Here is a 121,896-nt window from a genome sequence, read left to right on the forward strand (position 1 = left end):
TGTCTCTCTCAGCTATAATTGAAAATGTAAACGAGAACCGAGTAAATCTACGTAGGTATATAACGTATTTTCAAATAGATTTTCCTGCGACCTTTCAATGAAATTTAATAATTTACTTGTAAGGTGTAAATTGAATGTTAGAAAGGTTGAATCGCGGGCGGGTGGCGCCGTGCCGCGGGCATGTGTGCGCCGCACCGCCCCTGTACTCTTGCAAACGATTAAAATTCAAAGCCTGTAGAAATGTAATTACTTCTCAGTCTGGTCAGAGTTCCGCCGACTTTTATTCAGAGTAATTAAGTTTAATGCCAGTTTTACATCTTAACTCGATTGTTGAATCGTCTTTTGGATGAGTTAGAATGTTAGATGATCAATCTACCGATTTCAATTCCGGTCATCTTTATAACCGACCAACGAAATGTCGTTAAATTTAACGGTTTCTTTTTAACTAGAAGTTTAAATATAAGCCACATGAAAATATTACAAAGCTCGTGTTGGTCTGTTTGTAAGCAGTTTACCATCTGTTCTTGTGTAGTTATATAAAACACGGGTATCTGGCAGCACTCGTGGTATTGTTCATCCTTCCTTGTTGCTCAGGTGTTTTCGCCGCACAATCAGCAGTAAAAAGGAACGAAGCTTTCATACAAGATATTCTGGACTGTTTTTATGCTTCATAATAGCTTGTTTCAAATTGTGCAAGCCGGGCAATCTTGAGATTTTTGAATTAATTCATCCCATTGTGATAATAAAGTATACCCTGGCCTTATCTCTGCCTTATCACAGGGGGATTTAGGAAATAATGTTCATAATAAATGAGTTATTTTCATTAATTGTGGCTTGTGAGCTTTTATGTTTAACACGGAGTATTTTGTGCGGGACTTATCGTCGAGGTCATAAACACTACTATACACACTAAGTAAATAATTGTGTATTATACAACTCTATGCCTGTCGGCAGCTCTATGCATGTTCTGAGTAATAAATGTGAACATTTAGGAACTAAATCATTATTACATTTATTAGCGAGTTTAACAGTTAATGTGTTTTCTGCGAATTCTCCACGTGTTGTTGCAAGCTCTTAGCTCGTTTACTTTGGTTTTCCTCCGTATCTCTATATTATTTACACGAATGCTTTATGTTTAAAGTGGAATAACAAATACAATGTGCGAACAAAGTTTAAATGGAATTTTCTAGGAAACTTCTTAAGATAAAACGGATTCTTGTAGCTGAGGAACTCTTGAAAGATTCAACCCGTGTCGGTAATTACGAGTTAAAGGCAAGTGGTTTTGTATCAACTACTATACGTTACATTTAGCGAATACATACGCATTTTTTAAAACACATACTTACATATTTTTGTAGTGTGTTTACTACTGTTTACGTTTTCTTTGTAATTTTTATAATCTTTTTGTATATATAGCAAAGTAAAAAAATATATATTGGAAACATTCTTTTAGTTTTCGTCATTATTGCCCACATACCAGCTTTTCCCATGAATTTAATACAAATAACCGTGTAAAACCACTCATATAAGGTGATATTAACCTAACATACATATTATGCACCATGACTCGTTTGCGAATATGCCAAGGAACTTCAATTAGTGTTTGCTGAACAATTAAAGTGTGACCTTATGGTACTGGTAGCTGCTAATTTGCGAATATTCTCACGAAATTCTGCTAACTGTTACGCCTGCACTTGAAACAATTTGTTTAGAGCTGTCGAGTACATCACTGTGTTTAATTTTGTTTTTGACATCATTGTATGTACTAGTATATAGTTGCTTTCGAAGTTTAAGATTATAGATGGGTGTATTAACTTTGATAATTTCGCTTATAATAGTTAAGTGTATTAAATTCTTTAAATATTCTTAACTAGACTTTTCCGCCGGCATGCCCCGAGGAAGATGTTTGTAATTTAATGTACCTAAGCGTTAATAAGGTTATAGCAATCTCCAGTTTTCTGAAAAATATCGAGCTAAAAACGGAGCTATTTTTGCGTGTATAATATTAAAACGACGCAATGAATGAATTCAGGAGGAATTTAAAGTATATCTCTCATAATAATTCCACTATTGATTTAACTGTTCAAACTGGTACTGTTGCATGCCAACCAATATATTATCAATTATAAAATCTCGTTGTGTGTATGTGCGCATTTAGCAATAAATTGATAATGGCTGTTAAAACATTTGGTCAAGCGTGACCACTCATTCTAGTCAATTGAATTGAAACTATAGCCCGCGATACACTGACGGTATAAAATAGCTTTATGTAGTCGTGCTCAAAGGCAAGCATCAGTAAATCACTTGATATCGATACTTGATAATGCTTAATGTGGCTGCAATAGGCCGTATCTGCAAAGCTAAGATGGTGAATTATAACCGACCGTTAAATTCTTGCATGCAATTTTAAACTTTGTTCCCACGGGGACAAAGATCAAAGTTTTATGTTATTGCTGTGACAATAACAGTAATGTTGCAACGAGTATTTACATTAGCTGCTATTTACTTCATGATTGTCAACGATAAACGCAGAGTAAATAAAGTACAGGGTTGTATTATGAGTACAAAGTAATAAACGCGTGTAATGAAGCCTATAAATTTTGTCTTTCATATTGAAGTGCATGAATAGGGGAAGCAAATTTTTACTACCATTGTAAATCAATAGGGTTCATGATTTAAAAGTAAAACTTAAAATTTTACTCAAAATCACATAGTCCCTAACACCAGTATAGAATTGAAGCAGTGGAAACCAAAATTAATTAGTTCTTTTATAAAATTACAAAACTCTACATCTGAAATCTCGATGCACTTAGTAAATATAGTACGTAATCAAATTGAAGTACTATGTGACTTCCAATTCATTTACCAAACAGTTCAAACTTAAAAGTGCTTCACACATATTCAGTAAAACTATTGATTTTAATGTAGTACTCTATGAGCGTTAGACCAAGACAAAAGGTTCAACTACCTCTGACATTGAATAGAAGTTTCGAGAATTAAAAAATTTGGTTAACCATATTCGAAGTAACTTTGAAGCCTATTCACTTCAATTTGTCTAAGTAGATTCTGTTATTTAATTGTAATTCTTAGACTATTATTATAAAGAGAGAGAAAACTTTAAGTTTTTGTATACAAACGTTCAGTGGCACCTTTAGAGCCGCTATTTAAAAGAAATGTCCATCACAATTTGGAAGGTTAATTTATATAACCCGAGTAAAACTGTGGAGCGCCGCTAGTTTTCAAATATGCCGAAAAATAACAATAAACATTATTAACACAATTATTTATATTAAAAATTAACGAGTTATAATTGCGGTATGTTCTGTTACATGTGTTTGAAACTTTATATCGATTCAACTGACATTTTGCAACACCTATCTGTGCCACGATAAAACTTGTTCATTTCGATGAAAAGATAAACTACGAGTGTATGAAAAGGTTCACTAAAGTATAGAACTCCATATTAGTTGAAAATTGCGTTTGCCGTTCATTTATTATTAATGTGGCCGATTTAATTAGGTTTTCTATTACAATAATGACTTAATTAATGTTATTCAGTTCAATATCTATTTTGGATTTATGAGATACGTAATAATCCGTTGACATTTGTTCATATTTCATTACGACTTGAAAGACTCGGTGCCCTATTAAATATTTTTAGCATCGCACAATATTAATAATGAAATTACTAACTATTTAATTATATTTGGTTCGACAACAGTTTGTTTATTAACTAAACTAATCCTAATATAATCAACTTTACGATTTTTTACGTCATAAACAATTTGCAATAATCGAAATACTGCAATCAAATCACGTTCAACATTTAGTATAAAATAAATATTGAAAGATACATATCTTTGCGTGGTCTATGTTATTTGCCAAGTTATTTACTGTTAATTAAGGTGCTACTAATTAAGTACACAGTAATAACGGCTTTACAAACACAGTTGATAGAAGTTTAAATGGCAGTATGTATTGACAGGTATGGTTAGTTTGTACGTATGTTATGTAGCTTATATTATGTGTAGAGTAGTTGAGCTTATATTATATACTAGCTTTTGCCCGCGACTTCGTCTGCGTGGCTTAGTGACTTAGGACAGAATTTCCTAATAAATATTCATCCTTTCTTTCACCCATTTATACCCCTTTTTGCGATTTGTTTAGGCCATGTTCTTTTGTAGGTTAGTTCTATTACTGTACCAAATTTCATTAAAATCGGTTTAGTAGTTTAGACGCGAAAACATAAACTGACAGACAGACAGGCTCGAGTTCACGGGAATCGTTCTTTCTACTGATAAAATCGTCATGAAAATTTATTTAGTTGATTTTGAAAGTATCGCAAGCAGACAGACAGACACTGAAGATATTTTTTCTTTATAATATTTAGTTACAGTGATTACACAAGTTCTACTACTGAAGACCATTAAGATATTATATTTCATATGTGAGTTTGTTTGTTACTTCTTCTCAGTTGTTTTCCCACAAGAATAGAAGTCCCCTTTTAGTCTGTGTTAGTGTTTGGTGTCGTTACATTTTTCTACGAAGTAACGCTACGAAAACAGTAATACAAGGAAAACACAACACACTGTTAAGTATAGGCCTTAGAGTGCTTTCAGAGTATTTTATTATATTATTGACTAGTATTATTTATGTATACAGTAAGTTAAAAACTTTAGAAATCCATCAAGAATATCATTAAGAACATTTTAAAAACATACCACCGTTTTACTTCTATGGCTGACACCTTCTCGATATAATATAAACGTAATAATATACTTGCTGTGTAAATATTCTGTTATATTTTTAAATTGCTTTGCATGTGCATATTGTACAAAAAGTAGAGTTCATGTTAAACTTTCATTTTACCCAAGGTTCTTTAAGATTACCGCGAAAATTAACAGGATAACATTCTCATGCAAAATTCAGCGCAAAAATACAAAAACAGCGGCTGAACAAGGAAGAAATAGTTTGAATCAGGAGATGGGATCGTAGGAAATCCTAATCCCGTTCTGGAAAATTCGCTCTCATTTTCTCGAAGCAAAATATAAAATGCATACGGGTGTAGTCGATAGCTAAGGCTAGCATTATGTGTATGAGTTGACTTATTATAAAATAGTTGAAGTAAGATTAATTGCAGGTAGAAGACCGCTTGGCGGCTCTCGCGCAGGTGTGTACTGTTGCGTCACTCAAGCGCATTCCTCAAGCTTAGGCGGCCATTTGTCGGGATTTCCTCCACACGACAACACACCAGATTAACGGCCAGCGTTACTAATTATACTTACATTATTTTTTTGTAAATGTTGCGGCGTTCCTTAGTAGTTCACTACAATAAAATCTACATCTCATGACCATTCCAGAATTACATTAGTTCTGCCCGCAATCATTTATTCGATGTCATAAGTTTTTTAATCGTGTTTTTAATGTTATTTAATGGTATTACTTAGTTAATGATTTCTATGGTGTGTTAATGATAATTGTGACAATTAAAATGATCGATGACGATTAAAATACACAATGGAATTTTCTTAATTACTTATTCACAGAAAAAGATTTAATTACAATTTACATAAATATTTACCGTGGAATTATGTATATGTATAATTGTATAATTTATATGTACATGTTGTGAATACAAAACTTTACGTTTTAGGCATTTATCACAAGCATGCAGTTACTAGAAATATTTACGAAATGTTATACCTAAGTCTCAGCTTGGTATCACTAAATGCTGAAAGCGGCCCTCCCTTTGTTCTTGCATGCAAGTATGACCGCGCAATTCTTATAAATGTCATCGATCCCTTAATAATATCATACGTAGACTGTTCGAAGAAATGGTTCCTCGTGTAGTTCAATACTTGTACATAATTAAGAAAGGTAGGGTTCCATTGTAATACAAATCCTTGGAATTCTCTCGTTCCTTATCTTCCAGTATGAACTGTACGAATGACAATCAAGCGATTTCCTTCCCACGCTCTGAACAGCAGCGAGGATGATATAGTAACGCAGTAACAATTTGTTACCACATACCCACATGTAGTTGAATGTAGTAGCATACTATCATAATATTCTCTGTGTATAAATCACTTCAATGACTACCCAGGCGTCTGTATTTTGCTCGCTGCGTCGGTACCGACATTGTTTAATATAGAGATAATGGAGTATTAGAATAACAGAGTACAAAGGTGCTTAGATTAAAATGTGTGGGCTCGAACGTGCCTTATTTCGTTTATACATTGCCATTATAATGGAGCTAATTATAAATATATGCGTAACTTACACGCTGCATTTGGTACGTTTTATAACAGACAATTTTAGCCGCCTAACGAAGTGGATACGTAGGTGCCAAGAAATAACACATTCATATATTATTGATTTATTCATACACGACAATCCGTAGGCAGAAGCACAACAAGAGTACTTGTTGACATTTATTCGATGCGTCGGATCGTGTGCTTATTTCATAATATCTGTGCGTACAAAAATACCCATAATACGTGTCATCGTACTTACAGTTCAAGACTTACAGCCTTGAGACCACAGACAGCCTGGCCCCAGCCCAGCGATGACACACGCTGATATGGATATGCCTAATATAAACATGCACATTACATACACAATTAGACGCACATGTATGTAGGTTACATGTGTGTTTAACGATTCATCCGACTTGTTTACAGTGGGATGGGCTTTTACAATACTCGTTGACCTTTAAATGTCCTGCACCAACCTAAAACACCAGTGCTATACATTCGACATTGATTATATCAGTTGATTGATACAACTGCGCATATTGTATAGAACATTCATTATCGCTTATTCAAACTCAATGTCAAAATCATCAATGGTTTTTATTTAAAGTTACAAAACAGACTGGTTTTTTCCATAAAAGTTTTTCACCGAGTTTAAGAAACTAGACACTTTTTAAGGTTTATCGTAACGAATCGATCTAAAGGAAAACTGACACCGTTAAAGGCTTGGCTCGACTCTAATCGATTGCCAATATCGAATTATAAGTTAGTTGCAGTGTGAAACGTTATATTTTACGGTTAGTTTCGCACTATACCGCAATTTCTTTTTTCCGCGATCCCAGCGAGCGTAAAAAGTATTGGATTATGAAAATAAAATTTCTGTTAGCTAACAGTGTTTGTTCAGCGCTGTAAATAAAATCGCTGCGTTGAATAAGGAAAAGGAATATTACATTTGTTACAGGTAAAAGTATTTATAGACAGGTAAGTACTTCGTTTTCCTTTTGAAGAAGCAAGCATTATAATAATTGACCACCTACGTACTTCAGTGCTAATCACTTCACTAAACATCGTACTGAAAGCTGTTTGTTATTTAAGATTTAGCACCTCCAAAGACGTCGCTATCTAAGCAGAAGGTGCTACTTTTAGCCCCATCCGTACGGATACAAATGAATTATTTACTCGGCTTTGTCGAATGGAAGGAACTCGTCGTTGAGACGAGTCAGTCGCTGTGATTACAAACATACCTGCATGTATCTACACGAACTGTTTGTATGGATATATTTGAATCGGGACAAGAAAACGTTCGTTAGTTTACTATTAAGAATTATGTGATAATGTATGCAGGTGAAAGGAGGGAAAATAAATGTTTGTATGGAATCAATGTAAAACTCCAACATGCTTTAAAAAGCTTGAAGGATTTTTATTACATCAGTATAATAAGTAACACTAATATAAAATATAATCATGTCTTCATCTATACACACAAGTACCGTACCTATGTATCCTAAACTTAAAAGTACCTCAGTTGTAATGATGTCTCATAGTTAGCATAAGAAAAATTAAGGATTTATATTAAGGGATTTTATTAAATAAAGACATACATCGAATTTGGGAACATCTTATTCAATTCATAACCACATAATAAAACATTGTGGCTCTAACGAATTGGTTTACAAGAATTTCATTTAGTACTTTTATTTACCGTGCACGAAACTTTGGTAGCGCTACAAAGGCTATACTTGTATGTACATCGACAACATGGATACCCGAGACAACTAATTGCAAAATCTGAGTAGTATATGAAAATTAATTTTGAACTTAAGATGTGGAGCACGAAGTTTCAAGGTTAACGTTGATTAATCGTGGCTTTACTCCCTACTTTGCTCTACACCGAGATATACAATACACAGCACGCAACACGAACCGAGATGAATAATCAAGGGTGCTTCGTAATAATAGATAAAACCTTGCTTCATTCAGAATTACTCAGGCTTATTTATAGACCTTGTGATATCTACTTACGTAAGAACAACAATAAAAGCTACTTTTTTATGAACTTATTTCAAAAACGTGACTCCAATTTTCAATCACATGGTCCATACATTCCCTTCGAGATTAAAGAATCATATCCATTATGGTAATACTCCACATTAGGATTTATTTATCCGAATCGTTTTGTTCGTCAGTCCCATTATGGAATCAATAGCAGTTCAATCTGAGACCATAGTTCCTACATTTTACTTTCTCCGAGCGGTATGTAAATAGAGCTTGTTCTGTTACTGTTATTTGTGTCGCTCACGATATTGTTTTCCAAATAGACGCTTAATAACGGTTACGTCCGATGTCTCGGATGCCGGATAAAATATATTAGATGCTTTCCTTATAATATTATTATAGCGCAAACATTTGAATGTATTCAATATTTTCATAAGCGACGGAAGCTAGCAGTCGGAGATGTTATAATGTACAATAGGTTGTAACAACAGTGTGAGGATATTAAAACACTTGGTGGACAGACAATGCCGCTCGGATGACACCGCCTAGCCACCCTTCGGAACAATAGCCTCGTTAAATTCAACAATAACAGTTCACCTGCGGCCCGCCTCTGCTCGTCTGACTCCGCTATAATCAATGTAAAAAATATTTAAATGGAAAACCTATCGTCGAGATACCTCTGACCCAATATCGTTTATTTGTGGTCCATTTGGTTGGACGCACGCGACATTTAGCGTTGTGGCAACCGGTCTGTTAAGTCTCTATGTATGTGTACAGTTTAAGCTCGATACATAAACTAGCATGTTGCAGACTGGTTGTATAAACATCAAGTTTTATTGCTTGGCTGTGTTCCACGCAGGGACGTTAAACCCGCTTGAGCCCTGGAGCTAGTATTTACACGATAGTTGGTTGTTGGGGTAAGCGCAGTTGTCGTAGAACCGACTACTCGCTCCAAGTGCATCGGATCCTCTCTCACTCTTTGTATCAGCATGCTATACACGCTTCAGTACAGCTTTCACGTAAAACGCACCCGCTGCTTATGTTAATTGCAGGTACGCAATTCAACTCTATTGATCAAGAACCATGTTTATTTATACTTAAGGATATTATTTAAATTGTGTGAATTGAAATTCAATGTTTATCAACAAATCGCAAAACAATGTTTATCTTAATCAATTGTTTCTGAATACTGCTGAGAGACGAAGTGTTATATCAGTATCAAGCACCATTCATGTAGGTTCAACAGCGTGTAATTCGGTGACTGAGTATAATTAAGGGCTTTACTGGTCGTCGTCATAACCCGGGACTGAAACTGCTCCCGCCAAATTGAGGGCTCTATTAGACGCTCTCCCTATTACGGTGGGACCTAATACCGTCATCGGCTGTTGATACACCCCTATACCTATTCCGACAATATACATTTACTTAGGGTATTCTCTCCGGTGGGTTTCAGACAAGGCAGTAATTTAAGAATCAGCATAAAAGCAGCATTAAGCAATAAAAAAGTAATGAAAACACTTGCAACCGTCCTTTAAAATTCAGCAAAGTTTCGCTGTTCTGTTTTAGCATCATGTAATATTAATGCTAACCGAAATGAAACAGTAACAGTAACAAGAGAGCAGAACAAAATTATTTGCAGATTTAATGTACTGAATAATTTATTGTGTTAAGTGCATCAAAGATTGTGCGAGAGCTCGAGTAATAAAGTCAGGGTTGTACGTTGCCCACTGCGGCCATTCTTCGGCTAGCTCGTCCCAATACTAATGGACGAATGCCAAACCCAACGTACAACTCCCTACAATAATATTTTGATGCCAAAATATTATATTCCACAAACTCAATTGCGTTATGCCGAACGTGTTGTGCTACAATCAAATTGTAAAGTTATTTTTATGAATGCACTCAGCGAGGCTATGTTTTGAGCCCTAACTCGATCGGTACACTCCATTACCTTACAAATTAGCATGATACACGATCAGATACATATTTAATTACATAACTGTCACAGTCAGTCGTACAGTAGCTCGGTATTAACATATTTTTAAGCCTAATGTATCTGAATACAAAAACGACTGCTCATTCCTTATACATGTCCTGTGTTAAGCGGCTAAAACTCTGCATATGTATTCAATGCTGTGTCTGATGGTATTGTTTTGAAACGAATTACTATCCAGAACATTAAATTAAATCCTCATTCGTAGGCGGCGGGAGCGGTGGCCGCTTATTTGGATGCGTGCGAGGATGCTCAGCCGCCGTCGGAGCGGGCGGCGGTGCGCGGAGAATGACAATGTGCAATTATATTTAGCTTTCATTGCAATTATCGCACGTAGAATTAACAGAAACTGTGTCAGGGCGCCACGTCGCCGCGCCGCGACTTGCGACACGGGACAACGGCGAACACCTACAGCTCTACAACGTTATCTAGCCGCTTTAAGCTGTAATCAGCTTTCAAAGCGCCACGGTCGCATTCGTCTGCGATAACTGCGCCTATATAAATTACGTAGTCGCGACACTGGCTGAATTATAAATTAGAGCTTAGCTAAAACGCAACCGCTTTAATCTGTGGGCATGATCTTTGTTTCGGATCACCGATTGCTGATAATACAGGCGTCCCGATAGGATATTATTAATGTCGGCACAGGCTGGTGTAACTCCGATTTCAACTTAGGCTTGAATTAACACGTTGTGGTTGCTGGTTTACAGCACGCTTCCGTAACTTCCTTAAACTCCGAATCTGTTTTGTCTAAGTACGAAGTTGATGTTTCAATAGGCTACACAATTTGAACAAACTTGCAGCTGTTCACTTCAATTTTATATTAATATTTCAGTAAAGCATATTGCATGATAGATTTTTTTTTGCCTGATAATACGACGGTGAACATATGCATTTGTGCTAAGCAAGCAGGGTAATTTCACATCCACATAAATAAAGTGTGAGAAAAGTGTAAAGTATTTCAATGCAAATAAATTACATGTAGTTGCAGTTTATTAACAGATAATTTCAACTTCCTTTACACAGAGTTTATTCGAAAGATAGCCTTAGTTAGTCATAAACTTAAATCGTACAAGACATGTAAAATGTGGTCATACTTGTGAGCAGAGTCTGATAACAATCTACATAGAGTGCATATAGCGGAACGACAATACTATGCACACAGTTGGATAATATAGGCTGGTGTATGTATAGATGTAAAATGTAAACAGCGGGATGTACCGCTATCGGCCCACCTCCCAACCAGTTTAATGAAGAGATTTGGCACGACTGCACGAGCTTTAACGGTGTCTGTCTCTCCACTAGATAAACGCGTTTATTATTGCACACGATATAAACACGATTTAATGTAAACGCCAACATTACTATTCACTAAAAACGACAAACTTTGTATTCAATTCGTTTATAAAGTTGCCCAATTTATATTTGAATACAGACAGGGCAGGTGGTAGGCATTCAAATTTTTGTAATAAAAACTCTCTCGACGTGATATAACTTGGATGTTGAATATTTCATTGAGTATTATACGACAGATTGCTGATAGACCATAATACCGGTACGACAAAAAACTCTCGGAGAAATGCATCAGCATCGGGAGCAAGAAACCGGGCGAGCGTCGATCACGACTCGAAACAAATACTTAGGCGGTACCGTTTTGTCATGCGGCCGACGAGGCAGATTGCCGAGCCCGCACACACGCCGTGTACCTATCTACACTCGTGCCACCACACAATGGGACCGGCGACAATGGCACACCGACCGCCGCCGTCACCGCTACTCCCAATATTCCTCATTTGCATACTCCTCCCGTCGATGTGCGTCTATTCTGCACCGACGTGTCGCTTAGAGCTGTGTCACGCCGCACTCCAACTCACAAAACTTAAGTAACGACTTACATACTATCACGAGAAACTCGTATCTAGTGTACAGTTGCAATGAGCCACAGTAATATGAAACTAAGTCTTCAGCACTGTTCTAACACCACCATTGGTAAGGATATAGCATCGCATTACAACCTTAGTCGATATTAAGCTTTTGATGATGTATGTTAGTTTGTTAGATCCAAGAAGTGCATTGTAGCTCTTTAAGCTTTAGCAATTGAATATAACGCAATGTAGGCGGTGCCGATCTCGCTGTTGTAAAGAGAAAAGTGCGAGAAGACAATTACAAAAACGACAAAAACGCTGGAAGCAATCCAGCGGGCATGCTCTTAATTGGATGAGACCACTTCCTCTAAACGACATCTCGCTCTATGCTCGCTGACTACGACTGCAGTTCTAGCCTTTCATATTCAACTAACAAGACTTTGCGGAATGAGTTCCCTTGTTACATCATATGACTTACAATTATTACCAGTAATTAGAAAGAAGAAAAACAAAAGAAAGAAATATTAATTCATTTTAAATATTACTTACTTCATTTTAAGTACAAATATGTCAACTCATGTTTTTATTAATACAAAGACATGCGTGTCTAATAGTTTTGGGTAATAGCTTGACAACACAAAAATAATACTAAACCCATTGCCTACTTCATCAATTTTCGAAACAGGTCACGTATTACTATAATACCGATATAATCTTCGAACACTATTTTCATAAGCGTAATCATGTCACGCGACGTGGTCCATTGTTCTAGCCGTTTAATACTTCAAAATAATGGCTTGGGAGATTAACTTTTTGCACAGCCGCGACCAACTGGCCACCACTTGCAAATTAATGAGACAGCAGTAAAAACATTGCCGTTGCGTGTCTTCAGTACTATTTCAATGAACTAGGTTTTATGATTCGTAATGTAAATGTTATTGCTACATCAGTTAGCAATCAACGCCATAAATAGACAGTCTTTTGTTCGGATATATTGCACCTACAACTCATTATTCAAATAGACGTTGATGCATCACACAGATAATTACAACGATCGCAACGCGGGGTGAATACTGTAAGTTAAGAATGGAGTGTCAATTTGCTTGATAGGTCGCTCTCACTCTTTTATCGTGAGAAAGTGTATCTCTGAGTTTCGTTTCGTTGACAATAGCCGTCTCATTGAGATCGTTTGTGGAATGATAACTCAAAGTGTTTTTGTACGATAATTCTTCTGTAGTAATCAATTCTAGGAAATTTTATTTGAAAATAGTAAATTTCGTTCAAATGTCTCTTTTAAAAAAAAAATTAGCCTATATCGAATTAATTGTTTACTGACATTCACGCCAATGATGTAGGGCATTCATCAGTGAGTGTCATGTAATATTGGGTCAAAACAATATTATAACAATCAACAGTGTTAATTAAACTCTCTAATGTGCTTGAATGAATGTGACTCATATAATGATAGAAATAACAAATAATCCACTTGTAATTTTGTATTTCAAAAATGTATTTCGGCTTGTTGTGTTAGCCGCAGAAGATTTAAGACAAAGGTCTTACATGTAAGTATAATTGTTAGCTTGTCTATTTCAATTAAAACATCTAGAAAACGTAGTACTCATTACCGCTCAGTTAATTCAATTAGCCGGAACTGCCAGCGACGCTACCAAAGACAAATTTAAAGTGTTTTATTAAAAGTTTTGCGCCTTGTCTATGACGTTACTTCAATTCTTTTGTTCTTTTCCTTAAAAGGTTTATTTAAACGCTAACTTAGTGTCTAAGTCACGTCGCTTTAAAAGAAGTTACGAATGAATTCAATCTTTCCCTTGGAAAGTGTTTATCGGAACATAAAAGGCCAAGTTTCTGTCTCTAAGTGGCTACTTATTAGGGAAAGTATGTAGTATAATGACAGACGCGGATGAATTTAAATGTATATTTTGGTGTTTTGGACGACCTTAAATAAAAAAGGGACAAGAATATTACGTACTTTGCGAGTGTCGTGAATAGGCTTTGAATACTTCATTACCATTTTTCCTTTAAACATTGTAAATTGTAAGTATGGGTCTACGTAATGTTCACGTAAAATTTTAGTGTATTCTTAGAGGTTTATAATGTTGTTGCAATGTTGGTGAGGCAGCTCGCCTGAGGACCCATAAACCGATAAAACAGTAAAGAAAATAAACGCGATATTTTTCAATGAGATTCGCAGCAAATAGCCATCAGTCCTATCACCGATCCGTTCGTTACGCGCAGGCAATCACAAAAATATTTTACGAGGGCCTACCACCAATAGTCCCCCTAATGTCCAGCATTGGATATTTATATGCTGATATTTCTTCAGATTTACTGCTATGTAGATAAGAAGTGTCATTTATTTCATATTGTGAGGTCGATTGCTAATTTATATCTATGTTCCGGTATCAGTGAAAACCGAAATGTATCGAATGTTAATGACACAGTTTAAAATTGCGAAGGTTAAACAATACAAATAGGGTGTATAATGATTGAATGAAATGGAATTGAATGGGTGGAAGTAAGCGTCGTGTTTGAACAATCAGTATAATTGTCCGCGTTGTCTTCTGTACGATTGAATGTCGGTCAAGTAACGTCAGTTACGTGACCCATTTATCGCAATTGCCACGAATTGATCTCCATCAATGTGTTACAATAGGCTATAGATCCAATCGATTGCAAAATTGTATTCAACGCACGAAGATTTGGGTCTCACTTTTACACTCGACTGCGCTAAAATAAGAGGTGATTGAACACGTACAAATAAATCGTATTGATGCTCAATGCCGCAATGTTCTACATGAGTGATAATAACAATATGCCTACACATTGCTCGCAGGCACGTAACACAACAGAACTGCCTCTATATAGTTTTAAGCTAGTCAAGGGGAAAATATTGTATGGAAACCGAGCCAGGATCCAATTGTGTTATTCGGCAAGTGACACTTGTGCGGCCTCCCAGAAACATTAGTAATGGCATTGAGTCTCGTTAAATTCAATGATTTGTTGCCCTACTTGCGCTTCGTAGGTTTGTTACCTGACAACTCGTATTAATTTATAAGTTTGTGGGCTTCAACTAGCATGAATATGAAACACTTTACAAATTCCTTTACGCTTAATGCAAAATTTACTAGCTATGCTATAAATAAATTCGTCTCACGTTATAAATTGCAAGTAAAAAATATTTGCAAGAAGTTTTGTGCACGAAAACTGTTTTTTCGCTCTAAATAATTTAAATAAATTTATCAGGCTTCATGAGGACCCACTTTAAACAAAAACACTAAATTGAATATTCTGTGAATACTTCAAAGTGAAAGAAAAATCGATTTTCATTGATATTAAGCATTCGTAGGGCGCGTTGCCAGGTTTGATCAAATAAAATTATGTAGCTATTTAGTAGGCAGCGTGGTGGCCACATTAAAAGGTTACGGGCCAAGTTCAACCACTTTTATTATCAAAGTACTCAGTATTAACAAATATAATGTGTGTTTGGGATAAACAAACGTTATATGTGGAATAATGAGTGTATCTTAATATAGGTTAACTGTTTAACACTAAAATTGTGTCGTTGTTGTTTTACTGAGTATAAATCTAATAAAATACCTAGAACAGAAAACATATTAATATTCGTGTTTAGTTCCAACTGAGTGCTTGGTTACTTAATATTCAGCTTTTATATATTAAACCCAAACATAATTGAGTTGAAAAATTTGGATCTAAGTATTATTTAAATCATTCCTAATTTATATCCTGTCAGGTATCTAGTTCGTCTAATTTTAATATTAGACAGCTGAACTGATACTCCTTATTTGTTTTTCTGGAGAATTTAAAACAAAAAACGTACTAAGTAACCCTAATTCCATTTCAATGTAGATATTTTGTTCATTCTGTAAATGTAGTGAACAGTTGACAACACGTGCGTAGACAGTAAAGGCACGAGTATAAATATTTAACGGCGGGTTAAAGCTGTTGGCCTCGTCTGCGAGCACCACAACAATCCATTCTCGTCGACTCTTATTTAAGTTTAGTTTGATAATATAAATCATAGTATGTATTGTGACGTCATGCGGCAGCTTTCCCGCGGGGTCAGATGACTGCAGGATAAGCGAGCTCGGTGAGTCGCAACTCGCGATGAACCCTGATGGGTTCCACTGAGTTACGGTAACGACGCCACGGCCCCGGTAACGTCTACCTATTCAACCACGCTGCCATCAACTTATCTCAGACATCACCCGTATATACCTCGGGAGATGAAGATAGCCAAGATTGTTTGTGTTACGATTATTTTGTCTAGGATTCAGTAACATTTTTCGTTTTCTTTCGGGTATTATTTATAGTGATTGCGTGCTACGTGAAGCAGACATAAAATATATGCTAACTTTATTCAGGATAATTCCTAGTTTCGTGTGCCGTTCCATTTTCCCGAACGGCTCTATTAAACATAACGTTTGAATTGCAACGGCTAGCAAAATGGTAACGGCACCTAGTGTAGAGAGTATAGTTGTGTGCACACTACGTTAAGCCCTATACAAACGCGGTGAATGTGGGAACGATTCGTTATGACAAATAGAAACGCGCTCTAACGTATCAATTATACAGATTATTTACACATTTATGTTTTACAAACTGCACTTACTACAAAAACAGTTCATGAAACTCGATCTACGTTGCTTAATATGGAATGTCAACGAATAATTACTCAACTTACTGACATTAACAAATGTTACAGCGCCCTTAACTTTATTAATTCTTTAATTGTTCTTGTATTCAGAATAATAATTAATGGTTCGTTTAAGTAAAAGTTGATCAATAAATTGTAAAATAAGCAATAAGTTTATTAATTGATAAAACCTTTGCGCTATATTGTAATGTGAAGTTAATTGGTCCTTACCTTCACGTTCAATGCTAAGCCGTGTGCGGCGGCGGGCGGCGGGCGGCGGGCGTGCAGCGCTCGCCGTGTTGCGGCACTCAGCCTTATTCCTACCACGAGTTATTCTGACACTCACCCACTTTCAATCACACGAACCGGTCCGAACAAAGGCTTCAGTCCCCAACTATATTACATTCGGATTAACACGCGTTTCCATTAAACAAACATTACATATTTACTCGTAATCAAAGTTTACAGTTAGGTTCTGATACAAACCTCGGTAAGACAGTGTTAATTAATTACATCCATATGTGCTTACATGAACATGTTACAATGACATCATGACAAGTTGTCTCCGGTGATGGAACGTTACACATACGTGGCACAGCTCAAATTCAACACAATAGTAACAAAAATATCAATGAATTCACGTCATAGAACTAAACGTCACACGGAATACAGTGTAGGCGGTGTAGGTGTAGTACCGAAGCCGGCGCAGGCGTCTCGGGAACACTCGGGTGACTTCGGCTCTACGTGTGCGTAAATAAGAAAACAACTTTCCTCTCTCACTCTTACTCGGGACGACAGGGGAGACTTTTAGATTAGATCACTGAACTAAAAAGAAACAGAAACTTTGTCGTTCGTCCGGTTAGCGTCGAGACAGAACCGGTTTTGTATTATAGCTTTTTAGTCCTTACAAATAAAAACTCATGCATAGATAATCGTACAACAGGCTCGTAAGCAACTTTACGTAAGGTACCCACTGTGTGTATTATAGCGATGGAAGGAAACTGTTACCGAACGGAAATGGACCTCAGCGGTAGAGCTATATACATATACAAGGCGAATTTAATATACATACTCGGCGAAGATTTAATTAAATCTCGAGTGTTAGGTATATTTTGTTAGATATTTGTTTGATTTGATATCAGTTCGGAATCCTCGTGACTTCTTAAATTATAATAATAATTTGCGCGTGGGAGTAAAGATATTAATGTTCAGTCGTTATTATTTTATAAAGGAAGCCCAAAACCAGATTCATGATAAACATATTGTAGGAGTACAAGTTAAACATGTTTAATGAACGTTAAGTACATAACCTATATTGGATTATATTTTTAAATTTAGCTATTCCTGGAAATTGTACCATTCTTGTTAGACGAGCCGTCCCATGTCTACAGATCTTGGAATATATAAACGAAATAATATTATGGAGTGTAATATTACCAAATTACCAGTTAATATTGAGTAATTACTTGGAAATAAAGCTAAGACGTGAACACGAAATGAGGGTGTAGTGTAACAACGTTTGTTATAGGCCCGTAGGTTTTGCTAATTTTAGAGTTGAGTAACTTATTTATCTTCAATTAGGTATAATAATCATTTCAAGTCGAACAACGATCTATTTGTGCAACGCGTATTTACATACTTTAAACAAATACGCCTTAACTTAATTGTAGTAAAGACCCATCGCAATTTTTTTATATCATGTGCTATTTTTCTAGCTTCTAGTAAAAACAGAACTCTTGTAAAAATAACCAGAAACGGGGAATTTATCTCAACGATTGTTGGAAAATGTTACGTTTATTCCGTAATATCTTGGTACGGGGGCTTACAGTCGAAATTTGTATGTCGCGTGGTAGCATCCGCAGCAGACAGAGGCACAGAGGCGCAGTCGCTCCGGTCGCCGGTCACCGGTCGCTCCAGTGTAGGACAAGAGCCCGTTAACGAGACCGCCGGTTGTTTGTTTTCCCACGCCTTTACACTCTTGACAACAAGTCGAACCGCGACCAAATTGTTGACCATCACCCACCGACGAACGATTTGTTTGCTTAATTGCTTACGGTAATGGCTGAAATTGTTCCACGGACTGCTTCGTCGGTCTAGTAGTCACGACCGTGTCGGGTGGTCTCCGGTTCGTTAACCGGGTTGCACAAAGTTATAGCGAGATAGGTCTGCACAATTAATTCTCAAACATTACTAGCGAAATGTATGGAACTATTAATTACTATTGTAGTCGCCTCGATCTATACGACCTGGTTATGCCTTATTAATATTCTTGCATTTCACCTGATAATTACAGTTAATGGACTTTAAGATTTATCTGGCAGTACTGCGTATTATCTACACTTGTTGAAGTCTCTTAGTAACCTGAATGCCTGTAATCTCTAGAGTGCCAGCCCGATGCCTTAGCCAATAAGCTATCGACGCATTAACCTGCCTAACCCTGCAGGGAAATGTAAGCGTGATACATACACATAACATTAACACGTACAACAGTAAACAACAAACATCCTAACATAACAATGTACTCATAATATAAGCGTTAAAGCCACTATTACAGTTTTAATAAGTATAATGCCATTAACAATGAAATGAAATTCTCGCGAGATACTCTGCATAAACGTGTCTCATTTTCTTTAATGGTGATATTATATTAAATGAATACCCAAGTGCCGGTGTAATAAAAAGAACAAATTAACGGACGAACATTCTGGTCCCTTTATAATTTAACTAAAAGCCATTCTTGACCGAACAACGCAGTTCACGCCTGAAAAAATGTAACAAGAAAATAGTAAAATGTAAATATATGTTGTCTGTACCTTATTTAGAAGATTCAGCAACTTCCAATTTGGTCCCAAGTAATATTAAAGTCCCGTTGCAAACTTGCTGGCAGTTGCTGGCGAATCCGAAAACTTGTATACAAGAGTTTTTTATTCACTTATGTCTCTAATTTACCTTTGGAATAGTCTGATTGTCAAATAAACTGTAACGTTGCTGTTTGTTTGGAGAAAATAGAAAATACTTTGTTTGTTTAATACGATATTCCCTTAAGGATAAATATCGAATTTCAATGCTTTGTTCAGAGTATTTTCCTCGGAAAAGATGCAAATTGTTGCACAGACGTTAAATCTGTTCTTTGAAATATTTACAGACAGCTTTGAAACATTACTTCATCGAACCAATTTAAAAGTACTTGAAGTTTTATGAAAGTTTATTTTTATTTTCGGTGAACATTCATTTAGCTCAGGTTTACTCTGGTATGGCTAGAAGCACATAGTCATCACTCACATGAAAGTCCGCGATAGTCGACAATATTCACGATACAGACGTATTCTGTAAGTCAATGTGCACGTACGTCGCGTAGGGCGGCTCGCGCGACACTGGGCGGGCGGCCGCGTCGCGCTCGCGACCGCCCGCCCTTGCGAAAAGTTCACGGCAACAAAGTGACTTTCTTTCTGTTTAGTGACATTATTACATTTCAATCGAGTCGTATGTTTGTTGAATAAATACACCTTTATTTCTCCTGGGCGTTGAGTAATTTATCACGAAGGCTTTATTGCTAAATGTGGTCAACGACGGAACGTGTATGCATCAATGTCTTCAGCCAAAATGTTTTGTATTTGTGTCACATTGCGTTCGTTTTACTGTTTCCTGCAGTTACATAAACATTTGTCTATCGTAATAAATCGTCTTATAATACGTCTATTTCGATATTGTCGTGGGAAGGAAAGAAAAAGAGTGTCATTTGTTTATCTTCGTGCGCAATTAATAAGTGTCAACTGAGGGAACGGGATTGGAACTGATGGCTATGTCTTACACAACTATTATTATCTACGTGATTACGTATTCGTTTCAAGAAGAACAGCTATGATCATAAATATGTTCAAGCATTTACATTGTGCCGCTACATTTTCCAACTTTTCTTTGTGAATGAAAGCTTAAAACTCTTTGGGCTTCGTAAATGAGTCACTACTGTAAAATGTCGTCCGAATTTTCTTTATATTTTTTTCGAAACGTTGTTGTAATAATTACTTTTTAAATAGGTGGCTTTATTTTTTTAAATGAACGTAACATACATTGAAACCACACCGTATTTTTTTAAACTGCATAAGAGTTGATAGTCCCGGTAAAAATAAAATAGTAGTAAGTCAGTGACGATGTTTTTAGAACTTATCGAGTTCAACCACTCAATATTCCCTGTGTGACATCCAAATATTTGTCCCGATTGCGAAACGAAACTTGGAATCGGGACTCTCAGTACGGTAGGGATTAGAATTTATTCAGACTTCACTGGATGGGGTAAAAGATATGCTGTTTTGTGAAAGCTTACGGAACTATCTGCTTGTATTGGCAAAACAATAAATCGATGTCCCCTCTGACCTTAACAACTCGTGACGATGTTTTGATGACCTCCTTAATGTTTTATTTGTAACTATTCATCGTGATAGATTTTGTTTCTAATTTGGTATTCTTGACGGGTAGATCTAAATATAGATTCTCTTTTTTAAGCTTATTCTATTAAAATGTGAGTTAATTTAACACAGTAAATCTATGTTAGAAATATAATAGAATTAGATTTACAAGAATCATAATAACGTGATTAAAAACATTATCTTATTTAAAAAGAAGTTAATCATTAAAAATAATGTTAACGCTGAAGAAATGGTAATGTATAAAGCTTCATTTTCATAAAGTTATTCACCGATGTCGAAATTAAAGTCTATTGTAATAAGCACACAATTACACAGATACAGTAAATTGTATATTATTATGGAGATTTATTCTCATTACCATGCTTTCGGACACATTGAGGCCAAAATTCGGTTAGAATAAGGTTCGTACACATATTTTGGGTAACTAAAACACGACTTTAATAGCCTAGTACTGGCAGTGAACAGGGCAAACAGATCCTATAAAGATATTTCAGCTATTCGGGTATCGACGACAGTCGCTTCGGCCGGAATTCTGTTGTACTTAAATGTTTGCTCTAAACGTTGCGGTATGTAGATCGAGCTGAAACTGAGAGCTTAATCCAACAGGCACTATTCTAAGCCTCGACGTACGTAAATTATCTATTGTAGACGGAACTGAGTTACAGAGCACATGTTCTATTTTGTTTCTCATACATGTAGCGCGTACCAACACGCCACATTACTTACACTAGTGAGACTAACGGCACAGAAAATACCAGTTGCAACATTAAATAAAGACTTTGAAGTATTCTCAGACCACATTAAGTTTTAATAATTAAAAATGTGTGCGCGCAGCTGCCGAAACTAATAATAAATATTTCCAGACAGCAATTCGAGACATAATAACGAAAACCACTTGTAATAAATAGTTATTGAGAATACACCTGGAGTAATTTGTGAGGTTGACACTCAAATACTTACAAGGACACGGGGCACGTTTGAAGACCTCGTCGGCACGTAACAGTTTTCTATTTTCGTTTATTTGCAGTAACAATTTCAGCTTTATGGCATTTGGGGACGGATTTCTGTCAATAATATTAAAGGAATTTACGAGCGAATATCTTATAGATAAGTAGACGTAAAGAAGATATGGCAACTCGACACGCAGATGCTTTTCACAAAATATGAAACAAATACACCACTATTTTTTACGTCGGGAACATTGCATCCCTCCCTTTTAGTACAAAGTAAAACTGTTTACTACAATCTAATATTGTAGGAAGTTCTTTGTATCTATGGAGGCTGTTTATTTGCAAAAAACGTCTATGTCTACTTTGATATATAAATAATAATAGACTGAATATATTATTGTGATGAGCTGAGTGCTTATTAGAGCATAAATCTCAGGTGTGTGATAGGTAGGACATGTGATATGTGGAAACAAGCTGGTGCGGTTTGTCCCACGTATATCTTAGTTCCGATAACCTGCGAGCTGACATCTTTCTGATTTACAACGATACACACGCGCTTCCCAAACGTATAAACAACGATAGTATTTTAACGATGTCCCAAATATTATGTTAGTTACGCGTGGTTGTGATTTTTAGATGTAGAGCATGAGAGATTTACCTGCATGCTTAAGGTATTTAAAAAATCTTTTAATATATTTGTTTTGTCTATGTAATAATTGCTAATTTAAAAACGTGTTAGAAAATACCAAACGCAATTTTAAGTAAAAATATGTAATTTCATGGTCGTGGTTGGCTCACACATGCGGCGCTCGCCGTCGCCAAAAGCTCCCTTGATACCCAGCAGCTCGCGTTCAATTAAGATGTAACAAATGATCTAGGAAACTACTGAACGTTACAACTAAAATGTTCCTATTTCTATTGCTTTATAAATAGACTCTATATTGTTGTGAGAATCCCATTCTGGTTCATTACGACCCTATTATATAGATGCTTCTATGTACGTTACTATATAATATGAGTAAGAAAAACTGTCCGTATCAAATCGTTAAGTCGTTACAGCATTCCTATCGTGATTATAATCTTGTATGAGCCGTATCAGAAGCCGAAAACAAATTACTCTATATAGAACATTAATGTCGGTAGACACCCGCCACGTTCGGCCGCCTGTGTAATTAAACTATTGGGAATTTCAATAATAAAAGATTCGTTCAAGACGAGAAATACTTTCAAGTAAGATTTCACTTATGAGAACATTGAAATGTAACCTTGTTAGTCAACCACATTGTGATCATAGATTTGGAGCGTATTCTTCGAAATGGTTTTTACTTCGAAATGTAAAAATGTTTGAGACTTGTTTGAAACACAGTATGTATGTATGAACAATTAAATGAGGACAGAAAGCAGGATACGCGGCTCGTTGTGGGCACAAGCTTGGAATCTTTGAGTTAAGTAGTAAGAACCGGCAACAATCTCTACAGAGATGGCACCGGATGCCGGTGTGCCACGAGGAAAAACTCATAATTGATTCTACGTATCAGTGTGGCTCAGCTCCACGCGCGGCCAGATCGCTCGGTGCGGCCTCTGCCGCGCAATTAGAGGAAATAGCATGCATCGTACCTTTCCAATAAAAAATATTTCTGTCGTGAACGAATAACATCCTGATTGACGTATCAATTAAAATGGTACACATGAAGCGTGTCTGATATTTCATACACAAAACAAAAATAAGCCTTGATGTGCAGTTTATAATTTTTTGGTCGAAAATCACTGTGATGTAAGCATTTAGAACATATAGGTCATGTAATATGAGTAATCAAATATAATTTATGAGTTAACCTAACTATTTAACATAAATTACGATGAAATGTAATAACTACATATGTGTGCTTTAAAAGTGCCAGCCCAACTAGCACACAAGCGCTATAACAAGCTGCACAATGGCCGGTTAAAGGATTTTTATAACGCCTTAGGCTCCTTAGTAAGAAGTATAGTGGTTCTATAAGCGGCTACAGATCTCTTGTAGCGTCAAATAGGCCCATACTGTCCAGCTTATAGCTCTAAATTGGATCTACAGTGGTCGTAAATAGTAATTATAATAGTACGTAGTATAGTAGTAATACAGGAGCGCTAAAATAAGATGAAGGTGGTATAATCGCGCTACAAGAGCTTTTTCGCAGCTTCGTGGCGCTTACCAGCTGTTGTACAGAGGTGGTTAGCGCCACGAGCGTTCGAAAAAGCTCTTGCAGCGCGATTATACCACCTTTACCTTATTTTAGCGCTACTGTGTAACGGTTATAAATGCTAACGCTCTAAATTAGTAATATAGTCGGTTTATTATGGTGTAAACTAAATATATTTTTTTAAAATGAATCATCAGTGACAAATGAGGAGACATTTTATTTTTACGGATTGGATTATTAAAATAACAAGTAGTCTATCGCTTTTATTTCTTTGTGTACGTGATATGAAAGTGCGAGTTCCAGTTTGCTGTCAATATATATGTATATTATCGTCAATATTTTCATGCGCCCTCAAAATATTCAGTTTTAAGTGCAAAAATTATATAGATATGTGGATTTGGAAATTGTATTTTGAACATAAATAAGACTTTGAGGGTTACAGATAATTTAATTAGGGTTATAGGTAATAAAAAATGATTTTAATTATGTTAACGTTACCAGGCTATAGATTTATATGATCTTCAAAAGATCGTAATAACCTCAAAAAATATGTTTACCAAATGCTATAATGGCGTCTCGATCAAGCAGCTCTCAGAGTTGGTTACATCTGCTCTAGCGCCTTAAGCTGTACAAAGGCTCTAGTGTTTGCTGTTGTAGACCTCAAGGTTTTGCAGTTGTGGCATAGGAGTGCTTCAATATAACTGTTTTGGTCGCACACCAGCATTTTACTCGTACTTTTAGGGGTCAGTCGTTGAATATTAAAATAGTTTGAAAATCATTTTATTTTATTTTATTTTATTTTATTTTATTTTATTTTATTTTATTTTATTTTATTTTATTTTATTTTATTTTATTTTATTTTATTTTATTTTATTTTATTTTATTTTATTTTATTTTATTTTATTTTATTTTATTTTATTTTATTTTATTTTATTTTATTTTATTTTATTTTATTTTATTTTATTTTATTTTATTTTATTTTATTTTATTTTATTTTATTTTATTTTATTTTATTTTATTTTATTTTATTTTATTTTATTTTATTTTATTTTATTTTATTTTATTTTATTTTATTTTATTTTATTTTATTTTATTTTATTTTATTTTATTTTATTTTATTTTATTTTATTTTATTTTATTTTATTTTATTTTATTTTATTTTATTTTATTTTATTTTATTTTATTTTATTTTATTTTATTTTATTTTATTTTATTTTATTTTATTTTATTTTATTTTATTTTATTTTATTTTATTTTATTTTATTTTATTTTATTTTATTTTATTTTATTTTATTTTATTTTATTTTATTTATTCTTTAAAAACAGTTGACACTGAACCACCACTGCACCTATGTAAATATATTATGATAATAATTTTAAGCTTTAGTATAAAGGTATATTACTCGGTTATAGCGCTTTTAACATAATTCTGTAATCCCCATGGCTGTAAAAATGTTTCGAATGATACCTTATACATCTATTTGCCGTACAGAAGCCATATAAATATCTGATATAACGCTCAAGGCGCTATTAAAGACCTACGCAACTCTTTTATAGATGAGTAATACACTAGCCCTAAAAAAATCTGTTATAGAACCTAAGGCATTACAAAAAGCTTATTTACGCTCTTGAGCGTTATAAGCGCAACGCATAACTCCGTTTAAACTCCTTTATCTCCTAAAGTCCCCTTATACAGTTAACGGTGTTATAGAAGATTCCATTAACTCAGTTATACTTCCCTAGGCTGTCTAGCGATGCAATTACATGCTCATATATCACTATAAGTCATTAGTTTCCTACTAAACGGCTACTGTCCCGCCTAGCTGTTAAAGGGTTTTTTAAATAGCTAGTATACAACTTATAGAGAATTGTACAGCATTTGAACGACTCTTATGCAACTATCAGGCTGTATAACGACTGTATAAGCAGCTTGTGTGCTAGTTGGGAGACCATAATAAATTCTCGAATATCAAGAATAATTGTGTAAATAGAGAGTTTGATGACATTTCGTGTGAACTTCTCCAAATTAGATTTGTTCATTTCGCTAGACGAGTCCAAATGTAACTAAAATGAGTTAATACATATTAATCTAGTATTAGAAAAGCTCTTTAGGCTTAATACGATTATATTTATTTATTTTATTTCACCTTCGCTCGAGATACTTAAGCAGGTTATATTAGTAACTTAATAAACGAAGGCCCACACATAAATTAATTAGGTTGCGGATTAGATACTCATATTGAATTTTAAGTAATTAAATTAATTAATATGAAAGATATCATGTTACAAATGTTCCAAGCTGACAGTGGCGCTCGGAGTTAAGTTATTCACGTCACGTTAGTGCGACAGTGACAACTGTAGTACAGTACAATGTAGATCCTCTGTGCCGGGTGTGCGTACCTCCACAGCTCAATGAACGTGGAATCACTGCGTCTTGTTCAATAACCATTGTCTATTAGTGGTGCTTGTTATGCATGTGATGATCTGCAGGAACTGTTCGACAATCGATACCCACTCAGCAGCGCGTCGGTGACCGAGTGCCGGTTTTGTCGCCACAAAGGGTTAAGAGGACATGCAAATTGTAGCTGTATTATCTGTCTCGGATGCACTACCAGGATTTACATAGGAATGGAGGCGCCGTTAGCGGCAGTTAGGCGCTTCCGCGGCGGGTGCAGGAGCGACCCGCGCGACTCGCCCTGCTTGCGCCCGCCGCTACCACACCAGATGATTACAGACGCAAATCTAGGACGCTCATTCATAACTCGAGCAAAACGTTCACGAACTAAATCTGCATAAACGTCCCATTACGCTAGTGAAAATCTAATATTAAGATCCAGTTTCTGAAGTTAAAGAGAAAATTGCCGCGCTGTTTTCATTCCCACTGCATATCAGATATACGTTACAGTTATGAAAAATATTTTAAGAAATGTTGAAGCGTTGATTTTGCAATTTCTTCTTAAGTTACGCATGGAAAAATTTAATGATGATAGATTAATTAACATTACTTAACATTTCGCATAATTAGCCTTGTGTAGAACTGAGAAATTTTGTAATTCATTTGCTTGCATTGCTCAACAAAGGGGTTAGAGTTCAAAAAGTTTAGTCGAAAACATAATATTGCATCAGTATGATTCGTCTAAAACGTTTCTCAGTAATTAATTTGGTTGGCGGTCAGTAAATCTTGACAAGACGCGTGGGTTGTGCAACTCGAACTACGAGCTGATGACGTAGTGGTAGCACCCGCGCCCGCCCGCCTGCGCTTGCGCCGATTTCTGCATTAACCTTGGACTGCAAAACGGCCAACTAGGCACGCGAATGGCGTAAGTTGTAGGTAGATAGAGCAACATTTCATTTGGCATATTTTCCTCAATCTACGAGATTAAACTTTAAGCCAAATTATCATTATGAAAATATTTCGCAATATAAATTCTCTTACGAGACAATGAAATTGTTTTTTACTAAAATATGTTAATAATAATGTTGTTTTTCATTATGAGGGAGGGAAATGTAATGACCGTTTAATATACTAAAATCTACATGTTTTGTAGTTCAGTTTTTAGTTTAGTTCTGATAGAAATGTTATGAACATCATATGGAAATTAGTCTCCTCTGTCAAACAAAAGAATAATCGTTAAAGAACTCGAAAATTATGAAGAAAAACTTTGAATATGAAATAAACAATAGACTAAACGTTAATATTATGATTGATCCACATCAAAAAACAGTAGAAACATTATCTCTCACATCTCTAAAAGTATTCATTACCAAATGCACATTTCACGCTATGCTCTCCTGCCTTAGAGCGCCGAATTTGTCGGGCCCGTTCACTTATCTCTGAATCGGTCCAGCGTTACAACTCACTGTTTATAAATGGACACTAAAATCTACAATCTCGATTGTGTACTACATATACATTGACTCCCAGATCGTTTGCCGATAACATTGACAAGCAAATAATTCGGTGCTCTATCATTATCACGGCGTAACATTGAAGTTACTGTTCATTTCCGACCGACACTAAAAATAACTACGCCTGGTACAGAACTAACATTATACCAGTCGAATAATTGCTAGCGTCCACTATAACGTGTTTATTGTATTTATTCTGTTTTGTTAAAGTTCATTTTGTTGAGGACTATGCAATTTATTCCTCATTCCATTCGGTTTTAAGAGAAGTACATGTTGTAATTAAACTTGCATAACAACACCCCGTTTCACTTCCTAGTAATATACGGTACGTTCTTTTTTCACATCTCACAGAGATATAATTGGTATCAGGCTTTCTTGATAATATTATTCTATACATTGCGATTGCAAAGTATAATTATTTATTAGTAATAGAAATTTCAAATACAATGGTCATAAAAGACAATCTGTTTTAGAAACTTTTTATTTACCTTGTCCATTGTGTACTAATAAGCATTTTCATACTCTTCATTGTGTGTTTATATTAAAAGCAATAAGAAAACAGCATATTGAATCGTATTTTTTGTGTTCAAAAACCCTCAAAGCCCCCTGCTATGCTCTATTGTCAATTTAAGGCCCAAATAAAGGCATAAAACTTGTCCAAGATGGCCATTGTGTGACCAGAGTGTATCGGAGGTTACACTGAAGTGAACGGTTCAATAATAAAACATTATTGAGATTCGGTCGCGTTCGAAGCAGGAAATCATAGTTGACAGATAATGGGCTCGATTAAGTGTCAGCTGAGAAATGGTCCAGCGGCTACATGTTGTGCCAGCGACCGGCGTGTTTACACTGTACACTGCCCCACACTACTCACTCGATGTCACGAAGCTAACGGACCACGACGACGAACCACTTTTAAGCAGCAACAGTTGAAATAATCACTGATTTGCTTCAACATTTTTTCCGCAACTAGCAAATTGGAGTAATATTTTAAAAATAAAAGAAAATGTAAAGGGAGAAAGTGATAAGGCAGGTTTTTGCGGTTCCAAAGATAGCGAGTCTTTGCCGTATCTAAAAGATTCGTCTTGTCAATAATTTGATTTCAGTTTTTTTTACCACAAATTGAAAGATCGTTATAAAATGTAAAACATCCAGAAATAGCTTTACACTGTTTTTGTTTATTTAAAGTAAACGAAATCAGAACTTGTGGGTGGTTGACCTTAGGTTGCGGGCGGTTCCAAAATCAACACGATATCGTGACGGTAATTCACGCCAAAATTATTCGGTCGTCGACCGCCACTTCGGCTTAACTATTGATTATAATTATTGTTTGTCACAACTCTATTTTTCACAACCACTGACAATATTATTAAAGGGTTTTCTTTTATACAGTAAGCAGCCCAGCTTACATTATGTGGTAAAATTTTAATGAATAAATTCCAGCAATATAATATGGTCTAGTAAAAGTTTTACAAAACAAGAGAATAATGAAATGTTTTTTGACTGTGTTTAAATGAATAATGGTTTTAACTTTTAAAAACTTTTAAAAATGCTTTAGTTGCTTTCATGAATGTAAATAGAAGTTTAACGTTTGCTGAATGATAAGTGAATTTTTATTTTTATGCATGAAATTTGTTATTTATATTAGAAAAGGCATCGCCGCTGCGGTCACGCACGACACGGTGCGGTGGGCGGAGGCGCGACGCGGCACATCGTCAGCCGCCTGTTAACTGTGACGAAATCAATGTTTGATGTAGAAATTGATTGACGTTGTGATTTATACATTCCGGTACTATAATTTACAGCAATCTAACGAATTCTCATATTGATGTTAACACACAATGCCATAAAAGCATCGAAATTGACACGAGATTAAATAAGAATTTGATTAACGTCAGCTACGTCGTTCCGCCGCGGCCAGGAGTTTCTTGCCCACTTTTATATAAGAAAACTCGGCTAAAGAAAACAATATCGTACTCGATCGGCGGCGATTCCAAAATGAACAAGTGGAGAGGCGAAAAAACAAGCTTGTTATCTTCAATTAGTTTTCGAAGTGAGCGTTCGGGGTCAGAATCATAAAGAGGGAGCAATATAGACGGGAGCGAGAGGCACAGCGAGAATCCGGTTTAAAAAAAACACGCTTTGCGGTCCAGTGGCCGGAGACCGAGGTGCAACGAGAAAAAAACGTGAAAGGGTTGGGTTTCTTACCGATCGCGACCACCATGCGACCACCCTACTCCGCCTTTATTGAACACACGCGTAATCATTGTCCTTGTGTAACTGAATACTGTAAGTAGGAGTGTGTTATACGATCCCAGCCAGAGCGACGGGAAACAAATTAAACCTGTGATCAAATTAATTGACGAGTACATTTATATATACAGGTCAAGTTAACTTGAAGAAACAAACATAATCAAGAAATTTTCCAAACGAAAAACATGATAATGAAGGTTAGAAAAAGCCCTACCTAACCATTAATCAGACGTCAGAATTTAGCGCTTGCCTGTTCCGATCACTGGTTAATGATCTTAAACATGCTCCAAATACAGAATATTATTAGGCCTGTTACCATATTAATGGTTGGTAAGTAAAGTACTGGTTACGTCAGTGGTGTGAGGACATTCTAGGAATTTCAATATACATAATATGCGGTAGGTGTTATGATAAATAGCATTTGTTAGTTACTCTAGCTATTCTAGCTAACGAAACAGGTGTAGCGTTGTCGCTGTTTTGTTTATTCAAAGAGCATTACTGCATACGAAAGTCACGCACAAAAAGTGAATTAGTTAAGGCTGATTATATTTTAATCCACTTTTGGAACACCTAAAAGTAGGATAGCAACACTTTGAGTAAGTAACTGCGTAAATTATGTTACACAGGTCGTTTGTACAGAGCTACTAGACATTAAACATGTATTACTTCTTACTGGGAGCCTGTATGTAAGGCATTATCTACATTAAGAGTTAAAAAATACAACAGTTGCGAGTAAGTACAGGCGGCACGTGTATAACGTCCACCTGTCATGCCTAAAGGGTAGATCCCTACGCGTCAGCCCGTCTAAACAAAGGTCAAACCCTAACTCAAACTACCTGAATTATTTAACATGTTGGAATACTCCTCAAATGAACAACACCCCGCACTTTGACCCCGTATTTTAAATTGAATAAAAAATCTGAACAGACACAGAAAAAAGCAAAGTTAATAGAAACTGTGGGAAATTATTTTCTGACGCGCGTTTAACTAGAGAAAAGTTCATGTTTCGTTATTTAGTGACAGCGTCTGTCTGTGAAACTTATTTATTTTATATTCTAAATTCTTTTACTTTAAAAAACAACATACAAATCTATTATTTAAGAATTTGTGCGAGTAAGAGCGTTATTGTTGATGCTTGTAGGTCTATTACCGCCATCTATCAACGGTTAGGATAACTAAAAAATATACAAGAGTCAAGTGATTGAACATTGCATTTTAATCCAAACACTAATTTATCGAAATAAGCTATTTTCCTTTAATTAGACAAAATACAAAAGATCTCATGTCACGCTATTTGAAAACAATAAAATTGTCGTGTAAGTCGATCGTCTGAGTCAGTGGTTTGACTTCCGTTCGTGTCGCCACGTTCTGGGAAACTGGCTCTATCCATACAAAACCGAAGAGAACTGCTGCTAATTTTCGTCGTGAGTAGTCGTGATTCATCGTTCGTATGACTAACATTTTTCACTATTAACTATACCAAGTTTAGTAAACTGTATTCTTTTTTTACAGATAACCACTTGAGATTGGCCGAATGACATGCGCGTGCTGTGGTTCTTAAGAAAGTGGTGAGTGAACCTTTTTAACTATTGTTGCGTTCAGTTTTTGCATAATGAATAGAAAGTAAAATCAAACACGCACATGTCATAATTACATAGATCGTTCGTCCATTGAAGTGAAAGTGCCGCACAGTCATTCTTGTATCCAAGTATAGTCAACATTGGCGCAAGTAGTTATAATGGGTTTAGGCCAAAGCGGCTATCGGTTTCAGTGATAGAACATCGCAATTCAATTAAAAGTTCGCGTTGTATAAATATTTTGTTAACATTCGTGCCTTCGTCAATCATTCTCAATTATTTTGTTAGTTAACTTCCTGAAACGATGTTGTTAATTTTCGAAAATAGATTATGGGCGATGTGGTTAAAATAAATAGACGTCATTTAGATAAATAATGCGTACAGCGGTAACCGATAATGTACGGAAAACGAGCATTATCTGGCCATCCTGCGTGTTATATAGAAAGTCTATGAACTCGTTCCGCATAATATAAGCTACATACAACATATCTACTTTAAAAGCAATTACAACATTAAACATTCTAAAAACTTACCCTCTTATTCATAAAAATCTATGAAGTTATGAAAGGCTTATTAAGAGTTTTGTTTCTTTCACTCCTTAGCGAAATGAAAAAGAGAAAACATATTATAGTAGTTTATTAACTAAAATAGTTTTATAGTGTGTTTATGAATAAGAGAGTTTTTTTACAAGTATTTTTAGAACCATTTATCGGTTTAAGAGTATACCAAAAAGGCGACGATTAAAGTTACAAAGTATTTATTGACGGTTAGGTATTTATATCGTGAGTCATCAGTAATGTATGTAGTGTTAATTGTTCAATTTAGGATAGATACCATTAATAATATTTAATGCCTATTTATCTGATAGAGTCTGACAGTCATGCGTAGCTTTTGGCTTATTCATATGTAACAGCTTCACCATTCTCAATAATGAACCGAACGAACAAAACACTTGTAAAACCGAAGGATTATGTCAAGAAATTAGTATTCCATTGATTTCTCTCGTCCTTATAACTTTTCATACCTTTTAAACTTTCGCGCTGCATCTTAATAATGTAATAGAATACGCATAAACGCGAACACGCATTTTATCTTATAATTTCTTTCGGTCTATTTCCGCAAACAATTTATTCCATATGCAGTATGTAAACAAACTAAGAAAAGAACAGACGGAGCGCACATAAAACTAAGATAATACCCAGAAGCATTAGTAGTAAACTAATCAGGCCGTGTCCACATTGGAGTTGTCCAACTTTTCCTAGGACATAAACAAGTGAACTGCTCTAATGCACCACGATCCCTCGCGAGAGTCGCGAGTAAAGCCATATGTGCGCAACGTGTGCATCCCATTGCAAATTAGACTCCGGAATAAATTTTATTCTGCTTCTACAAACCTCGTTTTGTATTTACAATTCAACATCGAGATTCCATTGTTGAATTTGAATACAAAATAAACCTTTGTAGTCTCGTGGTAGCGTATAAGCTGCTAATTATAATGAAGTACCGTGGTAAATTCCCGCTTTGGACAAAATTACATATGTAACTAAACTCTCTGAATTCAGATTTGGGAAAAGCCATGTAAGTGGTAACGGGTTTTCGATTACACGGGATATATGTTTATCCATAAATTAAACGTAGGATAGTTGGTAATCTAGATGTATACGTATGAAAGTAGAAACTTACAACTTGCCTCTAAGTGCCGCGAGAGAACTTTTCTGAAACATAACACGGAGATGTATTTGATACACTCAAGCTTCCACTTCAGGAAAACGGCAAAACGTTATATTACGTCACAAACTCATATACTAAAGCCCGAGTGCATTGTTTTTATGGCTACCATTCTCATTGTTGACTGCGAAAATTGGTAATGTGTCATGTGCAAACATAACAGTGTCAGATACCATGCTCAATATATTATGGGAATCACCAAAGGGCTAGGTGGGTACTGCTCTGATGAGGGTGAAAAATGGGCCAACCTCATGCCATTTATTTCACACGCACCATTCAATCTGTGAACGTTAAGTGTAACAAGTTTTGTTGTGACAAGAGGCAAGGACTTTCATGTCCTTTAAAAAAATTGTGAGGCTACGTGGTTGTTGCTTTTAAAAATATACTTAGTCTTTTCTAAAGTTGTGTAAGTACCATAGAGTTTATTGAGAGCATACAAAGTTCGTAAACCTCCATTTGAAGACGCTTGCCCAGCTGTGGGACAATCACGGGAAAATAAGGTATAGATACAAAATGCTGTAGTTATAAACTAGAGTAAAGTAGTGTTCGAGAAGCAAACAAATAAACATGTTACTATGGCTAAAATCTATTCAACTATAGGTATAAAAGACAATACTTAGAAAGTAAAATACAAAGTATTTATCGGATACTTTAAAACACTAGTATTTGAGTTAGAAGTTTTATAGTTCTTTTAACAAGTGTGACTAACAGTCGTCTTAAGATTGAAATATTTTCGCAATAATATCTATCACCTTTATGAGTATTCTTGACTCAACTGAACAAACACGTAACACTGTTTATGAAATAACTTTCCTCTTTTCCGCGAATTGTTAGGACAACGATTTTACGATGGTGAATATTGTAAACACACTTACGTTAATTAAATCTCTCAGATTACGCACTGATTCACAGATTTCAACAGTTCGCAAGGGTTCGCTTGAGAGGTGTGAACGTGGACATATTTCAAAGACGATCCTTTACAAATATCAGTGAAACTGGACGCACGTGTTAACTCACAAACACATCGAGACTCTTTATAAAATTGTGTTTGAGGTTTCTGATTTATTTTTTGGATGGTAATTTATCTATCTTATGAGTGTTTTCATAATCATTCTTGATCTTTTTGTAAGACGTAAAAATCTAATATTAGAGAATGTCCTACAGTGGTTGAAAGTCAAATATGATTACATATCGGTTCTATGTGTTTGACCGAGTGTCCAATATAGAAATGTTTAGTAAAATAATCCCTTCTAATAACGAAGATTCCGTTCTCACACACACGACAGATTTATTCCATGTCGATGTCCTATTTAAATAAAGTTTCGTGTTTAAAATATTTATCTTCAAACTCCAACATCAACTGTTAAATTGTATCCAATAAATAATATTAAAATCAAAACATCTAACCCGGTAAGTTTTGATTAAGGCTTTAATTAGAAATGATTAATCTTGGACGTCTTTGAAGTTTAAGTCAATAGGACAGCTGTAATTAATTATCTTACACGTTGCTGTAACCGTAATGGAGTTAATCTTTTTAACATGGTACCATTATATTTTCTATTAAGTGCATTAACGTTATACGCTGTAACGCCTACGCGTCGCCCGCGCACTCTTGCGCTCCCACACACAGCTGTCTACCCTCGCTTTCGTTTTTCCTATCCCATGTGTAAAGATGGTCACAATAATATATTGTCACATATCAATTACAAACGTATTAAAGCTCTATAATACGCGTCTCTATTATACGCGGGTAATTTAAAAACGTTAACCTTATAATCATCTGCTTGCAGGTAATATAATCTATTTCGAAACATCGCCCTGCCATGTTAACGTCGTTAAACGAAACTATAAAATATGGAAAGTGTTAATCAACTTTTGTGCGGTATCAAATAGATGCGTGTAAAAATATCCGTAGCCGGGTATGTGCGAATGAATTTATTTTACGGCATCGCATGGCAACATTTCACGTACGGTGCGACGCGACGCATAGCCGCCGGACAGCGCAGCGCCATCAGTGTATAATTCATTCGCCCATAGGGTCCATCAGACACACGATCGATTTATATCCTAACGACACGTTTACGGGGCAGTCACGACTTGACTAAAAATAACAATTTGTCAGCCAGACGTGTCGGACACCCGTCGAAGTAAACATGACAAAATAGTAAGTTTGCGGTTTCTATTTAGGGTATGACCGTTCGTAAATAACTTCAAACTCTCTTTTGGGCAGAAACCTTTACATCTTTACGCAACTCAGAAAATAGAGGCAAGAATGAGTAAAACAAACGATACCTAACCCCAGTCTACCAACAAGTTAAACGAGGAGTGTAACTGAGCCCAAATTAGAAGTCGGAAAAAATATGGTCTGGATATTTCTGTAGTAACTTATTTCAAGAAAACCATTTTGGCTCCGTTCACGGTCACTTGTATTATAAATATATCCCGTGGAAGGCTAAAAGTTTCTATCGTTGGCGGCATGGTCGGTCTACTGGTCCCCAGTGCATTGTTAAAGCGACAATCAGATTAAACTTAACCTTTGCAGACCACTACTCCTTGCCTGCGGCGTGTCGTGCTTGTTGAGTTTGGTCGATTTTGGACGAAAATGCCCGGACCAATACCACAATAACGTATACAAAAGTTAAATTTCGAACAAGACGATATACACGTTGTGGGCAACAGGCTTAGAATGGAATTGAAAAGACGTCAACCCTCTTCTCAGTGGACTTGAGTTGTTCGAATTCGAATAGAATAGCAGCGATATTGTGACAATTTATAGGTACTCAGATACATAGATATAATACATTGTTGATATAGGATGGTTTGAGGGGAATATTTGCGGTTGCTGTGGGCACGTTGTCTTACTCAGCTGCAAAACGTATTAACTTAACTAATTATAACATTTTCAGTACATTAGAAAATCAACTGTTTCTGTAAATACAGGCAGCGTGATTTTATAATTGTAACTTGTCAATTTTCGGCTCCATAAAAATGGGCATCAAAGGGAAATTTGCTTTTTAATATTTTTTTACTTTAAATGATTATGACAAAATATTCAAAATCAGAAATCAGTCCTATGACAAGCGACGTTATCGATTTTGATCATAATATTACATCTTATAACATTTAAAAAAAAACAGTGCTTTCAAAAAGTTTATAACACAATAATATCAGATTTTTATTTAATTTTAAAGTTTGCGAAGACAACCGCAGACTTGAGCGTCTTATAAATATCTATTAGCTTAAACATATATTTAATTCGTGGAATATAAGAAAGCAAAAACTCAAGAGCTTTTACTTATTCACTAGGACTATGTCTGTAGGTCGTAGGTTTATAAAAAAAGCGGTTTAAAAATCTGAAGACTATACAATTACAATCTAGACATTGCAAATAAAGTCCCCTAAAACTAAGACTTAGTGACGCCTTGTCTTAACAAGTTAATTCAGAGTAACTCGGTCGGCACAGAAAAAAGGCTTAGCCCTGAAGTCTAAATTAAAAGTTAAGCCCAGGCCCGAGAATTCTTTGAACTTCAAGCGATCTCTTAAGAGTGTACGCTAATTAAACTTCATCCATTAATTTTCGCACTTTTTGAAAATATTACAAAAATATGTTAGTTGAAAGTGTTGCAAATTATGGTAAGAATTTCGTAGATCAATTTTATTCCTATCCACTTCAGTGATTTAACTGTCGCATAAAATAGTATCATCTCTATGAAAGTGTGTTAGGACTTAATTCCTCTTATTATTAATACAGTTGAGTGAGTGAGTCAGTGAGTGTTTTATCTAATGCGAGAATTTTTAACCCCGACTGATTTTAAACAACATTTTTGGGTATGATAGTTACATTCACTAGGGAGCAAGCTACGAGAGCGGGGTAATCACCCTACACGCGAGTGAAACTGCGGGTCACAGCTTGTAATAACGATATACATTTACTTATCACTTAGTGTGGTGTTCAGCAGGCTCGCCAGATGTTTGAGAGCTAGTTTAAATTAGGCCAGCTAAGTTGTTCACTCACGTTGACTTGATTTGGCAAGTTACACGTGTGGCTGACGTGCAGAGATATCGTTTCCTAGCATATTTCACTTATTCGACCACGAAGTTAGACAGAAATTGCATTTACACAGAATTCCGTCTTCGCTTCTCAGTCTGATTTAGTACATTGGAGTAAACGTCAAAAGAAGTTTAAATTTTTTCACGATGGGTAATAATAATACATCGAATTGGATTCTTGAGTCTAATAACGAATTAGGGCTTATTTAAAAAAAGACTCTAAACATTCTGTTAATCTCTGAAACGTCTCTAATGGATTCGAATTTTACCATCCATAAACAGGAATGAATCGCAGTAAAATAAGATTTTTTTAAAGATGAATTTAGTAGTTTGGTATTAAATAACGTAACGAGCATCAATAACTTATACATGTAACGTAGTGGTAGATCATAAATCTGTCGCCGGTATAGTTTACCAATCGTCAACAAACTCACACTGAACCAAAAAAATACACACACACTGAAATACCGACCCCATAAATATTTGAAAAATCAAAGGCAGTAAATAAAATTTCTCTGCAAAACAAATATCACAGATGGATTCGCATATATTTCAGTTTCAACTACGGAACTGAAGCACTTTTTCGCTCTGACAGTGGCGTATTTCATATGATACTGTTATCTTTATTCATATCGCCAGAGAGCGTATAAACAGCTATTTTAGTATTTCAAATGTCAAAAACTGATAACTGATACTGAGTGTCAAATTTCAATATTGACAATTATAATGGAAACATGGCCGGTCGATTAATTTGTTCAACGACAAGCGAGGAGCGAGCCAACAGCTAGAAATAAAGACATTCGGCGGAGCAGCCTTAAGGAAACTGAATTGAAGTTAATTAACATGGAAGTCCAGGGACACCGCGGCTGCCACTTGTTTATCTGCTGCATAATTAATTCGCCACCAGCGCTACGAATTTACCAGTCGTCGCTATCTAATAGCTATAAGTATGCGGTCTCCACTCAAATACTTATGAGAGGCTGTCAACTGAAAAAATGATTCATTTGCCGTTTTTACAACACAAAAATATAAGGTAATATCCAGTTACATCTAGCACGCGTCTAGAGGTCAAATCTGTGAGACAATAATTTTGAAGTTCAAATTACTGGGTCATATGAATGTACATACGCTATAAGTACGAGCAATTTGAGCAAATCAACGCAACTAGGCCACATTAGCGACCGCGATGAGATGTGACTAGAACATCATATTTCATGGACCGTTAGCAAATTATTCCATCTGTGCCATTAGCTTAATGTATAATTTGTACATGACGGTATGCTCGCTATGATAGACGGTACTTCACGGTACCTAAAGTAGGTTGGAGCGCCAAAAAGGTCTTAAATATTCCAGGTCATAAGTACGTCTAAGCGGTTGTTACCGCAATGAAATGATAAATTTATCTGCCGTGACTATAAACTTCCTCACTAGGCCCTTACTTCATCGCTCGACTTGATGAAATATTTAATTTAAGTAGTAAAATCCGCGGATAGTAAGAACAAAGTACAATTATTGTTAAAAAAGTAGACCGATTTGTCGCCTCCGTTTAATTAGAATTTTATTTATTGTGTTATATGATTTATTCATGTCTAGCGAAAGTGAAACGTGACGTGGTTGAGAAAACTTAGAAGTCGAATCTGAGAGAATGTAGAGTATTTTGTCGATTAGCACATAAGTATGTTTACCAAGTTACGGTACCCACAATGCAAAAAAAAGTTTAGTTTTTATCTCATTACTTTTGTATGACTTTCACAAAATAATATGAGGTCTCTGAAAATCGTGTCTCTACTTTAAGTTTCATCAATATCAGTTTACACGCATTTGCGAAACGAATGAATGTCAACGTAGATTGGAATTAATCTGTATGATATTTTATACGCGACTTAAGGTTGTGAACACCAAACACATATCACACTTAGTATTCTAGTCAGACAGTGTGCTGAAGACGACCTAAAGATATGCTATCTGCACATGAATGTACTATAGATTACGTTTATTGTTATAAGTTCATAGTACTAACAAGGCTCGCGCGCTTCCTTTTGTACCAAATAATGGCGTAGTACTATTAATGAGGTTGTACGTATGTCGGGGACGTGTTCATAAGAACGGCTATGTACTAGCATTGTGGTTGCACACACAAGTATACAAGTCTTAACAATGAGCAGTTTTCCTCGCACAACACCTACTATGAAATGCATGAGCTACGACAAATCCATATAGAATTCATATGCAATTCGTCGAACGCAGATTGTTAGTTATATGAATATTAATTATTATGCGAATTTGATCGTTACAAGGCGAGGCCCAATCGTGCAATCAAACGTTCTTTGTTTTATGTGTCCTACCATATCGGTGTAGGAAGTGCGCGAATGTGTTGGAATAAATGACGCCGACTTAAATTTAGGTTACTGTGGTTTGGGTGGCTGTTGCATACTCAAATAATAATACATTTTGCACCGGATACTCTAACGCAAGATTGCAATTTGAATACAACTGTGTACTCCTATTTCCTACTTAATGACTATTAATAGCTATGCTTTTATTATTGTAACGGTCTACATTACGAAAATATTTGGACAAATAAACCATATTACGTGTTATAACATAATTAGCCAAAAAAAATTTGTTAACTTTTGAACATTTCCTACATGGTCTTTAAGTATAAATAGAGCATTAAATATATACTATTTTTGCAAAGCAGCAAATACAAGTTATTTGACACTAATTATAATTGGCCAATGGCCATTACCAAATTTCCTGTCTGATAAAGTTTCTACCTGTTAGCTCTAATATCAAATCTTGGTAGAAAATGATAGCGGCCATGTCTAACTATGCTACATTTAATATTTTCCTCGTCCATTCGTCATAATACCGAAATTCAGCTGAATATGAGCGAACGTCGCACGAGCCCATAAAATAAGTTTTACTGTAGATATAAGAATTCATGAAAGTCGATGTTAGTGCGGCAAGTGGGTACTTATTCAAGACTAGATTATAACGTGGTCCCGCGGGACCGGCCGTGGCCTCGTTTATCCTAATAGTGTCATGATTGTGTTCTTTCATGTGTTGTGACATCATTCACGAGTGGGCTTCATTTCGGTGCGCCCGGATAACGCATAAAGAAGGATTACGTACACAGCCCAAGACTCAGTTCGCTTTTATAGGCCTTTGCATGCTATAAAAGAGTAGCTCTATAACCTAGAATCTTCTACGTAAAAGTGAATCGGCATTTTCTAGGTAAGCGTACTTCGAGAGTACCTATATGTATATTATCACGCGAGGCTGCTGTTAAGCGAAGGTACATGGAAAAGGTACATAATAGGTCTAATGGTGACATTACTTAATAGCATATAGCTTTTGTTCCCATGCCGCTAGCGAAGCAAACCTTAATTCATTTGACATCATTAAAATGATTAATGATCGAGACAAGCTGCGCCGGCGTCGCGAAACAGAGAAAGTTTCAGGTCACTAAAGGTTACCGTTATTAATATAATCCGACACGCAAACCAATATTCATCTTATATTATAGCACCTGTTTTGTACAGTGAGTACCGCGCATTAAAACTTAATAGAGGTTACAGAACCGTCAAGTCATGTGGTATAACAACAACGTTGTGCTACTGACACATACTAAACCCTATTCTTAGCTTCTAATCCCTTCAAATTCATAATATGGGATATAAAGCCATCCTAAAACATAAAGGTTTACTTAAACCACGTATAGTAGTGACAGTTACAAATAAGTTTAGTAAAAACGACGGAGATAGCAAAAAGCTCGATGAGAAAGTGACATTTTTATCTCGACGAATAAGCGTTCTTGTCCCGTCCTGGGACGAAAAAATGGCGTATTCTCTCGCGCAAATGACGTGACAGAACCTACAATGTTCCGGTCGCCCGCAGCCATAGACGCACGAACCTTTCCGCTGACGAGCGATGTTTCAAATAACGACTGTCAGCAATTCTGAAAGCGTATCATAAAGGTTACGAAATTTTTACTCTCATTTTTTATTTCGTTGACATTTTTCACAAACTGAAAAGGAGGGATGCGAGGAAGTTAAATATTCATACAAATATTAAATGGAACAATGTAAATAGTCGGAACATCGTCGTATTCATCTCGCGGATAATTTCAGCGGGCGCGCCGGGCGGCAGAAAGCACGGCGCGGCTAGCTCGCACAAACAAAGGGCAGCGCGGTCAAGTTTGGCGATTCGGAGGCAACTAGCCGAGTCCGCCGTATCTCCACCCCGCCGCATTGCGACTCACCATTGTTGCGCTCACCCAAACACCATTATGCAAAATAAATAGCTTTTAGCGTAAGTAATGACCGGGGTAATTATAATGTTACCATGGAAATTAATGCTCTAAAGCCACTATCATGTAGCGTTAACTATTTAACTCGTGTCGCGGCGAGAAGTGTGATTAAACGTATCATATGTTTTACAAAGTTTGTTAAAGTACATGCATCTCGTTAATCGCGCGTGGCGGATAACAAATTCACAACGCGCGACAATGTCGACATTGCCAGGGGACACGCTTCCGAGGAAATGTGAAAAGTTACCAACTTAGCCGTTATCTGGAAACTATGCCTCACATCTGCCTTGACAACGTGCCAAATGGAAAAAGTGGAGTTTAATAACGCCTCTGTCGCGATATCTATGTCAAACATTTTGAATTTTGATTGATTTGAGTCTGATAGAGACATTAGTCAGAATACACGACACATGTTTGATGGACTTTCTGAAAGAAAATATTCTGTTATAGATTTCAAAGTAAACTTTTAAAATGCACGTTTAAGTTAAAAGGTATTTATTGAACAAACATGAATAGAAACAACAAGAATCAACGCGAAGAATCAAAAGTTTATCTGAAAGCTTAGCGGGGATTTTAGAAATTTATTACGAAACTCTTATCTTCTCTTGTAAACACTTTACACCTCGAAAGTTTTGAGTGAGCAGATAAGTTAATGGATTATTTTTTAAAGGCAACTTGAAGTGTGAAGTGATACGTGACTATTTTTTTCTCAGACCGGTCGAGCGGTCGTACAAACCCGTCGCTGCCGGTTATGCTGTGCACCTGATTTTTAAAACAGTAAACTTTTTGATCCAATCTTTTTTATTTTATAGCCTCAGCATCCGACACTTAATATTGATTTACTAAACCGGTCTCATTAGTATACTGACATCTGTTCGTTCATAGCTATGATTTTTTAAATATTAGTAACGATTCAATAAAGGAAGCTTTTTTGAAGTTGAAATCAGGATAAGCCTGTTTTTGTTGATAATAATATGTACATTTTGTGATGTAGAAGACTTAGTTATAAACACTATTTATGGACTGTAAATCACTTTAGGCACTGAGTTAAATAAGCTTTTTGAATATTAGTCATATTTTTATGAGTTCATGGTGTCGTAATAGGATAACACACAAACATGGCGTCGCGTCGGTACGCTCTCGCTACGTTTAAAAGGCTTTGGTTTATTATTAGCTTTACAAATGTGTGAGCTTAAAGCTTGTTTTGTGTAAAAAAATACGGCAGCCGAATAAAGAGGAAAATATTTAGAGGCTTAGCGCTCTTTTCGAAACGAACCATCCCGAAGCGTCTTATTACAAGTTGTGTTATACGAAAAGTAAGTGTCGGGTAGTGCCTAGGTACTTTTATATTGTATTGGACAATAAATGTTTTATAACTGAACACTTGCGGCAGTGTCCTCCAAACTTACATTAAGCGGTACATGAAAGTAGTTTCTGTACGAAGCAGTATTTTAGTGTCTGTAACTTTTATTTGCTTACATGAGACATCAGATAAACCGCAGACCTTTCTTACGTAAGGAACACAAACAAAGATAGTCGAGTATCGTGCTTGTGATTACCGATGTGCAATACTGAGCAAGGATTATGTAACGCTATCATGCCTGTCGTATTTTTCACGTCGCCTTAACGACTATATCATAATCTATGAAAGTTAGGACTTTAGCTGACTATAACGTAGCGTCGGTGTACGGAAAATTATATTATTATGATATTCACGATGACGAGGCGTGTGCTTCAACGCTTTCAAGTTACAATGAATGTAGACATAGTAATTATGATGTCACTCAAGGAATAATGTCGACTTCTATATTACAAGTTAGTGTGCAGCGGCACTTGGAATCTATACAAATTACACGGCTCTGCAATCGTTACGTGACAACATTCATCGTACATAAGTACATTAAATATAATTACCTTGCTACAAACACTAAGTAATACGAATGTAAGTGAAAGTGTACCTGTTTAATAAGTCCATTTTAAATTGTATGTAGCTGCGTATTTGTCGTTTTGTATTGTCAAGAAAAAATGTAGAGCACGTTTTATTGTATTAGTTCTATTAAGTTATGTTTGCACAACTGAATTCTAGATAATGAGTCCAATCAAATTGTACTGTGTAGTAATATTTGTGGTGAATGTTCGATCGATTGATTACATTTTGTATAATACTATTAATGTTATGTGAGCATAGGTAATGAAACAATTTAGTGAGTAAACCTACAAAGGTGACTCATCTTACACATGTATATTAACACACACAATATAATAACATATTGTAAGTCCATAAGCCCGGCTTCATTGATAATAATCGATCTGTATAATATAAAGTCTAAATGTATCACCAAAGTGCTTCTAGATTAACTTGAAATCTGCAGGTCCAGAATATAATAAATGACAAAGATTATATTACAAATAAACCCTTGATATACATAACACAGAAACCGTGTAATCTCGTAGCATTAAGGTGTAACTGTAGGTGTGGGACGCGCGCTCTATCGCACTGTCTAAAGTGGAAACGATGGGCTCGATTTTAATAAAACTTGTATCGATCCGTCTAACCGACGGGGTATTTATAGAGTGCATTCCGCACTGTACTGCTAAGTGTGAAATCTGTGTTCATACTACTAATATAATAAATGCGAAAGTTTGTATGGATGGATAGACGAATTCTTGATGTTTTTTACCCTTTCACGAAAACAGTACTAGACAGATTTGAATGAAATTTGGTACACTGATAGCTTATAAACTGGTTTAACACATAGGATACGTATTTTTACCCGATAAATCTTTACATGCGGACAAAGTCGTGGTGAGAGGCTAGTTCTGAATAAAGAAAACCATGCGTCACTAGGAAATAATTGAGGGAAAGGTGTATTACGGCCATAAGACGATGGTCTAACAACCTGTCATTATGCTTGGTGCAATCTGTAAAGCCCATTACTCTATTGCCACATATGACTCGTAACGTTGTTCAATAACATTTATAAAAGTAAAGGTCTATTAAATGTGAATGACAGCTGCCAATACGTTTATACGGTTTTAACATACGTCTGTAGTATTGAAATTTCACGATATTGAATTTACATATTTAAACACTGTGGCAATTCATATCAGGTTTTCAAATTACGTAGTACTCTTTGTACTGATTTCATTTAGTAAACTTATAATGTTTTATGAACTATTCTCATAGAAACATTACGATAACATTTTACCCGTTACTGTTCTACTGTATGTAAGGGTCTCTTTCCGAATGAGGGAGGGGTTAGGCATTGAGTCCTGAGTTGACATGAAAGTAGACTAATACAACATATTAAAATTGTCACTGCAATTATAATAAAGTTTATCTAATTGTTCTGTATAACCCTGATAAAGGTATCCACACCGTCACCTAGTTACGTATATCACAAGGATTAAATAAATTCGCCATATATTATTGCTATAAAATCACCACGGAATAAGATGATGATTTACCGACAACGGTAAACATGCGAGCTTTATTATCGATAAGCCTGATAAAATGAATCCGCCTTTTATGACACCGACCAAATTAATGATGTAAGCCACCTTAGTTTTACACTTGAGGTCACATTGGGAACACACTGAGGTTAACTTGTTCATCAACAATTAATACAGTCTGGTGCCAGTGAGGTATAAAGCTGTAGAGATTTGTTGTTTATGTCTTGAACTAGAATCAAATCTGGGAGTTACTTTTTTTTATTCTTATTTTATATAGGGGCTTTCGCATTTCAAAGGAACGTCAGTCCCATAATACCCTATTATTATCAATTATAATATTAGTATAGATATTAACAACTTATATTTATTATTATTGGACCTAAAATTAACTGCCATCAACACCATATACATGTTTTGCTAAATCTGTTTCGGAATTCGATAATACCTTTCCCATACATTATCTTCGAGTCCAGGCAGTCATTAGATGATCTTTATTATAATAAACTGTCACAGGTTTATAAAACGGTTTAATATTTTTTAAGGTCCTCATAGCCGTGATCATGACCGATAATTACTTTTGATTGATGGACCTTAAGTAAATCTCTACAAATGACGTTACGTTCTACACTGTCGTATGTCAGTCATTTATAGCCATCGGCAAAAAAATAATGTACAAATCATTAGCGCAGATTTAGTAATAAGATACTCGTAGTTTTTCGCTGAGTGCACAAAAAGTAGAGCTAGCTAGCGGTTCGTCTGTACATTTTTACAATCGTAACTATTTGAACATTATTAGAGCCTTTTTTCTAATAAATCACTGACTTAATAAATTTCTAAGTAAGTAGTTCTAAGTGGGTGTTAATAATAGTTATCACACATAACTGTGTGTGCTCCACATGCTCACCTCTTAGCGTTACGCTCGCGATGACGCTGCGAACATAATGTAGTGTAACGGCATTGTCTCACTATCACAATGTTTATGTAATGTCACCGTACTGTCAATGTCATAATACTCACATTACTCCACTTCAACACTGTTTACATACTTCGAAAGTAAATATTTCGCCGGTCGGTTGACAATCGAGTCATGTGATTCAACTGCACCCTTGCTTAATTCAGTTCAATTCGATCTGGCTAAAACAAGATTTCTCTGTCGAAAATTCTCAGAAGTACTTTAAAATTCCCTCCGGTACCTATTCCACGTTTTCTAGAACTAAACTCTATTCTAGTGAATCTAACATGCTAAACGAGCTGTGGGTGTATAACACGTCTGCTAAATAAAAGTGTGATCTCATATCATTCAAGCGAAAATTCTCCCACGGGGACAGTTTAAACGCTGACCTTTGCCCACAATTTCACTGTCATTCATAGCTATTAAGACCAAAATTGGAGTGTTTACAGAAATTTGGCCGACGGCGTCGTGATACAACAGTTAACTGAATTTCCATAGTCGTGGGGGTCGATTATTGAGCAACGGTCGACGGTCACGAGCCGCTAAGTTTCTACTGCACATTAATTAGGTTTCAATTTGCTCTGACTAGTAAGCTAAGACTCCCCGCAATCACCTATACCGTTACTTGTAAGTCGCTTATTGCTCCTCTGAAAAAACTAGCAGTGCTGTTATAACAACTGGCGGCTGTTTGCATAAATACATGTGTAATGTACCTGGAAGACGTCGACCCACATCTCAGTGGTGCGCGTAATGATCTGCATTCGTTTATACAAAATTAAAGCCTTTCAAATTGGCCACTTTTTTGGTTTTATTACTCGGTCACAAACTTTAACCGGTTTTATAAAAAATGACTTGTATATTTCTTTATTACGTCTTTCATTTATTTTTTACAAACTAACAACAAGTTTTATTTCAAGAATACGTGCAACGAAGGAAAATAATCGTAACAGAAAACACGGCACGAACTTTCTATAAGATAAAATCTTATTTTAAAGACGTTCCTGGCTATAAATAGTCGATATAAAGTGGAGTGTCCGCTGCAGACAATCTCTATCAGAGTTCTGGTAGTGGGTAATTCGTTGTCACCGTCAGAGGCAGCCCATATGTTTTACTGACTAGCTTCGATGGTCTTTGAACTTCGACGCTCAGTAAATTTCGTGGTTTACGGCTCCCTCGACCCTAAAGGCCAACACGCTACCGTATCATACTTGCTATCTGCTCAACAGAAACTTAAATTCGCTTATTGAACCCATGTTACAGTATAGGGTGTAATAATATTATGTATTACCTATATAAAATATCTGTGCACAATTACCAACATTATAGACCCTGCCTTAATTATTTTATTACAACTTTGAATTAAAATGTTTTTTATTTACAACCCGAGTAAATAAAATAGAAACTTTGTGTTGTAGTATATTGTGGACAAAACTAGATTTAGCAGAATTTAAACATTTCTGATGTCGCCCCAAATCCAATTCGAGACTACACAGACAAAACTTTAGTTTTTGTGAGTTACAAAGGGCTAACTTAACTTTGCTAAGCTTAACTTTCATAAAGTAGTTTCTGAAAAAGCGGAGAGCTTAAAATAAAACATATACTTAGATCCAATTCGTCATCACACTTACATAAAGGAGACCCTCAATAATGAAGGTACAGGCAAATCTAGATACTATTCAAAGCCAAATCTAATTTATTTTACAGCACTAATCTCAGACAATACACAAAGCTAACAGAAATTTACTCAATTCTAGACCCAATTTTACAATCTGAAGAGAGAATACAAGTTCGCAGAAGCTATAACGAAAACATAACATTGTCTGTGTACTTCGATATTATTATTCGTATTTTCATAAACAATAATTTCTCATAAACCCTCATACGATTAGGCGAACCATTTCGTATTTGAATGCGAATGATACGAAACTAAAATTGTATGGTATTATGTTTTTTGTAAACATAATAATAAATCCGAAAATGTATCGAATCGTCGTACTTTATTTTGGCCGGGGGGCAATATCAGAGGTTCAGCTTTATGTGAGCGAAGTAAATAGAGTTATTTTTTGCTATGCCACCCGCGGTCTCACACTCCATCTGATTCGGCGTTTATAGCTGGGATAGTGCGAAAAGAATCGTAAAATCCTCGATAAAAGCGCTTTTATCGCGTCCACACTTCAACGATTGCTTCCTTTTTTCGTTTTGTAATTCTCTCATGATTACCTAACTCTCAGATTGGCCAGAGTTGAAGGGGTTTAAAAAGGGATAAGTAGTCAACTTTCAATAAGCCGGAAAATAATCTGAATCAAATACAATATTTTACAGCAATAAAACCCATTAAGAATAATTTATATCGCCCATTTTAGAAGATAATTCGCCCATGAACGCTCCCGAAGGCATCCCGAGTCACGACGCGATCTCGCTCGACTCCAGGGAGAGTCAGCTAACCTCGTTACTTACCGATACGACTCCGACTAGATTTTGCAAGCGAGCAATGGCTCTGTAATTCATTATCGGCAGCGTTGCAACCGGCGGCGGCGCTGCGGTGCGGCGCGGTGGCGCGATGGCGGCCGATCATTTGTGCCCGCTCGTGATTACGACTACGCTCAATGGGAACCGATTTCCTCTCATACACTCTTATTGAACGCCACTTTCTGTACGCGTTATCATGTTAAACTATCACGACTATAAAACAAGGCTTCCTCCTGAGTAATCGCAATTGGATGTGCAATTTACAACATCCGCGGTCTCTTACCGGTTAAAGAATCGCATGGCGCATCCCGTTTGAAAGTTAATAATTGCGTCTGTTCAGAAGCGTTTAGTACCAGTCAGATGGTGTTAATGGGCCTAGGATATTACTGACTATCTTGATAGCGATTCTCTTAGCTCGTAATTTCAACTTGAATTAAACTTTCAGAAAGATTGTCTATCAATGGTACTTGTTCTGTTAGTATGTATGTCGCCAAAGTTGCAATATAATTATATTATATTCGTCATAACAATATTCACTTATATCAAATATGTAAAGTCGGACACGGTACCTAAAAAAACCTTTAACCTTTCTTCTATAAATCCTAGAAAAAATCATTGATCCATAATAATACACAAGAATTGACACAAAAGAAATCTGGCGAAAATCCAGTAACAAAGCTTTAGTTTCTGCTTTTCGAATATGGAGACATAAAGCCTACATTCAGACTGTCACAAGATGTAATATGTATAAAAGCCTCAGGAAGTAACTTCCTGGGGTCTCCACCGTAGAACGCTCATCCCATTTTCATGTAAATAGAGCAACGACCCACTCAATGTGAGTGCATTGTTGAATCCTGCTGTTGATATAGAAAATACTTAGGTTTGGCATCGTACGTAGGCATATTGACAGCAGTTACAGGGACATAAATTTCCGAGTGCGTTCACGTTAACAGAGCGGATGTCAGGGGATGAAAAATGTAGTCGCGACGGGTACGGGCGGCGCGGGCGGCGGCGCGCGGCGGCCCGTGTCAATGCAACTGATTGCGACGCCATCCCGCCACCGCGGACTGAATCAACCCGCCAGCACAATGCGTCATTTGCATCTACACACGTCTACATACGTGAACTGCACGATTTCATCAATGATTAACCGCCTCTGACGCATCTTGAGGACGTGAACAACAATGTGTCAGTCAGTTTTGTCTTACTATACTCCCCTACTTTTAGTCATCAGACCATAAATTACTTCAGTCTCCGCAATGTTAGTCAGTAGCTACACATATCTACATAGATAGTATTGTGAGAACTCCTAACAGGAAATGTATGTACTACGTACGTGCCGTGAAATTGTAACTGCACCCAAGAGTGTTTGACAAAACGGTGCATAACTGCGCCGAGAACAACCGACAATGTTCAATGTTCATGGTTAAGTACACGTATATTTATCTTTAGACTAGCTTGATCGCAATCATTAGTTTAACTTGTAAGCGTGCAGCACTTTGAACCGATACCCCTATATTAATTGAAGCAAACACCCCCGTACTTAGCCCCTCACGTTGATTGCGTCTGCACTCTACGTGTACACCTACACACGAGCACGCGTGCCCGCGCTCATACATACATGGTGTCGGGTAATATGTCAGATAAACATCATTATAGCACTAGCAAATCTCCGAACGTGATATACATAAGGGATTATTTTCTAACATTAGCTGGTACGTGACTCGTGCTAAATTACTCGGTTAAAGCAACAAGTTTCAGCGTATTTGTCTTTGATAATGGCACAATACACCTCGCTCTAAAGCTCATATTGTGAGAAATAACATCGAATCGTACTCAGCTTAGGACTGTTTTAAGCAAAGTACTGGTAAACGTTAAATAGAGCGGGAATGAAGGGAATTATTTGTAGTCGGGCGATTTCGATGAGGGTCGGTTCGTATTTGCTCGCGGCATCACGCGCTGGTAAACCACGCCTTAATGCAGCGGCTACGCTTTATAAGAGAACGATTCGCGCTCCAGCCGACTGTTGACACGACCGAGACCCATTTGTACTTCACAATAAATGAGCCCCTAATTGAAAAACTTCGATTGAGATTGTTTGTACAGCCCCTTATTTATTACACTTGCCAAATTTATTGTCATGGAAGAATTTAGATTTTTTTGCTGAAATTAATTTCGGTATAAGACATAATGGTGGCGCAGCCTGAATTTATTATTATCAGTTAAAAGTAGCTGTACAGAGATTCGTTATTTGTTTTGCTGTCAACTGTATGTTATTTTACTAGTTAATTAACCGTATTGAGTGATGAATCACTTCGATATCTCTAAAGCCAATTAGTGTTGAGTTTCTTCGTATTCAATTTTAAAACACTTTCAACAAGCCGCTTAGTTCTTTGTACGGCATTTGATTATACCAACAATGGGTTGACTTTCTACTGAACTCCGAGGCAAATTGATTGTTGCCTCGTGGCTAGGCGGCCACGGCAACGTTCAGTAGCGCCTGTTTAAGTATACCGATTATAAAATGAGATTGTATCGATATAAATCTCAGGTCAACGGTAGCACTGTATATCGCATAAACACAGACTCTTGATGAAAGAAAGTGGTTGGTAGCGTGGGAGTTTCGTCTATTTGACAGCAGACACAATAAGCCGGTAAACAATACGACGATTGTGGCAGACACAAAGACAAAAGTTCTCAAGAATATTTACAGATAAAACGTTTTCAAAAGTAATGATATTATCCATCAAGGTTAGGTTGGCTTTTTATTTTGGATTTGTAACCTCATTTCCAAGAATTCCTAGGCTATTTTTTAAAACATGATTTTATTCGGTAAAGGACGTCCTTCTGATTTATAACCATTGATTTGGTTTGTACATGTAAGTACGTCAGTTCTGTTATTGGCAGGTAAACCACTGAAAAATGAAGTTATTGTTATCCCTATTTTGATGCACATGATAAATAAAGATTACAAAATGGACCTAAAAATTTTCCGTGCAACGAAGGCTCTGCCGACTGTTTGTGGCGAAAGTCCGATATGTTTTATTATCATGGCTAATTTAGAGCGTTTGCTAGCATTTACTCGCTACATTTTGTATTTTACCTTACAATCACGAACAGAATATAGGTGCTACGAGTTAGCGATCACTTAGAAATACAGTTATATTATTAGGCTATCTAACTCAGGCGTTAAGTTCCGCTACAGTGGTCGGATATTTCCCATTTACAGATATTACTTATATAGTTTATCTTCCTTCCGTAATCCGTTTTATCATTTACAATCTATGTGTGCATATAAATAAGTTGTCAGGATGAATAAATAAATAAGTAAAATATTCTCCTAACCAATATTTTTATAAGAAATATTGAAATACTAAATACGACTGTCCTTGAAAGTAAAATGTTTTTTTGTAATTTCTCCATTTGTATTTTCTATGTTGTATTTTCAAGGAAAGTTTAGTTATTTTGCAAAAAATGCTCGTTGAATAAATGCTTTAAGGGTATGATTTATCGACTAGACTAGGACTAGGCCGTGACCTTTTTACAGCAGACAGACATTGAACGTTGCTAGGTGTGTAGACAAAGCTTTATCGAACAATCATTTATTCAATACCACCATGGGCTTTTGAATCAGAGTAGAAATAGTGCGTGTGGAAGAAATTGTTTAAAGTTTGTAAGTTACATAATGTAGAGTTTTTTGTTTTAAACGTAGACTTTATTGTGTCAATGTCACATTGCCTTTAATTAATTAATAAAATATGGTACTTACCTAGTTTTAATAACTGATATTAGATTATATTATTATTACTTATTGGATAATAATAATGCCATTTAACGTTTAAAACCAATAGATCGACCTGGCCATCGCATGATTTGATTATTAGTATGTATCACACTTCACAGCACGACGGGCCGCAGCAACCGAATTCCTCACTAGAGTCCTTCCGAATATGATGATTAAGATGAGTATCTTAAAGAAGTTATTGCTCCTGAAAGTTTAATGGCAAATTTGTGTTTTCATGCGATGACCAGAGATATAAACGATTTCAATTAAGTAAAAGTTATTCTTAAATTTATATTGTTGATTCAAAAGACTATACAATTACACAACATGTATAAAGAGTTTAAAAATCAATTAAAATTGTTTTCAATGATTCTCAATCGATTTGTCCGAAATTCGAGGAAGTGTTTCTTTCTGCCAGGTCACCGTGTTAATTACATACAAAACAAATAACATAATTGTTTAACATGTTATTGTTTCATAAACCGTGAAACTATTAAAAATGATGAATAACCACGATATGACGTCATGTTATAGTACATACTAACATAACTATTCAAGTTATGACTAACAAATATTTATATGGTTACTATTTCAATCATAAAATAGTCGAAACTGTATGGGAATGCAAGAGCCATAGTCGAAATTTAACATTGAAATGGAAACTAAATGTTTTTTTTATCTATTGGAACATTTACGATGGTATGAATACGTAAGTAAAATTGGATATATAAGACGTGTCAATGCACATTTTATGTTACGAGTTCCGAAGTTACGAGCGCACAGATTTTATATCATTTCGTTTGGAAGAGCTGTAGGTCCGACCTTTCGCGCGGTTGTCAGTCGCCGTAACCCGTCACTATATAATGAGTTTTGTCACGGCTGCCTCAACAGCTATGTTTATTTCTAGAAAATGCTAACCGCGGCAATCAATTTAGTGTTTCCTGCTATTGAAATGGTAATAATAGACACTATAAATCTTATTGCATCCGCGCGACGTAACGACTCCCTCGACCACACATCTAATACTTACTCGAGCGTGCAGCTGTCACTATGATATATTCCCGATAGTGTTCATTATAGCTACTTCTTTTATTTTCCACGACACACAATACGCATTCTTATCAAGATAATTACAAAGAAAGATATTACGATCAATCAACGAAGTTTCTCGTGCATGGAGTATCTCACATATCATCAAAGCATTGTTATGCAAGCGGCAGCCGAGCCCCTTCTCCTTGTGATTGATACAGAAGCTCAGTACTGTGAAACAATATCAGTAATTATGACACCATCACAACATATAGTTCGTTTTGTTCTTGGTATTGTCATTATGTTACATTCTTTAGCATAAATTATGGTGCTCTACCATTATATCGTTGGGCCGTATTACTGCAGAACTAGTATCACATGCTAATCCCAACCAGTCAAAGTCTCAGATCAGAAGTATAAACTCTGTACAATAAAACCAACTGTTGCAGATAAAATCCCGACTGCAATATGAAATCATAAAACATAACGCCATTACACAAACGCCCACGTACTGGCTCGACCAGTCTTTAGTTTTATTTTTCTGTCTCTTATTGACAAAACATTGTTCAGAGCGATATCGCGATTTTATTTGCTCTCGAAAATAATATTTTTATGAGGCCTGTTGCGATATGAAGTATAATCGAAGGCCATAAAGAGAATAACAGAGTGCGACGTTGGTGTCCTCTGTTAGCGCGAAGACGGCACTTCAATCAGTCTTAATGTCAGGTTATGCAAAACAACGGAAATGTCAGCGTCGCGAGCACCCATTGATCACGTCGTGTCGATCTCGTGCAGTTTAAAACTTGCGCAATTATTCCAAACTATTTTTAAATTACCAGTATTATGAACTAACACGGTGCAGCAATAAGCCGTGCCGCATAACGTAAAACTGTCGTTGATAATTATGCATTTTCGTTACAATACTATGTAATAGACCGGTAACAAAATTATGGTTCGCGATAATAAAGGATACTAAATTGGAAATAAGTGTCAATTACAGAAGTCATAACACAGCACTGCATTATAATAGGCATTGGAACCAGTACTTGTTCATGCGACTATTAAAATGTACATTACGTAAGAATATGTTACTTATACGACATGCATACCTACATAATTTTGTTCTGGTAGTAAAACTAACTCGATTACCAATTCGATCAAAGCAGCTTATTTAGTCACAGCAATAAAAATGAATGTTTGTAGATATGACACTACAGAAGGCAGCAAGACATAAGCGAAATTAGTTTTAGGTTCGTAAGTGTTATTACATTCGTAACGTACTCATTTGTGCGTATAGACACACTGTGTACACTTGAGCAAATAACACCCTTTTTAAAGAGAAATTGGTCTCTGGAGCATCGCGTTTTCAAAGAGGTCACATTGTATTCGGAGCCCGACAAAGGAGACACGTGCGTTTATTTTATAGTTAACGTTTTAATGCGAAATCTACGCACCAGAGCTTGCCAGGGGCTAAACAATTATCACGTTACACACAATAACAAAAACCAATACAAGAATAGGAATTCATCGTATAGTTTATACTGTTATGTTGATGATCGTGGATGGGCTGGTTATAAATGTTTACATACAGTTTAGAAACGTGGCCACGTAGCCGCCGCGGTCACTGACTCCGTAATATCAACAATACTAGGTCAAGTTATAACTTTTCAGTTTCATGGGCGCCTACTTATTTATAGATTGTTATATGTACCTACCGACCTGCCTAATACCAACTGTTTGTAGATTCTCAAATATATTAGCAATACGAAACTGTGTTATGTTTATCTAGCAAATGTTTAAACATCGTGTTTGTTTCTTCACTGGCACCGTGGTAATGTTTACAAAATCCAAACGGAAGTGTAAAATGGGGATCCAAATTGTACAAGCCCAAATTGTTCGACATTTCAGCACAGTCTGCATAAATTAATATAACTAAAGCCTGTGTAATGAACTAGATTAAGCCCCCTGTTACCCCTTACTGAGTAGCAGCGGTCGTGTTCGGTACAAATTAGCAAATAATTTCGCTAATGAAAGTGCGATGGCCCCACCGCGCTAACTAATTTATGTGTACCTGTGGTAGCCTGACCGGCGAATATTTAAATGTTCTGGTCATGAGCCCAGTACACTGATTCGTCCAATTGAGCGTTTTGAATACGAACGTGAGACATGCACGGTGTGGTGTAACTGTGACAATGTCCTCGGGCCATATGAATTATAGAAGCCTGACACGGCATGTGTGAAAAATACAACGACTTTCACCGACTTTATGAACAGGTGTGACGTTAAGTTGTTTAGACATGTGCGTAATCAAATGTCTACGTCGATGCCTAAGTAATGAATACTAGAGTAGTCATTTCGAAAGTAACGAATGAACAATCGAAACGAATTAAAATCGATTGAACGTTCTATTAGCAGAACAGAATTATTATTGCTGTTACAAAAAATATAGTTACCTAGAGCTGCAATATAATTACTGAGGTCGGAAAAAAACAGTTAAATCACTGTGTATTATGACCTCTACCTGGATTGAAGCACCTTGATGTTGCAATTATCGACAAAAAAGAAGCATAAACATCGCCCGAGGATGTATTAACGCTGCATACCAAATAGTGTTATTTAATAAACTTGACGGGAAATCTCATATGACAAGGTAAATTGACAGATATGAGCGGTGCTAATCACGGCTACGGCGGACGCTTTGCATGCCTCCCAGCTTCACCCGCACCGTCCATACCAAAGGACTATGGGCGGAATCGTCCCCACCCATCAACAAAAATGAAATGTAGCTCGATTGATATATCTTGGCAAGACGATATTTTTATACTATGGCGACATTGCCCAAATGCATGGGGTTCTCATAGTATCTTCGGTTTAAACAAATATCTCGTTAACGTATTATTGACGACTAATTCCAAAATACATGCTCATTTATTTATTAATTAGTGCACAGCGGCGGACGCCGCATGCACATAAAGATAGCTGGGTACAAAATAACCCCCTCCCCCCGCTCTCCAACCCACGATTTTAGATCTGATCAGATTTTAATCTGCCAGCGCATCTTTTAGACAGCATTATAATTGACGAGTAAAAATAATTATTGAAATATGAAATCAATAACATGTATTAATCATATAATGGAAATGATATAAGTATATACATATGAGTGCCTCTGTGGCGCGGTCGGTAGTATATGCTACTGCGGTGCGAGAGGTCTCGGGTTCGAATCCTGGGTCGGGCCAAACAGTCTTTTCTGAGATTTTCTGTTAAGAATTTCCTAGAGATTGCCCGGAGTTAGGAAGTTGAGGTCGAAGACCTCCGTGCCTCGGAGAGCACGTAAAGCCGTCGGTCCTGCGCCTGACCTCTCACTGGTCGTGTCGGTTATCCGTCCCACCAAACTATGAGAGTGATGGAATAGAGAGTGTACCTGTGTATTGTGCACACACTTGGACACTATAAACAAAGTCCGGCACAGATGGCCAGTTTCAATGAAACTGACCGCCGTAGCCGTATATCGGCTAGGAGGACATTATTATACATATGAGTTAGTACTGTAATATAACAATAATGTTAAAATAACTTACAAATGTAAAATAAAAATATACGTTAAATAATAATTAAGTACAAATTGTTTTTTTTTTAAATATATATTCCCAATGATTTATCAAAAACAAAGGATTTTAATTAAATAGGGGGCACTTTATGAACACGTTGGTATCAGTTCCATATTTGTAGGTAGGTGGGGACGGAGCCCATACATTTTTGCCCATAGTCCTTTGCATAATGAGATTACAATTCATGACAGAGTGCAGCCTTAATTGCACTAACTTTATAATCTACATTTCCACTTAATTAGTTTTTTTTTTTTTTTATCAAATTTATTGTCAAGGCCTTTAGCCAACAAAAGGCTATGTCGGCCTCATAGGGAAACTCAAATTACAACAAAGTGTACAGCAAAATCTTAAAAAAAAAACTAATTTTCTAACTGAAGGCAATTAAAATTTTCAAAAAACATAAATTAAAAGGAGAAAAATAAATTGAACATATTTTAATTTATCATATTTACAGAAAAAACATAACTAAAAAACTTAAAAATTTTAATAGCCTTTTCAGAAAATGGATCACTTAAAATAACATTTATACTACCGTTATGACAAAAAAAATCCTGCAATTGCAACTGTGCTCTAATATTATTATATAAACTGCATTCTATTAAAATATGCAACAAATCATCGATTTTCGAGCATGTATTACATATCGGCGACGATTTAACACCCACCAAATTCAAAAATTTGCCGCAGGGCACATGACCGGAACGAACCCTGAATGCCGCCACTATCTGATCCCTCGACAGGCCTGACTCATCACACCAAGGGGCCCGAGACAGCGCTGGCTGCATGGTCCGGTACCAGAGACCTTTGGTTGACATTGTGGACTCAAAATGTTGCTTCCATATGTCGAAGCAACTAGATTTCATGAAAGAAATCAGTTCTGAAGGGTAGGGCTTGCTGCCGAAAGGTATACCATCCGATGCAGCTCGACCAGCAAGCCCATCCACAATGTCATTCCCTGAAATCCCTACATGAGAAGGAATCCATTGAAGTTTGATATTAATTCCTTTCGATTGTAATAAATGAATCGACTCCAGTGCCGCATAAGCTATCGGCATGCCTCGGACACCCGTGACACAACGGGCCAAATGTTGGAGAGCACTTCTTGAGTCCGACAAAATGACCACATCTTTGACCTCTATAGACTCTACATAAGAAAGGGCTTCAGTAATGGCTGTCAACTCTGCTCTCATAACACAAGCACCATCGCATAAATTTAAAATAGTTTTGTAATCATTTTGGGGGTCAAAAAATGCTGCTCCAACACCAGTAGTATCCTTGGACCCGTCAGTAAATATCAAATAAAAATCTTTATAATCAGAATTCAACATTGTCGTTACAATAGACTTTAAATTTTGTACACTACACTTACGTTTTGGAATATCAAAATGTTCAATTTTAGAATGAATACAGTGTTTAATATTAACAGACGATATCCAAGTATCAAGACTAAACATTTCTAAACTGCTACTCTTATGAACGACCATATCTTTATATTTATTGTATACATCAACTAAAATAGGTATTTTCTTATTCTGCCAGAAATGATTACTACCTAAAGTTGATAGCTTCTCAAGCAAGTCCACTGTTTGGTTATTGGCGAAAGAGACTATTCTCAACCAATACCTACAAGCTAGCCACTGTCTCCTCACAAACAATGGCGGCACACAGAGCTCGTTCTCCATTACACAAATAGGAGTAGTACGAATAAATCCGCCACATGCACGTAAAGCTCGATTTTGCAAAACATCTAATCTATTTAAATGAATATTGGCACTATTGCCATACAAAAAACTGGCATAATCAATCCTACTTCTTACAAGGGAAATGTACAACCTACGCAGATGTTTAGGATGAACACCCCACGAACTACTACCTAAAACCTTAAAAATATTAAGGTATTTGTAAACCTTCTCACAAGTTTCATTTATATGCGCACCCCATCTTAAAGATGCATCCAACCACAAACCTAAATACTTAATTTTATCGACAACTTTAATATGTGAGCCATTAATACTAATCTGAACATTTTCTCTAATCTTAGAACGACTAAATACGCAAGCATACGATTTAGATTCAGACAAATAAAGGCCAACACTCCCTAAACTATTTTGGAGAACACTTAAAGCAGAATTTAAAGTAGACAATGCTGGGCTTAAGTTATGTCTATTGGCAGACGTAAACAACACAAAATCATCAGCATATTGTGAAATAGAAACATCAGTTATTAATTTGCAAATATCCATAGTAGCAATATTAAAAAGTAAAGGTGAGAGAGGGTCGCCTTGAGCTAATCCTATACTCGCCCGCCTAACTGTAACTTCATTATCATAACTCACAACCTGAAGATTTCGAGAATTTAGAAAGCTCCATAAATACTTGCAAATTAACCCACCTATACCAATTTTTCTTAATATAAAAATTAAACAATTAATATTTACATTATTATACGCATTACAAATATCAACAAAACAAGCAACTGTTGCCCTATTACTAGAAAAACCTATTTGGACACTCGTAACTAACCTAGTAAGATTATCTAGGCAAGAATGGGACCTTCGAAAACCTATGGTAGATGGGGAAAATAACCCTCGTTTCTCAACGTACCATTCAAGCCTTTTTAACAATAACCAGTGGAAAATCTTACATACACATGAAATCAAGGAAATCGGACGTAAAGAAGAAGGACTATTTGGATCGCGACCTGGCTTTGGGATCGGAATCACTCTAATATTTCTCCATTGACTTGGAATTATACCTTTAGCTAATATCGAATTGTACATTTGCAGTAAAAAAACTTTACCAGAAAATGATAAATGGTACATCATAGTATATGAAATGTTATCAATACCTGGGCTTGTATCTTTATGTTTAAAACAGTTCTCTAATTCAGCGAGAGAAAATTCTCTCTCAATGACTGAAAAATCATTCACGAACAAGGGAGATTCCTCCGAAGCCGAATCTGGGGTTAAAGATCGGAGCAAGTCAATACTCTTCTCCTTGTCTACGCAGCGGTTGGAAAACCGTCCTCCTTTCAGCCATCTCATCTTCCTCCACATGTCTGAAGCCGAAGTTTCATGATCAATGCTCGAACAGAAATCTCTCCAACCTTTGTTACGAGCCTTTCTAATAACGCCACGAGTTTGTTTCATTTTAGTTATGTACTCTCTGTAGTTATCAGGTGTAGGATTACGTCTTAAATTTGAAAGTGCTAAACGCCTCGCAGCCACTGCCATCGATAATTGAGAGCTCCAATAAGGCTTGGGTACAAATTTTGTGTTAGGGTCTTGACAAGTTCTAATCCAAGGAATTGATTGCTCTGCTATATAGTTAATTTTAGACTCGAACAAATCATAAGATTCCTGGATATCATTTTTAATATTCAAATCAGTGAATACAGCTTCCGATAATTCTTTGTATTTATTCCAATCCGCTTCTTTGAAATTTCGACGCTTCGACCAAATATGCGAAGAATCAAAGCCATATTTAATTTTAATGATAATGTGATCACTTCCTAAGGATTCATTTGTAACTTGCCAAGTCAGTTTTAATGAAATATCAGTAGTAGCAAAAGTTATATCAGGTGAAGTTTCTTGAATAACTCCGTTAACTAGTTTAATTCTAGTTGGTTTACCATCATTTAAACACACATAATCACGATCAAAATATGATGAATAAATTAATTCGCCTCTAGGCTCTGTTTTGTAAGACCACGCTAAATGGTGTGCATTAAAATCACCAACAATCATTGTTTCTGTATCAAATGAACGAAAGATGCAATCCCAATCATATTGAGAGGTGGTCAAAGATGGAGGACAATAAATGGAGATAATATTTGAAAGTCCCTTAATATTTAATATTTTGACAGCCAGAACTTCTATATTGCAATTAGGGTGGTTAAAACTTAAAGGCAAAATCTTTATGGAATTGTGCGCAATAACACATAGGCCTCCATATGAATCATTTCTATCCTTACGAAGAATGTTGTAATTGGTCATGGTAATAATTTTATTAACAGACAGCCATGTCTCGCTGATTATACAAATATGAATTTTTTCCTGACTTAATAGTAATTGCAACTCTGTGGATTTCGGATATAAACTATTTGCATTCCACTGGAAGATGTTAAGAGTCTTGAGTTGCAAATTGAAGGAACTATCCATTATTGTTAACCATACCTAATAACTTCATCAGGAATCCAACATTACAGTTATCGAAAAAATATTTCTTTAAATGCGTAACAATAAACTCAAAAGTAAGTTTTATCTTTGCTATAAAATCCATATTCGACCTCCAAAAACCAGTGATCTTTTTAACAATTCTCTCCAAACTGAAATCTTCCTCCTCATCTTTGGTATCAGCTTTATTAGCGATATCACTTTGTTTTAAAACTCTTACTTGTTTTACGTAAACATTTTTTATAGGCTTGGAAGTTGAAGGTTTTGGTTGAATAGATTTTTTCTTACTGCTAACTGTATTTGGCAGAATCAAAGATATACCATCGTCTTCCGGGTTGTCGCCCGTCACATCCTGCCCTTTTATATGTTCTTTAACCGTAAGACCATCTTTAAGCACATCAGAATAAGATTTCACACTACTGTTGAATTCAGCAGATTGCTCTGTAGCTCTTACCACTTGAGACTCTAAACTATTTCTTTCAACTTTCATTTTATTCACAGCTATTTTGTATGTACAATTGGGTTCTGCCATAACACCTCTTATATTTTTCTCTTTCAAAAATACCGGACATTTACTTTTAACCATAGCCATGTGGTTACCTTTACAATTTACACATGTAAATTTAACTGTTTCGCAATTAGTGTGTTCACCACCACACTTTGGACATATCACTTTTTTCAAAGGACAGTAAAGCTTCAAATGTCCGTATCTCCAACAGTTGGAGCACTGAGTCACTGGGAAGATAAAAGGTTCTACTTTCAGCCTTAAGCCATATGATGATATAAACGTAGGTAAAGTGGGACCTTTAACACATATGCGGACACTCTCACTTTTTACCCACTTTCCGTCTTTATCTCTCTTATTCAAGCGTTTTATAGAAATAATTTCCATATCACATTTCAGAATATCCTTTAAATTTTCCTCTTCCAACTCAATATCTACATCTTTGATAAGACCGTATGATACATTTACCTCACTAGTATTTCTACATACCCATCCATTTTCCTTAAAATGTTTACATGCCAACAACTTTTCTACTGCTGCATGACTCTTTACCCGAATAAGTACTTTAAAAGGGCTTTTGTATATTACTTTTGAAATATTCGCAACATCCTCCTTAAACAAAATTCTCGACATACTGATCTGTTTTGGTAAAATCTCTTTGGAAGTAATTGATACTTCATACGTCTCTTCGTTAATATTGTTAGGTAACTCTCCATTATTACGACTCGGATCAGCGATTTTTGTCGTAGCAGTGCGCAATTTCTTCCCCTTCTTCCCTACAGTCGTAAAATCAGATCCCAGAGAATCATCGTCGATGCTGCTACTGTCCTGCCTGGTTCTTTTATTATTATTTTTTGTATCCACACAGTCAGAACCTCCATAGTCATTTACAGTGCGAACGGATCCATCCTCGTCGTCACTGGAACTCTCCATGGAGTTTTTATATCGTACTGGCCGAAAATATTAAGAAAAAACTGTCTGCTTCGACAGCTGTCAACCACAATTTATTTTAATTTCCAACCAATTTTCTTGAGAAAAAACGACAAAGACACTAATAATTTACTGATTTTAAAACGAACACTCCTTTAAAAATAATATACTCAACATTTGAACCGATAAACACTTCAACTTTACCCTAAATCACAAATATATCGCGGAACAAACAGAACGCACGTTACTGCCACGACAATCTGTCAAAGAGTGCACTTAATTAGTTATAATTGCTGTTTATAATTTTATTCTCGTTGTGATGGAAAATAATATTACAAACACAAAATGCAGAGTAGGCAAATTATAACATGGTTACTATGGTTACCACTAGGATTATTAAACCCAACTCATAGGTATTATGTTTATTTATACGATTAATATTTGAACAGTGAACAAAATTTGGATACGCTATGTCGAGAATCCCCATAAATTATTCGATAAATCAAGTTTATGTAACAGCTCTGAATAAAAATGCATGAGTAATAAGCCGTACAATAGTTTCCCACGTCGTTAACGTCAGTAGTAAAGTAAATTTTCTATCAATTTATCTAATCTCGGCAATAGCCGGCCGCTGTGGCGCAGGAGCGGTCTTTGGATCCAGTTTTTCTAGCACTCGGGAATGCAGTCCATTGCACCTGCCGTACCACTACTACCTTGAAAATAAATCGTAATTGATAGCTTACTAATCAAAACAGCGCAGCTTTATAGCTCCGTTGAGTAATACCACTACTTTCTAACGTCTCTACCCGCTGATAAACGACCGCCATGTACGAACCGCCTATTGCCATGAAATAATTAATAAAGAAATATTAGATTGAAACATAAATAAACTAATAAAATTTCTTACGAAGTTTATACCTACTTGGAAACTTTCGCCAAACCACTTGATTCATATTACGAAAAACTGTACGCAATAAATATGAAGTACCTATTCTAGCTCTTGATTTAAACGACTTTCCAAAAACTTTAAATACTCCAAAGTAACGCTTAACGGCTATATTCCACGACCGAAGTTGGCGGTGTAATAATTCATTTACAAAGAAGTCAATAAAGGCTAAGCAACAACTACGACAATAAAAATCCAGGCTGGCATTTTATTGCTGAACCTTGAACGAAACTAGTTGTAAATTGGTAAAACATTAGCGTCGCGTGCGACATCAATACGTAATAAATACAACTGTTGGAGAACTTGTGGTGAACACAACCATGCTGTCTTGAACGCGTCCTCAATCAATTTGCGTGACACCGAATCACAGAACTAACTTCACCGGTCTAGAACATTTTATACACAACTTGCGTGCTCTCACTTTATATCATACTTACGTATTTTTGCCAGGACTAGTTCACATTTTATCGCAAAACCCTCTTTGTTCGTGCAAAATCTTCATTTCAAAAATGCTATCTTAAGACCCGTTCAAAGATGTAATCAAAAAGACTCAGTTGGTGCTCGTGTTTCTGAGGAGCACGCCAAGTGGAAGAGCGAAGATAACAAACACAGTCTATTAAAGAAATTAAAAGTACATTAGATAGGTAAGACTATGGAAGCTCGGAATAATTTAATTTTGTGGTGCGGTTTAATATTATATTCTAATTCCGTCGCTGCCGAGTTGTTTATTGGTTAAATTATAGCTAAAATATTTGTAACTATTCAGATTGGTACAAATTGGATTACAGTTCCTCGAATGCGACTGTATTGCTTAAAACGAAACCAATTAATTGCAATGCAAATAAGGAATCAGAGCGAACAAATGGCTTATTGTCTGAAGGATACTAACACTGAGCCTACGCACCTCTGTTTCAAGACAATACTAATGTTCTCACCCACACTAAACTTGGTCGTTTCAAACAAACTAACATTCGCGAAACTTCACAATGGCAAAGGTAAACAGGATACACCATTGTTTTAACTTCGGCCAATAAATGATTGTAATCTTTGTCGGTGTCGCAAGTTTTCCAGACGAACTTTTAATTAAAGTTCCAATTTCAAAGTTATTTTAAAACTCACATTAAAACTCATTAAGCACAAAAAACTGCCTCGAACAGAAGATAAATTATAAACGCTTGAACAATTATATTTTATGCTTCACATTTGCATCACTTAAAGATTATAGTCAAATCAAAGTAAGAGCCTACTTAGGTAATTAAAGTGAGTTAAAGTTAAAATATCCACAGTCAATTGAAAGTACTTTTTGGTCACAAAATCATTTTAAGGCAGAAAAGAGGGCAAAATGATTAAAAGAAACTAGAAAAAATCCCCCGAATTTTAAAACGATATAATCTAATACACGCAGTTGAGTAGGGTCTGGAACGGTAACATGACAATACACACTCGACCCAAAACTTTGATACTTGGCGGCCACTTAGCGGTGTAAAAAATATTTCACGAAGCACCACGTCACATCCGCAACGTTCGTTGCACTTGAACACCTGGATTTTAAAATTGGCTAATTCAGTAGAAAGCTTGAGACTGACGAGTCATTTCAATTTGTTTCTCCGCGGACCGTGAATAAGTTACTTCAACATGTGATTGCGTATACTTGCATCCTGCTCGACGAGGAAAGAAGGACGGAAACCTACATACACCAGAATCAATTTAACCGTATCCGTTGTATCGATACACACGATTCTACGAAAGTTTTAGAGGCTGTCTTAGACCCAGTCACATTAAAACTTTTACTACTTCTACTAGTAAATAACGCTATGCTCAAACGAAGTGTCAAATGACAATTAGAGTCTGAAATTAATTAATTTATAGTGGAAACTAAGTAAGGAAGATTACTGAGGCTAATAAAGTTAGTGAAAGTCTCAAATTTCCGAAGTAATTCTCGTGTCAACCGGGCACCGTCGCTCCGCAAATACCGCTGAGCCCAACCAAGTTTCCAGAGGCGTGACATTCATATTACAAAAGTTATAGCTCAAATGAAATATGTGATGTGATAACTTAGTTTTTACCCTTTCCATTCCTTAAATCCTCCCCTTACTTTAAGCAAAAACTAAATCGAGTAAAATTAATTCGATATTACCTAACGCTTTTTCCACTTCAAATAGTTTGATTGCAACTTGAAAATTGATATCAGTTTAAATGGCCATTAAGTTATTAAGAGTCATCGTTTCAGAAATTACCGCATTCGATGTCCGTGGTAGGTAAACTGGTAGTACATATTTTATCGTGACCTCCAGATTAAACGTAAAACTGGATTCAAATCACATAGATAGTAATTAAGCGTGTAATGTTACGATGTATTCCGCGCCCTCATTCCGCTTAATTGCTTATAACTATTTTAATACGAGTACCAGTAGACGGTCATACGCGACTTGTATAATTCTTGAGAATATTCTATCTATTTTACATAATATTTAAGTCTATTTAAATTCTAGAAGGGTTTGTGAAATGATGATAACAGATGGCTGCGCGTTAAGTAAACCGTATGCGTCTTGTAAGTCACGCTACAAGATACCTAACTATTGAGCTAGACATTTATTACGAAAAAACTTGCCAGACATGGTTTATCTAAATTCTAAATATCTTTGAATTTAATAATATAATAATATCCATTCAATACAATTCCACGCATCAACGATTTAAAAAAGTAAAATACGCAATGGAGCTTGAAATTCGCAACACGTTCGTATTTTTTCAGTCAGCTAGGTATGTTTCTCTTACAAGAAATAATAAAGGTAACTTACTAACTTTTTATAAGTCAGTAGGTGAGGCTATAACAATGTCAGTGTGAAATGTTAGTTAGTGGGTTCTTAGCCTTATACGAATTGGAACGGATAAGTCGCAAGTGCGTGACCTACATGCTAACACTCTATTGTAACTAAGTTGGCCATCGCATTCGTATTTTTGGACACCCGTATTAGTACATCGATAACGGCACAATACATCACTGTACTAGGCGTAGGTTTGTCACAGTTACCTAAGTATTCCTTCAAAAAACCTATTCAACTTGATAATAAAATGTAACAGCCAACATCATATGAGTTACGATATCTTTTTAAGATCCCACAAAACGAATATCGTGTTCATTTCATAATAACATTTTAATACATAGTAAAAAAGCCAAGTTAGTCATGTAATTGCTACGTCTAATAAAATATACGAGATGGCAAAAAATGAAACAAATTACCCATATATTTTCGTATAATCACAATAGAAAACATGTACAGATAAGTTTGACATCTTTGTTATTTTAATAAATATGGCTTAACAGTCATATGTATGTTTCTCATATCTATTAAATGTGGTTTTAGTTTGCATATTAATCAAATGATTATATTAGACTTTAGTTTCCTCAATGGTTGGTACGAAAATTATACAGTTAGCCATTAATTATAAAGTCGCCATTCTTATGTTAAGATCCCAACATCAAAATTAACATAATGATGTCGATAAAGTATTAGCAATTATCATAATGTCTTTGTGTACATGTATTTATATTCACGAGGCATCGCTATGAGCCTACCAAACAAGCGTATGCTAAATAAATTGAGTTATTTTGTTATGTCGGGACTATGGCATATGGAGATCGATAATATTTTGATCGAAGAGTCCATCTGTTCATCTCCCGCGCCTACTTAACGTTGCCGTAGGTATCCTTAACGAGTTTATAGACCTATCACGTGTAAACCGGGTCACGCTTCTACTAAAAATAAACATAAAAATTGTTTTAATCCGACGTCTATAGCGTTTTTGCACGGTATCGCGCGGCAGTTGGCAATAGCCGGGTTGACGATATTACCTCCCTCGGATTATGACCTACATTTAATACTTTAGCATCTACTTCTAACGATCATAATATTCACATGTTTTTATGCCCATTATATTTACAAAACCCAGCAGACACATCAAAGTAACAGCGGGAGGTTTACATACTGCCGTGGGTGATCAGCCGTCGTGTTGTATGTGCCTATCTAGAAACTAATTTGCCTGTAAATTGTTAGGGTGCGATGTTGTTTTAGCGAAGGGTGAGGCTAGAATCATTAGCTAAGATTACCTTAAAACGTTATACGAGCTAACAGTAGAGGGCGCAGAATAATCAAATTGTTATCACGGAGCTCCACGTCTCGCGTTAGTCGTTTGTAGTAATATCGCTTCATGTATGCCAAGACACGCTCTTCTGTGACCCGATATTTATACAAGGTGTATAAATCTTGTGTAAGTACATTCATCACGTTACCTTCCCATTAACGGCGTCGACCTATTGGTCAAGTGCATACTGCCGCGAGGGTGGCTTGCCTATGCTTTAGAAGTAATTTACAACATGCCGCATAAACACAAAGAGCGTGTGTGAGCCACAACTTGAGTAATCTATATTTTGACCTTCATATTAAATAAGTGAGTCGGTTGTCAATTAGTTAAAAAATGAGTTGTAATCATGTCAGCACCGTAGTAGGCGAATGCAAGTACACGGTTGAATTGAAAGCGTGGGCGCTGCTGTGAGCTTTGTGTGGCATACAGGGATTGCTGGTGATGACAAGTACCCCTACAGATGTGCCATAAATCTTATTAAGGCTCACACAGCTTATGCTGGCAATATAATGCCGCCGTTATATTGTACATGAATTATTTCACTTTTATACTTTTAGAGCTTTTAATGCTTTAATTTAACATATATTTGCCAATTTTATTATTGCTCTGCGAAATGGACTAGCATTAACATAATATGCAAATTAAATCGTATTTCTAACATCAGTGTTTATTCCAAATACGTCAATTAAAATAATAATAGTCATAATAACAGTACCTACTAGAAATAAAATTTTGTTAGTAGGAAGCATTTGTATTCAAAATGTTAGCATTAGTAATTCGTAGTTAATTTATAATTCTGTTATTTTCGTGACACTTTTTGCAAGTTATGCTCTGCATTGAGGCTATTGTTTGCTCGATAAACCTTAATTTATATTTCAAAACATTATAAATAATTCATACAATGGACCTAAATACATAATAGCGTCAACAAATGCTATAATTTAGCTGGTCCCCCCACGCGTGAGTATCTGCTGAAAATGAGTTACGACACTCGAATACAGCCATTGTAATCATCCTGAGAGGAAAAACCGAATCGCGCAAACAGAGATTTCCCATTTTTAAGGATAAGAAAATTAATATTGTCCCCCTATTAACATTCCTGCAGGATAGAAAAACAATATCGTACTCCCAGAATAGAAAAACAAATAAAGACGAGCGTAATTGAAATTAGAATTATTCTCTTCATTTCGGTTTGAAGGTAGCTAGCTAGCATAGCTATGTGTATTTTGCAAAACAGAAAGCTTTATTAATTTTGAACAAAATCCTCGATATTAGTCGCAATAAGCGATATTAATATTGAAACGCAATGCTACATTAAACTAAATACGTTTCCAGGAATTTACATACAAATAATATGAATGTAAAACAAACATTCTGAACAAAAAACATTTACTTATAAATGGATACGTTTATAACTTTTCAACAAAAAGTAATAGTTGAACAACAATCTTATTGGGTGCCTTTGAAGGCTTTCTTTGGAACCAGTTTAAAGTTTGCCGGCACCCGCTCTCGCTTTGACCTTTTCTGAACGACAGCTCGGCGTGTCACCGCCTTTTTAACATGAGTACCTGTTCCTTTTTATAACCTTGGCTGCATTTTCCTCTTACCACACTGAATGTTATCTGAAAATGTGAACAGCCACTCATTCAAACACTTCAACATAACAAATAAAAAACTTTAAGTGTTAAAAGTATTCTTATCTTAAAAGCTGTGTACTTAAAAGCAAAAAATGTGCTCTAGAAATGTAAGTAGAGTACCCTTTTAATTATATTAATTAAAACTGTCTGAAATTAGTAGTGTGTAATGAAACTTTTAGACGAATGTTCTAAACAACGTAATTAAATTAACAGAGTAATGTACTGATATCTTTATTATTAAGTTTTGATCAACTAACTTTACACTTAATCGAAGTTATAAAGTTATTTAACTGACTCTTTCGATAGCAAAAGGCGGGCAACCACCGCGACCGGCCAAATATGTGAAAACTAAACTTCACCTAAAAATATTACATAAACAAAGCCTGAAATCAGCACGACCTAATCTAAGTTAAACCAAAACGGTAGTTTTCCCTATAAACGGTAAAAGGTTCACTAAACATCCGTCCTCAACCTGTAGTTATGCGCCTCTACCTGCACCCTCACTGGACCCCTCGACAAATATGTAAATATCGCGTATATCATCCCCTATTCCAGACATTTGCATACAATTTATTTGTCAGTGGAAGCTACAAGTTTTAAGTAAATTACAAACAGTGACTGACAGCGCCACCTGTCACGATTCAAACGAACCAACCGGCACAGTAATTACCACAATAGCGGTGGGTTGTAACTAGCCTTGACTAAATAGCTCTTCTTACATTTCGCTCAATAAACGACAATAGAATAACCATGAAATCCTTGAGCTAATAATGGCTCTTACCCGCTACTATTATATTTACTCGTTATCATTTTACACAGCCTCAGTTAAAGTCGTTTTATTTCGAGTATTTGAACTGAAGTCGAACGTACAATGTACTAGATTCTCGTCAGCGACAATTGAGGCAGGCATAATAAATTGTAATTGCTATTAGTGCCGCCATATCAATTAATGTTGGATTTAATTATCGCGACTGCGGTCCACGACTGTCTAGGCAGAGTAGGTAGGAGCGGGCTATAAATCAGGGGCATAGTTCGGCTGTGTGCACTCAGGACATACGCTTGTGCAATCGGTTGTGACCGATCGTGATCTGACTGTTTTTAATCTACTTCAACATTCGAACAAAGGCACAGACCAACATACCTTTGCGTTTTGATTTCAATAATTATTCGAGTACTTATATTGAAAGCAGACTATAATATCGTACATTTAGTTACCTCTGCTGAAGTCTTAAATTTTGTGGTATTATTATCTACATTCTGAGGCTCATAACTTCTTCTAATTTCAGTCCCAAATCAAGCTTTTATCAATAATTAAGCGTACAAATATTTTCATACATTACGTATCAAAATGCATATTAACTAGTATATATTTTGATTTCCAGACCAGTGTAATTAGGATGACTATCTGTAAATTCTCAGTAGTAAATCAGATATTGGAAGTGTGCCCGTCAGATGACTCAAGTCTGCTAATTTATAATTAGAGCAGTGTCGATGCAACACACCCCTATTTAACTCTTCTAAGAAATGTACCGTGAAGTTGTTGAGTTTCATGTCAAAGAATAGCTCACGATTTTTATATTTACGAACTGACAATGGTTTGTAAAGTCTACAAACCTAAGATAAACATAGATGGGCATACGATTTCACACCTTCCCGTAAGAGTAGGTATACGGAGTTACGGACACGTGTATGAAGCAGAAGATGTCTGTGTGTGGACCACAGACTCAGTATTGTTAAAGAGCCGCAGTTGAATACTTCTTTATCTAGGGTAAACGAAGAATTTTTGCTATAATTGTGGTTGAAACAAAAGAAATCTATAGGTATGGCATATCTAAAGAGGCAGGGTTCTTTATCATATCCTACGATATAGATAGATTACTACTATGGATGTATCTATTTATCTACAAAATAGTTTAGTATTCAGCGTTCTAAAAAGTGTTATGTAATCTTAGTTTATTATATTCAAGTTTTACTTTCTGAAGGTTATTCAAGTAATCTGTTTTGTTTTTTCGTTTCTATGGACTAATAGATAACTAGGCTAAGTTAATGGTAGATAATTTTCACAAAACGTTCTTACCATTGTTAAATAATAGGCATTTTTGTTGGCTTTTGAAATTATCTTGTTCCATTTACTGTAACTATGACGACTATATCTTAGAATACTTATTTGAATAGAAATATTGTTATAATAATGTAAAATTAAACGCCTACGCGAAGACTTTATGACAATACCCTGAATTATATACTAATCATTTTATTACACGAATATACTTTGTATTTTAGTAAATTGGTTTATACATTTAAGAGGATAAAGTATTTTTGATACTTACTTATTATTTTTTATTTGTATTTGTCTAAATTGAAGATAGAGGAGAGCGTCTGCGAGAATCTTAATTTCGTAGAAGTATCAGATTACAGATATTTTTAGTGTCTTTCTAATTTATTTACTTAGTAGGTATGTATTGTTTTATTTATCAAACAAACCTTTTCTGTTCATAAAGTAAAAAGGTTTTTCTTTAAAATGTCTATGCTTTGTATACTTTTTACTCGTTGCCCGTCATTTCTGTTTAAACGTCAAGAGTGTATTTGTTGTGATTTGTACAAATTGTTGTTGTAAATGTTTTCGTATAAATGCCATCATCATTGTCGTCATACAAACTCAAAGTTAATTCATCTGTTCTAATGTAAGTAACCTTTTTTATTTGATGCTCATAATAAGTAGTAATAATAACGGGCATCTCATAAGTCATTATACAACTCTATAAATTAAAAAAAAAACGTTTTAAAATACTTACAAAAACAAGAATACTTATAGATTGAGCCTTATAGACTGACTATAATGTCTCTTCAAATGGAATGGTAGAGAATTACAAATGGCAGAGTTTAGGATGACTGAAAATGTGAAACATAAAATCTGGAAACTCTGAACGATTATAAACCGGCTAAATAAAATTAAAACTAAAGGGGTACATACTTAGCTTACGAAAAAGTGTCAGCTAAATTGTCCTATAATAAAGTGTATAAAGGATAAAGTGATACCAAATCTATGAAAACAACTGACTAATCAGTAGTATAAACTAACCGATACTCATCAGGAAGCGGCGATACCAATTGCTTACTAGTCCAGAGTTTTTTTAGCGACATTATATAAATCTGAATTTATGTGACTAAAACGAAATCACCTAATACTGTCCCACTGATATATAGGTTTAATTGGAGCCCCGATTGCCACACGATGTGGTGAGATGGTTCGGAACTCTGACCGCACAGAAAATTGGTCGAATGACTTATTACTGCAGGCGACGAACTCGAAAGCTAGGCAATAAACAAATCAGAGAAATGAGTCTGACTACTTAGTAGGGAACCTTGACAAACACGATTTATGTAGATTAACTCTAGGTCTCTAGGCTCTACCCCCTTTCCGAGCTAGTGGTAGACAGTAATTGTAACGACTATCATAAGTGTCAATATTTGACCTAAATTAATAAATGATTTGAATTTGATTATAATTAATTATTTGTGTTACTACAAAAATAAAGTAGCTGTTACAAACAGGCGACTCTAATATAAGTGGTTGGGCTATAGTAGTAATACATATTAGTGAGTCTACCTTTCAGTAGCGTCACTAATAAATCTTCTAGAGGATGTTGATTATAGAGAAGAAGACTAAGGGCACCGTTTACGTGTTAGGTAGAGCACTGCCAACTCTAAAGACAGCGTTATGTTCTCCCATAGTATAGATTACAATTAATTTATCTCTTGTATTTTTACTTTATAAAGTGACAACGCGTGATTTCAAAGTCCAATGCAAGTACATGGCTGGAATGTTGATTATAATAATATGGTAAAGCCTTGTCGTTACCGAGTCGGTATTTCACTCAGCATTAGATGATCGCAGATTTTCCAAATTCTTGGTTCATATTTTTATTTGATTTGCAAAGGAGTACGCTATTAGAGTTCAGAGTAAATAGATTTTATAGTCTGCTACTCCTATAGGAACGATACTTAGTGAGTTAGATTTTTAAACTCACTCGCTGCGCCCTCTTTTGTTAGAAGATGGCAATATGCTTTACTCAATGAGTCAGGCGTGATTTAGCTCTACCAACTCGCAGTTCCATTCACTCGTTTGCTTTCCAGTTCCCGCTGCTTTTGCTAGATGGCGCTGCACCAAACGTGTTCATTATTTTTACGCCATTTCTAATTAAATGAACTTCACAGTAAAACCATATAAAAATCAGAAAACGAATATCCAAGAGCATTGGGTGCAATTTATTTAGTATTTTACCTTTTTGATACATATAAAGTTAATAGGAGAATCTATGGTTATGGTTCAATGACCTGGGCACTAGTTTAATTAAGTAATTTATTATTATACAAGAAGTGCATAGCACGGTTATATCTTATGCATAAAAATAATACTTGTGACCGCGGTGCTGGGCTAAAAAAAAGGTTTAAGTTAAACATTTACCTAATAGTTCCTATGAAAATCTTTTATACAAACACGATTTAAATGTTACAAAGTTAATGGGTGCTTCTATGTAGAATCTTGCTCTTGCTATAACTTAAATCAAAACCTTATAATAACATTGTCAATATACACTGAAACTAAAAGCGGAACATTGTAGACTAGACAGGACAATAGCTAGGTATTGTTGTATAGAAAGACATTCTATCCGATAGTACAAACCACAGGTGATAGCTTGTGGCTAAAGGCTCTTGACGTCAAAAACTACACAATAACTTGAACAATGTAATAAAATCGGCCAACTGCAGGTAAGATTCGCGCATAGAAGGTTCTGTATTATTTAATTTACACTTATAAAAGCGAATACTATTTATAAAACGAATACTAACTACTTTTAAAAGAGAGACGTCATCAATATCAGGACTTTCAGAAGCAAAAAAAAAATGTTTTGGTTTGTAGTATGAGCGCTGTGTTTGATGGGTTATGTTTAGAGCCCCTTTTAATATATTGATTTTATTCCGATTTTTTGTGATAGCCGCAACAAAGAAACATCATTTGTGTTTTTTTTAACTGTATAAACTACATGATTTATTTGTTATAGCCTAGTGACAGATGTTAAAGTCTTAGTAATACGGTCCCGTTTTTACCCGGACCGGTACGGAACCCTAAAAATACATTTGAACAATTTGTACATGAATTTTGTTGTACGATAGTTGTTTAAGATAAAGCTTTACGGCTCATGAATCACCAAACAGATTTTTAGATTGCATTAATTGATTCTATTTTAAGATACAGGAATGATAACTCTGAATTATTATAATTTATTTTTAAATGTGCAGTTTAAACGGCGTCTGTGGCAGAGTGATTATAGTAGCTGCCACAACGCTGTGTTACGGTGAAGAGTGTTGGGTTTGATTTCCAACACAAAACAATTTTATGTGTGATCTATATTCACGAATAATGTTACAGCGTTATTGACCCTTGTATCGGATCATTGTTTTTGTGAATTTCATGTAACTCAACAAAAGGTTATGCTTAGTAGCTCTACTCCTTACAAAAAAATGCATGACAAAGAAACTTCTTCAATAAAAGTCACGTTTTAGATATAATACATTTTTCAAAATTTGTTGCTTTTGTAGCAAGACATGCTCTCTAAGTCACTATTTTATGTCCGTTATCATGTGAAAAGCAGTAATTAGCCGAGCAATTTCTTATTATGTTGTAAAAATAATATAAAAGAGGTCGGTGTCTCGAATAAAATAAGTTCAACCAAGTTCATTTGTGTTTACTTAGATTAATTACGAGAAAACACCTACTTTATACTAACAAGTAATAACTCTACACATCAGCAGTGGTTAAAAGTTTAAAACGCAAGTAACAAGGTAGATGCTATTTAGTACAGAATTTTTCAATTGTTGCTAATACTTCAAACATTCAATCTAAACTTTTTTTTGTAATAACATTATAACAAGTCCAAATGTATGTCGAATGTTTTTTAAATTGTCCGAAGTTTGTTAAACGATAGGCGTTAATGTTATAAACTAATTCTATTGGTCATCGTACGCGAACGGTATTGAGGCTTGAACAGGCGGGTGGAAAGGAAACCCAATACCCACGGAAGCCACTGGCATGTCAAATCACCTACATATCGCACACACTTACCTATACTACAGCATGTAGGCAGTATCTACCTCGTATAATACCAATTTAGCCTCAACCCACAATCATTCTGTCGGAAATTCAATTTCCCCAAATATTATGTATCCTTTTTTAACCTATTAGATGTAATGCAACCGTAAACTTGAGACATTATTCAAATTAGTATTACATAAAGTCCATTATTACTTACTTCCAACCCGATTATTAAAATTAAACAAGCTTGGGTTATGGCATTGTAAATCAATTTGTAGCTAACCGTAACAGTTTTTGCAAAAGTGCAATGATTGCTTGCTTGTTTTATACAGTGGGACGTAGAACAATACTGGCCTATAATTACTTAAGAATTGGCCATTAGATTTAGAAGACTGGACGTCGATGCTACTTCTGTTCCGTTAAGGGGCTAATTTGATGTCACACAAGTAGAGTGCTCCAGTCATAGCACACGCGGCCGCCCTCGCGCACAATGCGCAACTAATTTTCAACAATAAAAATATATTTAACTAGGCATTAAAATAGTGTTTGTTAGTACAGTTGTGAAAGTTTATTATTGTATAAAACATTGTGTGTTAGTGTATTGACTGTGGATGTCAAACGAATGTTATAAATTATCGCCCTTTATATTGAACGCCGCATATATACACAAACAGTGAAAATTGCACTTAGTTGTTCAAAAAATGAGTGTCAAGTATGGTGCAACGGACGTGCATAGGAAAATAGGAGAGAACGATAAGGAAGTACCAACTAAAGTTGATATCCATCTGAGGTAATTTAACAGTTGACAATCCTTATCGGAACCGTTTATCTAATCCGCTGTAAATTCAGTTTACTGCAACTTATCCTATTAGCCACTTGCGGTACGATACGAAATTTAGTTAATTAGCAAAATACTCTGTTCCTTCGGCAATATTTAAGTCTATTAGTTCCAAGATCCTTCAGAAGTAACCCAAATCGATTATTGAATGTAATTTTAAGTCATGTAAGTCCATTAAAAGTTCCTTTCTTATTCAATTTGCGTAATCTAACTCGAAGCTGCTCTGATCAATATTGTTACGACTTACGACCGAAACCGACCAAGCACTAATCAATTAATAGGTACTAAGCGGAATTACTAATACATATGTTTAACTTTCTCATAGTGCCTAGATTGTTTATATTAAGTAAATCGTTTTGAACAATGCTAAATGAAAATAATAGTAGGCGATATTTACTAAATTATAGAACGTACTGTTAGACGCTTTACTAATTTAGTTTCCTATACGGTCGCTCGATATTTTTCGAATCGAGTAATTGGGTTTAAAAGTGTTAAACGATAAATACAACTGAAATGCTAACAATATGATAATTCTAATATTATACACAGATAGTATAATACAATGATAATCTATAAGTCGCTCGTAAAACTACTTAATGCTGCTAAAAAACCCCGTCAAATAGTAACTGTTGCGATCACCGATTTTAGTACAATGTTTGTTCTGCGGAGGTTAATATCATTGATATATCGTTTCAGTGGGATTGGAAAATGGACGACCAGTGGAAGGGGTCGAACTGGACGTGCTCACGAACACTTGGCTTACAGTCTTGGCCATGTGTTGAACGACCTGTGCGCCGCCATGTGGTTCTCCTACACGCTACTGTTCTTCCAATCAGTTGTCGGAATGGTTGCTGGGGTTGCAGGCGGCATGATGTTATTAGGTAATAGAGTTTTTCTTATCACGTTAGGAAGGCTGGATTGTACTCAGTAGTTCCCTCTAGCAATGGGTGGCACTGGGAATTTTCTTTCCAGTTGTAGTATTGAGAGAAGACTGATACTGTTGACTTGTCGGAGTGGGGAGATATAGTACTTGGAAGGCTTTGATGTAAAACGTACGAGTAACAAAATGTTTACACTATACTTATAATACTGGAACAATCGATGAATCATTAATCGTTCGTTAGTCTGTCATTACCAATTAAATTTTTGTAGTAATATTAAGCGTTGGTTGACGCTAGCTTTACCCTCGATTGACTTACTGATTGGCAACACCCTTAGTCATAGCAGATATTAAGCAATATTCGTTAAACAACAAAGGAAACGTGTTACTTACAAATTGCACCCTAATCGCTAATTCTCATGCTAACTGTATTCATAGAAATTATTAGCTAATGAACGGCTATATTACAAGCATAATGTGCTTTACTTTATTACATTTTTTAACTGAATCATTCCCTTTTTGTAAAACATAAATCTTTGTTAGAGACAGGTTCATATATACGCATTCGTTACTGCGAACACTATGAGAAGAAGATATGACTAGGTATAGATACCTAAATATAAAAAGCATCTTAGGTAGCTTCAACTTATACAATTTGTTTTCTTTATAGGGCAAGTTATTGATGCCTTAGCCACACCAGTGGTTGGAGTCTTAGCTGATAGACATGGCACAAAAAAGGCTTGGCATTTAGCTGGTAAGTATGTATAATTTAATTCCTACTCACTACCATAGCTGCTGACTCAACTACAAGCAAACCAAAAAAAGCGTGAGAAAACATGAAATTAATGCAGTTTTTAAAGTTTTTAGCTACGACTAATTACGAAAATCTTTCATGCGTGTAACATAAAAATGTTGTTTTAAATAATCAAGTCCATTATTCTTTAAAATAGTATTTCTTATTGCAAAGTAATATCTAAGTCTGACTGAAATCTCTGAATCTGTGACAAAGTGTAAGGAAAAACCTCTTAAAAGTAAAAACTGGTGATGTTGGTAGGGCATTTCTTTTTTGTTTAAAAAAAAAACAACGCGTTTACACTAGTCTTTCTTTTTGGAGTGTTTCTCCTTCGACCTTAATTAAGTACCTAAATATTTTAATGCTATATCGTCATTTTCCAGGTTGCCTCATAGTAATGGCATCGTTCCCGCTACTCTTCGTGAGATGCTATGCCTGTGATATGCTGGACCCTGATACGCGACAGATATTGTTGCCGGTCTACTATGGGTGCCTTATCGTGTTGTTCCAAATCGGATGGGCTATCGCTCAAATATCACATTTGGCTATGATCCCCGAAATATCCGACGACTTAAAAGTTCGCTCTAACTTGACTTCTTTAAGGTAAAGTAAACAAACATATTATTTAATAAGCAGTAATATTTCTCTACAACAGCCCGGAGTATGGTAACATGCTCGGTAGGTACAAATGGCAATAGGTCTATCAATCTCCCTCTTTTTTCCCTCTCTCATCACCGCTGCCTAAGCGTGATGTTATGTCAGTGGCGTAGCGTGCATTGGTGGGACCCCGTATAAAAAATTGTTTGGGGGCCCTTATATTGTTTGGGGGTAAAGATTTTTCACAAAAGAAAATTATATTAAATAATAATAAAAATATACTTAATAATTATTATTATTTATTTTTCCTTACACACTTTTGGGGCCCCGTATAATTGATACGGCATATACGGTAGCTACGCCTCTGTGTTATGTATTTGTACGCTCTTTCGTCATCAAATTTCATATGTTACATGCACATCAAATATCAATAGTGAACATCGGGGCATGCATGATTTATTCAGACTATCATTAAGAATTCTGTGTAGTTCCAAAACAAAGCGCTGTATCAATCAGGCCACCGTTAGATACATGAACCTGCGGGCTACGGATTTTTTAAAAGTCTATATTATGTTGTATGCCTCCACGAGCTGCGATCCTTACATACAAGACTCTCTACTAAGTTGTCGGACTATAGTCTTTCAAAATATTGTTATGAATCGTAGTAAAATATGCAATTATGTCCTTGAGCTTACCGTGACGAATACAGTACAACTCCACGAACATAAACCTAGAAATTCTTCACTTAGTCATCCGTAAACAAATAATAATATTGAATGCTATTTACTATGCTATATTCAATAACACCTGGATCTACTTTGACTCAATCAATTTTGTTGACGTACGTAGGTACAACTGTCTGAATTAAAAATCCGGGCTCTAAGCCCTGTTCTACTTGCGCTACAAACACGACAAAAAATAGGTAACATTATTTAAAAAATAACATAATATTCAATCAAAATATTACAATCAAACTGCGATTAGTTAACGATCTACTTCCCACCAATTTATTCAAGACTGAGACTGATCACAAATAATTATTAATATTACAACGTAATTTAAAGATAGTCATTAAATTTTGGTTTGCAGATATATCGCTTCAGTGGCATCAAGCCTGGTTGTATATGTGGTAACATGGCTTGTTCTGAGGAGCTCCTACAGCGAGAGCATCGGACCAAATGATGGGTACAAATTCAGGGTAAGCATCTACGGTGTACCTTCTACAGGAAATGTAATTGCTGTTTCTACGAATGGTACTGTCGCGTGTTTCGTGATAGTTACCAATTAGGTATATCCGGATCCCATATATCATTTGTGCTATGGACGAGGTATTTACTAATTTGAAAGGTACCTAGTTATGCGTCCCAGTCCCATGCATCATACGATACTAGTAAACTGAAACGCATCACGCCACTCGCCATAGCCACTCGAGCTGATCCATTTCTCAATAACTAATAAGACAAATAAACATTCGATTCTTGCTACTGGTCATATTGCCTCTTAACTAATAAAACTAATAAACATTCGATTCTGGCTAATGGTCATGAGACTCCATGAGGTGAGGTCTCACCGATACACACATGTAAAGCTCGTAATCGAATATAAGTGCATGTCATTTAGACCTAAGGGTTCTGTTCCGCATCTCACGCTCGACTGTACACTCGTTTAGTATTAAGATATTTTAAATAAAGTATTTTTTATTAAGAAACGCGAGTGTTAATATTTGACTGGCGCAGTCGGGTCGGATTGTTAAAGTCGCGAAAAGTCGTCGTTTAACGTACACACGAATCGGTCGTAACGTCGTTCTGATCGCATAGACTACAATCCGTATAAGAATCTACAAATTAGTCAAAAACGCAAGGCGAGCAGCGGCAGCACCGGCATGAGATCGAGCGGTTTAATGTGAGTAGACCCTTTATTCACTCCGTTCCCATGTCTATCCATCCATACGTTTAACTGGACTGAAAATTGCCATAAACGTATTTTTAAGTGAAGTTCTGCCCACATCGCGAGCTTTCACTATTAGAGTAAGTTCATAAATATATTTCCAATAACTCATTTATTTATTTGCCTTATTATTTTTGTGTGTGTATAATTTTGTGTGTTTTTGTGTAATATTATTGTGTAAAATGGCTCAACAAATTACACTTATCCCTAAGGAAATTCAATGCATTATTCCACGATATGATGGAGATGAGAAACTATTGAATCTTTTTATTAACAAATGTGAGTACGTTATAAGGAGCTTTAGGGGAGAAAACAATCCCGTTCAGGCAACTTATTTATACCACTGCGTAACGAGTAGGTTAGTAGGCAAAGCAGCTATTTTAGTTAGTGAACGAGAAAATATCTCCACTTGGGAGGAATTAAAAGATCTATTAATTCAACATTTCGGGGATCCTAGATCCGAGGCTTGTATCGCCATAGAATTAGAAAATATTAAAATTAAACCAGGGGAATCTTACATCGATTTCTGTCATAGGATACAAAATGTTAGGAGTTCCTTAATATCTAAGGTAAATCTTTTAACAGACGAAGGCATAAAAGCCGCTAAATATATAATATATAATAACACGGCATTAAACGTTTTCATTTATAACCTGCCCGAAGATTTACTTAAATTTGTAAGATTAAATAAATGCACAACACTAGAATCCGCGCTAAGTGTTGTCACTGAGGAAGTTAATTTCCAAATGAGATATAATTGTAGAAACAAAATAAAACCTTCTAACAGTTTTCAGGCACAACCTTCCAGTAGTAATAATTTAAATCAGCCTAATTTTAAGGTAAACCCCCAACAAAATAATTTTAAGTTTGGAATCCCACAAAACTCGTGTAAACCTCAAACGAGACCTCCTTTTATTCCACAAAAGCCTTATTTTAATAACAATCAAAGGTTTGGTATGCAGCCAGCTTTTAGCCCTAGGCCAAACTTTAATAGGTCACAATTTCCAAATCAACAACAGCAGTTTCCTAGGACACTCAATAACTATAAGCAATCGGGTTTCTTTAAGCCGAACCCGAACAACCAATTTAGATTTGGTTTAAATAATAATCAAGCGCAGTATAAGCCTAATACCGACGCAACTATGCGCACCGTGCGAAATAATATGTTAGCTGAACCGGAAGAAACGTACTACGCATCGGAACAATATTCTTGTGAAAATTTTCAGGAGGAAGCCCCTCCAGAAGACGTGAAATAATAAAAATTAATTATTGCGATGCGTTGCGTTTACCGCACATCAGGTTACCGGAGTTAGACGCAATATTTTTAATTGACACAGGAAGCACACGTTCCTTTATTAGTCCGGAAAAGGCGAACGAATTTTTCGCGCAATTTAAAATAAATAAGCCCTTCGAGATCTATAGTACACACGGTTGTAGCAAACACAACGAGGTTATTTCCATAAAATTACCTCAAACCTTTTGTGCTGATTTACAGCATACGTTTTATATATATAATGTAGATAACGCTTACGACGGTCTAATCGGTATAGATTTATTAAAGAGTTTAGAAGCTAGCATTGACATGAAACGTCAAGTATTAAAAACTAAGTTTACTGATATACCGATATGGTATAACTATTTTCATTACATTAAAATTCCGAAACGCTCAGAAACAAGAGTAAAAATCCCTACTTTGTTAGAAAACGGTAGCGGTATATTTAAGTTTACTGAGTTTTGCCCAGGCGTTCGTATGCCGGACGCAATCATTACGTGTAAGGATAATTTCGCGCAAACAATCGTGCAAAATACGACAAACGAAGATGTCACCATAACTTTCGATAAACCAGTAGACGTAATTAAGATAGAATACGTGAAATGTACGTTAAATAAGTTAGATAGTAGTATAAATTATGAACAAATATTAGAGGAAAATCTCTCCAAATTACGGTTAGATCATTTGAATTCTGAGGAAAAATCGTGTATAACAAATCTATGCACAGAATTTAAAGATATTTTCCATTGCGATAAAATACCTCTTTCATTTTCTAACCAAGTTAAACATAAGATTAGGACCAAAAACGAGGATCCAATCTATATTCGTCCCTACCGACATCCCATTGCCCAAAATCAGGAAATTCAGCGGCAAGTGGAAAAACTTCTAGAAAATAATGTTATCCAGGAATCCCACTCTCCGTGGAGTGCACCTGTACATTTAGTACCGAAAAAGGTAGACGCATCAGGCGAAAGGAAATATAGAATGGTAATCGACTACCGTAGACTCAACGAAATAACGGTAGACGACAAATACCCATTGCCAAACATTTCCGATCTTTTCGATAGATTAGGGAAAGCCACTTATTTCTCTACAATCGATTTAGCAAGTGGTTACCATCAGTTAGAAGTCAGTAAAGAGGATATTCCTAAAACTGCATTCACTACACAGGCTGGACATTACGAATTCACTCGTATGCCCTTTGGCTTGAAGACGGCACCGGCTACTTTCCAAAGAGCCATGGATAATGTGCTTAGAGGTCTTCAAGGCATCCATTGCCTGGTCTACTTAGATGACATAATTGTCTATTCATCTAGCCTTCAGGATCACGTGGAAAAGCTTCGGAAAATCTTCAATAGATTGAGGGAAACTAACCTCAAAGTCACCTTAGACAAGTGCGAGTTTTTGCGCAAGGAAGTATTGTATTTGGGACACACTATTTCTAAGGACGGTTTAAAACCTAATAACGATAAGATTAAAGCAGTATTGCAGTTTCCATTACCTAAAACTACAACGGAAATAAAAAGTTTTCTAGGTTTAGTAGGATATTATAGAAAATTCATTAAAGATTTCTCGAAAATAACGCAACCGCTAACCAATTGTCTTAAGAAAAAGAATAAGATAGTTATTAATAAAGAGTATATAGATGCATTTGAAAAGTGCAAGGAAATTCTTACGAATGCACCATTATTGCAATTTCCCGATTTTACAAAACCATTTTTACTTACTACAGACGCTTCGAACTATGCGTTAGGCGCAGTGTTATCACAGGGACCTGTAGGCAGTGATAAACCAATCGCTTTTGCTAGCAGAACGTTAAATGACGCTGAAACGCGGTATAGTACCATAGAAAAAGAATTATTAGCCATTGTTTGGGCATGTAAGCATTTTAGGCCTTATTTATACGGAAACAAATTTACAGTTTTAAGTGATCATAGGCCACTAGCGTGGATGAACTCTTTTAAGGAACCAGGCAGCCGACTAACGAGGTGGCGCCTTAGGTTAGCCGAATATAATTTCGACATTCAATATAAGCCCGGAAAACAAAATAATAATGCGGATGCTCTCTCTCGAATTAAAATAAACGCTTTAGAGGAAACGTCATCTATGATTGTCAATACGGGACAACGAGACGACACTATAATTATCTCATCGGACGATGAGACGCGTTCGGTTCGATCAATCGAATCACAGTATCCCGTACCTTCTATAAGTAGTGGTACACTTACGGCATCTGAAAAACCAGATTCACAAATTATAACAGTTCATTCTGAAGAAAATATGGATTCATCAGATATACCGATATTACACGAGGCTATCGATACAAAGCCGAATCAAATTCTAGTATTTACTTGGAATAAAAACGAATGTTTTGTTAAAAAGTTATCAAGAGATAAACAAAAGATTTTAGAAGTTCATTTACCAATAAATAATACAGATTTAATAAAACAATTCTTAAAGGAATATATTCGACCAAAAATTACATATTTTATTTATTTTGAGGATAAGAAACATCGCGAACAGTTTTCTAATATTGTAACAAATATATTTAAAAAGGACTCTATTAAAATTCGCGAATGTACGGAACGAGTAATTTACGTTGAAGATGAAAATGAACAACGCGATATAGTATTAAAATACCATCAGGGAAAAACCTGCCATCGCGGAATTAAGGAAACAATCGCGCACCTTAAACGGACATTCTGTTGGAATAATCTAGATTCAACTGTCTCTAGTATAATTAATTCGTGTGAAACTTGTAAAAAGATGAAGTACGATAGAAAACCCTTAAAACCGGAATTACAACTAACACAAACTCAATCAAAACCTTTCGAGGAAATTTTCATTGATTTGTTTTCAATAGAAGGTAAATACTTCTTAACAGTAGTCGACGCATTCAGCAAATTAGGACAGGCGTTTGAAGTATCTAATAGATCCACACCGGAGATTATTAGAGCATTAATAAAATACTTTTCAATTTACGGCATTCCAACCAAAATAAGCGCTGACCCAGGTAGCGAATTCAACAATAATTTATTAAAAGAAATGTTAACGTTTTACAAAATTAATCTTCATATAGGGACACCTCATAACCCTAATTCTGTGGGAATTGTAGAAAGGTTCCATTCTACTATTATAGAGATTTATAGACTCGCGAAATATGATAGGAAAATTACGGACGCAGCAACCGTAATGACTTATTCCATAATGTCTTACAATCAATCAATACATTCAACAACGGGACTTACACCATTTGAAGTCGTGTTTGGTCACACCGAATCGTCTTCTATGTTTAACGTAGATTTTAACAAAAGTTATACGCAACAGTTAGTTAAGGAACATGTTAAGAGAACCAAATATTTGTATAATTACCTCCATGATAAAATGCTACAATCCAAGCAGAAAATAAAGGAAAAACGAGGCGGTGAAACTAAATTTAACATTAAAAAAGGAGATAACGTGTTTATTAAAGGTGTTAATACCAGACGGAGCAAAGACAAACCCCGTTATCAACCCGCGAAAATAATCAACGAAATGAATAGGAACACAGTCACTGTTCAAACGCAAAACCGTACGCATAAAGTTCCTATTAAAGATATAAAACGTCCTTCGCAGGTACGTCCTGTGGATGATGACCCATGTAGCCCTAAGCCAGGCCCTTCAACTGCAGCAAGTTGAGGACAATCCCGGCATCCTTCCCGTGAAGGAAGGTCAAGCTTCGCTTAGTCTTTACGACTGGAATATCATTAAGAAATTAGACTTAGAACTAGTAAGTAGTAGTTTGAAATATAACGTAGAAAAATATAACCAATTAATTACTTATATAAACGATAAGTTAGCTTTATACACATTAGATGGTAGTATTGTAGATGCTCATTTACAAACCGAATATCTTATGAATTTAACTATAGACAAATATAACCAGTTAGTTCCTAGTGTTAGAATAAAACGAGGATTGATTAACCCCATTGGCTCACTTATAAAAGCTATAACAGGTAACTTAGATCACCAAGATGCTTTAAGATACGATCATTTGTTAAATAAAATAGAATCAAAACAAAATGCACTTGTTAACAAAATTACTCTTATTTCCGAAATAGTTGATACTTTCGTAAATACCACAAATTCCACAAGGAATAACTTCATAATTCTTGATAAGACTATACAGGAAATAGAAGAAATTTTAAATGCGACTCAATTCCAAAGGAGTAAGAATTTAGTCTTAAACACTTTTAATTTGTTGATACATAACTTCGAAATATTACTTGTACGTTTAGACGAGGTAGAAACAGCCATAGCATTTAGTAGACTGAATGTACTGCATCAATCGATATTAGACTCAGACGAATTATATAATGTTTTAAAGGATATTGAGAGCACAGATAAGTTGATTTTCCCAGTAACTAAGGAAAACTTAATTAAGTTAGAAAATTGTATAAATATTAAAGGTTATGTGAAAGGCAAACAAATAATTTTTATAATGACAGTTCCTACAGTTCAGTTAGATGTGTTCAGTTATTATAAACTATATCCATTCCCTATGTATAATCCTCACATAAACCTTACCTTCCTGCTTACCTCCAAACATTCCTTCATCCTAACAAAAGGGTCGAAAGTATTACCACTCTCTCAGCCATGCAGAGAAGTCGACGATGGAAAGTTTCTATGCTATGAAACTTACATATCACCTGAAGCAGATAGCCAGTGCATCGAAGACTTAATGAAATTCACAACGCCGATTACATCGTGTTCTCCATTATGTGTCGAAACATCCGACATTAAGATAAAATCGATTCAACCAGATTCTTGGATCATATACACAGGTTCGCGTACAGCTCTCACGGAAATCTGTGAAAACGACATGAGTCAACACGTCATCATGGGCACTTATCTCTTGAGCCTCAACAACGCTTGTGAAGTTAAAATAGGCAAGCTCACACTACGGAAACGTCGTGTTCAAACAGGCGAATCAGTCTTCAGCAGTACACCGAAGATACATCTGCCAAAGATCACCACGCCGCAAGACATCACGCATAAGAAGTCAATCAACTTGAACCAGATCGATTTAGAAAATCTTCAGTTCCTGACACATGTGTTGAAAGACAAAAGTGCAGTGCTAAATAGTGAAAAAACAATTTGTGAATGTGCATAGTATAAGTTTAGGAACTATAATAATCTACCTCATTTTAATCATTGTATTAATTATTTCTGTGTATCGTTATAAGAATGTATTATTGTGTCAAAATCGACGTCCTAAAGAACGTGATTTTGAACTTACGGAGGGAGGAGTTATGCGTCCCAGTCCCATGCATCATACGATACTAGTAAACTGAAACGCATCACGCCACTCGCCATAGCCACTCGAGCTGATCCATTTCTCAATAACTAATAAGACAAATAAACATTCGATTCTTGCTACTGGTCATATTGCCTCTTAACTAATAAAACTAATAAACATTCGATTCTGGCTAATGGTCATGAGACTCCATGAGGTGAGGTCTCACCGATACACACATGTAAAGCTCGTAATCGAATATAAGTGCATGTCATTTAGACCTAAGGGTTCTGTTCCGCATCTCACGCTCGACTGTACACTCGTTTAGTATTAAGATATTTTAAATAAAGTATTTTTTATTAAGAAACGCGAGTGTTAATATTTGACTACCTAAAGTATAAGTATAAGATGTTTTTTTTTCTTTGCAGAATATAGCGCTCATTATTTCTTTAGTAGGAGTACTAGCAATGATGTACTTCCAGTATTTCTTTAAACTAAATCAAAAAGAAAAGCCGAAGCCGCCACATCCTAAAGAAACAACGCCATCTTCTAAAAATGTTAGCAGTTATGCCCTTGAAGCCGTCAATCATACAGGAAATAATGAAATTCAGCCCGTAATAAATGGAAAGCCAACTGTTAAAGGGGACCATGCAATAGCTAATGGAGGTCACAATTTGAAAAAAGCTCCTCATACCGTTAATGGTGCGGGTCATGCAGGCACAGGCAAACCTCGAACATCGTCAATTATTAACGAACAAGGCAAAGAAGTTGTAAGAACTGCCAGGTCTAGACTGATATATTATTTACGTATGCCACTTCTGTACGAAACCAGTATGTTGTAAGTATGATACAATCCAATTTCGAAATAACTAGGTAAGTATTACTGGGTATACCTATTTGCTGATTCTTCTTATTTCTTCTTCTAGATACGTGTTCTCTCGATTATACTGGGCTCTAAGTTTAATATATGTGCCGCTTTTCTTAGAAGAGAGGTTGAGTGTGAATCCTACCGCTGGGTCACAACTAGTCGCCAGTGTCCCCCTAGTCGTATTTGTATCTTCAATGATCTTCACTGTTTTTATGAGGAGCAAGATCCTCAACTTTGGAAATTATGTAAGTATCCACAAAACTGCTAAGTAATGTAATCACAGACAATTGCTTAATTTTATTATTTTACCTGCACCGTGTTTAAACTGAAAATTTCTACAGACGCTTTAGATTTTAGTGGAGGAGAATCGTATGATAATTCGCGTCAGTAACATATTATGCTAATGATTGAAATTATTTCCACAGATAGCGTACCTAGTAGGAAGTATTATAAGTCTGATTAGCTGTTTATGGATTGCTTTAGCAATCAATCACAATGCCGATGTAATGCAAATATATTTCGTCGCTGCACTAATAGGTAAGGGTCATGAACTTTTAAAACATTTTTATTTTCACCCTAGTTCAATTCAAATGCTTCTTTACTCGTCTCCGTGCTGCTGTTACCATTTTCACTGGTAATATGGCAAATGAACAGCAAGCAATAAATTCTTGTTAACGACCAAAATGTCTAGCTTTAGTATTGAACATAATAATATAGATGCAAACGATACGTGTAGGTACCTATTATGTTAATCTGTGCACTTGAGTAAATCCAAAATCCTTATCCTAACTGTTGTCCCTGCATATATCAGAATTACTATGAAACACACACACAGTTACACTGTCCACTGTCTGTTCACTGTTACAGTTGTCCATATATAGCATTTTGTCCCTACAAATTGTTGTCTACGAAGCTAAAACGTGTATGTTTTTCAGGTGCGGGAAGTTCAATCACACTCGTCTCGAGCCTGTGTGTGACCGCAGATTTAATAGGTCCTAACTCAAACCACGGTGCCTCAATTTACTCCATTGTCACCTTTGCTGACAAGTTAGTCACAGGTTTTGCAGTCGTCGCCATTGAAAATTAGTACGTATTACTTAGTTATTTTAATAGTAAAATGCAGCATTACGTTCCTATAGGAAATCGCACTATTCGAACCCACGACTTCCTGCTGTGCTGCTGATAGCGACCGCTATTATATAGCGCTATGGTATTGTATTGCGAGGTGGAGTAGTGGTGGTAGTAGAGCTACCGGGTTCGATTCTCGGATTTTTCACATACTTACTTCAGTAGAAGGCGTACAAGAAGTCCTAGGATGAATGTGGTAAACCAGAAGAAATGAATAAAATACTTAGGTACAGACACTTATAAATTATATTTATGAATGTTATAATTATGACTTTTTTCTTTACAGCAAATGTAAAAACGCTGTAGATTGTCCACAATATTATAGAGGAGTTCTGACGTACGCTTGCGGTGGCAGTGCGATCCTCGGCATATTATCCCTCATGGTAGCACATCGAGGACTCCAACATAAAATTGAAACACACCTGTAATTGTTGACTAGTACATGTGATAATTATATTTCTAATGATTATGTACAGTTGAGTATTTTTTTATAAATAATGAATATTGTATACAGTAGACCTATCCTATATGGGACTGACCACATTTATTCAACACTGACTGCACTCTGAAATGATTCAGCAAAATGTGAATGAAGCTGAGTAAATGTGGTGCACCCTAAATTACCATTACAATTCTTAATAAAATTTTTACTGATACAGAAATTTATTAAATTGGTTTGATTTGCAATACCTTGATAATATTATATTATAATGGTTTGATACACACATTTCTAGAAAATCAGGTTTAAAAGTATTCCTGTTTTTGTATTACGACTCTTACACTCTTAAGTTAAGATCTTCACTACATATTACTAAACAATTAAATACAGACAAAAATAGTTTTGGCAATATTTAAATTGGAATGTTCTTTTGTCATTGAACTTGTTCCATACAACATCCCCCATTTGTGGGGTTGATGATACAATTTAACACACACATTTTCACTTATACATGCTACAAGGTCTTATAGCATCCAATTTAAATACATCTACAAATGGATCATGAAACCATTGTTTGCTTTCGGGTTGAAAGAATGTGACATTAATATAAGGCCTTTTATATTTCTTTTTAGCTTCTTTAAACAGATGCCGAAAATTTCTCTCGTTTGTTTCAGTTGTTTTGGCCTGCATATAAACACAATATAAATTACTACATTTTTCCACTAATGTAGTAGGATCAACTAAACCATTGTTTTGAAATTGGGCTTCATCCATTACATGAATATTCTCTAGAGTTGGACATTTACTGAATGTATTAAATAATGTCACAAAATCAATTCCTTTATCAACAATTCTTATGTTTTTCACTGATTTACTTAATGTCAAACTACCAGAAACAGCTAATGAACATGGTGATATTGCAAGACCTTGCAGATTTACAGTGACAAGCTGAATACAACTCCGAAATAGAACATGAAAGAAATTGTAATTATATCTTCCAAAGCCAACTAAACTGAGATATGTCAGTTTTCTTAAATAAGTACAGCGTTCTAACAAAGCAATTACTGTTATTCCTGGATATTTAAATTCTATTGTTAGTTCTACTTTGCCCTTGTCTTTAAATGTCTCATCATAATTCAATAAATAATTTGGAACTGCAATCCTTTTCTTACTCATCTGACGTAAATCATGTATTTGACTGGAATGTGGCCTCGGTACACTGTAGAACCAGTCATTTTTTAAAATATCCTCTCTTTCAGGAAATTCTTGCAAAGTATGAGGAAAGTATTGCTTTAAAAATGTTGTTAGTTTAACATAGAAATTTTCATCAAATTTTGTTTCTTTTTTCCACAGCATATAAAGCACATTTCCAATGAGATCTAAACCAAATTCATACACCGTCACATCAAATGTATCCTGGAAGTAATCCTTAAACATTGATGATGCAATGACTTTTGGTGGGCCAAACTGTTTTATAGTAATGATTACATACTCATAGTTATTCAAGTCAAATTGTGACAACACATTAATAGATTCTGCAAATATATTAATATCACCAGGTTTTTTGCTTGTATGCCTGAAATTTAACAAGTAAACAGTAAACTGATCAAATACAGGATTACATATTTCAGAAATTGTTTCATAAAGATAGCGCCAATTGGTATTTTGGGCCACTGTATATGTCAGCTGATGTAAATGTGCCTTAGAAAGTACAGAAAAAGGTAAATTACAATACAATAAAGTGATAGGAGAACCAACAAAATGAATATTCTCAAAGTTTCCTAAAGCAGTTTGAGCCTGCAACAGAGCATCACGTTGGAGATACTGGTTACTGGAGGCAGGTCCATAATTTATAGTTAAATCCTTTATGCTTGGACAAGCTTCATGTATATCTATAACATCCATAAACTGTAAATTGGTGTAAGACACATCCAACACCTTTAAATTTTTCAACTTTCTTAATCCAGGTAGACATGTTGTTTTGAATAAGTCAGGAACACCACAAATAATAAGTACTCGCAAATCATGTGAAATATGTTTGAAAAAATTCAGTTTAAATGAACTGATTGTGGCCATGACATTTTGGGACAAATTGCAGTACTTTATTAATCCAGGCGTACATATCAAATTTCTTAAAGTTTTGCATGTATCATAGAGTCTTCTCTGAGATACTGTATCCAGCATCTTAACTATTATGATTAGAATTTCTACCGGTAAATCTGTTAGCGACATGTTGGAACTGAAAGAAAAACGAAACTATTATTTGCTGGTTTTTTAGGTACCTAGTTAAAAATACACATCATTACTTAATTTAAATTATTCGCAATATTTAAGAATATTAAGTAAAATCTTAACAACGGCGCAGAGTAACAAATAACAAGTTACTTACTTGATACAAGCAGACAAATCAATATCATTAAAATTTGCTCAAAATAGCCTCTTTGATGACAGGACTTTTGGTAGATGAACACAACACGTACTCCGATATTCCATTTGGGTTAATAAGCTCGTCATACATATTATATTTGATCTAACTTAACATTATCGAGATCGGTATCGCCGGCGCGTTATCGCGACATTTGTACTTGCATTTAGAGCTACATTCATGCTCGTGTCCTACCAACCGGTACGTTCTACGCACGTATTTAGGTACTATTAGGTAGTTCGGTATTCGCAATTCGGTACCTACCTAGATATCGAGTACGGCTGACCGGCTTATTTATTACGGTTTACTGTCAAAACTAAATGTCAGTTTTCAAATATTACCTAATATATAAAAAAAGAAGATTATTGCAGGATTTCAGATTTCTATCCCAATATTGCAGCAGTCGAATTAATAGAACTTAAAAAGTAGGTAATAATTATAACTACCTGCCGAAGCTATTGGCGGAATCGGTAAAAAGTCAGAATAACTATCGAATGATCGAACTAAACGAAAATAGGATTGAGAATCTAGCTTTATAATATATGCTACTTTGCCTTTGGTTAAGGATACCCACTACATATCCGTTTCGTATAATTTCCTTTTGGCCAATATTCCGACCAGCAACTGTGCAAGGTTTGTTAATAGTGCCCAAGGATTTGCGGGATTGGAAAAAACCTTAGCCGTGACATAGCATAGCTGCATAGGTACCTATATGAATTAAGGAACACGATCAGGTCGATAAGGCTAACTATACTAAAAATGATTTTAAAATGCAGTTTGTTTAGTAGACGAAATTGTCTTGTTTTTAAGTACCGTAAAACGGGGTGAATAGAAACGATTTTCAACTTTGTCTTAAAAATTTGTTGCGAATTACTTGTTATTTTTATTGTCGGGTTCTTTTATATCATGTCCGGCGCCATGAAGAAAGAGCTAAAACCATATTTGTTCAAAAATATGCATAATTTTACGATATTTCCTTAAAAAAATGGTCATTTTCTATTCACCCAGCGATAGGGGTAAATCGAAACGACCAAAGGGGTGAATGGAAAAACTGTTAGGGCTGCCAAAGACGACTTATCCAACATACTGAAAAGGGAGGTTGTGTGTTTAAAAATTTAAATAACCGTTGATAATTACTTTAACTCAAAAAATAAAGCAAGATAACCTAACTCACTTTCATACTATATGCAGTAGTTTGCCGTTATAACTTTGATACAGTGATAATTGTGAAGTTCAGAAGATTAATGACTATTAATTTTTCATTGTTTATGTTAATTTTGTTTACAGTTTTTGACAACCCTATTTATTAATCTCTATTCACCCCTCACTCGTTTCTATTCACCTCTTACGCGTTTCTATTGAACCCTGCTATGTTTCCATTCACCCCATACTGTAGTTCTATTCACCCTTCAAACGATTCTATTCACCCCGTTTATACAAAAAAATGACTGTTTCTGTGATTTAAACATATTTTGTAGGTTTAAAAGCGTTTTTCCAATTAACAATATTGTATCTTTATAGATTAATATACACCTAAAGAGATAAACACTTCAAACAACTCATTAGAAAAGAAATCTCACTTTAAATCCAAAGTTTAGGGGGTCGATATTAAGGCATTCGAGGACGGTTGACTTTGAAGCAATTTTTTGGGTATAAATATCAATTTAAACATTTAAACAATTATGACACCGCAGAGAAGTAATATCGACGTGTAATCATTTCAAATTTGAACAAAATTCTTCAACGAGGAGTACTCAAATATTGGCCTTGAAAACTTTCCTGATTTTTTTTCTATTCACCCCGCGAATTCTATTCACCCCGTTTTACGGTAATCATTTTTGTTCTTTAACAAAACTTTTTAGTTGAATGAACTTTAAGTTGCAATTATTATTTCGTTTTGAACATTCATTCAACAACAATTAACTAACTACAACATTAATCTTATCGAGAATACCTGTAGTCTCCCCTCCTGAATATTATTATGTTTGAAATGCGGAAGTGACGTTTTATAGTTGGTAGCAATGGCTTCGTTTTCCTACTAGTGATGTATCAAGGAAGTAGCATAATAATTATTACTTCTAGCATTCCTCACTGCTCTTAAATTTTCATGAAGTTACATTCATGGCATCGAGTCTGTTGACTTTTACTTTGTCTAAATGCGTTGCGTATTTGGTGAGAGAACATCATAAAATAACCGAAAAAAAATCACATTACATATATTATTACCGTTCACTAAAATTATAAAAAGCAGTCTAGAAATTAAATACGGTTTGAGAATTTTAGCTTCTAGGTTCTAGACAGTAGTTTTTGCGACTGCTGGCCATGAAGGTTAAATTGCCCATGTCAAACAGAGGCAAAGGGCTATTGAGTTTTCTTATTTTCTATTAGAATACTCTCGAATTGAACCTAGGGTAAGGTTCCCGGTGTATAAAAAATAGTGTCATATACCGAAAATACCCATTCTCGCTCCATTATTACACGGGATTAACATTTTAAATGGTAAACTGTGAGTGTATTTCAAACACTTCTGACTACACCTTCTAGTGCTATAGACATTAAAAGAAACTACTAGGGTCACAAATTTGGTTCAAAGATTGTTTTAATTTTCACTTATTCAGATAAAACACAATGGTTTAAAATTATATAGTAACGTAAAAATGGGCTAATTCACCGAAAATTGTTGCCGTGTTTGATTTTAAACGTTTATTGTGATAATTTACTTGCGTTAACGGTAAACACCAGAAAATAATGCTATAAATAGCATATTTATAGCATGTAGCATGTTACATTTTAGTACAGATGCCATCCCTACGTTATATTTCGCTAGATAGCTGGCAGATGGCAATATGGCTGTAGCTTTCGAGTTTCGCTGGCAGTGCGCGGTGCTCGCATCATTTCCAGTACTGAAGTAGTATTTCTGACGGCTCTAAAGTTTCGTTTTTCATTTTTTTAGTGGTTATTGTTTCTGTTTACCTTTATGTTACTAAAGTTTTGTGGCAAAATTATTGATATTTCATTTCCGTCGTCACCAGAATTTATTCGACGACAAAATGGCGTCGCTTGACAAGATTTTACTGCAAAATATTTTTTCGCATTTTATTCATTTATCATAAAGATATGCTGAAAAATACAATATCGTGTGTTTTCTTAGGGTTTTTCTCTATGAATTAACTGTTTTTTCTTTGCTTTGTTCATTAATTATATAAGAAACCGTGTATTCCTTGTATTTTCTACAAAATGCACTTGGTAAGTAATTTTACAGCTTTTTTGTGTATTGTTTTAGTGGATTTATTTATTTTATTTAAGTTTAAGAGCTTAAAATAGTGATGGAACGTTCTAGAAGTCATGGGTGTGGCCCTGAAACAGGGTGAAATTTTAAGACGTAATTGTGGATTTAAGGGTTTTTGTGATTGTTTACAATAGAATTTGCTGTTTTTATGTATGAAAACATTCTTGTCCCACGAAAGAATGTGTTTTCTATGATTCTTTGTTACGTAATCTTTCTATACTAAGTGGTGAAAATGATTTTGAAGAGGGACCCATTTTTGCAATTTAGCTTTGAAAATTGGTCTTGCTTAGCACTGCCTATGAAGCTGCTGAATTTGGAGGTTATGTCCAGCTTTAGTACTCAATATCTATTCCATTGGCAAGAACGAACTGACATATTTTCTCAGACAAAGCAGCTGCATTCAGGAATTTAATTTTTTTTGGTTTAATTTGCCATATAGGGTCAAATACAGACGTTTACCCTTTTGTTTTGAGGTTATGTTTAAGGTTTTGAGCCAATAATATTGTTGTTTTGTGTTCAAAGGCTCACAGGCTAGAATTACTTTATGTGCTTTCAGTATTTGTGACATAAAATTGTGTTTTTAATTTCAAAATTAATGGTGTAATTACCCTATAGCTGAGTACTTTAATTTAGAATTAAACACTATATTTATTGAGCAAAGATTATTCATGTATACATAAAATCATTACCTATTTGTGGTCTAGAATTTTTAATTAAATATTTAATTAAATTGCTTTAAATTTGATTTTACTAATTACTGATTGAATAGTTCGCTAACCCAAAAATATTGTGTCTGAGATTTATGCACTTAATTTGTGCAGGTTATTACAAAATATTCATTATACATTTTTATAGATCCACATTTGTTTTATGATCATTGTAATTAAGTGCCCTCAAAAAAATAAAAACATATTTTGTACATATTTGGTATCATCTGCTGTGGCTATCCTAATCCATCAATTGGTTTCAGAAGGGTTTCATGAATGAATCTGGAAGTGATTCTACAAGCGAGAAAGGTGAGAAGAGTGATTCCAGTGGCTCGGGTTCAGGAAGTGAGAGGTAAGCTACTTTTGATATGGTCTTCTATTTCTGTCTCTTATTTGTTTATGTAAAATTATTTTATTTGACAGTGAAAGTGGGACCAGTACTTCTGGTTCAGGAACAGAAAGGTCAGGGTCTGAAAAGTCACTGGACCGATCACATCTCAGCGATGACACAAAGTCATCACCAAAGCACAGTAATGCCAACTCTTCAAAATCTGATCACCACACTGATAAAAATTCTTCGGATGACTACTCCCCTTCCAAATCAAAATCTAGAAATAGCCATGGGAAATTGAAATCTGATCTTTGGGAAGATAATCCAGACATTTATGGCATCAGAAGGTCAGGCAGGTCTCGTAAAGAGCCAGATAGACTTAAATTAGCTGATAGTGATTCTAGTGAAAGAGGCAGAACTCACAGCAGAAAAAGTAGAAAAAAAAGGTAGTACACAAGAACAGCTTTTTGGAACTCATGGGCTCTCAAATTTATTTTAATCATACTCTCATATTTTAGTGATTCTTGGAATTCAGACTCATCAGAAAGTGATAGTGACTTAAAGGGTTCTCCACCCCCACCCTCAAAACGACCAGGCCAAAGAAGTGTACCTCTCAGAAAAAAGAAACCTACTAGAAGAAGATTCACAAGTGAGGAAGATGAAAGCTCAGAAGGCAGTGATGATGAAACTAAAAGGTTAGTGTCATAACTTTTGTATTGTTTTTACTCCATTACAAATCTTCAACAATTTGCTACTATTTGGGTGTACTGCACAATGGAACATAAACATTAAATTAAAATTTGGGGGCATATTATGACAACTTATAATATACAAATATACAATTTATTTAGAAAGACTAAAGTATATAACTTTAAACTGTATTAAACATTCTTTACTAAGGAGTAGCGCATACTATTTGCATCATAGCTTTAGAGAAAACAAATATTGTGTATAATATTATAAAAAAGAAGTATTTGTTTAAAGATTTATAGGTACTGTTTTATTCTGTTCTGAATGTTTCCTATTAAACTTCTACATTTTAAAACCAATATAACTCAAATCTATCCAATAATTCTAGAGTTTAAATGACACAAACAAACAACAATTTCTGTTTGTACACAAGGGAAATGATGATAAATTCTGCTCTTTAACGTGGAAAAAATAACAAAACCAAAAAAAAGACAAATATTGAGAAGAGGGAACAGGGTTAGAGTAGATAATTTGTTTATAATTTTAACAATAAAACTATATTATTACTCTATCTAGAGTGCACTAATATAAAAATATTCTTATTTTATTAAATTTTTATAAAACCTTTTTTTTGGGTGAATATTTTAATAAATTTCATACAGAGGTTTGGAATTTATTAAACTATAATTAGATAAAACATATATTTTTTTGTAGAGTGATCTAAAACTAGATGATGAAAAGCATAACTCTGTAAAAATATTTTTTATTTAATAATGTTTTTTTTTATTTAAAAAGAAGCTTTAAACTAAATACATATTAAACTCGCCAAACATATGTTTAAGGGCGAGATACGCTCTTATCATTAATGCTATACCTAACATTACAAAACCATTTGAAATTATCTAAACTATGTTAACTTAATTAAAATACAAATAAAATATTAAAAGAATCTATGAAAAAAAAAATGTTTATGATCATTTTTTACTCTAAAAAGATATCTCATAGTTTATTCTGAAGACTGTAATAACTATCTCTAGGAACTCTCTTAATCTACATTATTAAATACTGGAGGTATAATATACTTATTTGTTCTTTGGCCGTAATAATTAGTTAGGCTTGACAAGTTTCTGTTCTGACTCTTCTAGTACTCTAGACACAAATAATTATTAAATAGGGAGATTAACAAAAAATCTGTATGACTGAAACATGTGTGCCAAAACAAATTAAAGTTGGCGTTATTGGATAAAATCAGGTTTTGTAAAAAATAATTGGGGGTCAATATACGATCGCGACACCAAATATTTAGTAAAATGTCAATTACAAAACGGCTAATAACACCAATACCAAAACAGTTTAATAAAAAAAACTGAGGAACATACAAAAAAATCAATCTTACAGAGTAAAAAATGGTCAAGCAAAGGAACTTTATTTTCTATAGTATGTTAAAAAAGTAAAAAAAAGTGTAGAGCGAAAAAAAAACACATTAAAAAATATTGCTGTAAGTAAAAATGCACAAAAATGACAGGCATTTAAAAATACCTTAAAATCAGGCACTATTTTGTGTTTTTTATTTTGTTAAAAATAAATAAAAAACGTGCCAATATCAAATAGAATACATTTGCAATTTTAGTTTCCAGTAAAGATAAATAATTTAAACTTTAATAAAATAGATATATTCAAAGTGATTATAATAGTTATACCAAAAAATCTACAGTAAAGTAAAAAAAAAACATTTTTTTTTTCAGAAAAATCAGGATATTCTAAACAAAAAAAATTCAATTGATACAGTACATACCCATAATAGTTTTACAGTAAAAAAAAACATTTGTTTACATAAAACATGTCTTATAAAAAAAAAATTGGCAAATGAAACAATTTTTTTTGTAATTAGTTACTTTTTTACAAAATATTTTTTTTATTTTGCTAAAACAGAAATTAATAATTCAAAGACTCTTTATAAATATGTCATAAAATTGCCGAAATAAAACTAGTAACATAATAAAAATATACAATGAAATTATTGACAACAAATCAGATGTTGGAACTGCTTGTTATTATGTTTGTGTGCTGAGTACAACAAAATGGCCGCGGCCTTATTACACAATACTGCAATCTCTTGCGTGTAAGACTCACTAGATGGCGCCCTAATTGGTGACGTCAATGCCGTATGACTTGGCGGCACTTTCAAACTTACCTTTTTGTTATAGTAGGACAGCAACGCGACGTACGGGTGCAGCTGTTAGTTACAAAGAAGCAAGTGACGAACAAACCGATTCCTCCGATCTTTTGGAAGTGGAAGGTGTAGATGGTGAAGCGGAAGCAGAGCCTGAGCCTGAAGATCATAGTGAAACAATAGAAAGGGTCTTAGGCCACCGTCGTGGCAAGAAAGGAGGTAAATCATCGCAACAGTATTATAATATGTTTTTATTTTTCAGATATTTATCTGAAAGATAAGAACTTTGAATATAATGTTTAAGATTTTAATTTAGTGTTAACTAATCCAACACTTCAGTTTGCATTTTGGTGCAAATATAATGTTAAATTTTAGCTAATGTCTTCTTATCATTATGCAGTCACTGGAAATGTGACTACAGTTTACTATATAGAAGAGAATGGAGATCTTAATGAAGGCTGTAATCCTGAAGATGATGAATCTACTGAACCTCAGTACCTGATTAAATGGAAAGGCTGGTCCCATATACATAATACATGGGAGTCTGAGAGGACATTAAATGAACAAAAGGTTAAGGGTCTCAAGAAGTTAGAAAATTACATAAAGAAAGAAGCTGAATTGTCATGGTGGAGGCAGCAGGCAGGTCCTGAAGATATAGATTATTTTGAATGCCAAGCTGAGTTGCAGCAAGAGTTAGTGAAAACATACAACAATGTAGAAAGAATAATAGGTGAATATTTTTGTTATTTACATTTTACTTTAGTAATATATCTTGTTAAATGTTTGTATGTAAAAAACGAAATGTTGTACTTATCATAGACACAACTGTTTGCTTTAATAGCGGAACAAACACGGGAATTAGAAGGTGGTGGGACTGCCCATGAATATTTTTGCAAATGGGAATCACTTCCTTATGCTGATGCAACATGGGAGGATGCGATTTTAATTGAAAGAAAATGGCCAGAGAAGGTGGAAAATTTCAAATATAGAGAAGCAGCTAAAACAACTCCTTCAAGACATTGTCCTGTTTTGAGAAGAAGGCCAAAGTTCCATCAAGTAAAAGAACAGCCTGAATACATGGGAAAAGATTCTGTAAGTTTTTCTATATGTTTTTCCTCACGGTTATAAACTACATGGCTACTTGTTATTGGGATGGTCTTTTGTAGATATGATCTTCCAGAGAACATACAACTTTCACAGAAACATTTTTTTGGTTGTAAAACACAATTGTTACTAATAGATAATAACTGAGCAATTTAAAAATTGGGTTTTAGTTAGTGACAAATGTACACTGCCTGATAATAATAAGTAATAATTTGCTCTCAAATACAGCTGCAGTATAGTATTTTATGATGAGGATCAGATTATGTAAATATATGTGTTGCTTATTCAGTTTCTTATATTGACAGTCTAAATATTAACTCAAGGTTTCTCCACACTGATGTTTAAATAGCGTATTTGCTACAACGCCATCTGCCGATCCGTGCTAAAACTAATTGGATTGGTGTTACTACCAAGTGCTATCAAGTTCCAATGGTAGATTGATGGTGGCGCTTTAAACAACTTACAAAACCGTACTCTTTGGTTGACCTACATTTACTATCGAATGTTTTATTGTTTTATATTGCGTTAAAAGAAATAAAGAAGATAAAAAAAACAATAAACGAATAATATTCACTCTATCATTTTCACTTAGTAGTTTATATATAAACAACTATGAATCATACTCTCATCTCTTGAATTACCTACTTAACATTGCAATAGAATTGTAGTACTTCAAAGTACTATAGGTAACCATAACTTTTAAACTCTCGCGTTGCATGTTTAATGTATAATAGAATACAGGAATTAACGCGAACACGCATTTTACCTTAAAATGCCTAACGTTTCGGCGCAGGTTGCACTCGCCGTGGTCCCAGGCAGTGCAAGACCACGGCGAGTGCAACCTGCGCCGAAACGTTAGGCATTTTAAGGTAAAATGCGTGTTCGCGTTAATTCCCGTATTCTATTATATACTATAGGTAACATCAATAATAACAAATATACTTAGTTCACAAACTTTTTTATTACAGACTTGTATACTGAGAGACTATCAGATGGATGGTCTGAATTGGATGATACATTCCTGGTGTAAAGACAACTCAGTTATTCTTGCCGATGAAATGGGTTTAGGTAAAACTATACAGGTATGTTGAAATTATTTTCACAACTTATTTATTTATCGGAAAACCAGCAACAACAACAATTAAGCAGTTATTTTAAACAAGATTTAGACAATTACAGGTTTAGACCACAATATAACATTTAAAAAAATAACATTGATTTGTGGATTAACTTAATATAATTCAAATAAATGTTACAATTCAACAATAAATATTCAATTTTCCAATGTTATGTTTGAATGGAATTACCGATTAGGATCTTATTGAAAGATACCTTCGATAAATATCTGTTATATTTTGAGTCTAGTATTTAATTTCTAAATATGTTTTTTTCCAGACTATATGTTTCCTGTACTACCTCTTTAAAACACAACAGTTGTATGGACCATTCCTATGTGTTGTGCCGTTAAGTACAATGACTGCATGGCAGAGAGAATTCCAACAGTGGGCGCCTGATATTAATGTTGTTACATATATTGGTGATCTCAGCAGTAGAGATATTGTGAGTATTTATTATTATTCTCTTAGAAATTAAGTTTGACATAGTTGTTTTACTATATTGGTGTATGTACTTGTTTCAGATCAGACAATTTGAATGGAGTTTTGCTAGCTCTAAAAGACTGAAATTCAATGCTATCTTAACCACTTATGAGATTTTACTCAAAGATAGACAATTCCTAAGATCTTTTAGTTGGGCTTGTTTGTTAGTTGATGAAGCACATAGGCTGAAAAATGATGACTCATTATTATACAAAGCACTGAAGGAATTTGATACAAATCATAGGTTATTGGTTACTGGTACACCATTACAAAATTCTTTAAAAGAATTATGGGCCTTATTGCATTTTATTATGCCTTACAAGTAAGTTGTATTACACTTGAATTATTAATATTTAGGTTTATTTATATTAAATGATGGCTATTCTAATAATATATGTTCACTTTTTTAGATTTGAATCATGGGAAGAGTTTGAAAAAGACCATGAGGACGCGGCTACTAAGGGTTATGAAAAGTTACACAAGCAGTTAGAACCATTTATATTAAGAAGGCAGAAGAAGGATGTAGAAAAGTCATTGCCAGCTAAAGTAGAACAAATATTGAGGGTAGAGATGACTTCTATTCAAAAGCAATATTACAAATGGATTCTAACTAAAAACTATAGTGCCCTTAGGAAGGGAGTTAAAGGTTCTATAAATACATTCATTAATATAGTTATTGAATTAAAGAAATGTTGCAATCACGCCCTCTTGACGAAGCCTGAGGACTTTGAATCGAGAGCATCACTAGCAACCACCGACGCAGTAGAGGTATTGTCCCATTTTTACTTGAATCTTGTCTTGAATTTGTCCTAAACATACCTATTCAATAACAAATAAATGTTTGATTATTTCAGAAATTATTAAGAGGCTCTGGAAAACTACTACTTTTAGATAAGCTACTGTGTAGGTTAAAAGAAACGGGACACAGAGTGCTTATATTTTCTCAAATGGTCAGGATGTTGGATATTTTAGCAGAATATTTACAAAGGCGGCATTTTCCGTTCCAACGACTGGACGGAAGCATTAAGGGAGAAATAAGAAAGCAGGCTTTAGATCACTTCAATGCTGAGGGGTCTCAAGATTTCTGTTTTCTTTTATCCACACGTGCTGGTGGTTTAGGAATCAACTTGGCAACTGCTGACACTGTTATTATATTCGACTCTGACTGGAATCCACAAAACGATTTGCAAGCACAGGCTCGCGCACATCGTATTGGACAAAAGAATCAGGTGCATAAACTTTGGATGTGTTTAATTCAACTACTGTTTGAACTCTTTGTGTCTAACTATCTAATAATTTATATCTACAGGTCAACATTTATAGGCTAGTCACTGCCAGATCTGTTGAAGAAGACATTGTCGAAAGAGCAAAAAGAAAAATGGTGCTTGATCATCTTGTCATTCAACGGATGGACACAACCGGGCGTACTGTTCTCAATAAGCGTGAACCGTCTGCAACAAGCGCTAACAATCCATTTAACAAAGAAGACTTAAACGCAATATTGAAATTTGGTGCTGAAGAGTTGTTCAAGGATGATGATGAAAATGATGAGGAACCTGTCGTAAGTGCTTATGTACTCTTTTGTCTAAGTTTACAATATGATTATTTTATATTATATTGTTATTAATTTCTATTTTATATTGCAGTGTGATATTGATGAAATCTTACAACGCGCTGAAACCCGTGACGAAGGTCCTTCAATGGCGGGTGACGAATTGCTCTCAGCGTTCAAAGTAGCTAGTTTTGCATTTGATGAAGATAAAGCTGTGATGGAAGTTAAGAAAGAAAATAATGAGGAAGAAAGCAAAGACTGGGTTTGTATTTAAAATTTAACATTATGTACATGAATCACGACGGCTAGTGACATTGTTTTTATTCCCTTTAAATATTTGATTTATTTGCAGGACGATATCATACCAGAAAATGTCCGGAAAACAATTGCCGAGCAGGAGAAAAACAAAGAAATGGAGGACTTGTACTTACCCCCTAGGAGAAAGAATCTTCAAGCTAATAATGCTGACACTGGTAAGTTATTGGAACAGCCATTAAAGGCTTTGACTTCGAGAGAGTACTTTCATATTGCTTGTTTTTTTTATATTATTGTTTTTCTCACGTATTACGATGTATGGTATTTTACAGCCGACGGTGGACGTAAACGTCGCGGACGTGGGTCGCGGGACGGCGGGGACGGCGCGGACGGCGACGGTGACGCCGAGAGCGATGCGTCTGACATCAGCGCCGACGACGACCGGCCCAGAAAGAGGGGCCGCCCGCCTGCCTCACACAGGGAAAAAATCAAGAACTTCACTGATCAAGAGGTGTGTTGAAATATATTTTAAAAAAAGTCTCATAATTTTTTGATAGCTTAAAAAAGTTTACGCAGTAGTACTTGAAGCATCTTGAAAAATTTAAATCTATTAAAATTCGAACCGATTTTCTATAAAGGTCAGAACATTTTAACAAAACTTCTTTTATTATCTTTTTAGATTCGAAGATTTGTCAAAAGCTACAAAAAGTTTTCGGCGCCCTTAAAGCATCTTGACAGTATAGCGTGTGATGCAGAACTGCAAGAGAAACCATTAGCTGAGCTTAAAAAGTTGGGAGAAATCTTACAAGAGCGATGTAAAGCTGTTCTAAACGATACTTCGGAACCAGCAAGTAAGTAATATTTTTTTACAATATGAAGATATCTTATAAAAGAAGTACTGGGGAACACTTTATCTATACTAATCTATACTAATATTATAAAGCTGAAGAGTTTGTTTGTTTGTTTGTTTGTTTGTTTGTTTGAACGCGCTAATCTCAGGAACTACTGGTCCGATTTGAAAAATTCTTTCACTGTTAGATAGCCCATTTATCGAGGAAGGCTTTATTAGGCTATACCTATATATCATCACGCTACGACCAATAGGAGCAGAGTACCAGTAAAAAATGTTACAAAAACGGGGAAAATTTTCGCCCATTCACTAATGTGACGCAAGCGAAGTTGCGCGGGTCAGCTAGTTTATGATACAATTATGTGGTTACAGATGAACAAACAGAAGGAGGTCGTAAGAATACAAGAAAGACGTTCAAGTTGGGAGGTGTGCCTGTAAATGCGAAGACGCTTGCCGCCTGTCAGGACGAGCTGGCGCCTTTGGACGACTTTCTACCGGATACTAAAGAAGAGAGGCTAAAATGGCAGTTAGACTTCATGTAAGAATACTCTTTTATTCTTCTTTGAATTTCTACTTTCTAATTAATAGAAGATAATTGTAGTCTTAACTCATTTTTCGTTATAGGACAAGACCAGCAAACTTTGATGTGGACTGGAGTGTTGCAGATGATTCTAAATTACTAGCAGGAATATACCAATATGGAATGGGGTCGTGGGAAGCTATAAAAATGGATTCATCTTTTGAAATAGGAGACAAAATTCTGACAAATGAAGACAAAAAACCTCAAGCAAAACATTTGCAGTCTCGCGCAGAATATTTGCTAAAGCTTATAAAGAAATTGCTCGATCAAAAGAATGGAAAACAAAAGCAACGAAAGCCTCGTATGAAGCGAGGAAACAAAGAACCTGTCACAAAAGATATTGTTGAGGATGACGCAACTTCCGGCGACGAGAACAAAAAGACAAATAAGACTGGTAAAAATGATAAATCGGATAAGGTAAATTTATTGTTAACTATTATTTTCACGTTTATTTAGTCATGTTGTATGTTTCCTATAACTAAACTCTCTTTTCTTGCAGGGTAAACTCAAGCTAGAAGATGTGTCTACACATGATGAAACATCAAACGATAGGAAAGACCGAGAAAAAAAACGAGGAAGGAAGGATGGTAAAGATAGAAAAGGCGCCAAGCCAAGGAAAAAACCGGCCGGCCCAATGCACTTTACTGCCAATAACGAACCTCGTGCGCTCGAGGTTCTTGGCGACCTTGACCCCTCTGTTTTTGAAGAAGTATGTTGTTTTTTTATTATTTATTTACTTGCATTATATACGTAAGCATTGGTAACACGATGGTATTTTTTATAGTGCAAAGAGAAAATGCGACCTGTGAAGAAGGCATTACGCGCGCTCGATAATCCAGATCAAACATTGTCGGAATCCGAACAAGTTTCCAGAACGCGAACTTGCCTTACTCAAATAGGCAATCAAATAGACATTTGTGTAGATGCGTATCCCGATCCTGAAAAGAAAGTGGAATGGAGAAGTAATCTCTGGTACTTTGTTTCAAAGTTTACTAATTTCGATGCCAAGCAACTCTACAGGTTGTACAAATATGGATTAAAGAAAAACGAAGGGGGGAAAAAGGATGGTAAACACAAAGAAAATGTTAAGGTTAGTAACGTTTTTCGGTTCAGTTTTTAATAAAATATCTTTATATTCGTAAGACAGTGATTGTCATATTAATATGTGTTTCTAATTTGTTACAGTCTAATAATAAAAACAATCATAATGCAAGTAATCATCTTAAGTCCTATAAAAAAGATGCAAAGCATGATGACATAAATGACAAAAAAGATAAAAGGCCCAAAAATGATAGAGATAAATTGGACAAATTGAATGACAAAATTCCACATACATCCGGAATTAAAAGAAAATTAGAGGAGGGAGAGTGCGACCCGGAACCCAACGAGAACAAGCGACACGAGAGGTAAGCGGTCTTATCGTTTTACATATTGCGTTTACCATTCCGTCCAACACTCACGTACTCATTTCACTCGGTCACCTCGCTTCCTCATTCTCATCATCGTTATAATATCTCTCGTCGAGTCGCTAACCTCTCCCGTGTCGCTCACAACCATTATCGCTTCTTACATCCCTGCAGACATAAACACAAGCACAAGGATCGCAAGGATAGGGATAGAAGCCTGAAGCGAGACGATTTGATGCACAGAGAGCGGAGCCGGACGGAGCGCGAGCGCGACCGAGACCGGGAACGAGACCGCGACCGGGAGCGTGACCGCGAGCGAGATCGGGACCGGGACCGCGAGCGCTCCCGCACGCGCCGGGACAGCGGCGGCGGCGGCGCTCGCTCCCGCCCGCCCTACGCCATGGCGCACCCGCACCCTGACCACCCCGCGCATCCCGCGCACCCCGCCTGGACGCCGCCCGCCTACCCCGGCCCGCGCCAGTACCGCGCCGACCGCACACCGCGCCCGCACGATAAGAGAAGGTGACTATGATTATGCTTCTTATTCGATTTTAAAAGAAATGCAAAATAAAAGGTTAATCATGACTAATGCGAAAAGTGTATTTGTTAAAGAGACACTTGGATTTTATTTAACTCTATGTTTCGTCACCAGCAGGTACGGTTTCGGTGGTATGCCGGGCGGCCCGTATAGTGGGTACTATGATAGTGCGGCGATGGCGGGCGGAATGGGATTTTCGGCCGTGCGGCCTTACCCCGACGAGTGGCGGAGCTACACGCAACCGGAGTACCCGTACGACGAGAGGGACTATGAAAGAGAAGTTTACAGAAGAGATTATGATCGACGTGCACCGCCCACTTAACGTTGTAGTTCCGCCACTCTTTGTAAATATCGTTTGTATTTAATTTGTAAATAGATAGTTCGTAGAGATCTCTTTCCCGAGAACGCTGGTTTAACCGTGAAAGTGTAAAGTTGTAAGTGACAAAAAGTGCTGTGGTTTTTATCTATGTGATAAGCGAAAGCGCATCGATTTGAAATGAGACATTATTAGTGACATTTTATAAGTAAGACTGTATGTATAGCAAATTTATTTATTGCAGAATCTGTCGATTAATTGTTAATGTACAGAATTAAAAAATACCATTAATTTTATATTGTTCCAATTTTTGTCGCAGTCTTAATGTTTTTTTAATCTCTAATCCAATTTTCTATTTATTTGATGCCTCATCATCGTTATTAATAATTGTAACTTGACAGAAACAAGTGATATAAATAGTTAGTAGTCAATGTACAAAATTTAGCTATTGTTAGTAGGTTTGCATGTAATTCAAAATCATGTGCAATTTCAAATGAATTGTGTATAGCTTAGCGGAAGGGGCACATAACTTTGTCATTGCATTTTAGCAGTGTACAGGAAAGAGTTTTAATTTGTAAATTCGTTTCTCATTTTGCGTGCATTTCCGAGTCCCGATATGACTCGTACAATCCTATTTTTATACATTATGTAAAATCTTATTCTCTGTTACATGCAATTGTGAATGTAATAAGAGTGAAAACGTCTTATGGTATATACCATGATAATAAATAAACATATTAAAGTTGAAATATGTATTTTTATTCAAATTTACGGTGTCCTGTGATATCATTGCTATTGTTATAATTAGGTATACCGAAGTAAGTAAACAACTGCAAAGGCTGGCCCAGTACGGCCGTCGCACACTGGGGAAAGATGTATGGAGACGATACCCAAAATCACATTTCTCAAATGTGGGTACTTCGAAAAAAGAATGATATTACATCAAAGTTCACATTAGTCTACATCAGTTAGCATCCATATTATCCATTTAAAGTTTATCATTTTGTTTAGATATTGCAGTGAAGTTAGTGTTTACTGTAATTATTACATTTGAAATTTTTTGGTTGCGGTCTTTAGAAGCTCATAACATTTTTTCTATAGGAGTTACTTTAAAACTAAAACATGTCCAATGAAGAACAAGGTCAGTACTATTTGAAATTAAAGTTAAATTGATTAAATATATTGTGACAGCCGATTTATTAGGTTAGTTTTCTGATTTTATAGTTTTCTAATAAAAAAGGCGATATTTATTTTTTGCGCAAGGTTCTTTTAAAACGAATTAGTGTTTTAGATACTTTAAACCCTCCTTACTAAGAGACCATACTCAAAAGCAAAAGCCTATTGCGCAAATTAACATAATTTAGATTTTTCGGTATCACTTTTTTGTCAGGCGTATAAAGATTTTCTTAAATCTTTTCAGATATGCCTCCTAGAGTACTATTGACTCGAAAATCTTTAGTAGAAGTGTTTTATAATAGTAAATACAAAACATTTGATAGAAAATTTGAAGAAATTATAAATTACGTTGGTTCTAAGACTGCTTGTCCTGTCCGATTCCAATGACTCCTACAATGCACAAAATTATTATACACGGTCCTGAAATCATAGATCACGCCTTACTTCCCATTGGACAACTCAGTCAGGAAGCTCAGGAGTCGAGAAATAAAGACTTTAAGACATACCGAGAGCGTTTTAGTAGAAAAACTTCCAGATTAGAAAATCTCATTGGTATAATGAATCGCTTATTTATAATATCTTCGGATCCGATAATGAGTCTGATGCGTAAAAATCACCAAATAAGCAGAAAATCCTTCGATCCGTTATTGATTTATTAGAAGAAGAAAAAGTGATGCTGTTCCACTATCATAGTTGTATAGTGCTATAGGATAATATATGTTATGTACTTACAATATTATTATGTATACATGTATATTTTTTGGATGAATGTAAATAAATATGCTATATTTATTTAATTAAAATTGAATAAAATTTAGATTAAAAATAGGCTGTACGCCATCGACATCGCTTAATTCTACTTTTCAGTCTACCCGAAGGTTGTTGGTATGAGTAATAAGACCGTGCTTTGTACTAACAACATTTGTAAGACTTGTTTTTTGTAAAATTACATTGTGCACGATAAATAATAAATAAATAAGTAAAAATTTTACATGTAATTAATTTTGGGTATCGTCTCCATACATCTGACCCCAGTGTGCGTCGTAGTAATATGGACATTTTATATAAAAGATATCCATTTAGGATAAAATACGGCGTAGTTAACTAAAATAAGCTTAAATTATAAACCACAGAATCATACATTAATTTTTACACGCCACAGTAATTTTTATTATCAATTTCTCGCTAGAAAACATAAAAGAGTGATGGAAAGTAGAAAGACCACTAAGAACGCTCTTGCTAAACAACTAATTAATACTCCTGTATAAATTATAAACCATAGTTTTTTCTTGCCTGTCCGATATCGTGCCATGCTATGCTACATAGTTAATTGATAAATTGATACATTGTCATAGATCTAATAGCGCAGTTTATAAACATGACGTGTGCGATAAGTTTTAATAGCACCGACTGAACGGTAAGTTTCTATCTGCTTCTCGGTGCAGTGTATTAACAGTAGTACACTTTTAGGTAAAGAACTAGCGGTCGTTACAGGACGTACGTCAGTGGTTTACGTACGTAAATTGAATACATATGTACACACGCAGCTAACTGTCTAGCAGCAGGCAGATATACATAATATCTATATGGGCTTTCAACGTCACACCGAGCCGAATTATCCTATTTGCTGCAAGCAGACTTCTGCGCATGTTCGAACGAGTTCATTCAGACAAGTGCTACTTATCTCAGCTTCAGTAGCCGTACAACGACAGGGCGGAAAGAGCGCTCGGTTTGCTGTGACATGTGAAGCAATAACAGACACATTATATTTTTACAGTTTGTAAATATCTGAACGTGTTATTTGTTTATAACGTTTTTAGTTATCATAGGAACCTCAGAGTATTAGGTGAGTAAAAATATCACTGGCTCTCAGTTAAAACCACGTATTGAGATGATCTTATTACTAATTAAGTTTACTTGAAAATGTAAGCAAACCTAATATTATTGATCGTGATATTATTGTCCAGAGAGCTGATTCTGCCTAGTTAGTTTTGTGTATTTTGTGGAGACAGTTTATAGTGGTAATGTATTGTTTATAGTGTGAGTATATTGTGTGATGTTGCGACGAGAGGCTAAGAGCGGCGAGGCAGCCAGACAATGGTGAGCGCGTTGCTGGCGGTGCTGCTCGTGCTAGTGGCGGCTGGTGACTGCTGTTACCTATTTCCCAGTGGTATGATCACAGCTACTTATACCTTTGAAAATATTACCGTAGACTGGTTTAAAAGTTGATTAGGGATGTAGAAATAAACAATACATATAAGATATATAGAGTGATCTATTCTTTTCTTTGTGTCATTAAAAATTCAGTAAGCAAACTAACATACAAGCAGCATAGTGATGCTGCCCTTTCTTTGTCCCCTCGTACCATTGTACAACTGAAAAGGCACTGCACTGTAAAGAATTTAATAATTCAAACACAATGCAGTGAAAGCAGACGCTTACCTACTTCGGTTCATATACCTAAACATACCTTTTTACCCTTTTTAAACTAGACTCCTGGCATATAAATGATCTTGAATACATCTGGATTTAATTCCCTATAGACGTACCGGACCCGTGTCGTGGTGTTACTTGTGGTCCCGGAGCCTTGTGTCGACCGACTCCCGATGGCAGATCTTACAACTGTGAATGCCCGAGCTCGTGCCCGAGCTACGGCGACCACGAGGGCTCACGGCCGCTATGTGCCAGTGATGCTCGCGACTACCCCGGAGAATGTGAGATGCGAAGAGCTGCTTGCGAATCTAACACTAATATCACTTTTAAATATTATGGTAAATGTGGTGAGTACAAACAGATTATGAAAGATACATCGATACGAATATGCTCTGGTCAAACAATTGCTTAGAAGTAACATTCGAAAAAACTATTGGCTACCTAAACATGCCTCGAATATAATTTATAGCAGATTTATCGAGAGTTACTATTTGTTGTTACAGTCTTCTTCGCCCATGATGTACCTGGGTACAATATTGATAATTTATCTTTAAAAACGTGTTTGAAATTTCAGATCCATGCGCTGGAGTAACTTGCCCAGATCCTGAAGTTTGTCAATTAGACGAACGTCGTGCACCATCTTGTCGGTGCGCTGAGCCGTGTCCACTCGAGTTCTCGCCCGTGTGCGCCTCCGACGGCAAGACCTACTCCAACGAGTGTCAGATGCATCGGGAGTCTTGTCGAGCAAGGAAGCAGTTGAAGATTGTGTTCAAAGGACAGTGCAGTTCTGGTCAATACCAAATTTTGATATACTCAATACAAAAAAAAAATGTTACAAAATATTAAACGAACTGTTGCATAGCTTTTTAGATTTCTTTGTTCAATATACGTTACGTTGGTGTCAGGAGTGAATCCGTGCGCGGAGGTGGAGTGTCGGCACGGCGCAGAGTGCCGCGTGGAGGGCGGGGGCGCGGTGTGCGCGTGCGGCGCGGCGTGCGAGCCCGTGCTGCGGCCCGTGTGCGGCTCGGACGCGCGCACGCACGACAGCGACTGCGAGCTGCGCCGCGCCGCCTGCCTGCTGGGCCGCGAGCTGCGCGTCCTGCACGCCGGCGCCTGTGGTCAGGGCCCATAACTTTTTATCTAGTCTTAATTTTTTTGGATAGGATACATAAATAGTTGCAGATTTCTCCCTCTTTCAAGAAGATCAGTAGACCTTAGCCATAAGCTAGAATATAGGTAAGGCAGGATAGTGTACCGGCCGTGTTTTCTTTAGCTTTTTTCTGACCTACCTGATCTTAAACCTCACCTCTCAATTATCATTGTTAGAGTTTGATAACGGTATAGGGACTGAAAACAGTAAGGGGTTAAATATTAGATACTAGTATATATTTTTTTAATGGAATGTAACATTGTAGGATCAAACGGCGTATGCGCGGACCGTGTGTGTCCGCACGGCGGCGAGTGCGTGGCGACGGGCGGGCGCGGCGTGTGCCGGTGTCCGCGCTGCTCCAACGAATTTGCGCCCGTCTGCGGCTCTGACGGGATTTCCTACGGCAACCGATGCAAGCTGCAGCTGGAAGCCTGTCGACACAGGAGAGACGTGCAGGTCTTGTACGACGGACCTTGCAGTTAGTATATTGCACTTTTATGTGTCTGGAGTTTGGAGTTTTCTATTTCATCATAGTGTATAGTCGAGCTACAGTTAAATAATTTTGCAGACGGATGTGAGAACAAGAAGTGCGAATTCTACGCGGTGTGCGAGAGCGACGGCGTTTCTGAAGCAAGTTGTGTCTGCCCAAAACATTGTGAGGAGGGAACAGTAAGTAAAATTTTCTTAAAATCATATATGGTAAATTCCTTGGTCTCTAAAAGCGAAATATGATTTAATTCTCTATAGTGACTGAAAATTAGTCGACAGGAGTTCGCTTCAGTAGTCTGCCATTGCCACCATTCTCATATTCAATTGGTTATCTCCTTATACTTCACTAAACGTGTGTAATTAGTTGCTATTATTCTTAAGGAGACTGAAGAAGTGTGTGGCTCTGACAACAAAACGTACAGCAGCGTATGTTCTCTAAGAGACACAGCTTGCAAGGAGAAGAGGCGGCTTCATATCAAGCACATGGGATCCTGCGGTATGTACTCAGAAGATCTAAGCATCGAATAGCATTAAATATTTCATAATCGCCAGTAAAAAATTTAAAAGCTAATTTGACGTTTGACGATACGAATTCATTATTGTGGTATTGAAAAAATGTGCTATTGATATTGTCTCAATACAATAAACCTATGTATAAGCTTTTGCACTTATGAAACACAATAATCTGGAACACTCGAGGATGTAATCAAAACTACAGCAATATATTTAATTTCCCCGTATATAGATATGAATCACTATGTAGATTTGATATACTGTTATGTAAGATAAATTCTCTAAAGCTCTTAATTCCTGCAGTTGACTCCAATAACCTGCCAATAAATCAGTATAACAAGCTTATTGCTTGATTTACGATACAACTGGCTAATGTTCCTTAAACCATAGTTTAATGCTCCCTATCATTTTGATAACCACTTGTCTACATGTTCCTGTACCTCGATTCTCTACCACTATCGACTACCGACAACCGGCTAGCTATCGAATCGGTTGTCGGTAGTCGATAGTAGTAGAGAATTGAGCTACAGTACGTCGATTCTCTACTACTATCGCCTACCGAAAACCGACCTGTCATCGAGAAATTTTGTATGAAAATCTTATCAGCGCCTCTGACGGGTGTCGTAGGAAATATTTTGGCAGTACATTCTACATGTCAAAATGTCGATAGCTAGCCGGTTGTCGGTAGTCGATAGTGGTAGAGAATCGAGGTACTGGTAATCGATGCTTATGACGCGTACGGAAAATTACCTTACGCTTAACGCGTGGGAATTTATTATGTGCAAATTACTCGGCTAATGTGCAAGACGCATAAATTTTGCTCCTTCCATGTGTTTTGCCACTTGCCGTTTAACGGACTGTGGTATACGGTAAGCGCGTTAATGCGAATTTTATGTTCAGATTATCACGTCGCAGTTTCTGTAGATGTATTGTATTGAAGAACAATTATTGAGAATCTTTTTCAATTGGTAGTTTCTGAAATATACTTACTTAAGCAGTTATTTTTATATTTTATGATTTTAGTATGCCAATGTCAAAACAAATATACATACAGTAATTTTATATATAGTATAAAATTAGTTCAAGTCTATGCACAAAAGATGTAACATTTAAGGTGTGAATAAATTATGAATAGAGGTTATAAAACGTCCGATTAATTGACGATTGGATAAAATACCCAACATTTAATACCTAAAATACTAACTTATTCTATTTAATTAATTATACTATTCTTGTAAATGTAGAATCATGCGCGGAGGTGGTATGTCCGGCGGGCACGTGGTGCGCGCGCGGTGCGTGCGGATGCGCGGCGGCGTGCTCGGACACCACACGAGCACCCGTCTGTGCCACCACGCGACGAACTTACCCCTCACACTGCGCGCTACGGCGAGCGGCCTGCGAAGCCAGGGCGAGAGGAGAACAACCCCCGGTACTGGCGTACTACGGAGACTGTACCGACGACGATAATAATACTACAGGTTGGTGCAAACTTATTTTTTTATGTAGTACAATGTTTTTTTTAATCTATTTTGGACATGCAGCCCTGCTCATAAGTCTTGACTTTTTACAAAGTGGGCTAGAACTCGTCTTTAGAATTATTAGAATTGCTCTTGTGTCACGGGGACATTACCACCATGCAAACAACGGACGCAAAGTAAAACTAGACCCGAAACGACTATTTGTGGATCGCACAAATAGTTGTTCCGTGTGGGAATCGAACCCACGACTACCCGACACATTGGTAGCTTCATGCCGATCTTTATCACTGACCCATGGAGGCACCAAGAGTTAGAAATGCTTCTGAAAATCCATTCAAACTTTTATTTTTACAAATTACAGACGGGAACAGATCATCAAAGCTAACTGATTTGAGCAACGAGATTCGCTCAGAGGATGAAAACGCGGAGAATTCGAGCGAGGCCGTCGGAGGTACTGCGGTGTGTGCGCGTGTACAGTGCGCTTATGAGGCTACGTGCGCTGTGGACTCTAATGGACAACCTAGGTGCGTACAACATTGTTTCACTAACTATATCTATTGCTCTTGTAAAGATTGCTCTGCTAAAGACATAGAAAACTTCGTATATTTTCAAAACCATACAATTAACGAAAGCTATAAGAAAGTAAAAGAATACAATTTTATTACCTTAGATTACACCGCAATTCACGGCTCTCGATCTCGCATTAGTTCCTCCAAGATACGCTAGGGGCGCTGATTACATTTCTGTGCTAAAATTCTTGACGTCTTTTTTTACTGGTAGGACATCGGCCTTTTGATATTGCTATCTGTTACCTCTTTAGATACCCCAATTCCAAAGGACCCTTACCTAGCAACCAACATTATGTCATACATGATTTTCATTGTCATAGATTTATTTTTGCTTCAGATGTGCTTGTCTATTCGACTGCGCGGCTGCAGCGGCGGCCGCGACCACTTCGGCCCCGGTGTGTGCGTCCGATCTGCGTTTGTATCCAACATTGTGTCACATGAAGCTTGAAGCGTGTCGAAGGCAAGAAGATCTAAGATTAAGACCGCTGGCTTTGTGTCGAGGACTTGAGGTAAGATACGATAAATTGTAACGTCACACTATTCACAATAGATACTAGTCCTACTTAGGTACTTGTTGAAATGTAAGTAGTAGCGGGACTCTCTACTTTCAACTGCTCAGGGTTTGTCGTTTAAAATGTCCTTAAAAATTAGTTCGCACGACGCCCGCTAGTGGCGCTGCTAAAATTTTCATTTTTTTTTTATAGAAAGCTGATAGTCGATAGTAGTAGGAAATTGCCCCTCTGGATAAAGGTGATCGGAATATGATCAAGATTAAGTCACGTTTATTTATGTAGTAATGAATGAACTTACTAAACTTCATTGCTTAAACGGAAAATATCTATCTCTCAGTTTCGGCCATGTGGAGACGACGAACCACTAACAGACGCGGAAGGAAGACCGATAGACTGCGGCGGAGGTCCTCATCGTAAAGATTGTCCCGCTGGTAGCTACTGCCATCACACTGCGAAAGCGGCACGGTGCTGTAGGAAAGGTATGGTTTATACGACATTTTGTTTTTACGTCTAAAATAAGAGACAAAAAGAGATCAAGAAGAAATATTGTAGTTTTAATTTTTATATGAAATCAGCTCTTTTAGCATTTAAATCACAATGTTAGGCATGTAAAAGGGGCTATTCTATCGGACATCTGTGACCGTGAAACTTTCAAGATGTAAGCTACCTATTTAAGGCAATAGTTTGTAGTATACGAATAAAAACTATAAAACCGCAAATTATTCCTAAACGAATATTATCACTAGTATCTCAAAACTGGATCTTGGTCTTACAAGAACAATAAACAAAATCAGTGCACACCGAACTAGCCGTTAAACAACCACGCCAATGTAATAGAGCATTAACATATGCATGTAATTTCAAGCTTCCCAACGCATTGTTATGTTACGAACAGCAATTAGCTAACAAGCGTACAGTTACGAATACAAATAGAAGCAGTGCAAACACGCATAACCGCATAACCGATGTATACGATCATAATTAAGTCAGTACCCGTTCGTCAAAGCACCGGTGAAAATCGAACTACAGAAAGTACGCAATGTAAACAACTGAGAACTGTCACAAAATGTATAAAGTACAGATGTTTATAATATAAATTATGAAATGAGATTGAAGACAAATGCCTGATCAAAAATAGTAATTACTTAACAAAAAATACATTATTTTAGTATGCAACGATACGTTTGTAAAATTGCAACTGCTTTGCAAAATACTGGTAATTAAGACTGTGTGATAGTAATTACACTGAATGTTTGCGGGGCTGATCTTACTTTAGTAAACGAGAAAAAAAAGCTAGTAAAAATTCAGTTATTAAGTATATCTAATGTAAAAGCGAAATCATATTTCGAAGAAAAACGCGTGAACAACGTTATTGATTTCGCAGCGGGAAATGGTTTTAAATATGAATTCATTAAACACTATATTATCAATTATTGTTTTCTAAGGCGTGTACTTGTTAACCCAGACACGGTCGTACTTTAACAGCATATACTGATGAAAGTGTGGACAAGTTTAAGTGTACCTCAGATGAAGCGTGACTTCTGTATGCATTTATTTTACGGTCACACTAATATAGTTGTTTGCATAATTTATTTAGAAAGTTGCATTGCTCAAAGACAAATAAGTGTTATTTACATGTTTGAATGATCTGTTTATGGTACGTGAAGTGAAAGACATTACTGGCTGCTGTGCCGGATGTGAGCTAATCAAATGTCGTTGTATAATTAGTTAAAACTGTAGTAGTAATATGATTGCAATTGTGAAATGAATGTGTATTGCATGTATTGATAACGATTTTCTGGTTTGCGTAACTTTGATTTAATTTGAAAGAGCTTTATTCTATTTGTAAGAGATAAATAGGGATAAATATCAAACTTAAGCTGTCTTCTTTCCTCGCTGTCTCTTTCCGTTAACACCACTACGAAAAGATAGCGATATTATTTAAGCTGTGAGATGGTTTGTCTGTTTTTAAAGTTGTCACATTATACGTAACTGTAGGATAGGGATAAGCTACTAAGTATGTAAAGTAAAACTTGCAAATCAAAATTAACATGTAGACACACAACATACGTCAACATACTTTTTCTTTCTATAGATAAAACGGTTGTCGAAAAGAAAGGTTGCCAGGAATCATGGCACGGTTGCTGCGCGGACGGCGTGACGGCAGCTCGAGGTCCGGGCGGCGCCGGGTGTCCAGCCGTGTGTGGCTGCCACCGACTGGGCTCTGTTACTGAACAGTGCGATGACACAGGCCAGTGTGTCTGCCGGCCAGGGGTCGGTGGTCTCAAGTGTGATCGATGCGAGCCTGGCTACTGGGGCCTGCCCAGAATTGGCACTGGCCATACTGGCTGTATACGTAAGTATTTCAGTATAATGTTGAGAACGTACTGCTTATGTGTGAGGCGTTACATCTACATTAATACAAGTTCAATCTCAATTAGTATCCATTTCAATCAGATGTTTTAAATGATTAGAAGGGTTTCTAAATGTGCCTTTTTGTTGATGGTGATTTCTTTGACAAGGTAATAAGGTTGTATCACAAAAATGCTTTAATTTTTGCCGTTTGTAGCGTGTGGCTGTTCAGCGTTCGGTTCAGTGCGTGAAGACTGCGAGCAGATGACTGGCCGCTGTGTCTGCAAGCCGGGGATCCAAGGACAGAAGTGCACCGTCTGTTCCAACCACGAGCATACTCTAGGACCTAATGGATGTTTCGACCGTAGGTTCTTTATAATACCGTGCTTCGTTCTGTAAAGTTTGTCAATAGTCTTACTGATTCTTTTGTCAACAGCTGAATCGACCCAACTGCCGGCAACTAACTGCGAGCATATGACATGTTACTTCGGAGCTCACTGCGTGGTTCGCAGCGGACTGGCGACCTGTGAATGTGCCACAACGGAATGTCCACCGACCGATGGGCCATCAGTGTGCGGTAGTGACGGTCGCACATACCTTTCTGCTTGTCACCTTCGCACTCACGCTTGCAGGACTCAGTCGGACGTGGTCGTGCAGGCATTCGGGCCGTGCAGCGAGGAGACGCCACACGTTCGCCGAGGTAGTCGCTCCGGTAGATCCAACCGCTCGACTCACAAAAACCCCGACCTACACGAAAACACCTCACTGGAACCCGATAAAACATCGCTCAAAGATTTTGAATATATCAAACACCAAAGCTCAAACTCACTGCAGTTCACCGACGCTTCCGTAGACACGAGCGATAGCGGCAAGCCTGATAGCCCTGAACCCGAGCTGACGTGCATCGACATCCTCCCACCAGTCGGATATCGCTAGAGTTATATGCTAGTTCAGTAGAATTTGTTTTAGTAGAATATTGATTTAATAATATTCACATTTAATACACTTCAAATGATACTTCGCAGAAAAAGTCTACACTCATTCTAGTAGCGTCATAGAAAATACGTACCAAGGAAGTTGTGCTAAGTCTAACAAAACTAGGAGTCAAACGTTGATCGAAGAAGTAGAAGAAGAATTTGGTTCGAATGAAGTAGAAGAATATTCAGTATATGAGGAATATATAGAAGAACGTAGTAATGAGATGTATGAGGTGCCGTTGTTCGACGGTCACGCGAGGATGACGGCGCGAGCGAGGCTTCCCGCTAAACGCTTCGACATTTGGGCTGAAGTGTCTGCTGTGTGCGGCAGAGGCGCGTTAGTAAGTGCTTCCGGGACGAGGGACCATTTGTGGCTCGGTTTTGTGGACAACAGAGCTGTATTACGTTGGGACGCAGGGAGTGGACCTACGGAACTGCACACTGGGAAGACTAAAATAGATGGTAAATCTAAAATATCAGCGAGGAGGTATAAAAAGGATGCGGTTTTGAAATTAGGATCATCGTCAGCACGGGGCTCGTCGCAGGGACGTATGAGTTCTTTAGACATCGATCCTTACATTTATATTGGTCATCCACCGGACAATGTTACAAAGTTAGTATATTTTGTTAAACTTTCTTTAAAGTAATTTATTCAACAGAGTTAAGGTAACGTTTTTAACCGTGTGCAGATTGTCCGGCGCGTCAGGTATTCCCGGTTTCGTGGGTTGTGTGCACCGTCTGCGGGTGAGTGGCAGGGACCTGATCCCTCCGTCCCGAGGGATGACGATCACATCGTCGGGACTGCGATCTTGTACACCGCATAATTTGGCTCGATTGGTATGTCCTTGATGGACCACTCTGTTCCTTCCACTATTCTATTAGTTTTACTGTTAAAGTTGTACGATATATTTTAAAGTGTTGTTATTTAGTACTTTTAGGTTCAGTTGCACTGAGTAACTATGTATAATCATAAACTACTGGCAAACAGACAGCTAAGTGTTTGTAGTAAGAGGATTTTATGTTTGGCTTGTAACTAATTATCGTTCTTGTTACACATAGCAATAATGAATTTCAATTCATTCATAAAACCTTCTTGCTACAGAGATTTAACAACTTGTTTGTCACTGCTTATAGTTATCTTTACTTAGTGCAACCGTAGCTCGATTCTCTACCACTATGAACTACCGACAACCGGCTATCGAGAAATTTTGCATGAAAATCTGATCAGCGCCTCTAGTGGGCTCTGTGGGAACTATTTTGGCAAAACATTTTAAATGTCAAACTCTCGATACTCGACAGTACCGATTGTAGAGAATTTCGCTACCGTTCCCTGGTTACTGATTACATTATGTTGACGGTTATAACTTAATTTATGATACAAAGATACTGTTATTGTTACAAAATTTTCATTTAAACAAACTAATTAGTGTTGTACCAAAAGTAGCTGTTCCAATATACGTAATAATTACCTATTTATAAACGTTCACGTACTGAGACTACTACCTATCTACTTTCTATATTATACCTTGCAATGTGATATTCGTGTAACTTGAATTTCTATCACTTCTTATACTGTAACATATTGTTATCATTAACATATCTAAATCTATGCATTTTATAATAAATTATCTCCTTTTATAATACAGTTATTTGAAATATTTTTTAACTGTTTTTATTTCAAACCTTTTACAAAACATAATATTATAATTATTAAAATACCACATGAACGATTAATTAAATCAATTATTTAATCTGGTTTCGAATACCGGTAAAGAAAACAATATGAAAAGGCTTTGTGCGAGCTACGATATATACTTAGGCACATAAGAGGAGATCTGAATATAAAAATCATCCAAAGTTACATAAAAATAAAGAAAGAAAAACTGTGGGTTATGCAACCCTTGGCGCGGTCATTCCATAGATGGGTGACCGCATAATGGTATTTGAACTGGGCGTCTTCGGGCTTCGGAGGGCACGTAAAAAGTCGATCCCGGTTATTCCTCTTTGCTTTCTTTTTTTTTAAATTTTTTTTTGTTTTTTTTTTTAAAAGCACAACCAGACCCGAAACAATTATTTGTGGATCGCACAAATAATTGTCCCGTGTGGGAACCCACGACCTCCCGACGCAATGGTTGCGCCGTGGTGACCTAAACCACTGCGCCACGGAGGCAGTCAATTTCTATATTCTCTATTAAGATATCAGTCGTTAAGCCACGTCAAAGGCCTTCGGGCGGCTTGAACAACTTTGACACTAGGTTGACCACTAACCATACGATAATAAGAAAACCATAAGAGGAAGAAGTACTAATCTGATGATAATTGCGAGGAAATTTATAGTACTTAAAGGTTTCCACAGAAACAACTTATTGACAACTATCGAATATGAAACCTTATAGCCGAATTGATCTGTAAAATTGAACTAAAAATAGAATAACCCCCGGTCCTTATCTACCCAACTACAATATATTTTGTTAAACTATAAAAAGGTTTTTTGCCTTT

General features: G+C 35.9%; 4 protein-coding genes across 15 annotated transcripts; 3 read left to right on the forward strand and 1 right to left on the reverse strand.

The window, feature by feature from the left end:
* The first annotated feature begins 28,411 nt into the window (after positions 1-28,411).
* LOC142974717 (major facilitator superfamily domain-containing protein 12-like) lies at positions 28,412-90,157 on the forward strand. Of its 4 annotated transcripts, none has more exons than XM_076117213.1 (11): positions 28,412-28,567; positions 32,008-32,063; positions 77,431-77,615; positions 78,285-78,368; positions 78,791-79,010; positions 80,094-80,202; positions 87,928-88,337; positions 88,426-88,612; positions 88,793-88,904; positions 89,303-89,453; positions 89,782-90,157. In XM_076117213.1, the coding sequence occupies exons 2-11, from the start codon at positions 32,035-32,037 to the stop codon at positions 89,921-89,923; spliced, it is 1,629 nt and encodes a 542-aa protein (XP_075973328.1). In that variant the 5' UTR covers positions 28,412-28,567; positions 32,008-32,034; the 3' UTR covers positions 89,924-90,157. The 4 variants fall into 4 exon arrangements, with proteins under 4 accessions (XP_075973328.1, XP_075973336.1, XP_075973321.1 ...); XM_076117221.1 differs by lacking the exon at positions 28,412-28,567 and adding an exon at positions 31,841-31,919; XM_076117206.1 differs by lacking the exons at positions 28,412-28,567; positions 32,008-32,063 and adding an exon at positions 72,355-72,483.
* On the reverse strand, positions 89,724-92,793 carry LOC142974708 (uncharacterized). Its single transcript, XM_076117184.1, has 2 exons — positions 92,324-92,793; positions 89,724-92,173 (listed from the first exon to the last, which is right to left on the reverse strand). The coding sequence occupies exon 2, from the start codon at positions 92,164-92,166 to the stop codon at positions 90,436-90,438; it is 1,731 nt and encodes a 576-aa protein (XP_075973299.1). The 5' UTR covers positions 92,167-92,173; positions 92,324-92,793; the 3' UTR covers positions 89,724-90,435.
* Positions 92,794-95,196: 2,403 nt separating this feature from the next.
* Positions 95,197-108,497, forward strand: Chd1 (chromodomain-helicase-DNA-binding protein 1). Of its 7 annotated transcripts, none has more exons than XM_076117258.1 (24): positions 95,197-95,605; positions 96,619-96,707; positions 96,779-97,132; positions 97,205-97,381; positions 99,584-99,768; positions 99,950-100,279; positions 100,391-100,641; positions 101,622-101,735; positions 102,049-102,213; positions 102,293-102,573; positions 102,662-103,019; positions 103,106-103,480; positions 103,561-103,812; positions 103,898-104,065; positions 104,156-104,276; positions 104,391-104,569; positions 104,738-104,909; positions 105,281-105,446; positions 105,533-105,905; positions 105,988-106,197; positions 106,273-106,578; positions 106,674-106,894; positions 107,069-107,416; positions 107,550-108,497. In XM_076117258.1, exons 1-24 carry the CDS (start codon positions 95,597-95,599, stop codon positions 107,752-107,754), a joined length of 5,409 nt encoding a protein of 1,802 aa, XP_075973373.1. In that variant the 5' UTR covers positions 95,197-95,596; the 3' UTR covers positions 107,755-108,497. The 7 variants fall into 7 exon arrangements, with proteins under 7 accessions (XP_075973373.1, XP_075973365.1, XP_075973382.1 ...); XM_076117250.1 differs by having other exon boundaries at positions 99,587-99,768; positions 107,547-108,497; XM_076117267.1 differs by having other exon boundaries at positions 99,587-99,768.
* A 2,113-nt stretch (positions 108,498-110,610) lies between these two features.
* LOC142974780 (agrin-like) lies at positions 110,611-121,057 on the forward strand. Of its 3 annotated transcripts, none has more exons than XM_076117297.1 (17): positions 110,611-110,770; positions 110,964-111,094; positions 111,468-111,704; positions 111,932-112,147; positions 112,263-112,475; positions 112,773-112,985; positions 113,076-113,176; positions 113,378-113,492; positions 114,754-114,987; positions 115,349-115,511; positions 115,894-116,065; positions 116,406-116,547; positions 118,164-118,424; positions 118,638-118,784; positions 118,857-119,120; positions 119,446-120,010; positions 120,087-121,057. In XM_076117297.1, the coding sequence occupies exons 2-17, from the start codon at positions 111,022-111,024 to the stop codon at positions 120,244-120,246; spliced, it is 3,276 nt and encodes a 1,091-aa protein (XP_075973412.1). In that variant the 5' UTR covers positions 110,611-110,770; positions 110,964-111,021; the 3' UTR covers positions 120,247-121,057. The 3 variants fall into 3 exon arrangements, with proteins under 3 accessions (XP_075973412.1, XP_075973429.1, XP_075973420.1); XM_076117314.1 differs by having other exon boundaries at positions 118,857-118,997; XM_076117305.1 differs by having other exon boundaries at positions 113,381-113,492.
* Positions 121,058-121,896: the final 839 nt, after the last annotated feature.

This window comes from Anticarsia gemmatalis, chromosome 1 (genome assembly GCF_050436995.1).
Source record: "Anticarsia gemmatalis isolate Benzon Research Colony breed Stoneville strain chromosome 1, ilAntGemm2 primary, whole genome shotgun sequence".
NCBI classification, from domain to species: Eukaryota; Metazoa; Arthropoda; class Insecta; order Lepidoptera; family Erebidae; genus Anticarsia; species Anticarsia gemmatalis.

Bases quoted from the DNA above. Each gene is read 5' to 3' on its own strand.
- LOC142974780 (XM_076117297.1), top strand. From the start codon at position 111,022: ATGGTGAGCGCGTTGCTGGCGGTGCTGCTCGTGCTAGTGGCGGCTGGT. The intron at 112,148-112,262 runs GTCAATACCAAA...CGTTGGTGTCAG, and splicing joins CAAAGGACAGTGCAGTTCTG to GAGTGAATCCGTGCGCGGAG. The intron at 113,177-113,377 runs GTAAGTAAAATT...ATTATTCTTAAG, and splicing joins AACATTGTGAGGAGGGAACA to GAGACTGAAGAAGTGTGTGG.
- LOC142974708 (XM_076117184.1), bottom strand. From the start codon at position 92,166: ATGTCGCTAACAGATTTACCGGTAGAAATTCTAATCATAATAGTTAAG.
- Chd1 (XM_076117233.1), top strand. The intron at 103,813-103,897 runs GTAAGTGCTTAT...TTTATATTGCAG, and splicing joins AAAATGATGAGGAACCTGTC to TGTGATATTGATGAAATCTT. The intron at 106,579-106,673 runs GTTAGTAACGTT...AATTTGTTACAG, and splicing joins AACACAAAGAAAATGTTAAG to TCTAATAATAAAAACAATCA.
- LOC142974717 (XM_076117197.1), top strand. From the start codon at position 76,598: ATGAGTGTCAAGTATGGTGCAACGGACGTGCATAGGAAAATAGGAGAG. The intron at 77,616-78,284 runs GTAATAGAGTTT...TTTTCTTTATAG, and splicing joins AGGCGGCATGATGTTATTAG to GGCAAGTTATTGATGCCTTA. The intron at 88,338-88,425 runs GTAAGTATGATA...TTCTTCTTCTAG, and splicing joins CTGTACGAAACCAGTATGTT to ATACGTGTTCTCTCGATTAT.